The 144,179-nt window shown below is 32.5% G+C and overlaps 5 protein-coding genes and 1 long non-coding RNA gene across 10 annotated transcripts in view; 4 read left to right on the top strand and 2 right to left on the bottom strand.

The window, feature by feature from the left end:
- Window positions 1–3,104, bottom strand: part of LOC139527188 (ubiquitin-conjugating enzyme E2 L3-like) — a 6,750-nt gene extending 3,646 nt beyond the window's left edge. The window contains exons 1-3 of the mRNA XM_071322499.1: window positions 2,975–3,104; window positions 1,562–1,657; window positions 376–562 (exon numbers count right to left, since the gene is read on the bottom strand). Of these exons, the coding sequence (XP_071178600.1) occupies window positions 376–562; window positions 1,562–1,657; window positions 2,975–3,001 (310 nt within the window). The 5' untranslated portion in view covers window positions 3,002–3,104. The remainder of the gene's footprint in view (window positions 1–375; window positions 563–1,561; window positions 1,658–2,974) is intronic.
- A 2,148-nt stretch (window positions 3,105–5,252) lies between these two features.
- Window positions 5,253–16,450, top strand: LOC139527187 (BTB/POZ domain-containing protein 6-like). Of its 2 annotated transcripts, none has more exons than XM_071322497.1 (3): window positions 5,253–5,360; window positions 13,386–13,644; window positions 15,086–16,442. In XM_071322497.1, the coding sequence occupies exons 1-3, from the start codon at window positions 5,333–5,335 to the stop codon at window positions 16,113–16,115; spliced, it is 1,317 nt and encodes a 438-aa protein (XP_071178598.1). In that variant the 5' UTR covers window positions 5,253–5,332; the 3' UTR covers window positions 16,116–16,442. The 2 variants fall into 2 exon arrangements, with proteins under 2 accessions (XP_071178598.1, XP_071178599.1); XM_071322498.1 differs by lacking the exon at window positions 5,253–5,360 and adding an exon at window positions 11,487–11,737 and having other exon boundaries at window positions 15,086–16,450.
- An 8,109-nt stretch (window positions 16,451–24,559) lies between these two features.
- Window positions 24,560–29,345, top strand: LOC139527186 (E3 ubiquitin-protein ligase TRIM33-like). 2 transcript variants are annotated; one of them, XM_071322495.1, is made up of 2 exons: window positions 24,560–24,735; window positions 26,555–29,345. In XM_071322495.1, exon 2 carries the CDS (start codon window positions 26,558–26,560, stop codon window positions 28,994–28,996), a length of 2,439 nt encoding a protein of 812 aa, XP_071178596.1. In that variant the 5' UTR covers window positions 24,560–24,735; window positions 26,555–26,557; the 3' UTR covers window positions 28,997–29,345. The 2 variants fall into 2 exon arrangements, with proteins under 2 accessions (XP_071178596.1, XP_071178595.1); XM_071322494.1 differs by lacking the exon at window positions 24,560–24,735 and adding an exon at window positions 25,446–25,608.
- Window positions 29,346–32,205: 2,860 nt separating this feature from the next.
- LOC139527198 (glutamic acid-rich protein-like) lies at window positions 32,206–66,100 on the bottom strand. 3 transcript variants are annotated; one of them, XM_071322522.1, is made up of 17 exons: window positions 65,951–66,100; window positions 65,108–65,237; window positions 64,275–64,414; window positions 53,771–53,829; window positions 51,783–51,901; window positions 51,047–51,097; window positions 50,135–50,207; window positions 49,135–49,220; window positions 46,165–46,311; window positions 45,527–45,641; window positions 44,122–44,286; window positions 41,094–41,240; window positions 39,118–40,416; window positions 37,968–38,534; window positions 36,257–36,300; window positions 33,043–33,119; window positions 32,206–32,515 (listed from the first exon to the last, which is right to left on the bottom strand). In XM_071322522.1, exons 1-17 carry the CDS (start codon window positions 66,006–66,008, stop codon window positions 32,472–32,474), a joined length of 3,321 nt encoding a protein of 1,106 aa, XP_071178623.1. In that variant the 5' UTR covers window positions 66,009–66,100; the 3' UTR covers window positions 32,206–32,471. The 3 variants fall into 3 exon arrangements, with proteins under 3 accessions (XP_071178623.1, XP_071178624.1, XP_071178625.1); XM_071322523.1 differs by having other exon boundaries at window positions 39,367–40,416; XM_071322524.1 differs by having other exon boundaries at window positions 40,123–40,416.
- Window positions 66,101–66,324: 224 nt separating this feature from the next.
- On the top strand, window positions 66,325–97,786 carry LOC139527185 (histone-lysine N-methyltransferase SETD1B-A-like). Its single transcript, XM_071322493.1, has 16 exons — window positions 66,325–66,546; window positions 66,682–66,809; window positions 67,475–67,570; window positions 68,743–68,913; window positions 69,990–70,089; window positions 71,397–73,456; window positions 74,684–74,899; window positions 75,933–76,041; window positions 76,620–76,733; window positions 77,556–77,757; window positions 78,333–78,392; window positions 79,201–80,141; window positions 85,411–85,514; window positions 92,690–92,806; window positions 93,127–93,384; window positions 94,280–97,786. Exons 1-16 carry the CDS (start codon window positions 66,519–66,521, stop codon window positions 94,451–94,453), a joined length of 4,878 nt encoding a protein of 1,625 aa, XP_071178594.1. The 5' UTR covers window positions 66,325–66,518; the 3' UTR covers window positions 94,454–97,786.
- Window positions 97,787–121,683: 23,897 nt separating this feature from the next.
- Window positions 121,684–143,448, top strand: LOC139527201 (uncharacterized). Its single transcript, XR_011665294.1, has 4 exons — window positions 121,684–121,833; window positions 137,718–137,821; window positions 139,670–139,760; window positions 143,303–143,448. It is a non-coding gene; the product is annotated as an uncharacterized lncRNA (long non-coding RNA).
- Window positions 143,449–144,179: the final 731 nt, after the last annotated feature.

Raw genomic sequence — 144,179 nt, 5'->3', positions numbered from 1 at the left:
TCTTGTTTTTATATTTTTGCCAATTATTCAAAATCCACTTGCAAAATTTTAATGGCTTATATGAGAGGAGGTAGGAGGGGTCCTGATCCCGAAATCCAAGAATAAAAACACGACAACCGGAGGTCCCGAAATTCGAAAAAAGAATTCCCGGATCACAAAAGGATCAATCCCGAAATCCTGAGATTAAAAACACCCGATTTTGGAGTCTGAATAAAGGTCCTATTCCCCCCTGTTTTATGGACCCTCCATTCTTTTCTGCTTTTTTAAATCCTTTATTTACATACTATCAATTTAGAACAAGCTTTTTATTTTTTGAGAGTGCGAACATTCTTCATTCACAGATTGATTGCATAATTCCTATCTATGCACCCTTACCTTGATCTGTTTTTGTAGCTGGTTTCCAGTGTTCTGGGCTAATGATAGGTAGACACACCTGACCCTTCTCATCAATATTAGGGTGGTATATTTTTGTTTTGAACGTTACTTTTGGTGGTTTGAATGGATACTCTGCAGGAAAGTTAATCTCTACTTTAAACGCCCCTTTATTGAACGGAACCTGATCCTGAAATATTACAAAACAAAACATCGTAAATATACAATCAAACAAAATAGCCATTGTATCTAAAATAAATTTGAGTATCTTCTGATAGTTATTTTTTTCATTATTGTGACCTAATGAATCTTATCTACATGTAATTTCCAAACATCAGATTTATTATACGTGTAGGTAGGGGGACTGACAATGATGATAACACTAAAACACATGTCCATTATTCCTGATGAATTTCTTCTAGAACTACATGTATTTCAGACAACAACAAAAAAAGTTGGAAAGTAATTTAAATCTAAGGAAAACAATCCAATAGTTAACAGTGCTTTCCCCACGGCCTTTAAATTTTAGCATAATGGTAATAAAATGCTACAAAATGATTCCCTTTTTGTAATGATAGTGTAATAGGTGTGATGCTATAATTTCTAGAAACAAGCTACATTTTACATACAGATGGTACAAATGTATTTCATAATTTGCTGTATACCAGGATGCTAAATGAAACTTGTAGGGAAAAGACTGGTTAATCTGATTTCTTACGGTTAAACTGATATATGATCTGGTAGCCAAGTGGCCCTGGGAATATGAGCATGAGTAATAATATTTTTTTACTTTAGTACTGCAGCATTTCATTTCATCTTGTCATGCAAGAATTTCATTAGATACTTTTCAAATTTTGCTGTAAAATACTGGAAACAATATAGGTTTTATGGTTTGAAAATATAGAAAGGTTGGTGGTCTAAGACCACTGGTCTTGAGTTTCTTTTAAGTTGAATCTCTACTTTAGCTAAGTGCTAGGTGTATAATCTAGTGTAAATACATGAAAATGTACACAAAATTACGTCTACACTATCTAATATGTAATATTTCAGACATCATGGGAATTTTTATAATTTTTTGTCAGGACAAGTGTTTGAATTGCATTGAAACTTGAGTTGATGTTTGTTAACAATTGGCACAATGTGTATGTGAAGTAAAATGTTAAATCATGTTAATATTGCTGACACTTACTGGAACTATTAATCCTTCCCATTTCAGTATATTCGATTCATCTACAATAATATTTCTAAACGTTTTTAAATCAGCCTTTCTTAAATCTCCCAATTCCTGCAAAAGAAAAAGTCAAAAGTTCAATCTTATTCTTAATACAATTTTTTTAACATGCATTCTATGTGTAAATTTGTTATTACTAACTTCCAAACACCATGAACATATGATTACTTTATATACTAGAAAAAAATGTGTACATTAGGGTTCTGCATAACCCAGTGTCTTGCCTCCTTTTGCTGTTAGTCCCAGGCTCAACAAAAATGGGGAATTTTTTATTTTTTCTTTCTAGATACTACAATGTATCTTTTGATTGTAAGAAGCTTTTGTCCAAGTTTGGTAATAATCCAGGATGGCTTATGAAGCTAATAAATGTTTTAAAAACTTTAACTGCAGACTGTCAATGACTGTACATGCAACTTTTCCCAATAAACTATACATCTATCAGGTATTATATGGTCAAAACATGTCCAAATATGTTGTAATATTCCTTGACTTATCATGCTTATTATCTTCAGAATTATTAACTTGCATGAAACAAGTGGACCCCTGTTTTAGAAAAGTTGTTCCAAACATTAAATGTGTGTGAATGTGTAGGTTGCGGAAGTACAAGTAGGATGATAATGGGCGCAAACATATTTTTGGGCAAACAGACCCAGATTCATTAAAGTGGGGTTGTACCCTATTTGTCCACTGTATCCCAAACTCTTAATTTCTGACCGACAAAATGCCTTCAAATTTAGATATCTCTGAAGCCACAAAGGAAGTGTGATCGTTGAATCGCATCAAAAGTTCATAAGTCAGTCACAAATTCTCGGTTCAAGGGTCACAGATTCTTCTATATTGATAAGGTCTATTACACAACAATGTGCAATATATCTTTAACAAAAACTTTCTTCAAAAAAAGCTGGTCTATAAAATGTCTCGTCTATATTATGTTTAATCTCTAGAACATTCAAGTTTGCTTCTTTTCTGTACGTTTTACATGAAGTTAATACATAATTTCATTAAAAAAAAAAAGGAAAACCAGGAACAATATTTTCTGGAATATTCTTATTCCCATTTGAGTAAACAATAAAAACACAGCAATATACTGTATTGGATTAATACTGTATATAAAAAAATATTTTTCAGATACGATGTTTCTATTGAATGTACAAAAAACATATATCGATTGTCGTTTCTGGAATTTATTTTTGTTGTTGCTGGGTTAGTCAGACACAAGTTCGTAAATTCGTTTTTATGAATAAATGTAAGTAAAACATGGCAGGGTTTCAACGAAATGGAATGACCCATGTTTCTTTGTTTTATTATATCTATTTATTGACTAATATACTTTTATATAGGAATTACTACAGCGTTTTTTGGATTGTTTACCTTCTGAAGCCGCCTGGTCGCTGCCATATTGAATTGATCACGTGACTTGAATAATCGTCATGAGGAGGTAATATTTCGCGCCATATTTTTTCCTCAACTGAAGTTATAACTTAAAAATGTTTTAAAATTTAAAGAATTGAGGAATACATCAGATTTATTTACACTTACTGGAATAGCAAAATTTTGCAAAAGTGTTATTAAAATCTTTTAATACATGTGCTTAATCATGTTACTAATTTGTACTTCCTGTCAAATATCTGTATTAATTATACTATTATTGCACCTTTGTTTATAACCATGTTGATCTAATGTAAATATGTTCACACTTTTATTGTTTGACAAAAAAAATGTTGTACTAACGTACCTAACGTATCGCCTCAGATCTATACTCCTAAATTTGATTACAAGAAAAAGTAAAGAAAACTGATATCTCGGGGGAAAAAGTCGATGACCAACCGATCGAGTAGACCCTGTCGTGCCGACTGAATGATCTAACTGCCAATCTCATAAAGCCCATAACATGCACACAATTCAGAAGAAAATAATTTCATTACAATTCTTAAAATCAACCGACTGAAATTATATGTTCACTCATGCGCGCTCTGTAAAATATATTTGAGAAAGAAAGTAAACGGCACTCATGTTCACTCATGCGCGCCATGTAAAATAAATTTGAGAAAGAAAGAAAACGGCACTTATGTTCACTCATGCGCGCCCTGTAAAATATATTTGAGAAAGAAAGAAAACGGCACTCATGTTCACTCATGCGCGCCCTGTAAAATATATTAGAGAAAGAAAGAAAACGGCACTCATGTTCACTCATGCGCGCCCTGTAAAATATATTTGAGAAAGAAAGAAAAACGGCACTCATGCGTGCCCTGTAAAATATATTTGATAAAAAAAAGAAAACGGCACTCATGCGTGCCCTGTTAAATATATTTGAGAAAGAAAGAAAAACGGCTCTTTTGCGCGCCCTGGAAAATATATTTGAGACAGAAAAAAAACCGGCACTTTTGCACGCCCTGGAAAATATATTTGAGAAAGAAAAATAACGGCACTCATGCGTGCCCTGTTAAATATATTGAGAAAGAAAGAAAACGGCACTCTTGCGCACCCTGGAAAATATATTTGAGAAAGAAAGAAAACGGCACTCCTGTGCGCCCTGTAAAATACATTTGAGAAAAAAGAAAAACGACAACCATTGAATTACAGGCTCCTGACTTGGGACAGGCACATACATAAATAATGTGGCGGGGACATGTTAGCGAGATCCCAACCCTCCCCTAACCTGAGACAGTGGTACTATAACATAAGAACGAACTATAAAAATCATTCTTTAACAGGGCACGCATGAGTGCCGTTATTTTTCTTCCTCAAATATATTTTCCAGGGCGCGCAAAAGTGCCGTTTTTTTTAAAAGGCTTAACTCATCAGATGGACAAAAATACAAGTGGACGTGGCCGAGTACTTATACATCCAAACACAAAAGACACAATGAACAGATCTGAGAGTACTCGTAGTTATCTGACAGCTAGTTCAAAGCCACTAACAACTAATAAAAAAATCATGCATCTAAGATTAAAAGGTCACTCGTAGGTGTGAATATGTTCTAAATTGGTCAGACAATACTTGGTCATGTTTTATGAAGATTTAAGCCCTCGGCTTCGCCTTGGGCTTAAATCTTCATAAAACATGACCAAGTATAGTCTAACCTATAATTAATAAACAATGGTGTCCTTAACCGATTTAAACCATCAAAATAATAGAGAGGGTCTGTGTGGGGTTTATACAATATCGGATAGTGGACAAAAAGTGCAGAATAATGCCCCCCCCCCCCCCCCCCCCCCCCAATAAAAGAATAAAGAATTGGCAAACAAAGAAGGAAAAGAGAATAAAAGTTCCTTAAATATGACAAATAGAGGAAATGAAAACAAAAATGAAGGACCCCCAATAAACACACTCTTAGTACCGATCAAACTATATTTAAATGTCCACACATCGATAATTGTTGGAAAAAGGTTGTAAAGTAAACAAAGGCTAAAGAAACGCGATCAACTATTTTTCTTCTAATTGGTATATTGCAGTTGATCAAACATGAGGACAATTTCAATTCAAATTAGAAATAAATACCTACTGTATGTCAACTGATAGAAAAATAGGGTAATAATATTGAAAGATTTATACTTTAAGACATTTAAAGAATGTTCAATTGAAGTATCTTTGTTCTTGCGGATTAAATCCTGGACTCAAAAGCCTATTTATAATATCTACCTTGTATAAAAAGTTGACCTCGATGTTAGAGCAACATGTTACTTTATCATATAAATACACTGAGAACTCATGACTTAGGAGTTTATAATGGCAACAGAATCCCCCAAAAAGGAAGGTAAGGACCCCCTTTGGGGCCAATTTAAAATTTAAAATCCGAATAAGTTAGATTATAAGATAGATTAACATTAGCTTTTAACCTAGAATTATACACTATCAATAACTACAAATGCTAAAGAAATTAAAGGAAAAGCACATGTGTACACTTTACACGATTTTCAGTCAAGCACATAAAAGGGGGAGGTATCGGCGTCAATGAAACAGCTATCCGCAACGACAAAAAACAAAAACATCTAACAAGTATGCAACACATACGACAATAAACAGATGTCCAAACAATAAGACAAGCTCCTAGTCTAAATCGTTTAAATTATAAAAGATGTGAATAAATCAAATATCAACATGATAAAAAAAAACCTGCATGCCATTAATATGAAATTCTTCAAACCGGCATACAAAAAACGACCTGACGAGGTCCCTCCCTAACTTAGGCTGCATACGGGGTTTATAGAATAGAGAATATAACGTACCAAGAGTACAGATAATGGGCAAAAAAAGATAAATTGAAAAAAAAAAATGCCAAACTAATAAAGAATAGAGAACCTTTGTGTACGTAAATATCAAGAACAGAACAGATAATAATAAACAAAACGTCAAAAGAAGAATAGAGAAATATGTTCTACACAATGAAAGAATATAGATTAATGAGACTCCCCATCCAGATATTTATATGTGTCTGGGTTAAACTAGTTGTTTTAAAAATAATACAAAAAGTAACAAACAATGAAAATCTGTAGAGAGGGGTGTAAAGGGGTGTATCTGCACGGAAGAACGCGAAATAAAATTGCCATTTCACGATGAACGAACAATTAAAAATTTCTTACACGTTGATCTTTTTCCCGATTTCACGAAACACGGTGAATAACAAACCTTTTTCACGACTGAACGTGAAATAAAAATGGCAAAACACGTTGCACGAAAATAACCCTCTACCACCCTCTGTAGAGAAAAGGGATTAAACATAGTATTAAGAAGACTCAAAGTTAAACCGACCTGCATTTTTTAATTTTTTTCAAATAATCGTATTGGTCTAAGAATATGTATTATATAGATATAGATATGACAGTTGTCGTCATGTCTATTGGCTTGCGTCTTGTTTGTTTGCTGATAAAGATATCATTTTATAAAGTAAAGGGTTTTTTAATCTAATTTTTGGTCGATTTATTGATATTTGTATCATGCTAATAGTCTTTATATACTTTCATTGAACAAGTAAATAAGTTTTTATAGATTTTTATGACAAGTATATTGATTGATTTTCCGTCTTTTTTTATTGAGGGTAAAATATATTTTTGTTTTGACATCGTCCCCCGGGCCCCCTTTCCACAATAATCTAGATAAATAAATAGTAAATGAAACTAGTAAATAAAAATAGTAAGAAAATTGAAAGATAATAATAATTAGATGAAAAAAAAGTTACAAATCCGTGTTCTGCAAGGTCAGTAATATGTTATGCTCTTACAAATTCAAGTGTAAACTGATTATGTTTGCTCTGTAATACATGTTGAATATGTATCAAAAGGCATTGAAACTGGTGTGATAGGAAACTATCAAATAAACTAGGAAATATGGTGAATGGTTTTCAGTGTGAAATTCGTAGGTTTTTTCTGATGATGGTGTATACATATAAAGGATTAAAATTAAATATTTTGACATCTTAAAGAACAGAATTGCCGAACCCTGGACCAGGAATCAGTCGAAGCTATATATGCATTTTTCTATCGAAGCTACACCAAAATGTCTTCCTTTTTTGAGCATGCAGTGTTGGCGATCCCATACTTTTTTTTCTCTCAGACTATTATTGGATTTCCTTGGACTTTAGCACATACCCAATCACGGTGGGTATGGTTGTCCTGCGAGAGAACGTTCTGTGCTGGTGATTCGGTCCTGACGGGTGCTGGTGATCAATGAAAAAATGTAAACAAAGACGAAAATGATGATTTTTGACGTTTTCACTCATAAAAAATGGAAGAAAACAGTTGAGATTTTTCAATTTTGTTTCTTATGGGTTCATATGTAAACCATTAAAAAGTTTGTAAGCGTAACACAAAAATACTCATTTTCAGAAAATCTAGAACTGAAAAAATAAAACAAAAATGCTCATAGAGTCCGCTTTCTATACCGCAATCCACACGACAAAACTATTTTGTGAAAAAACATTGCAATTTATTAAAATTTAGCATTTTATCAATTTATTCATGTCCTGATACTGTGCTGCTGGGTCCTGATACGGTGCTGGTGATTTTGGATAAGAAGTTAGTCATATTTTGAAACAAATGTTACAAAATCAATAAAATTGGGCAGATAATTGTTGTCAATAGGATCTATGACTCATATTTTAGCTCTTGTGCATCAATTTGGCTGTTTAATATGTGTTTTCAAATGATCGTAACTAGTATTACATAATTACATAAAAGGGCAACATCTTTCGTCAAATATCAGATAACAATATAAAGTATCTAAAATAAGAATAGTTTTATTAAGATATTAAATGCCCCATTGATGCTTCAACAATGATCAAAGCCCATGCCGCATAGACATGTTTGTTAGCGCTCCGCATACCCCTCCCCACTTCCACCCAACCAACCCTCCTCATTTCCTCCTTCATTGTTACAGTGGTGTACCAACACAACAATTTATCACATAAAATAATAACACAAAGACACACATTATTGAACAACGAATGCTCGCAGGTACTGAAAGCTAGTTCAAAGCCGAATTTTCAACTAATAGATAAACCATGTTCTCATATACAAAAATCCCAATCGTGTCGATTAAAAAAGTCTCAAAACTTAAGTTCACATTTTAATGTTTGATGAAGCAGAACTTTAAAAGTGTGCAGTGAATCTTGTGCTCACAACAGTTACTGTCATAATTATGTTAACATAAGACTTATAAAGGAATTAAGAAGGTACCAAGAAATATTTTACAGTTCAATTTAATGATGATGAATGGAAGGAAATGGAACGGAAGTTTACATAGGACAAAAAGAAATTGATAGTATATTTTGGCGAAAGACTTAAACGCTTCTTTGCATTATATAGTATAGCTCTTCTATAAAAGCATGCAAAAAAAACTTTGATTGACTTGCTTGCTATGTTTGCTTGGATGTTTTCAAACAATAGGTAGGCGGAGTTTCAATACATACTGGGATTTGATTGGACAAATACAAACTGACAGGAATTGAAGTTAATGTTTATTGTCCAAACAAATTCTAGTATATAGTAAACAGACTACTTACCTGTCGTTTACAAACATCCAAACAATCATAGCAAGCAATTTGATCAATGCTTTGCTTTGCATATATTTATAGAAGAGCTGTAAATTCTAAAAAAAAATTCTTGTTGTCGTCGATGGTTAAATCCTCAACAAAATCTCAATAACTTTGTTGGAACGAATAAAGGTTTTAAATTAAATTTTCGTGGACTTTTTAGCTTCCACCCTGACGAGGCATGTTAGCTGTTCATATGCTGTTGCACCTGACGCACGGAAACTTTCACATTTCCATCTTCATTTCTGAAATATTTTACCCAGCTCATACTTGACAGGATTGTTATCCTAGTAAAAGGTGTAACCAATGAATTGAATACAAGTTAAAAATTCCACAATACTATATAATTCATTTTATGTGTCAATTTGTTCGAAAAAAGTCGAAAAGAAGAGAGTTTTTTTAATGTCATGATTATCTGTCGCTTTCTTGATCTATGCTTAGCATTTATTTCAGATGACATGGACTCCTCACCCTGGTGACCCTGCTGCCTTTCATAACTTCATCCGTATACATATATTTATAGATAAACAAAAGGCTGCAACTGGTATTTTTGTATTTAAAATGATTCGTTGTAACGAGAATATTTGTGGTGAATGGAAACTGTGAGGGTCAAAATCTTAAATTGCTTATAAATGTTGCTGGACCCAGTTTCGTTATCTGATCTGAATTTTCTGAAATGTGCAAGGTAGATAGACATTGGCCTTTTGATTTTTTTTACTCGGTAAGTTTTGCCCTAATTGCTTGAACTTTTGCAATATTAAAGCCGATTTCAATGAGTGTGTAGACAAAGGGAATATCTTTGGTTATCTTGCTTGCTGAACAGAAAAGTCATTGTTAGGTTTAGTAAACTACCCTACTTTAAGAGTAGACTAGTCCGACAAATGACACATCTTTCTGTCTGTAGGACCAGGCTACTTCGAAAGGAGGGTAGTATACCTTACCTAACAATGACTTCACGGTTTAGCTAACAAGCAAGCTAACCAAAGATATTACCTTTGCCTACATACTCAATGGAATCGGCTGTAACTAAAAACTCAAATACATTTTAACAGACAGTGGTCATGTTTGTTGATGAATATTGTCTTTCCTAGATTCACTCTTGAAAAATCATTTGGTAACATTTGGTCATTTGATATATGATCTTATAGCGATTCGGGTTGATAACCAGTTGAAATTAAGCCAGTTTTTTGTGTGTGTAGATTTGTATTGTTTTAAACTGTTATGACCTTTTAAAGTTAAATGTAGGTGTTTAATCTAAGAATTTCTTTTTTAAACTTATATACTTGTTTTATACTCAATTGGTAGTATGAAGCTACGAGATATTTAAATTTTTGAAATTGACATATTCTAGTCTGCCCTTTCATAAAAAAGTGAATTTTTTTAGTGTTCTATCGAACTTTCGAAAAAAAATACCTGATAACCGTTCAGACAAAAAAATTATGTTGAAAAAATCTTACAGATATAGCAAGTGATTCTTAATAGCTATAAGATACATTTTTCTTTTAAAATACAACTTTTAAATCTTACGGGAAACTATTCCAAGCTTAAAACTTTCACTGTAATCTCGCTCTAACTTATCCCCATCTCCCCCCCCCCCCCAAAAAAAAAAACCAAACAAACAAACCCGCAATACTATTGTCACTTTTATAGTCAGCACTAAATTGATCACAAACAAATGTGTTTAAAGCTGCTAAAGACATATGATTCAAACGCTCAGAAAGTCCTTCTTTCTATATTTTTGCTCTCCATTTTTATGCAAAACCTTTTACATTTTTATGGGTTATTGTTTTATGGGTTATTGCTGAAGGTCGTACGATGACGTATGGTTGTTAACACATACTTCCTTTGGTTTCTTATGGAAATTTGTCCATTGACAACAAACATACCACATCATCTACTTTATATAAGTACTGTATACATTACAACGTATTTTGGTGATCTTGCAAAATGATCGTAATCCCGAAAATCGTAAACATATTTTCTTATCTTAAAAGGGGGAAAGAAGGGTTCCATTAACAGGCAATAAATAAGATTACAGTAAAATTTAAAAAAAAAAATAAAAAAATAGGGGTATTTTTTCTCTCATTATAACCGTAAACAGATTCACAACAATGTCAATTTCAAGAAAGCAGACAACAGTTAATTAGTCAATAACAGTACAGCATCAATAATCTTGAATATATGCCACTTTTAAATAAAATATAAAGGCACAGAACCAGGACATAGCACAGAACCAGGACCGTTTTTCTTATCACCAGCACAGCGTCAGGACAATTCCGTTTAACGAACTTGCACGACTTTTGCAATATAATATTGTTGTAATATACTTTGCATGGTACTTATGACGCATCAGAGAAAAATTAAGCAACACAACAGTCGTTTTATTGCCGTTCTGATACAATGTAAACAAACCCACCAGCACAGAATCAGGACCCACCAGCACCTGACAGGACCAAATCACCAGCACAGAACGTTCTCTCGCAGGACAACCATACCCACCGTGAATATTGTTCACTAACAAAAATATGTAAACAATCCTTTGTTCCAGTATATATTTTAATAAACTCAAAGAAAAAACATATATACACGCGAATGCTTCTATTTAGAATGATAAGATATTAGGGTATTTTTGTAAACTCAAAAGAAGATAATTTTGATATAGTTCATGTGTATTGGCTTGCGTCTTATTTGTTTACTTTTGATCCACACGATAGACATTATTTTTAAAAGCTAACTTTGAAGATAAAAACTGTATACCGTTCGTACATGTTGTTCCTATAAGTTCGCTCCATTGACTATTCTTTTGTCTCAAGGAGTGTCAGGTCATGCGTATTGTTTTGTTCATCAAGAGACAAATCTGATGTTTTGTATTTCGGACTCGGAGCGCATACAACAGTCCGTACGTAATATATCGATACTATCTATCTATAATAAGTACTAATGTAGGTATAAGTCAATAGGTTGTATATTTGTTGAACAAATTAAAACAATTGAGATACAAATTTAGTATATATAAATACATCATACCGTACTGAACTCTTTAACTTCGACTACATACACTGCGTAAGTGTGGACATATTTCTTTGTGTTAGATAAATATAACGGTAAGAAATAATTGAACTGCTCCTTAACAAAATTAGAGACAATTTCTGTATATGAAGAGGGGGCGATGTTGTTGACGAAGGGTCCAACGTTGGATTTTTTATTACAATTATTAAAAGTTCAATGAATATTTCGTTTAGTGGCTTTGTCTCCGATAAATTTCTTTCCCTTACATTTTCAAAATCCGACAGTTGTTACAACCTACTTGAAATGGGATATTATAAATAAAGAGTCTAAATTAAAAAAAAAAACAATTATAATAATATGCCGAACTGATGAGTCGAGCCATTTCAAACTGTTTTACGGTGTGTTGTTACACCACTGTCCCCAATTAGAGGGTAGGTGAGCGCTCTAAAATATGTTTAACACCACCAAAGAATCTATATGGATCTGTTCCTGGTCAATAGCCTGTAATTCAGTTGTTTAATCTTTTTAGCTTAATTGTTTTTGTGTGTTGTTTTTTAATCAATTAGACAATCAGAACACAAGTTCACGTGTTTGTAAACAACAACATGTCACAGCATGGTGAAAAATAAAGCAACGGCATAACAAAATGAGAGACAACCCAAAATAGAAAATGGACGGTCTTGTACTAAATACAAGAAACGAATAATAAATTAGATATACAGCACGGCCACCGATCGGCAATCATTAATTGACAAACTCGTGCCTTTGAACTATCACACGCATGAACACAAAGAGGATGTGGCTTGGTAACACTTGTTTGTGAGCGCTACACTCTCCCCCAACCCTCGAACATAAATTGCAATGATTCACTCTATATAGCATATGAATATACACACTAGCTCAGTCATCGCACTGACGACCTTCATGAGGGTAGTGAATGGGGATACCTTCATGACGTATAACGGTAAAAATTCTTGCTAAATGACGTTAACAATAATTTTTAGTGAATGACGATAAAATGTACACTTTCTTTTAGGCGATAAAAAAAATCAGTTGAAATTGACGAATCACGCTATTTTTTTCCCCAAAAAATAACGATAACAATAATTATTTGAGACATCTGACGAATCACGATAAGGATATTTTGACGAATGACGGTAAAATTTTAACCAATTTGACGCTAACGGTAGCCGAAAATGACCGTTTGACGCTTGACAATAAAGGGCATTTCCACCCTCCTTCATCTAATAAAAAAATGATGTTGTTTGTGCAAACAACAACTAGTTTGTTCTCGATTCTGAATGTAAACTCATTTCTGAAGTTATTTTATTTTTTTTTTTTATTATTTTTTTAATATCTTAAACTTTATATGTGTTTAACGAAGATAAATCGTTTTAACCAGTAGTAAAAGGAAAGTGTATATTTGTCTCGATACATAATTTTTTTTAAATCTTATATAATGTCAGTTAGTTCTCGATTTAGCATTTTGTTGTCCCAGGACTACATACATCATTTATAGTGAACGTATCCGTATCGATATCATTGTTATCTGTATATATACTAAAGGTATCTAGTTCTAAAAAGTTTTTCTTAATCGATTATTTTAAATAATTCATATTCTTACTTTTTTATTGAATGAACTAGCTTATATTTCAGCATTCCATTTAAGTCAATAGGTTTTCTATAAAGTCAATACATTTTTCATAATCATTCATAAGTTTGATAAATCTTTTTCCATTGTAGAGACCATGTCTCCTCCATATGACTGGCAGGCGACCAAATGCCTCGCAGAATGCAACAAGCATATGTTAGCCAATCAAATTGCCTGTGATGTTGGATTTCTAGTTGGGGACGAGCAAGAACTTGTAATGGCGCACAAGTATGTCATGATAAGCCGAAGTTGCGTATTTTATGCCATGCTTCACGGATTAATGGCTGAAAATGCAGACGAATACATATCTATCCCAGACATCGACAAGGAGACATTTAAACAAATGTTAGAGTAAGTCTGGTCACGTGTTTTAAAAAAAAAATGGCAATATTAATAATGTGTAGTATTCTGTGAACAAAACCCTTTTATAATGCGCACGAAAAGAAAGAACATATTAAAGAGACATGTACCAATTTATCATATAAGTTGAAAGTTTAGTTCTCGGTGTTGTTTTTTTAACATTGTTGTTTGTCTTTTGGTCTCAGTTTTATTTTCATTTGCGTTGTCAATTAAAATTTGTTGTTATAAAATGTTAGAAATTATTATAAATTAAGGAATGCATCTCTCTCATGCAAAGCTCTGATTCCTTTCACGGATTTGGCTATACTTTTTAGAACTTTTGGATTATAGCTCTTCATCTTTTATATAAGCTTTGGATTTCAAATATTTTGGCCACGAGCATCACTGACGAGACATGTATTGTCGAAATGCGCATCTGGTGCAGAAAAATTGGTACCGTTATTGTTGTTATTTTCGATTTTGATTATCCATTTGGCATCTTTCACATCTCTTGTGAAACATTCGTTAAAACAATTTTCGTAAGTTAATTACAGTACACAAACTGTTTTAAAAGCACTGCATATTGAAAATTAGATAAGGATACACGAGGGTCAAAGTATGCAATGTTCCATTGTATAGTGTTGGGATGCAAATGGAAGTCAACTGCGGCGTGCCCCCTCCTTATTCACTGGGGCAAAAAAGATATAGAAGATACTTTTCATAGCAAGGGAAAGCAAATGATATACAACTGAAACAAGAACTATCTTTAAAAAAGATATCCGACGTAATTAAATTTGAGTATACATTGTATGTTTAAAACTATCATTTCGATAACCTTCAGAAGCACAAAGATACCATTTAAATAACGTTTTCTCTGTTTGTGTTCAGTATTCTCGGTCCTCGTATCTTTCTGTTTACATTCACCAAAACCCCGCGGAAATCTCCCATGCGTAGGTGCGATCTAAAAGTCATGTACGTTCGTACAACAAAGTTTACATTAAAAATTATATAATTGTCTCGAATAAACAGCTGTCACGGATGCAAAGAGCTATTGGAGAAACAATTATTTTAATAAAAATATAAATCTTTGTAAGATCTAGTTCAAATATTTATAGTTTTTCACTTGCTTTCCATCACGATATAATTAACGAGACGTTTTTTCAAACACAACCAAATCACCCACCATGACAGCATTTTGTCCAATCACAGAAAGGATTTTTAAGCATGCATATTCTGTTGCCATAGTTAAGCGTCCTTAAGTTCAAAGGGCACAAACCGAAACTATACCGACTACGTCGGAAAAATCAGACGACTATTCATGTCCCCAGTGAGTCGAGACACCAACACACAGTAACAGGCAACCACTTCTTGAAGGTGACCGTAAAAGTTATACGTAGTATTTTTAACATACAAATCGACTTTTGTTCTCAACATTGTGATTTTTTTCTTTCAGGTTTATATATAGCGATGATGTAAAGATCGACACAAAGACAGCAGCTTCTCTTTTATATGCAGCAAGGAAGTACGGTTTGAATGGTTTAGAAGATAAGTGTACAAGAGCACTTGAGCATGGTATCCTTGGTGACAATGTTTGTTTTATTTTAGACCAAGCTTACAAGTTTGACAATGACGAACTAAAAAAGAAATGCCTGGATTTCATTTTCCACCAACCAAAGATAGTCCTCAAATCATCAAGCTTCTGTGATCTTGCACACCAATGTGTGTTAGAAATCATTAGTTCAAACGAACTTGATGCTGCAGAAGATGCAATATTCGAAGCGGTAATGCGATGGTCTGAAATCGAATGCTTACGTCAGGAAATGTTGAATTCATCTAAAAACCAAAGGAAAGTTCTTGGTAGAATACTATATCAAGTTCGATTCCCACTTATGAACGAAGCGTTTTTCAATAAAACAGTTATACATTCAGACTTATTAACAAGAGATGAAATAATACATCTTCGAAATTTCTTTACAGGAAAGGAAATACATTCAAAACATTTCATGACCACAAAACGAGTAACAGGCGAAAACTTAGTTCTTCACTGGCGTTTTGGACCGGTCAGTTGCATACACAACGAAGAAACTGCAATATCATTTTCATCGTCCATTGAAATATTAGTTGAAGGTGTTCGCGTAGACTGCAGTATTTTTGAGGATGAATTTTACGACGCAGATCTCGCATTATTTGATGTAAACAATAAAGAAATGGCAAGAACTAAAAGAAGAATTGATGTCCGCAACAAATCGTCATTAATTAACGTTACGTTTCACGCTGCTCCTAAAATTGACAAGGGTTACAAGCATACTATCATTTTGAAAGTTCAGGGGTCACATGGTTACTATGGAGCAAGCGGAAGGTCAAATTTGCAATTACATGGTTCCGTTCCCACGTGTGTAAATCCTGAAGGTGACTTTACGAAAGTCATTATGCGTAAAGATCAAGTGCCAGCAATTCTTGTGAAGCCTGTTATACGCAGCTGAAGTGGTATGGCGTCCCATTGAGACAGTCAGGCAACAATCTCACCAACTTTATGACCATTTATAAATCTGAAAAGGATACAGATAGTGTTAAATTATACAACGTTCCATTGTATGCAGTATGGAGATGCAAATGGGAGCCAACAGTGCTCTATATTCGCTGGGGAAAAAAACACCAGAAAAAAGATGCCAACGGGCAACAAGAGCGAGAGATTGATAGAGAGAGAAACGACATAGCATTTAATATTTAAAAAGGAAATCAATATTTCAACTACAAATATTGAAATTTATGTAAATGTCATAGACCTCTTGTAAATAAATAAATAAATAATTTTATACGACTATATATTTATTGATTATGAATACCTAATATTTTTACTGCTTAAAAAATATTCAAAGTATATATATGGACTGGTGTACAGAAATATGGTCAATCAGTGTATTTAACCCGTCATGCAGTAAAACACATGAAAGAAGATGGCTTTCATTTGTGTATACTCAAAAACGTCCCGTCAGAATGGAAACGCTTTAATTTCTGTATAATATATTAATTAATGATTGCAACAACACTTCGGGGTTCGTACGTGGATTTAATTTTGTTGCAGGGCAGTACTTGTATCTCTATTCAATATACCGTCTTTTGTGAAGTGGCTTTCAAACTTTTCCGTCGGTCATTCCTCACGACCTATTTTGCAGAACTACCTTTACTGGATTAAAGTTATTTTTTAATTATGATTAACAGTCTATGGGTATAAAACACCACCGCCTTTCATTGACTCATCTCGACCGTAAAATCTAAGATTGAAAGAGGTGTCAGGTGGTGGATCCAGAAATGTGCATACGGGGGACCAGGTCCTCTGAATGCCTTTGAAGTGCCCTTTCCAGTCATGCTTCAATGATTTCATATATATAATCAACACAACTTTCCACACAAACCACATGAACCCCAAATCCGCCTCTTGCGTCCGTTTGGCTGTGTGTTAATACATGTACAAAGAAACGCTGGTCGGAATATAGACCGTTGAATTGGAATGGCTTTATGATGGATTTTACGCTCTCAGCATGTAAAATCACCTTTGAACAAGTCTTTCATTTGTCTGTTGAAAAGCAAAATTTTCCCGCTGTCTAACATGATCTATATTTCCAGTTACAGCTAAATATATTGTTCTTCGTCTAAATCGTTACACAATGTATTACCTATCCATCGAATTATATTGGTGTTTTTTTCGTCCTAAATATACATAGTATATTTTTAAAAAAATCAATGGAATTAAATCAATCGATCAATCAATCAAGTCTGTATTGAATTCTGCATTTTTTATAAAGAACACGCGTTTGTGAGGCCGGTTCGCCCTTGAACCATCTACTACCAAGGCACATTGCGGTCTTTGAATAGCACCAGTAAGTCCTTATCTTAGTCTGTGTATAAAGAAAGGTCAAGATACGTCAATGACATAACCAAAATAAATGTAAACGACGTCAGTAGGTGAAAGATTGCACCATAGAAGTAAATGAGAGTAGAACATAGGTGGTCTCACGTGGATAATCTGTTGGTTTGTGCATCTTTAACTCATAACTTTTATTACATGCTTCATTTCCCAGTATAGAAAATAATCATATTTAAGAGGTGAACATCAGGTTCAACAAAATAGACAAAAAGATTACTAATAATTAATAAAAAAAAAAGTAAGATAACTATATGAAACGAATATTGCAATAACTATAGGCTCTATATATAAAGAGCATGTGTCGCTCAGCTGAATTTATAAGTATCTTCAACAATGCACAATCTCAGGCGTAATGGACTAGAATAGAATTCATGACAAAATTTTCTTTTTTGTTGATCTTGTTTTTATGATAATTTTTCGGTAAGCATGCAACTGCTCGAAACTCTAGTTTTTGCACAAAACACAAAAAGGCAAAATAATCGTCATTTAAGGAAAATCCCTTCTATATATATATATATCTACCTACGATTTCAGAATATTACTTATTTGTAGATCTTGCAATTATCTTGTTTATTATTTTTGCCAATTTTTTTTATCTATCTTTTATAGATTTTAAGATAATGGTGAAAAACTTGAAAAACTTGTCTTTGGGATAATAATTGCTTTTAATTTTCTGTCAATCTATCAATTCAGATTTTAGGTCAAAATGCTAGAAAAGTCATATAAATAGTCATTAAAGGACATTAACCTCAATTAGGGGTCGACGGCCATTTGACTTATTCGCCGATCTTTTCTTGTTGATTATTGAAACAACAACAAAAAAACGAATATTAAAATCAGTAAATGGACAAATTTGGCAATTATAGGCTGCGTCATCGGACGCGTCTTTTACAGAAGACACCGAATGATGATTTTGACTAGTACGTTTTGTTGCAAACAGATCATCAGAGGAAAATATTTCTGTAAAACTTAACAACGACGACGGGCGTCGGTAGCCAAGTGATAATAAAAGCTCAATTGGCCCTATATGGTGCAGATGATCTAAAATAAGCAAAACAAATAAATGAATTCGGAACAATTACAGTCCGATATGCGGTTTAAATAGAACAAAAGAATGCGACCTCTTGTGTTTAGAAGGTAGAAAAGTGTAATGAACATTGTATACAGTTGTCAAGATGTCACAAAAGTTACTTTCCGTAAAGTCATTAAAAATATTTGAATTCACGTTGATTAGTTTTCATATTGTACATTTGTTCACAATACAACTTGCAAACGATCGTTTTTAAAACGACCATAAGTCGAGCTGTTACGTCATTTAGGGGGTCTCCTTATAAACTGCTATTTTTTTTGCTGGACATAGAAAAAATCTAGGAAAAATTACAAAAATTGAGAAATGAATTATCAATCGTTTAAGACCATTCCCAAAGTGGCACACCTAAATTTGACATTTAGACGCAACTTCAAAGTTGGATGTTATATGACGGGGTTTTGTTAATTAATTTACGCATCGAACACACCCGTCCTATATATGTAACATCACATGATTTTTAAGTGATTAAAATTAGTTTCTTTTAAATAATATTTGCATGCTTGACATGTTTTTTTCTTAAACAATTACAATTACACCGACAGTCATAATTTCTGTAATACTTAAAAAAGTTTTGTTACACATTTTGTTACACCTTAGTTATCCATTAACTTGGTTGATCACTGTGAAGTTGAGTTTTTGGGGTAGCAACCCATTGTTGTTCGGAATTATTTTTTATGCATCATTTATTGATCTTGCAATTACTTGTTATTTAGTTTGGGTCTTATTTCTCAAGTGTCATATTTTGGCTATGTTTGTTGCCGATCATACAGTATATAATAAGTTGGTAGTTGCCCGCGAATGGATTTTTTTTCATTTCTTGTGACTCTTTGCGACTTATTTGTTGATTGCAGTTGGTTTTTGTTTTGTGTCATGTGGAGCGATATGGTATGATTTTGTTTTTCTTTTCGTGTGTTTGCATCTAAAATTGGGATTGCACTGAGTTATTTCATGATTTCTTTTGTGCTATATTTTCGATACATTTTTAGTCTATCTTATAGCATCTTAAAATCGTCAGACGACATAATGTGATACTTTGTTTGTTCGCCAATATTATTCATACGATTCATACGATTTGAATTTACTATTTATATCTTTTTCTTTTCTGAATAGTTTACCTTCAATAACCAGAGCAAAGACTTTCATTATTTTTTTTATATACATTTGAAGACTTCCATCGCACTGTTCAAACCAATATTCAGTGGCTGATCCAGAATTTTACAGGGGGGGGGGGGGGGGGGGGGCACTGACGGAGCTACGGAGAGCTCGCTCGAGATATGCTTCAGTGATTCCCTATGTTTAATCAAACAAATTTTTCAGATTAAAGCTACCCCCACCCCCCGCTCGAATCCGCATATATTCTTGAAAACGTTGTCTTATACATACTTACCTCCATGCTATTGTCTCAAGTATTTAGTCTCTGCACCAAACACTTACAATCAACCAAGCCGTTGCTAAGACGGTGACGTTACGCACGATACTGGTGTCACCAAACGTAACGTCGAATTACGACGTTTTCTACATGGAAAATTGAAACGTTGAAAATCGACGGCATTGAAAGACTGAATTTGATGTTTTTTAATTCGATTGTATGTTTGTTTTGTTTATTTCCCTTTCAGTTTACGTTATTTGTTTCTTTAGTTTGTCTTTTTTTAATGTTTGTTTGTTTACTTTTTAAGAAATATACAAAATATAAAAGCAATTCAAAGACAAAATAACTCGTTCAATTTTATTCCGAATAGTCTGTTATAAACTGCTTTGCTCTGCCAGTCCAATTATTTCTTCGTGAATGGCCAAGGACAAATCAATTACGGAGTCCGTCAAAATATCAATATATTTCTAGGAGTCTGAGGAAGTGCTCTCTTAAGTTTTTTCATTGCTCTGGATTTTTGCATTCTATTTGTAAAATTCGTTACATCTTCAATTTCTACAATTTCAAGATTTTCTTCACCTTTTCTTTTTTCCATAAACCTTCTGACATTATGCAAGTTTTTTAATCTCCTAGCTTCAGCTTTTTGCTTGAGTGAGTTGTGTTTTTCCCGTTGTCTTCTCTTTTTTACAACAGCTATGGAATTTTTGTATTCTTTTATTCTCTCATTTTGTTTAATTTCGTAGTATAATTTATTTCTCTCACTTTTTTGTTGTTTTTTCCTTTCTCTATACATTTTCATTTTGTCAATTTTACCTTTTGATTTCATGATGGAACCTACAGTTGCAAAAATTGACGCATAAGAAAGGTGACGTTAAAAAAAGATAAATTTACGTTGAAATACGAAAAAAGACGTAGGGGACATTTTGTAAGTCTCAGAAAGTTAGAAATATTATTAATTAACTAAACGGCTATACCAATACAATGGGTACCATTTTAAAGCTTAATCCATGAGCAATCTGATAAGCATAAAGTACAAAGTGTGAAAGCTTCGCATTCTGAACTGAGATGACACAATCTAAGAAAATGTGTAAGGAAACGTTGAATGTAGAATAAGGGGACATTTTGTAAGACTGAAGAATATGGCTTGTTTGGTTTTCAAAACAAACACGATTTTGAGCAAACTTTTGTACTTTGAAGTATAGTTTATGAGCCGTCTTTCTATATTTTTAAATAGTGTTAGTCATTTAAAATATTGCAATTATTTAGAGAAGAAACTTTTATATGCAAATCTAGTGACGTTAAAATCAAATGATTACAATGCTTACCATTATTCGTTTTCCGCCACCATTTTGCCTATTGACATGACTTTTTCGCCAAAAAAGACATCACAATTTATTTGTTAGTTATGACGTTACTGACTGAAATTTGGCGGAATTTATGCAATGTTTGCAATATTTTAAAGAGATTACTAGAGTGATTACGGTAAAATTTTGTTACATCTTACAAGTTATTTTCATAACAATTTTGGTTTAAACAGGCGGATTGACAAACACACATTTTATAAAACGACTATCTAATTTAAAAATGATAAAATACAATTAAAACGGAATGTTTTGGTATATAATGATACAGTTTTGTTTTACTAACTGAAGTAAATATTCGCCATCCAAATGGTAATACACGTCAAAGTAAGAAGTGACACCAGTATCGTGCGTAACGTCGGTGCTTTAAGAGCAGGGGCTTAGGTTAAAATTGTACTTACTAGACAGTCTTTGATAATCTGTTACAGTTTTGTACAAGAGTTACTCCTTTGTTTTTTAATAATTAAACGGAACTATTATGATGTTATGGAAAATATCGAGTTTGCTTGTTATTGATAATCAAAAACTCAAGTCACTTGGTAATGGTTGGGATGCTTAAACCTTTGACATATTCTGTAAGTTGACAAATGAATATACTAAAGACCTTTTTGGGGTGTTAACATTTACGGTTGACTGGCATATTTTATGTAGAATATACAGACCGTTTCATTTAAAAAAAAATGATGATTCTAAAAAATAACGAAAATTAAGCATATGCTCTTTTAACTCTTCTTGAACAGGGCTCCAATTTTAAAAAAAGAGTTCAGATGATCAATATAAAAAGGAAGATGTGGTATGATTGCCAATGAGAACACTATCTACAAAAGACCAAAATGACACAAACATTAACAACTATAGGTCACCGTACGGTCTTCAACAATGAGCAAAACACATACTGCATAATCAGCTATAAAAGGCCCCGATAAGACAATGTGTAAAACAATTCAAACGAGAAAACTAACGGCCTTATTTATGTAAAAAAATGAACGAAAAACAAATATGTAACACATAAACAAACGACAACCACTGAATTACAGGCTCCTGACTTGGGACAGGCACATACATAAATAATGTGGCGGGGTTAAACATGTTAGCGGGATCCCAACCTGGGACAGTGGTATAACAGTACAACATAAGAACGAAGTTCTTTGAAGAAGGAGAAAGGGGAAACCAATGGCACTGCAATATCATCTCAGAAATTATATAAATTATTACCATCAGTATTACAAGGCTATGAAGGATGCATTCACATCTCTTCTGTTATGGATACGTTTGACAAATTCTGTATATATATAAAAAAAAAAAGTTCCTTTTTGTGGCCTAACTTTATTCATATAGATTATTTCTTCAACATATCTTTATATATTGCTTTCTTTAGTTCAAATTGAAATCTCAGATAAGCATCTGGTACCCTTTCCATGCCACTGGTCGACATGTGTATACTTCAGAATAATTCCTGACTGTCAGATGTATAGCAGAACTTTCACATAACTTCTTGATAAAACTGCCGTCTTTCTCCCTTTTCGACACTGCAAACAAAAAATCGAACATGCAGTTAAAGAGGGGGTTGCAACCACATGTTCCCCGTACAAACGGATCGGAACTAAGAGCTCTTTCCCGGATCTGGCAATGGATTTATACATCAGATACGTCACAAAATATAAACATGTTATTAAATATACTTGAATATGAATCGAAAATATTGAATTATCATTTATGTCTACGAAACCACAAGATCCTACTAAATTGGCCATGTTTTCACATCATATCAAATGTTTTCATTGGTCTTCGCTTGTTAGAAAATGTACTGAATTTATTGTTAGCTAAATTATCAATGTTAGGTTATTGCATATTCTTCAGAGCTGTATCTTGAACTAGTGAATTGAAAAAGAGGGGATGGGTATACGTACTAAACATTTGTCTGTATTTTCAACATATATCCAACAAACATGTGAGAAAAATTATTTTAAGAATACGAAATATCTCTCTCATTCTGTAAACAGATATTGTAGGTATATTGGTGTTTTTAAAAGACCACCCCCTTTTTTTTGTAATATACACCACAAAAAAACATTTTGTTAGGATAAAGAACTAATAAACAATAGTACAATAATGTAAGGCTTCGGAGCTTCATATCATTTACATTCAACATTTTTTTTTGGATTTTTTTTTACTATCAATGTTGAACCATTAATTTTTATCGGATTTTTTTTTAACTACCAATGTTGAACCGTTGAACCGTTCATTATTGAAAGTAAACAAAAATTCGATAAAAAATGTTGAATGTAAATGATATGAACCTCCGGTCTTATATATTAAAGGACAGTATATAAGACTTCTGAGGTTCATGTCATTTAAATTCAACGATTTTATTGGATTTTTTTTAAAATTTTTACTATGAACCGTTCAATAACAATAGTAAAAAAAAATCGATATAAAAACGTTGAATATTAGTGATATGAACCTCCGAAGTCTTATATGATAGCACTACGGTAAATTGAATAATTGAAATTCAGTTAATAGTGTGAGAGGCTATTTTAATCCACTTTATGCTTGTGTATTATATAATGTTACAATGTAACAAACCTATCAAACACACCTTGAAAAGTAACATTATCTCCCCTGGAAATGCTTAACAACACGACACAAAAAACTGCTACCTTTTTTTGCTCTATATCACATAATTATGAAAACACATTACATAGATAGGGAATACTGTGCTTGTGCACACGTTTGAATGTGTAGGTGGCACACTCAGAACGATCGTCTCTAGATTTTTTTTGAAATTCGTCCCGGCCTTTCCGGGTTCACGTAGCAACACGTTTCTCCCCTTCCCAACTATTTCTGATTATGAATTAATCCAAAACATGCACTTATCCCAATGCAGCAACTATTAAACAACTCACCTATACCAATGGTGATCGTCTAATTCCTAGCTGATTCCTATAATTGTACCTTTCTTGAAGACACCCATCGTTGTAGCGTCTACCTTTGGAGGTAGCGAAATTACACGAATTGACAGGAGAGCGAAATAAACAAGGGGAGCAATTTTATCGAACCGCATTCCGGACTGATTAGACCGGAACAGGACAAAGACTTTTGACCGCCATTAGAAAGTTATACGTATAAAACTAAAGATAGCAGCTGGTATTACAATCGGCAATTCTCGGTAGATTCCACCTCTATTCTTCTACATTTTATGAAGGAACGGTCTCAGCCGAGCTGTGACGATTGGCTGACGGTAGTGTAAACAAGAGGATACATGGAATCTTGGACGGAAAAGGTTTTATTACATGTTCTTCCCCATAGCGGATTAATAGTGTTGACACATTCTGCTGCATAAAGAACTAACATTGTAAGTCTTGCTATGCGGTAAACATTGTTGCAGGGTGTGCGGATACCTGTTTTGCTTCCTTTATCACTGACAATTATACTCTGCTTCATCATTCTTAGTACTCGAGGGTTCCATATGCACATGCTCAGTAATCAGTGTTTCGCCTCAAATTTATAACTTCTTTTTTTTATTTCCAGTTGAAATAACTATGAAAATTAAGAAATTAAGGTGCGAACTCCGTCAGACAAAATTAACATAAGTTGTTTTTATGCCCCATCTACGATAGTAAATACGCATTTTGTTTTCTGGTCTGTGCGTCCGTCCGTTCGTTAGTCCGTCCCTTCTTCTTTCGTCCGTCTGTCCCGCTTCAGTTTAAAGTTTTTGGTCAAGGTAGTTTTTGATGAAGTTGAAGTCCAATTGACTTCCACCTTTGTACACATGTTCCCTATGCTATGATCTGTCTAATTTCAATGCCAAATTAGAGTTTTGATCCCAAGTTCACGGTCCACTGAACATAGAAAACAATAGTGCGAGTGGGGCATCCGTGTACTGGGGACAGATTCTTGTTTTCTATTCTTTGAAGATATCTTTTTTACTTCTGAAATAAACAAATCTATTTACGACTGAAACCTAACCCTTATTTAACTATAATGGGTAAAAAATAAAAATAAGTGTTCCATTTAATAAATTTACAAAAGATATGGAAACACAATCCGTTAGGTAAAATCTTTGTCAGAATTAAACGAAATTAAATTGACAATACACAATCATTTAAAACTGGATTTCTATTGTTTTAATTCGATCTCGACGTCATGGTACCTTAAAATGGCCGACAAACAAATCGTTTTTATTCCATCTTTATTCTAGCAAATATATAGCTCACATTTATATCAGGTAAGTAAAAATAATTAAAATTCAATTACAAATTATTCTATTTTCATTTTAAATGAAAATTACTATGCATTAATGAAACGTAACACAATGCGCTACACAGACTATCGAGCAAAATCAAATTTAAATTTGAAATGAGAAAGTTCATCTACATTTCGTTTAAATGACCACACTTAGGCCTATATATGATTTGTTAATTTAGAAATAAAATTGTAACTGTGTAACCCAAATATTCTGTTCATCGAAAATCGTGATTTTAAGTTTCTATTGTCTCTTTCAATGCCCAACAAAAAAAGGTACCATGATAGACATATATAATAGATCACTATCTTGTCTTTTTCATATTTTGATACAAGGAGAAGTGGGACATGCGTCAACAAGACAGCAATAAACAAAAACATAAACATAAACAAACAAAAATACCCCAAAACTTTTAGAGGGCAACTTTAAGTCTTAGACAAGAGAAAGGTGTCTGCTATACCCAGGTATATATTAAAATATTTAAAGATTTGTTTAAGCCCAATACTCAAAATTACGAAAACTACAAACATAAGATAAAGTTCTCCTCCGAACGTAGACAGGCTTATAACATGTAGAGCTGTTTCACTAGTATATACAAGGATGGGTTCAAACTTACTTTAAACTCGATAAATAAACAAATAAAATCAATTCGCTTTTCACAATTTAAAATTTTGAATGTATATAGGTGCAGTTTCTGGGGTTCCTCTTAGAATAGTGGAGGAGAGGGTTCCAGTCTCGTAATTTTCGAAAATAGAGAGTTTTACTCTCTTTTTGATAAAAAAAAAATACTGCAAAAAACAAAACTAGGGGTGGGGTGTAGGCTTATATTGTATAGTCTGTTTCCTTTTTATATATCTTATGGAAAATACAAAATATATGAAACACTTTATTATAAGTCGCATGCTTATACTATATTTTTATTCTTCAGACAATGTCTTCGATTGCTGCTGATGTTATAGACCCGGATGTGGCAGATACCTTTTTGACATGTTCAGTCTGTGAAGAACCGTTTAAGAATCCCGTTGGACTTCCATGTCTTCATTCCTTTTGCAAAGAATGTCTGACTAAACATATACTGTCGACAACGAAAGCTCAGAAGAATCCGAAAGCCTTTACTTGTCCGAAATGCAAACGCCATGTAGATTCACCAGATCCGCATCAGCCGCCGCATTCATGGGCAGATTTGTTTCCACCCAACCATTTTGTACTAAGTTTAATGGAGGGTGTAAAAATAAGAAGTGATTCTCAAAAATGCGACCCATGTTCAAGGAGAAATGAGAAAGTCATTGCTATAAGGTGGTGCAAAGAATGTGGTGAAGCATTATGTCAGCAATGCGAAGGGTTCCATAGGTCAATGAAATATTCACAGCACCACCATTTGGTTAGTATGGAGGAACTAAAAACTCAACCAATCAAAAACACCGTATCAAGACCACCATGTCCAGATCATGAGGGAACTCTTCTCGGATTCTTTTGTGAAGATCATAACCAGGTAGTCTGCTCGTCATGCGTTACTATTGATCATCGAAAATGCAAACACGTCACCACAACTGCAGAAGCAGCCGAAAAGCAATACGTAGATGCAGAAACTTTGTCAGAAAAGTTGAAGCTTCAGCGTGATTGGTCACGTCGTATTGCTGAAAACAGAAGACACAGCGCACGTGTTCTCGAGGATTCAACCAATCAAATTCGGCACCAGATAACAAGCATACGACAACAAATAAATGACCTACTTGTTCAAAAAGAGGTAAAAATACTAGAGGAACTGAAAACTGCTCACGCTGAAGAAAAAGAACAATACGACAAAGTTATAGAAACATGTGATGGTCTGGTGAGCACGACGGAAAACGCGATCGCTTTAATTCAAAATTCAATGCGCCATGGTTCCGATACGGATGTCATTCTTGCCATAGATAATGTAAAAAATGAATCTCAGTCTTGTGAGAACAAGTTGGCAGATTTAACAACCAGGTTAAAAGATCTGTTCATCAATTTCAGCGCAGATAGCACCTTGCAAGCAGTTGTTAACGGGTTAGATGATCTAGGTAGACTGACCACAACTCAAGCAAACGTCAATCTTACTGCACCATACAACGTAGAACCGATGACTTATCGCAGTGATCACACACATCGGGATCATATTCATCATGAACACACACATCGGGATCATATTCATCACGAACACACACATCGAGATCATATTCACCACGAACACACACACCGGGAACACGACCACAATGACCGCACACATCGTGAACATCAACATCACGAAACTCGTCATACCCATACACACCGTGATGATAAACGCAGAGAAATAGAGATTGAATCCGTTCGTAGTCTGCCGTTGTCTCCTATCAGTACTGCACGAAAATCACCTGTTGCTATGCAACCAGCAGCACACCAGAGAAAGGCATTAACACCTCCTTATGAAATTGCAAGATCACCAGTAGTAACACCCCGTAAACTTAGGAAACGAAGTCCAAGCCCACTTCCACCATTAATGCTTCCGAAATCGGTTTCACCATTTCCATACAATCGGATAATACCGAGGCCAGCAACATTAGAAACATTTTTCAAGGGTCGAACTAGCAATGATCGTGAAAATTGCTGTTTTACTGGAGCGGATATAATTCAGGACGGCAGAATTATTCTATGCGACCAAACCCATAGAAAAGTGAAAGTGTTTAATCACAACTACCAGTGGTGTGGGGAAAAGGTGTTGTCTGCTAAACCGTACGATGTTTGTTGTATCGGAGGTTCTGATATTGCAGTTACGCTTCCGACTGAGAAGAAAATACAACTGTATACTGTACGCGATAGCGATTTCATATGCATTGCAAACATCCAGACTGGTGCAAAATGTTATGGAATTGCATATGCTCAAAAGAAATTTGCAGTATGCTGTTTCTCGGCACCGCCCTCTGTTAAACTTATGTCTAGGGATGGTCGAGAGTTAAAAACCATTGCACGAGATATGGCCGGAAATGACTATTTCAATTTTCCAGATTATGTAGCCATGGACAAAAATACAAGGAACATCTACGTGACAGACAGATATCGAAAAAGTATATCTTGTATTACTGCACTTGGCGAAAAACGGTGGGAGATTCGTTACGACAACCTGAAAGTACCACGTGGGATAGCCGTGTACGGAAGTAAAGTTTTTGTAGCCGGATGTCGATCTCACACAATCGTCCAGCTCAATATAGATGGCGATATTCTCGGGGACATCATTTCGGAAGGCATTAGCTATCCAACCAAAATAGTAGTTCATCCGAACGGAGAAAACATCCTCGTTACACAACATCAAGCCACCCTTATCGATGTAGAGAAAAATATGGTGAAAATCTTTAGCTTGAATAATCAGTGACATTAATAAATGACATTATATTGAACCCAAAAACCCATGACGATGAAGTGCAAACTAAACAGTTGAATTAGCATGAACAATTTTGAAATATCGCAAGCAATTCAATTGTTTTTTCCTTCTTTCTCGTAGCTGGTGATCTTTGAATTTAGATTATTAGTTCTAATGTGTTGTTTATTTTTTAAAACTGTGTGGGACTAGAATATCAAAATATCAAATGACAAATTCATATTTCCTGGCTAACTTTATAGAATGTGTATTTGTAGTTACAGACTGGGTTTTATAAAGTTTCTTGTTTTTCTGTGATAATAGTTGACGTTTGCTGTGATATTAAATATATCTTACAATTAAATGTTTTTATTCATAGTCTCAACTTGATGTATTGGAACACGTTTATTAATTGAATTACCATCAGGCATAGCGTATTCGCCAACAGACTAGAGCCGAACGGCGCGGTACATAGAAGATGCAGATATTTTTCTTTGACTGAGTTATTGTTTAAATTTTCTCCAGCGACGAATATTTCTGTGTATTTTCATGCATGTTTAGGACAAGAAAAATGATAAATAATAATCTCGACTTGGGGAAATGCATTTTTAGGATGTGACAGGGTTAAACGTTAGCTCTCATCATTTCCCTAATCTTCGACGGTAGTATATTAGTGCATCATAAAAACAAACGGCAACAACAATTTGAAATGGTTGAAGTCACCAGATCGAAACAATGCACTAAAACCGAACTAGTATAATTCAAAGACGAAACACACAAATTAAGATCTAAGAGTGATCACAGGTATTGTAGGCTTGTTCTAAACATGAATAAATCGTGTTCTCCTAGGCTATGGAAATATTTAAGATAAATACTTAAAATGTTCTAAAATCCGTCAAATTTTCGGTTTTAGTCTACGATGATCCTTTGGTAAATGATAAATACTTGTAGAAATAAACAATAGTATTGTTAAAACATAAAGAACACATTGGACTGTAATACGTTTGAATATATCAAAGTGAAGATTGAAACACTTTAGAAGTGAACAAAATTAATGTGTTCCAATCCCTGGTTGGAATTAAACTTGAGCCATTTTTCAAATGCCTTGAAGGGTGGGAATATGTATTACCACAGGCATATGAGTGTATGTTTGATAGGTGCAGAAATCTTGATTTGCAACAGGCCACCTACTTCCGACTTATAAAAGATAATTTTCGTACAAGTAGGTTCAGGACACCAGATTTAACGTACCTTTTCTGACCAGACGTGGATAGGTATTTATACATCCGAGAAATACTAAGATTTTTGTTAGATATATAAGGAGTTGACCATTTTCGAAAAAAAACCAGGGGGGAGGGTATTCATTATATCTGTCCCTCGTCTGTTTTTTCATACATTTCTTTCAAGGCCAGACTTTATATATTTTTTTAAATATCTAAAACAACAGTGCACATACTGAAACGTCTTCCCTGCTTAAGTTGGTTGAACTGTTTCAGAATTGAATTCCAGTAGTTAAATTGGACTTTTAAAAGAATATTTTTTTTGTCTACCCATATAATATTATTTACTTCTACTTGTACAGATTTAATTTATCATGAGTTGTAATGTCTGAATTGTTTCACTGATTTTCAGAGTTCTTTTATATCTTTATACAGAAGTGGGTATGATATTCTCAAATGGAGACAATCAAATACCATTAGTCCAATAAAAACTGACAACAACATGGCTTAATAAAAACACACAGATATGCCCAACAAGTCCACAAATCAACATTAATCAACACAAACCTATCCAGAAACCAGGGGTGAACTCAGGTGCTCTAGAGGGATAGACATTCCACCTGTTTTACAAAACAAGATAATGGAAAAATAGACGATTTATTGATAGTGTTAAATTCCACTTTCAGAACTGATCATGACTGCCCTAAGAGAGGGCCCACTTAAGTCATGCTATCGAGATTTCCTATATAATCAACCAAATTTTGCCAAAAGGTTGAGGCCATGAGCCACCTAGGGACCCTTAGGATCCATCTATGATACTTTATACCAGAGAGATAAGAAACAGGGGTCTACAATTAACAGATCATTTCTGTGGTAACCAGTGGCACAGAAATTCCATATAGCAGTCTTGTATTATTTTAAAGCAAACACACACATGGTATTTTAATAATGGTTACAATATGTCTCAACCTATACCATGTATACTGACAGCATTTTCCATCTTTTTCTTTATACATTGCACCTGGTAATTTTTTGTGAACTGGAAGATAAGTTCATCCTTTTCTTGATAACCCTACAACACAATTCTCTAGCATAATTATCATTATGAGGTGTCATTGGTGGATCCAGAAATTTTCATAAGTAGGGGACCACTGACTGCCTCAGATGGGGCCCGTTCCAGTCACGATTCTGTGATTCTATAAGCAACCAAATGTTTCCCCATTAAGGGGGAAAGGGACCCGGGCCCTCCACCTAAATCTGCCTCTGATATTCTAACCTCCATTATAACATCAGTGATTATATAATAGATGTTGCAATTTAAAAACAGCTTAGGGGTTAGGTGTTACTCTTTTTTATGGTTTACTTTTATAGGTTGTAACAGTTACTTGGATGGAGAGTTGTCTCATTGTCACTCATACCACATCTTCTTATATCTAACAACTTTCATATTATATACATTTATTTTTGCAGTACAAATTTGTTCACTTTGATCCAGTCCTTTTCAGCCTTTAAATCATTTTTTTTCAAGATAATTTTATTTCTTACATTCCATCCATTTCATGTGTATATCCTTGACAGATATTTTATCAACAATACACGAATCAGGTCATTAGTCATCCATGGCAGTGGCGAATCTAGAGGGGGTCCAGGGGTTGAACCCCTCTTTTTTTTGGATGATCAATGCATTTTAATGGGGACATGTAGTTGGACCCCCCCCCTTTTTTTTGGACGATCAATGTATTTCAACGGGGACATGTAGTTGGAAACCCCCCTTTGTCCTGGGTTAGGAACCCCCCTTTTTAAATTGGCTGGATCTGCCCCTGTATGGCACAGAAATTACATACTGTGTAAATTCAGAAATTATTGAGATGTTTTTTTATTATTGCAAAAAATGTGACAGGGTTATAAACATAATAATTTAAACTTGCATTTATGGTTTCAGTTTAAAATCATAAAATCGCAATAATTTCTGAATTTTCAGTAGTTAATCAAAATAACACATTGTCATTGGAAATGAACTTTTATGCCATCATTTCTATAAAAATTTACATATCATTAACATAAATTCATATATTTATCATTCTTTGATATTAACAATGCAAGCATAACATTTATCCTTACTAGATATTTAAGATTTTCAACCAAAGCACAGAATCTGCTAAAACTCATTTAAAAAATCTTTTAATTTGAAAATTAAAAATTCTTTCAGATTTTGTAAAGTTCTTCTTTTGAGTAGTTTAAAAAGTCTTGAACCAATCAACTCAATTCTGCTAATCATGTGATGCACTACTTTTTCTTGTACGTAAAGTCATACCTGAAAGAAAGAAAAATTCAATTAGTATTTGTTATTTCTATGGGACAACAGTAAAATGTTACTGTGGATTCATTTATTTTCATGGGTGCCAATTTTAGCGGATAGAGAAAAAAGAAAATTCATGGATATTTAATTTCAAGCTTTTGCAGAGGTCTGCATACAAGTCTATAGAAAATTTGTCATTCCTTGAACATTTAATTTCGAGGTCTACCTGTACCCACGAAAACCATGAAAACTGGTATCCAAAAAATAATAATGAATACACAGTATATAGTGAATGCAGCCAAGATCTTCAATCTTTATAAGCATGTAAAATAAGAGACTGTCAGATTTACACAACTGTGTATAATACATAACAAAATATGGTATCAAAATTTGAAAAGATTTATTCAAACATCTTCAAGTTATTGCACAAACTAGTTGTCAACCACCTACCCTGGTATACATCATCAAATAAATAATACAATTTTGTCCTTTGAAAATGTTTAATTAAATAAAATCTATTTGGAGTTGGTCATCGTACGAACCTTTCTTTAAACTGTATGCTTCACTTTTCCGTCTTGTTTTGTTTGGTGTATTTATCTTACTCAAAGGCTCTGACTGCCTGAAAAACAATTATAATATTACTTATTAATGATATGTTTAAAGATTAAAGGTATTTCTATAACATTTCATGTGTTGGTAAAATAAAATTTAACAGGACTTTTATTGTAATGCATACTTCTTAATAATGCACTAATTCTTTTTCTTAGAAATGTTTTCTTAAAGGGAAACTTCGCAAAAAAATCAAAAATTGATATTATGTCCATTCTGTATAAAAATGCTCAAATTTATAAATATTGAAGTTTTATTCCGCTAGATAAGAGATCACCATCGATTTTAAATTTTGAGTATCAGTTCTCTGCGTTCCGCCATTTTGTTATCGTGTACGAATAAAAATCACGATATGTCTATAAACCACAAAGAAACAAAACTACAGTAACCGATGTAGTCGTAATTACGTGTCGATATCTTGTCAATCGTACAGTTGTTTTATCTGACTAACTAACTTTAATAATACGGGAAATGTTCTAATTTTTTTTTTTTAATAACCATATAGTCTGTTTATTTTTAAACTATTGATATTGGAATTAGTTAAAAAGTCAAAGTCATAAATAAGTGTTCCGTGAAAATTGTTTTCGAAAAACTAATTCGTTCATAATTCTCTAAAGTAATACACTTTATTTAAAAAATTAGGATCTTCGCTCCACTGATCACCCGCATGGCTAAAGGTATTACTCCCAAAGGTATTGTGAGGGATGTAAGGTGACACGTCCAGGTATTCAAGCGATTTCCTATATGGCTTGCAAGTTCATGCATGCCGGCCCGTTCATGCATCGTTTCACTTCTGTAGGTATTGATCAGTGTACACGGCCGATAACTTATAACTTTCCATTTTGAACTATCAGGTGCATGTATAATATACATCTCTGTCTTGCCTGTCCGAAAGTGATATAATATACTAGTCATGTAAATGTAATATATACTCATTGTCAAAAGTGAAGGACAGATTAGAATATACCAGAAAGATTGATTTAAAAAAATGTACGCACTTGCCGACAATTCATGTATACGACTGGATAGAAAGTTACGGAACTATAGCGCAATTTAAAATATATACATGTATACATTGAACATAAGAAAAAAAACGTATATTTTGAATAAATAGGGGTAAAAGGGTTGTAAATAGACTAGTCCACGTATGCCAACAGTATATAATCATCGAATGTCGATAGACTATTGTATACCAGAAGAAGAAGTGAACCAATTTGATTTAAACACAGGTCGATGTACAACTTTTGCTTTGGTTCATTGAAGTTGTGGACATAGTCAAATCACAGATTTATATTTCAATAAGATTGTTCTCGAACAAAGGAAGGAATTCGTCATCACAATTGTTATATATGCCACTGGACCAACACTAATTATCCCGAAGGGATGTGAATATTTTGCTGGGAAACTTTTGAGTATCAAAGTTTCAAATTAATTTCGGAATTATTTTTTTCTTTCTTGGTATTCAATAACAGAAAAAAGAATAAATTACTTGTCCCCTAAATAGGGGTATTCTTGTCAGATGAAAGACTTTTAGATATATTTAAAAAAATAGGGAAATATGACATTAAATTGGTTCTGTCTTTTTTTTAAACATCGTTAACAAGATGTGTGTCTAGGGTGAACGCCACAAGAACCCTATAATACTAGTACGAGAGTATAGCATGTAAACATTCCTTCTCAATAATATGGTGGTATTGGAAATCTTTTCATACAGATAGACAACTCATTGTCCGATATGCATGTAATATTTGCCACATGACGCCCATAGTTCTTTCTACCATCATCATCTTATTCTTTGATATTGCTGTCAACATCGATGGTTCACACCCAAACAAAATGGGAGTAATGGACCTTCAGAGCTTCTCCGTGTTATACACTTGTGAAATATATAGACGAAATTTCTGTATTGAAATGAATATACATCTCACAAACATGATTTTCATGATCTTTACGCCAATTGCCGCTAAAAAAAGTAATCAAAAATTGTTTCCTTTTATTTTTATACATTTTCGGATTTACGAATCTGAATTTTATTTTCAATTAATTTACACAATTTAATTATTGAATCTTTATTCTCATCGTGTATTAAATCTTAGTGTTTTAACATTGTGACACCATACTCCTTCTTATCCTTTCTGATTATCCTTTCCAAATAACAACATTTATACCTGTGTACGCTTGAACTCACACCTGCGGCTAAATAGCTACAAGGTAAACGAATAGACCTCAAGCCGAGAAATATACAGTGACTTTTACAAAATAATATACACACTCTGCTCACACATTAGTTGCATTGAAATGATTATCAAAACAATAACGGTAAATAGAACTGAAATATTTTCAGTTCAATATCAGTAAAAATGTTCAATAAATATTTTATGAATAAAATCTCAACAACAGTTAATTACATTTATTCAAAAACATTTACTAGAGATAATTTTATAGGAGTTTAATTCAATCAATACAAAACGGTATATGCATATTCATTTTCGTTCATTATTATATTGTGGTTAATAACTACGACCATTCGTCAGCTGTGCGCTTTTAATTACGCATATTGTCGATAAGCTATAAGAGTTAAACAGATTTTATTTTTTCCCAGAATTCAATAAATCGGGCTAATACGTCACGACCCACTCGAGAATTCAACCAAAAAAGTTACAGATACTTGATTTTCTCCGTTATTAGAAGGAATATAAATCTAAAACTTTGCAAATGTGTTTTTTAGGTTAAGATGAACATAATTAGATGATAAGTAAAAAATCGCAGAATTTCCCTTTAAACATTTCATTAAGATCATGATGCACCCAAGACAATATCCTGGATAAATAACAACTGATTGATTGATTGTTTTTTTACACTACTTTCAACATGTATGCTTTTTCATAGCAGTCAATTTTTTGGGTTGAGGAAGCTGGAGTAATCAAAAGAGAACCATTGACCCTAAGCAGGAAAGCTGGCAACACTGGTCAATTAAGACTGGAGTAGAGTTCGCCTGCCACATGCGCGATGGGGAATGTTTTCACAAACCACAAATAGGGAATGGTATAATAATCCATATTGCTCTTTTCCATAACAAAAAAATAAAGATTGATTTCTATATCAAACAAAAACAAAATATTTTCCCTTAAAATTCCTAACACTTACCTTCTCTTAGATTGCTTTGATTTCTCAATTTTCTCACTTGATTCCTGTCAAAAGAAAAAAGAAAATTGTAAATTTCAGAAATGATAGGGAGGTTTTTATTATTGCAAAAAAGTTGGAATGGGTGAGTATCCCAATAAAAAGTACCAGCATTCTGATACCTGATAGATCTGTATGCAGCTTTTCAAGAAATAGCAATAATCAATCTCACATTTTTGTCCATTTTCATAAATTGCAGTTATAATGCATTCAATAATTTTTGCATTTACAGTATATATGATAATCATAGAATAACTAATCAAAGAATTCAAATACAGAAAAATATTCAACGAGTGACCGAACAACACATTAATTCACGAATGCGTTATTCTTTTTATTACATGGGCAAATGTCTTTCTTTTACAAAATTTATGTAGAAAATGTAAGGAACTACATTTTTTTCCTACACATTCACAATTTGTTTCGATCTGACGTCTTGACAACGCCTATTGTTGTATGACGCCAGAGAGTGAAATAACCACGTTTATTTCACATGTGAAATTAATGATTTTTATCTAACTGGGAAATCAATGTAATTCATTGCAACCAATGTAATAATCAAAATTAACAGTAGTGTACCAAGTGTTGTGTCAATAAACCAGCATATTTTTGGGGCATAAACCGTTAACATGTTTAAGCTGGTGATTCATTAGAAAATGTTTTTGGAGTGTTCAGATTTAACATATATACAAAAATCTCCAAATAAAATCAATTTAATCCCTGAGTTGAGCTGATTACCAAGTCTTTTCATCTTCAATACAGACTGGGTTTTACTTATTGTTGAAGGCCACACAGTGACATCACCTATAGCTGTTAATTTCTCTGTCATTTGGAGAGTTACCTCCTATCCAATCACAACATATGTTTTTATTTTTAATCGTGTATCTAGCCTATAATTGTTTTCATCCACTTCAATGGAACTGGGTCATTCCAGTTAATTTCTGACAGGTGGAGATGGATGGGGAGAATTTTGTTTATACCTATCAGAAAAAAACATCATGAAAAACTACCTATCTTACCTGCGTATAAGTGTACGTGTCAGATAAAAAAAACAAAATGTTCACCCCCAAGATGTATAAATTTTACACCCCTCAGAAAGGACCATCCAACCCCCTTTAGCAGATATTAACTGGAATGGCCCACATAGCTCATTGTAGGTGGATAGTTGTGACATTGACATTTTCTGAACTTTTTATACATGTTATATTAAAGGTTGGATATGCATATTGCTGTTTCAATGCCATGGACAAAACCATTTATATCATTCACTTGAAATGATCTGAACCAGAAAACTGTTGATGTCCAATAAAGAAACTTTAAATTATTCATATTTATTTTAGTTTTATATATTGGATCTGTCATGCAGTTTTTTCAGCAGAGTCTGTCCATGGAAACAAAAGCAGATATACTAAAGAAAACTCTGTTGGGGGTTGACCTATAGTTTTACTTAATTCTGAGATAGTGTATAGTATAGACATAATTAAAATAAATTATTTCCAAAATTTCTTGAGAGTTTTGTCCCTTGAAAGATGGTTTATTAGTGCATTTCATGATTTGGTTAAATACTTTAATGATAACTTTTTTCAGTTATGTCACTCAATGAGATAAAACAAATACAGTTGAAGTTGTTTTTAGAAGTAACCGTTTTCAGTTGTACCCTTGTCTGAAAACCTACTGATTCTCCCTGTTGACCCTCACTGCTGGGTTCTGACATAACAATGTATTCTTCTGTTTCTATGATCCTTGGAAGATTCTTTTTCGTGGATTCATTTATCTCTACTGACTCCATTGACTCAGATTCTTCTGAAATCTTCTTAGTACTGATTGGTGTTGATGATTCATATGACCTTTTTCTCTTCCGTAGTGATCTAGGTGTTCCAAGGTCATTTTCCCTTTTCCTGCCACCATTGATTACCTCCCCTGATAAACTTGATTCTGTATCAGTTTTTGCCATGAATTGGGTTATATTTGGTAAAATTGGTGAATCTTCAAATTCCTCATCATGAGAATCGGCAACAACAAGATCATCTGCATGTTTTGTTTCTCTTGTTGTTGCCGATTCTCTTTTATTTGATGAACTTGAATCATAGTCATCTGCAACAGTCATATCTAGACTGAGAAGAGAATCGTCCATTGATGTTTCTGTTGTATTCGTTTTAGAACTATGTTTCTCTGGACTCACTCTGGTACTTATTCTTCTACCTGATCTTGTTTTCCTTACAGCTGGTGATAATTCCTTACTCTGCAATAACAAATTTTTAAATGCTGTAAATATTTCCAGTAGTAAATTAAGGTCCCGTCGTAGAAGCCATATACCCCTTGATCGAAAACAATATCATTTTGGCATAGAATCTTTAAAAATATTTATGCTATTAATACCATTACGAACATTATGCTCCCCCTTTTTCCCAACCCTGCATCCATCTTCATTAACTCAGAGGTTCTTACACAACAAATGACAATTTGCTTAATTTGACTTACAAATCTAAGGAAACCCCAGTCCCCTGCCAATAAAAATTGATTCAAAACCACACTGCTTGTATTTCAATATACAGAATTATGGAAATTAAGGCTATTTAAAAGTAAGGAGATGTGCCAATAAGACAAGTATCATCCATTTCAAAATGATGTGGATTTAAGCAACTGTATGTCACCTGTCTAATTCATCAAACAAATAAATCATTTTAGTTTGAAACTTTTTCATCTTTCTATAACACTGCAAATCAAACCCCAAATTAAACAGATAGAACCATGAAAGTTAAGTATTTTAGGGTCCCTTTCATTCTTGTGATAGGGTATGGCTTAAACAAAAGTGATTAAAATACCTTCATCTGGTCAGTTCCATTAGCCTGAAACTCCTGACCACCAAATTTATCCTGCCAACTTTTAATCTTTCTTCTCGGAACCATAAAGGTTTCAATTTGTGTTTGTTTCTTTTGACTGTCTTTTAATTTACCACCATCTTTCATATCTTTGACTGCTTCAGGTTTTTCATCATTTAAATCTGAGCTAACAGAACATTCTGATAAACGTGTGGATCGTCTAGTATTCCGAGACTGAAAGATGGTTTTCACCTGTTCTTTACTTTGTTTTCCTTTAGTGCTTAAATCAGATGCCACTGAACTTTCTGACAAACATTTATACCTCCTCAATTTATCTTGATTTCCCAAAGTTTCCTCAATTTTGTCTTCTATATTTTCAATTCCAGAATCTTCCTCACCAATTTGAGCTCTTATCTTCAAACGATTAACATTCCCTTTTCCACTATCATCTGAGCGTTTTACTGCACCTTGATATTCTATTACAAGTGAAAAATCCATATTATCACCATGATTTCCTGTTAGATCTGACAAAGATGTATTGCTCTTCTGTTCGTAGCTTTCTTGTTTCACGTCTTTCTCATTTGATGTCAAAGAACTTTTCCTTTCTCTTTTTTTATTATCTTCAACACAATTTCCGTCATAAACTTCTACAGAGGCTAATTTCTTACAACTCTTCTTCGCAGACTTATTAGGCGAGTCTTTGTCCATCACCTCTATCAAGTCCTCAATATCAGAACTAACGGAAGATTTTCTAGGACTTTTTCTCAAATACATTACTTTATTAACTCTATCAATTTGCAAATGTGACTTTTTTTTGCTTGAATTAATTCCGGAACTGTTACATTTTTTTTCTGAATCAGTCAGGTTATCAAGGGATGCTGAACTTTTTCTTGACCTTTTGGGTGATTTTTTACGTTCTCTTTCACCTGGTGTATCTGGATCAAGACTTTTTCTATTGTATTTTTTTGGACTTTGATCATTGTCATCAAACATATTGACATTGTTTACCTCAAGACTTTCATGTTTATCTGCTTCCAATGTTTGGTCATCGCTAGTAATTATTTCATTCTCTTTTTCTTCCAAACATTTGTTTTCATCTTTTTTCATTGTCATTGTTAAAGAGGTATCAATGTGAAATATTTCTACGTCCATCTTTTCTACATTGTCATTTAGATCTGTATCCATGGCAACATCAGCCTCATTTTCATCCTCTGATTGGTCCTTCATGTCTTCTGCTTTGTTCTGTCCTAAAGCTAATCCTCCCTTATCAATGTAGAACAAGTCTTCACTGGCAGCAGATTCCTATAAAATAAAACGTAACTTTACAATTTCTTGTTTGAGAAAGGTGATAAATAATATAAGCACAAAATAATGCCAACATTATACTTTGCATAGGATAGTTGAAACTGATTATATATTGAATTTCCAGCTATTTGGTGAAACTCTTTGAAAAAATTGTATAGCATAATTTCACTTTTCTACATCACACACCCCATTCCAATTTCATGTTTTCTTAATATCACTGTTCAGTTAATATTGAAGTAGCTGTCAAATTGTGTAATACATTAATCATCTAAGGGCTGTTTTTTTTTTACATTTTAACATACATGGTACCCAGGAAAGGAACTTTATAAATGGGCTAGTTTTCCCTTTATTTGACACCTATCTATGGATTGAGATTTCAAAATGCCTTCCTTGGGTTCCATGTATGTTTTAATGGAACAACTTTTAATTTAAATATCTATTCTCCAACAAAATATTTATTGGTTGTTACCCTTTACTGGCCAATCTTACTTTACAATCCAAACATTCTTTTTCAATTAAGTAATATCTGTCATGCTGACTTAGTGACAGAATCACAACATAAACCCATATCATATCTTCCTCGGGCCATGGAAATTCTGTGAAGGCAATGCATGTTTGGGTAGATAAAAAGTTACTTCCAATATACAGGAAATGAGCACTTTATAAAACCCTACCAACTTGTCTTGTTTCACACCAGTATCAATAAAGAAATTGAGCTGTTCTAAATCTTCTCCTTTCTGTTTAGTAGGTGGTGCTCCTTTAGAAGGAGTTTTATCCATTGGCGTTTCCTCTTCATCATCTGCTTCATTATAAGAAAATATCTGAAAAACATAAAGCACACATAAATAAGCAAGGCATACATTTTATCACAAGCATTTGAACTGTAGATTCATTTAATTTATGAATTGAATTTACTGACTACTGACAGACCATGAATCTTTATAATCTATAGTTACTATTAATACTAACAGACTATGTATCTTTCAAAATCTGTGATTACTGACAGACTATGTATCTTTCACAATCTATGATTACTGACAGACCATGTATTTTCTGAAATCTATGATCACTGACAGACCATGTATTTTCTGAAATCTATGATTACTGACAGACCATGTATTTTCTGAAATCTACGATTACTGACAGACCATGTATTTTCTGAAATCCATTACTGACAGACCATATATTCTCTGAAATCTATGATTACTGACAGATCATGTGTTTTGTGAAATCTATGATTACTGACAGATCATGTATTTTCTGAAATCCATGATCACTGACAGACCATGTGCCTTTCCTAAGCTATATTTTATCTTATTACAACTTGTAAAGATAAGGAGAATCAAAAGATTGATTGATTGTTGTTTGTTTTGAGCCAATTTCATCATTTTTGTATTGTGACCTAGCTATAATTGCCACTTTATTAGTAAATTAGAGGATAGTTGTCGCACTTGAATCATACAACATCTCGTAGATTTTATACTGTTTTGATCATGACTGCTAGTTTTCATCAGAGAGGGAATCAGCACCAGGGCTTTCCATTGAAGCCGGTAGCCGGCGGAAATCCGCCGCTTACGGTGGCTTCAAGTGCCGGCTACTTCACTGCCAAAAATATAAATTCAAAAAGAAAAAAATATCTTTTTCAAATGTTTACAGGCAGCGGCGAGAGACGTATATTGTCGCAAAGTCGCGGTCACGATATTTACCTTGGGCTAAATATAGTTCACATGAATTCAGGTCACTGATTGGTTGTCTATTTAAAGTCAGAATGAATCGTTTCTTTTCAAAGATAACAAGAGAGACGTTCCGGTGGTCATTGAACGATAACAATAGAGACGTTCCGATGGTCATTAACTCGTCGGCTTTTTTGGGCTTTTAAAACGTGAAGACAATCAGATAGGATGACAATCTTATATTATGGAATAATATTAGTCAAATTAAAGAAAGTGTAGAAGATCATATTGTTCAGAATCTGGAAAACAGTATCTTTTGAAGTTCATTTTTCAAAGCCCACGTGGTGTTCAGAGAATCAAGGTCAAAAACGAAAGTAGAATATTGTCGACTCGACCTCAAATAAATAACATTTCCAAATGATTTATGTATCCGACTTATTGAACAGTTTACAAAAAAAAAAAAAAAAGAGAAAATCAGAGGATATATCAATTTTCTGTCATTGCTTGAGAAATAATTGTATGATTTAAATACGCGTAACAGTCTTTAGAGAGAAAAGGGGGGTCATTTGTTTACAAATGCACGTAGTTATGCAAAATAAATCGATCAAGATTTCTAACAAACCGGATTATTTAAATAAAACTCCTTTAAAAGTAAATGAATTTTAAGCATAAGGTAATGAAAATAAAAAACTGACATAAAAAAAAAATGAAATTTTTTTTTTTTTTTTTTTTTTTTTTTCTTTCTTTAATTTCATACATAAAAAATGGTCATTTGAAAGATTAAATTAAGTGCCAGGAGATTGCGAGAATGCAGGATTTTGCTCTATTTATGCCAGAGCTTCTGGGGGCCTTGAGCGGCCCCCAGACCCCCTGCCGTAAGGCACCAAGCTTACAGCTTGGTGGGCGTCCGGCTTTGCCGAACGCATGTTATAGCCGCCTATAATTTTAATTCAGCCTTCTACTTCCATTTCAATGGAAAGCCCTGCAGCACCAACATTTCAACAGGAAGACTGGCTATCCTAATCAATTAATAGACATAAGAGGGGGGTAATGGGGGTACCTTTATGACAATCAAAGGTAAAAATTCTTGCCAAATGACGTAAATTTATGGTTATTTTTGGTGCATGCCAATAACATGTGCACTTTCTATGATTAGACGATAAAAAAATCAAACAATTTTGACAAATCACATTAATTTTTTTTCCAATAACAAGTAAAATTGTGAGCTACTCCTCACTGATGATACCCCACCGGAATATTTAGTAAACAGGAGGTTGTTGAGTGATGAATCTGAAATCCCATCACAGGGTTTAGCTGATTTATATAAACCCTGAAACCAAATTTCAGAAATCCTTGTATAGTGGTTCCTGTAAAAAATGTGACTAATTTAAAATTTTCAACTTGACTATCATGTGTAAAATGATAACAAGTGTAAGGTTAACATGAAGTTGTTGAGTGATGAATCTAAAAACCCATCACAGTATAACTGACTTAAATAAACCCTAAAACTAAATTTCAGAAATCCTTATAATGTATTTCCTGAGAAAGATGCGACTAAAATATCCATGGGACAGACGGACAGACAAACAAACAGATGAATGGATGGACAGAGGTAAAACAGTATACCCCTACCTTTTTTTTTAAAGCAGGGGTTTAATAACGGTAAAGATAATTATAAGAGACCTCTGACGAATCATGATAAGGATATTTTGATGAATCAAGGTAAAATTTCATTCAACTTGATGCTAATGGTAGCTGTAAATGACCATTTGGGGCCTAAAGGTAAAGGGCATTACTACCCTCATATAAGAAGATGTGGAATGAGTGCCAATGAGACAACTCTCCATCCAAGTCAAAATTTGGAAAAGTTAACAATTAATTCTAGCTATTTGACCTATGGTATAAATACAAAAATTTAAAAATGTTTTTTTTGTTGTTGCATTGTGTATTGTTTATTTGCAGCCTCATTGACGTATACCATACAATTCTTTGTGCTCCTAAGAAGGAGGTGAACAACTTATATTATTACGTCTGTTAGTCTTTCAGTCTGGTCTTCTGTAGCTTCTTCTAACAAAAACTTTGTCACAATCGTCCCTTTAAATTTTTTATCATTTGGAAATTCCTCAACTAGGGGTGCATCTTGGTTTCGTAACCATGACAGTAGTTTTCTTGGCGCTGACACTGACTTCATTGTCTGAAAAGTATGAATGCAATGATTAATTTTTATGCAAAACTCATAAAATTGGCAATCTTAGTTTATTCATCATTTTTTGAGAGGAGTCTGGTGCTGGTGTTTGATATGGTCTGTCAAGTTTACAGACTGAAATGGATTTTCTCAATATAATAGACTGTAAATTCTATACCAATGGAAATAAATAAATCAACATTGTAATGATTTTAATGTCAATCAAAGTCTGTGAGTCAAATTTAAGAGCTGTTCCAGGATAAACAAGTGAAATTGCAAGCTACTGCTCACTGATGATACCCCCGCCGCAAGTTGATAATTTTAATAGTGTAAAAATATGCAAGTGTTCGGTAAACAGGAAGTTGTTGAGTGATGAATCTGAAAACGCTTTAAACGGTATAGCTGACTTGTATAAATCCTGAAGCCAAATTTCAGAAATCCTTGTATAGTAATTCCTGAGAAAAATGTGACAAAATTTTCAACTTGGCTATCATATGTAAAATCATACAAGTGTTCGGTAAACAGGAAGTTGTCGAGTGATGAATCTGAAAACGCATCACACAGTATTGCAGACTTATATAAACCCTGAAACCAAATTTCAGAAATCCTTGTATTGTAGTTCCTGAGAAAAATGTGACAAAAATTTTCAACTTGGTTATCATGTGTAAAATAATACAAGTGTTCAGTAAACAGGAAGTTGTCGAGTGATGAATCTGAAAACGCATCACACGGTATAGCTGACTTATATCAAGTCTGAAACCAAATATCAGAAATCCTGGTATTGCAGTTCCTGAGAAAAATGTGACGAAAAATTTTCAACTTGGCTATCAGGTGTAAAAATGAAGTGTTCGGTAAACAGGAAGTTGTCGAGTGATGAATCTGAAAACGCATCACACAGTATAGCTGACTTATATCAAGCCTGAAACCAAATTTCAGAAATCCTGGTAGTGTAGTTCCTGGGAAAAATGTGTTGAAAAATATTCATGGGACGGACGGACTGATGGACTGACGGAAGGACAGACAGAGGTAAAACAGTATACCCCCCTTTTTTTCAAAGCGGGTGTATAAATACATGAGGGCATGAGAGGCACTTTTAACAACCCGAACCACCCAAAAATAAAAACAATACTTATATAATTCTTACAAAATTCTACTGAAAATATGACCACCTATATTCAGTTAATTTGAGAGCATCCCATCACCCCTACTTGATAAATTTTGAAACAGTCGTGAATAACTTTAACTATACCTCATTGATGTCATCTACTGCATCCCCTACTTTACTATGGAGGGACCTTACAGCCAAAACCTGTCTAAGATAAATCTTTTCCTCTGGATACTCCTCTGTCTTTATCAATATAGCCCTGATAAAAACAGGATTCATTAATTACATTTTTTTCGTTTTAAAACAGATATCTGACATGTCTGACCTGTTTCTATAGCAAAGTTAGTTGTCTTTTGATTGAGTTAAGCCATCTTAATTGATATTTAATAGTGTGTCTTTTTATGTTGTGATGTTACACTATTGTTTCAGATAAGGGTGAAGGTTTGGTACCATTAACAAGTTTAAACCTGCTGCAAATGTTTGCACCTGTCATAAGTCAGGAATTTGATGTTGTCTTTTGTTGATGTGGTTCATAAGTGTTTCTTGTTTCTTGTTGTTTATATAGATTAGACCATTGGTTTTCCCATTTGAATGGTTTTACACTAGTAATTTTTGGGGCCCTTTATAGCTTGCTGTTTGGTTTGAGCCAAGTCTCCATGTTGAAGACCGTACTTTGACCTATAATGGTTTTTCTTTTATAAAAAAAATTGTGACTTGGACGGAGAGTAATCACATTTTCTTATATCTATATCATGACATATTCTAATTTATTAATTAAGTACCTTGCAAGAGGAATAATAACTGTTGCATCTTCTTCCGTCACGGATGACAATTGTAAAAGTAGGTCTAGCTGATGTTGCTGCCATGGTAACAAATACTTAACAAAGCCACAGAGTTGTCTCCCCGTCTTGTTTTTGTTATTTCCTGACCTTTGTTATATAAAAGTACAATTTAATTTATACTTCTACAGAAAAAACAAAATACTAGTACAATTTAATTTATACTTCTAAAGAAAAAACAAAATACTAAGGGAAAAATTTAAGAAGAGTTGTAGATTTTAGGATAAGAACACATTCAAATTGAAGACTTTATGAATATCTAGGCTTTAAACTAATGCCTCGTTCACACCTACATTTAATTCGAATTCAAATCGCGTTCACACACTAATCTTTTTTAATTCGAATTGATTCTAATTGGCTAATTCGAATTATCTAATTTGCATTAGAAATATGCTTTTGTGAATATGAATTAAAAGTTAACATCGTTTGGACAGTAAAGCGAATTTGACGCGCATTGTAATTCGAATTAGAATTGACATTAGGACGTAAAACGTTTCGAATGCGAATTAAACTAATTCGAATTAGTTATTAATGCGAATCGAATTCAAATTACGTGTGAACTCAGCATGATATTCAGAAAGAAAATCATCCGGTTCATTCAATTATGCTGATGGTTATTGAAAATAATGACTTTGATCATGCCTTTTCTGGAACACTTAGACTAAAAATTGCTAAAATCAAACAAATTGCTAAATTTTGGATATTGTATAGCTTTTTAATTTTCCATAAAAACACATAGGCCTGAGAAGGCACTTCTGAATATTATTTTTTTGGTTGAAAATATGAAGTAAAATGAAATAGTATTACAATAACTAGAGGCTCTAAAGAGCCACCGTCGCTCACCTTGGTCTATGTGAATATTAAACAATGGACACAGATGGATTCATGACAAAATTGTGTTTTGGTGATGGTGATGTGTTTCTAGATCTTACTTTACTAAACATTCTTGCTGCTAACAATTATCTCTATCTATAACAGTACTTTCTGTGGAAAATGTTATTGAAAATCTTCAAATTTTAAGAAAATTGTTAAAAATTGACTATGAAGGGCAATAACTCCTTAGGGGGTCAATTGACTATTTTGGTCATACTGACTTATTTTTAGTTCTTTCTTTGCTGTACATTATTGCTATTTACAGTTTATCTCTATCTATAATAATATTCAAGATAATAACAAAAAAACAGCAAAATTTCCTCAAAATTACCAATTCAGGGGCAGCAACCTAACAACCGATTATCCGATTCATCTGAAAATTCCAGGGCAGATAGATCGTGACCTGATCAACAATTTTACTTCCTGTCAGATTTGCTCTTTAAGCTTTGGTCTTTGAGTTATAAGCCAAAAACTGCATTTTACCCCCATGTTCTATTTTTAGCCATGGCGGCCATCTTGGTTTGTTGGCCGAGTTACCGGACACATTTTTTTAACTAGATACCCCAATAATGATTATGGCTAAGTTTGGTTAAATTTGGCCCAGTAGTTTCAGAGGAGAAGATGTTTCTAAAAGATTACTAAGATTTACGAAAAATGGTTGAAAAGGGCAATAACTCCTAAAGTGGTCAACTGATCATTTTGGTCATGTTGACTTATTTGTAGATCTTACTTTGCTGAACATTATTGCTGTTTACAGTTTATCTCTATCTATAATAATATTCAAGATAATAACCAAAAACAGCAAAATTTCCTTAAAATTACCATTTCGGGGGCAGCAACCCAACAACGGAATGTCCGATTCATCTGAAAATTTCAGGGCAGATAGATCGTGACCTGATGAACAATTTTACATCGTCAGATTTGCTCTAAATGCTTTGGTTTTTGAGTTATAAGCCAAAAACTGCATTTTACCCCTATGTTCTATTTTTTAGCCATGGCGGCCATCTTGGTTGGTTGGGCGGGGCACCAGACACATTTTTTAAACCAGATACTCCAATGATGATTATGGCTAAGTTTGGTTAAATTTTGCCCTGTAGTTTCAGAGGAGAAGATTTTTCTAAAAGATTACTAAGATTTACGAAAAATGGTTAAAAATTTACTATAAAGGGCAATAACTCCTAAAGTGGTCAACTGACCATTTTGGTCATGTTGACTTATTTGTAGATCTTACTTTGCTGAACATTATTGCTGTTTACAGTTTATCTCTATCTATAATAATATTCAAGATAATAACCAAAAACAGCAAAATATCCTTAAAATTACCATTTCAGGGGCAGCAACCCAACAACGAAATGTCCGATTCATCTGAAAATTTCAGGGCAGATAGATCTTGACCTGATGAACAATATTCCCCCCATGTCAGATTTGCTCTTAATGCTTTGGTTTTTGAGTTATAAGCCAAAAACTGCATTTTACCCCTATGTTTTATTTTTAGCCATGGCGGTCATCTTGGTTGGTTGGCCGGGTCACCGGACACATTTTTTAAACTAGATACCCCAATGATGATTGTGGTTAAATTTAGCCCAGTAGTTTCAGAGGAGAAGATTTTTGTAAAAGTTAACGCAGGACGAGGACGAGGACGACGGACGCCGGATGCCAAGTGATGAGAAAAGCTCACTTTGCCTTTCGGCCAGGTGAGCTAAAAACTACTTTTATCCGTAAATTGACTAGGATGGACTTGAACATGTGACGTTTCTGCACTGATTCATGACGTCATTGCCTAACATTTCCAAATATCAAGTCCTATCCATGTTATTGAAAAATTTAATATCAATTCATGTATTTTAAATTATTTAAGTTTTCATGAATCACAATGCTTGGCGTTTTTTCAAATAAAATAAAAATAAATTACAAAAAAAAAGTCCTGTCCATGATCTTAAAAATATTAGGCAGTAAGATCAAAGGAAAAAATGTACAATTGCTGATAAATATTGCTTGTTTCTTTTCTATTCTTAGAAACATCAATGATTCAATACATACCTATTAGACTGTAAGAACAATTCCACATACAGAGATAAAAGTGAGGTTAATATATCTTCATATGAGGGCTTTTTCTCATCTCCACACTACAAAATAAAATACTATCAAAATCAATAATTGCAATTTAGAAATGCAAAAAAGAACATAGGAAAATCAACCATTTTAGAACTTTGACTACAGTACAGTTACATATTGCTGAAATTGCCACTGGATCTGTTTTGCTAACCATGGACAAAGTACTGAATACATAGAAACTAGATGTGTCAAAGCCACACGAATGGCCCCGTCTCAAAAAGTTGGAAAATCTGCAATTTCAATAACACATGTGGACACAAACATGATGGTGTCTCACATATCAAAAATCAGACGTCTGGAAAAAAATCTGTATAACTGATTTCCAACAATTTTCGAAATTTCGGGATGTCATGATTTAAATTTCTTTAAATTCAGACGTTGGGGATTTCATGTTTTTAAGCCCGAGATTTCAGGATCAGGACCCCTCCAACCCAACCCCCTTCCCCCACTACCAACCTGCCTAAAAATATGAAAAAGCAGCCTACTCAAAAAAATTTAAGACACAAAGAATCTATCCTGCTTACATCACTTTCTTGTCTAAAACAAGTAACTTGTTATTGGCCCCCACAATTAAATTCCTATCTACCTACCTAACCCTACAAGGCATGGGAAGGCAACACCAAACAAGGAGTTTGGACTAACAGCCAATACCTAACCCTACAAGGCATGGGAAGGCAACACCAAACAAGGAGTTTGGACTAACCAATACCTAACCCTACAAGGCATGGGAAGGCAACACCAAACAAGGAGTTTGGACTAACAACCAATACCTAACCCTACAAGGCATGGGAAGGCAACACCAAACAAGAGTTTGGACTAACAACCAATACCCAACCCTACAAGGCATGGGAAGGCAACACCAAACCCTACAAGGCATGGGAAGGCAACACCAAACAAGGAGTTAGGACTAACAACCAATACAAACCTGGTTACAGTGTTGTTTTCTCAGATGACATACACTAACAAAATTTCTTATTTCTGTTGCCATCTCTGAACATCTACAAAGTAGAGAAAGTATGAATCTTTTAACAATATATATGTAACAATGCAGTCAACATTTGTCTCAAACAATCTAGTGTCCAAACGAACAACACTCAAAAAATTTAATGCCTCTTGTTATCATGGTTTTTTAAAACTTTATTGGGATGTGAAAGTGTTAACCACAGCTTATTTCAAGCTTCATATCGAAATGTGTGCACAATAGATTTTTTTACAACCCTATAAAATTTTAAAACAAGAATGTTTCCATAGATCATGGATGCCCAGCTCTAACTATCATTTTCTATGTTCAGTGGATCATGAAATTTGGGTCAAAACTCTAATTTGGTATTAAAATATCATAGGAAACATTTGTACTAAGTTTCAAGTTGATTTCAAGTCAAAAACTACCTTGAACAAAAACTTTAATCTGAAACAGGACAGACAGACAGAAAGACAAAAGAGCGGACGCACAGACGCAAAAACATAAAGGAAGTTGTTTCTGCCTATTTATTTGTAATTAAAAAAGAAAACTTTTTTTTCATCTTTAGGAATTTTGATTATTTTTGTACAGCCTAATTATTCAATGAATGGTTGGTTTTTCAAGGAGACATTTACAAAACTGAAAAAACTCCATAGAGGACAACAGCTTCTGTGGGTTCTCTTAGGACAAGTACAAATTCAACAAAATACAAATTCCTATTAGGTTGTATGCAGACTTTGACGAAACCACCCAATTACATATCCAAGAAAATGCAAGTTTTCTCTTATCCATAAAAATTGTTACCCATGAAAAATAAATGAACCTACAGTGTTGCATTTTTTCCAATTTATTATTTAATTTGATATCTATACTAACCTGTCTGTTTCCTCTCCAGCCACCAAATCTTCTGCTTGAGTCTGTACAACTCTGAAATAAAAAAAAAAATTTATACCGTTTTTCACAAGATGACATACAAGATGCATTCATCTTAAATTAAACAAGAATGTGTCCATTGTACATGGATGCCCCACTCTCACTATGATTTTCTATGTTCAGTGGACCGTGAAATTGGGGGTAAAACACTAATTTGGCATTAATGTGAGAAATATCATATCATAGGGAACATGTGTACTAAGTATAAAGTTGATTTGACTTCAATTTCATAAAGTGCCTGTGTCACTCACCTTGGTTTATGTGCATATTAAACAAAGGACACAGAAGGATTCATGACAAAACTGTGTTTTGGTGTTGGTGATGCATTTGTAGATCTTACTTTACTGAACAATCTTGCTGCTTACATTTATCTCCACCTATAATGAACTTGACGACCCAGAAGTGACAGTGGAAAATATTTTTGTTAAAATTTACCAAATTTATGAAAATTGTTAAAAATTTACTATAAAGGTCAATTGCCCACTTGTTTGTAGCTCTTACTTTCCTTAACATTATTGTTTACAGTTAATCTCTATCTATAATAATATTCAAGATAATAACCAAAAGCTGCAAAATTTTCTTAAAATTACCAATTCAGAGGCAGCAACAGAATGCAGAGCAGATAGATCTTGAATAGAATAAAATAGCTGAATTTTGATTACATCATAACTGCACTTACCTGAAATATTTAAGCATTATTTGTCGTAATGTCTCTGCATGCTTTGATCCTGAAGTCAACTTCAATAACTTGTGACAACTGGACAACTGTGGAAAACTTTCATCCTCTGGTGGGAAATCCTACAAATATAGTTCATGCATTAAAATGTTTATGGGTACAACATGTACCTTACAGTAAGCACTTGCTGTACAACAAAATGTTGGCAGAAAAACAATTTGTTACTTGCAATATTATTCTGTTTGCCAATTCCCGTAATTGACCCTGTAATTAGAGATCTCTTTTTTAGTTGTCTCCCTTACGAGGGACATGAATTTATTTTGACAATGTAGAGCTAGCGGAAAGAGCAAATATATCTGTGCATATTTTAAAAATATGTGGAACCTTTCAGTTTTTAAAACCTGTTCATTTCATTCAATTTGTAATTAAGCAGGGGTTCAAATTCGCTAGTACCTTCCACTATTGCAATCAGACTTTCCTTTTGTTTACTAGCTACGCCCCACAGACCTTCGATTTGAAAGAAAAAAAATAACTTTGCCGATCTTTTTAACCATAAGTATGGTCATTTCAAAGCCATATTACTATTGACATCTTATAACCCTCCATGAATTTTCCCATTATCCCACAGGGTCTGGTATTTGGTATTAGGAAACAAAATACCCTACATTTTTCCAAATTTTGGAACCAAAATTTTAAACGATCTCAAAATTTATTTTCATTCTTGTTATTCATGACTGCTATGTTCATTTTGTTTAACCCATAGCTTTATGCCGAAAGTTGCAAACAAGTAATGTGTAAATCCGGGTAAAATTGTATCTGACTGACTAAACAACATTGTAAAACAATGGATGCCATTAACCAGAAATGAATACAATTACAATACCAGATCAGATTCCAGGGATGGATAAGGGTAATTCCTGGTTTGCTGATCCAAAACAATAAAAAAAAAAAATAATAATTCCAAGCAGGTGACAAAACACTAGAATTGAAAACCAAAAGATATATGGAAAAGAAAGAGAAAGCAGGAAATATTTTAGACAGAAACTCAAATTTTCACATCAAAATTCAATAAAATGTCAGTCAGGGGTACTACTTGTAAAAGTTATTTTTATTTACTTGAAGAAGTAAACAAAAATATACACATATAAGTAAATAAATAATGTTTAAATAATCTCCCTTTAATATTATCAAAAATTTACTTATATTTTTCTTATAATCCTACAAAAGTTCTCAAGTTTTGAGATGTAAAATCAGGGCTGTAATGATTTTTCCCAGGTTAGCTCATATTTTTTAATTAGAGTTCAATGTTTCATCTCATTAGTTCAACAAAGAAACTGATTGCGCAAAGATCTTAAGTATTTGCCTTAAGTATTTGTCTTAAGTATTTGCGCAAGGCCTTCAAAAATTACTTCTTTGGGGCTTGTAAATGAGCAGTGTTCTGAAGATAACAGACAAATGGGATTTTCATTGCCCATGAAATTACACTTAAATGATTAGTAAAGACATCTGCAAAGGGCAGATAACTTATAATTATATTAGAGCAAATAAATCCAAAAAATTAAAATAAAAGAAGAAAGGATGACTTTTTTACTTATACAAGTAAAAAAATCTGTATGTCTATATATATAGCTAAGGGACATAACTCAGCCAATATTTTTTTTTACCTTTAAAAGTAAATAAAATTCACTTGTATAAGTAACCTACAAATTTACTTATATAAGTATATTAATATTACTTCTTCAAGTAATTAAAAATAGTTTGTACAAGTAGTACCCCTGACTGAATGAGACGGCATCTTTTTTTAATCATAAATAAATGTAGATATTACATGTAGATGTTTTTATAATGTAAACATATTACTACAATTCCAAGACGTAATTTCTTCTCAATTTTGAAACGCCAGTTAAAATTTGGAAGTTTCTTACTTTATTTTCACAGAGGAACTAATATAATAGCGCGCCTTTTCCTTAAGTAACTGTAACTGAACTTACATCTAACAAATTTAACACCTCTGGGACCTGGTGTATTCTCTCAGCTATAATTTGGTTCACTACAATAGAGAGCATTAATTAAACGGAACTATCAGAATATTTGTTATAATACATAAATTGAATTCATTTCCACGTGAAATTGTTTTTGACTGACCACTGAGTAGGAGAAAATAATATTTCTGAATTAAATATTTATTTTATAACTAAAATATAACACTTTCAGTACGGAATTGTTTTTTTTGGCGCGTTCGTATAGCCGGAGATTTATTAGCACGAGCAGTTTCGTGGCCGGGATTAATTTGACATGTGCTCATAAAAAAATCGCCTCGGAACTTCAAACAGCAATTACCGCTATTTGAGATCGATTTTCGTTAAAATATTTTAAGGTTAAGTCGTACCCTACTTGTTTTGAGTTGTGGTGTGGTTAGAGCGATATGAAACGGAAGAAATATCAACAGTTTAGGTCTATGACGAACGAGTTTTTTTTTATAACTGAATGTTTACAAATACATGTCTGCGAAGGGGAGAGTTTCTTCTGACCGTTCCCTTTCTGAGATATTTACTTACGTTCTATGTTTCATTTTGTTTCAAAGAATAAGATGAAATGTCTATGACAACACCATAACTGATTGGGAAGACGATAAACGACCGACAACACGAGAATTACCAGCGATTGAAATCCGCCATTTGCAAAGCGTCGTTCATGTCAACAACAATTAAAGAGAGATAACTCAATTGTAATTTGGCGGACGACAACTCTTTTTAAATACGTTGCCGTATGTTTTTAAGTAACTTGGGTAAAACAGAATTTCTTGTTACGGTTCTATGACAAATAAAAATTTGTACTTGTTCAATGATTAAACAAATAATCTCTGTACTTGTCAAAGTAAATTACCTTCCTTGAAAATATTCATTTCAAACTAAGTAACAGGCATGCAACCTAATAGCAATTTAAGCAGATAAAAAAAATACTTTTAAAAAAATCAAAATCAAATGAACAATTAGATATTTGACCAAAAAATAATATTATTTTGATTTAATTTTTAAACTGCTATAAGGTTATGTAACAAACAAAAATAACAGTTTTAAATTTTTTTGTTACTTGCCTCTTTTCAAGTCTTTAATTTTTTTTTCATTGTCCAGTTAACTACTATTTGTTGTCCTGATCTCTCTATAAAATTCCTTCTTTATTTTAAAATGTCTCTTGATACCATCTTTTTAAATATATCCTTCATCAGTTATTCTTTAGTTTTGTTCATAGTTTATAAATAAATAAATTCGCAAATTGAAACGGTAAAGTCAATAAATTCAAAATTGTCTGGAACTAACAACACAGCTATAACACTAACAGTAATTTTTAACAGAATGGAACACCGTGAAACACTCTGGGAGACAGAGGTGCTTTCCACAATCTAGACAGCCAAATTTTGTTTGTCTACGCGTCTCTTGTTGATTGTTTTTCACTCTCATGTGACAGACATGGCACCAACTTTTATTTCCAAAGGAACCTGGCAAGTGTCTCTGTGTAAGACGGTCATCAACCGGGACAAGTGATGGGCGGCCTTTACGAACTGAACCACCTGTATATCCAGCTATCAGTCCTGCTGCTACTGCCTTGGAAAACTTCAAAAAGGTTGTTGGTCTCTTACCAGGGCCTGGTTGATGATGAGGAGAAGCCAGAAAAAGCCTAAAGGCATCAAATTTCAACATTTCTATCATTGTGAAGAAAATCCTTTTAGGCCATTTCAGTGTTTTGTGTTGGAAAACATAGTACTGGATGTACTGGTCAGCCCTATCAACCCCTCCCATGTACTGTGTGTAATCAGAGATCATCTGTGGACATGGTATCTCTTGTCGTTGAAAAATACCATCTGCTTGTTGCACATTCCTCTGCACTGCACCTACTGAGAAATCGTGTATGCTTGAAATTAAGTTTACATTTTTTTTGTCCTTCCATACAACAGCAGCCACTGCATCTTTCTGTCTAAACTGCATGTCCCCACGATTAATTACACCTTCAGGGTTTTTCTTCATAATATCTTTAGGAAGCTCTCTCCTATTTATTCTTACAGTCCCACATGCAGCAGTGTTAGAATGTTCAAACAAGTCTGTAAATAAGGTGGGAGAAGTGAAATAGTTGTCCATATAAATATGGTACCCTTGCCCTATAACATTTGCCTTTTCAATACAATTTTTGACTACACGGTTTGCCAGACCATGAGCTGCGACACCATTTATCCTCCCACTGTATACCTGACAGAAGGAAACATATCCTGTATTAGCTTCAGCTATCGCCCACATTTTTATTCCCCATTTGGTGGGCTTGGCTGGCATATACTGCTTAAAAGACAGTCGTCCTTTCCATGGAACCATCACCTCATCAACTGATAGTTGCCTTTTAGGGATATGGGCAGGAATTCGCTAGTGAAATTTTAGGGTCAATAGTGTTTATCCAATTAAAAAATAAAGAAATCATGCAAATATGGAGAATAAACATTGTTTAAATATCAAAGTGGGTTAGTCTTTATTGCCAAATGCAAAAAAAATGGATCCAATTAAAAAAATCAACAAAAAATCAGCACTTGTTATGTGCTGGTAGTTGAAAACTGTAGACAAAAAGTGTGACATTTCTGCAGTGGCAAAACCCCTAGTCATATTTAGAATATGCCTGAAGAATTGTTCTACTGTAATAGTTGAAATTCAACTGCAAAATGATCTGTCTATCATTTAGAAACCCCATTTTGTACAGAATCCGATTATTGCTGCAAATAAAATACGTTTGAAAATGGACAAGTGCATGTAACTTTTCGCGTCAACAAATGTTACATGCACCTTTTCATTAGCTGATTAGCTTTGGAAACAAGTTATTGGTCCAGCATGGCAAATTTTGAAAGGTGTCAAGAATGGGTACAATTCGGATTTCATGATTTTCATCAATCAACTGAAGTTTGAAAAATATAGAAGGTAAGAAAATTTATTTCATTTTCGTGTCAATACTGCCCAATAATACTCATCTTTTTATAACAGTTGTATACTTTTTATAGTAAGCATTACCATAATTATTTTTTTCACATTTCAACCCACTGACAATTACATTAAAATGTGGCTTTGTCATCTTTCACACTAGGCATCTACCAGTGATCAAGCAGATGATAAGAGAGTGGGACCAGGTTAATTTGACCTCACAATGAAGTGTTACATGCACTTTCTGTGTAAATTAGGTTCTTTGATAATGATGTGTGACTTGCTTTGCAATTTTGTCAAAAAATATAAGTTTATCTTGTATTTAAACAGGTTTGACCCTTATGATATTCATTTTATTGCTGGAGAGATTTCTGTACATAACATTGACACGAAAATATTTACCAAGGAAAGGTGTCTATGATACATGCAAAAGTTTTTTTTTGTACGGTTTGCCTTATCAATCTAATTTTTTACATGAAATACCATAGATTAATTGCCAATTTGATTAACTAGTACTTGTATTCATTCTCAGCATTATAAAGATAACTGGCCACTTAATTTGAAAACATAAAATGTAACATTGACACCAGAATAAAAACAATATTACTTTATTACACTTAAAGCATAATTGGCCAGTGCATAATATTAAATCAAATGTAAATTTATGCTGAATTCTTAACAGAGAAGTTGTTGATCTTTCTTGATTTCTAGACTTTACAATATTTACTTGTAATTCTTATCGTTTAAAGGCATGTAACATTGACACATCTTCTGCGTCCAGGTTACATGCTACAACCTAATAAATGTGCATACAATTAATCAATCAATAAAATCTTGTTGAAATTTAAATTTGCTTCATTAAAATGATATTAAAGAAATAAATGAGTTTTAATTATTTGTGTTTATTTTTTTCCTGATTGACTAGCAATTTTTCCTCATCATTTGTTGGTGTTCGTGTCAATGTTACATACATAACCCAGAATTATAATGTTTTAAAAGCATTGATTTCCAAACCTCTGTTATGAGCTTTAAAATGAGTTTATCTGAGTTTATAAATGACTAACATCTGAAATATTGTCATCACACAATTTCTTTGATGCTCCTATGATAACTTTATGAGTAACATGGACTACGATTTTTGTATCAGGTCTTTTTTGTGTTACATGAGAAGATTTAACTGTGTTGAAATCAACAGTTAATCTAATTTTTAATATTCAAAGTTATTATTATGATCCCTTTTTAAAAAAATAATGTATAAAGTAAACCCAAATTAAACTTTTTTTTCATTAAGAAATTGTGTATGTAACATTGACAGAGTCTATTATTTAGACTTTTACATGTTCAGGCCAGTGTTACATGCGTAAACAAAACTTACTGCCATATGGAGCTATTATCTTATTTTTATTTTACAAAATTAAAGCGTTTTCATGTTTTCCTGTTTAATTTGTCTTTTAACACTAGTTAGTAACATTGACAACAATATTTTGTGTCAAGATTTTTTTATGTTACATGCAAAGGTATTACTTCCTTAAAGTCAGACATTTATATAACATTTTATAACTAAATGATTAATTAGATATTACTGGGCAGCAATTATATTATTTCTCCAAAGTTGACTATTGAGCACACCACTTTCATCTTCTGGTCTTCATGTATGTAACATTGACATACAACCTTTTACTTTTCTGTCAATGTTACACGCATGAACAGAACTGATAACATTTACTTACTCCTTTGCTCTATAAAGAGATTATTGATAATTTAACTTGTTTTACCACCATCAAACTTCATCTTTATTTCTAAATATAGATATTCTTTTTAGAAGTGTATTTTCTTCATTGACAACAAAATTGGTGTTGGTCTTGAAAATTTACATGCAATTTTTAATTAAAAAAATCTACAGGCAATATAAACCTAAGAAAGAAAAAGATGATCAGCAATAAATGTGATGAAGAAAACTCTCAGGAAGATGCTGCAAAAAGATACTGTCCCTGTCAACCAGTCAGATGGTGATGTCCCTGGCAGCCAGACAGATGGTGATGTCCCTGTCAGCCTGGAAGATAGTGATGTACATATCAGTCAATCAGTTAGTTGGTGATGTTCCTGTCAGTCAGTCAGTCTGTGATGTTCTTGTAAGCCAGTCAGAGGGTAATGTCCCTGTCAGCCAACAGATGGTGATGTCCTAGTCAGCCTGGCAGATGGTGATGTTCATATTAGTCTGTCAGTTGGTGATGTTCCTGTCAGCCAGTCAGATGGTGATGTCCCTGTTAGCCAGTCAGATGGTGATGTCCCTGTCAGCCAGTCAGATGGTGATATCCCTTTCAGCCTGTCAGATGGTGATAACCCTATCAGCCTGGCAGATTATGATGTCTGTGTTAGCCAGTCTGATAAGGTCCCTATTAGTGAGTCGGGTGGTGACGGTCCTTTCAGCCAGTCAGATAGTAGTTCTGTGTCAGAAAACCAGATGATGGTGACTGTGTATGCAAACATACTAGTGATCTCCAGTTTGACCATTCTACAGCAGTGTAGAAGATAGTTATTTCAAAATCTTGTTTATTTATCCCTTTTCATTCACCAGTCAACACATGTATCATGTGTATTTACTGATGCTCATTATAGAAATCATGAGGAATTCAATTTGTAACATTTTTTTTTTAATTGTTATGCCAATAATTGACATTCCAGAATATCTTTTGCATTATAAGAGGTTCAGGCTCCTTCTGATTTCAAAATAATAATAATAATAAACTCATCATGGATACCAGAATTGAAATTTTGTAGGCCAGAAACGCTTTTCGTTTACAAAAGACTATTCAGTAACGCTAATGAAACAAAAAAGTAAAAGAAGGCCAAATAAAGTTGAAAACAGGACTATGGTCTAATGGGTGTTGGTTTTCTCTTCTAAATTGTTTTACACTGGTCATTATGGGGCCCTTTAAATTGTGGCTTCCTGTAGTTTAGGTAACAAGTTTTCAAGATGAAATGGCATTGAAAAATCGAAACAAGATATTTGAGAGTTTCTATATTATTGTAAATTTTATAATCTATGCATGGATTTTGGTTCTGATTGAAGGTAGATTAATTGTTGTTTTGTTTTTTTCTTTTTTCAGATAGATAGTTGAAGATGTTGGAGACAGAAAAAAAGAAACAAGAAACTTGTTTTGAATGTTTGAAATAAAATTTATTGTTTAAACCTTAAAAAGTTATCATAAATGTAAGATTAACCAGCAGAAATAAAACCAGATATAGGGTAATATGTCTATCAGACAACAACCTCAAAGATGAAACCCAAATTGTTCTTTATACATGTTATAGAAGTTATGTAAACGATTGAAAATAAGATTCTCAATAAATGCAGCTGTATCAACCTCTCGTAGATTTGTCCATATTTTGTCTTGGTTTTTCATACTATCAGTTTTAAGTGTAACTGTGTCACATGAATGAGGGATACAGGTAATCATTTTGTACCCTTACTTTGTCAGTATTAGTTATTGAGTGAGAAACTTCGTGGATGCTGATGGTTGTGTGGTTGTCTTCTTATCAATCTCATCCCTGTGCATAACAAAACGGGTTGCTTACTATTAAACTGATATAAAAATGTTTCATGTTGTGGAAATTTTGGATGACTCCTTCATCAATTGATCTATCTTTGGTCTTAATTTTATTTTTCTGGTTATTTTGACATTTGAATATCGTTTAATTTAGCCTTCCATAGTGTACCACAATGAACAAGCATAACTACTGGTATCTATAGTTAAAAAATATGTCTGCTGTCTGAAATTTAGGTGATTGGTTTTGGTATTAACCACTATTTAAATAATATCATATATGAGAAATGTGGCAGTATAATTGTATAATTTACATTCAGATGGTTGTTTGGAGGCTTTTTATATCTTTTAAGGTCTATTCTGGCATGGTTCATTATTCATATTTTTTGTGTCCATGTTACATGCAACATTTAAGTCACTATTTTATGACAGAAATGAGATAATTGCAAAAATATTAATACAATTTTTTAATGTGAGGGTAACACAATGAAAAAGAGCCTTTACATGTTCAGAAAGAAAATGATTCTTACTGTATTTATCTCTTAAACATTGCATGTAACATTGACAGAAAAGTAGAGGAAACTTGCTTTCACAAAATTTCTGAAAGAAATGAAAATATACATTTTAGAGTTTTGATGATAGACAATGTTTTGTGATCAATATATATGATATTGAATGTTGAATAAGTTAAGGAATCATTAATCTCAATTTGGAAAAAGTGTCCATGTTACATGCTCCAAATTCATTATTTGCTTTGGTTCCAAACTGACGCAAGTTTAAAAATGATTTTTTTTGTTACAAATAGAAAGACACCATTTGTAGCAATAATTTGTAAAAAATTTAGAAGCTTATAATGATTTTTATTTTTTTCTTACAATGTCACACTAAAGTAGCATTAGCGAATTCCTGCCCATATACTGGTTTACCATAGAATCTGTGAACATATTCATTAACGATTCAATTTTGTATAATTTGGAATAATTGGGATCCCCTGGCTGTGGGGCTTGCTCACTATTTGAAAAATGGATGTACCGCATAATTTGCATATAGCGATCCCTTTTCATGACTTTACTGAAGTACGGGGTCTCCAGCATAACATCTGTGCTCCAGTAGGATTTTATATCTGGTTTTACATTGATTCCCATCAAGAAACATAAACCTAGAAAAGCCTTCATTTCTTCAACAGTTGGTGTAACCCATGGGGATTTATTTTCATCAGGATGATCACGAATTTGTTTATTGGCATACCTGTCTGTCTCCTGTATGATGTATTGCAAAATGGCATTGGTAAACAGCAATGAGAAAAAATCCACGGGCTCTTTATCTGGATCTAAAACTGTGGTAGGACCAGTATTTCCACGTGGTAAAAATATGTGTGGTAATCCCCTCTCATAATAATTAAAATTTTCATGCCACCCATCAGCTTCAGCAGGACGGTCACCAGCTTCATCAACAACAAGGGGTTCATTTTCATCAGAAAAATCATTTTCACTTTCATTTTCATTATCAACAACATCTAATTCACCTATCCCAATTTGTGCAAGCCTATCATTGTACCGCTGTGCAGCTGCATCAACTTCATTTTGCGAAAATCCGTCAAACTCTTCATCCGAAGATTCAGACATTTTTTTTTATTTTCACCCAGACGACAATACTACGTTTTTCACAACTATTTTACTATGGAACCGCCTTTTAGCCTAGAAAAATTTGATTGGCTGCACAAAAATATGGATTTCCTTATTTGGGAGAACACCTGCACATCGTGTGAAATTTATTTGTCGGCAAAAACCGTAAACTTCCGATCGTCAACAGAGCGTAAATCAACAACATGCAAAGATGTTACATAAAGAGACAGCCATTACCGGCTTATCTTATTTATTAAACAGTCCTAAGTAAATATTATTAATTTTTAAAACAGCGATACATAAATGGTTTAAATATTTTGTGTGGAAGGTAATGAACTTTCATTTTTTAAAGCGATCACGTTGACTACACATGTCAACAAAATTGAAAAAATGGCGGCATATTATTTTATCATGAACGCAAATCGAAAGTACGAAGAAATGACATAACAATGACTTTTATTGTCAAAATTTATACATAATATTAATAATTGAAACCTGTTCACACATTGTGGTAACGTACGCTTTACAGCTTTACGTAATTGATCTAATATTAAAACTGAAAGTAGGTCAGAGTATTTTTCGTTTTCCATGATGCATTATGGCATCACGCGGCCGTAGCAAGGTGATGCATTAAGGCATCATACGGCGGTACCAAGGTGATGCCTTATGGCATCATACGCCTTGAATGGGTTAAGGATGTACTTAGGTGAGGTTTTGGAATTTTCTCAAAAATATCTCAAAAAGGAGGTCCATGACCTATCAATATTTTTAGCTTATTTTTATCCTTAAAGAATGCTGTATTTTATTAATTTCACCTAACCTCACCTAAGTACATCCTTAATTCATCTTGAAAAAAGTGTCAAATATAAAATTTAGATTACTGAAAGTTTTTTTCAGTTTTTTCCCCATGTTTTATTGTATTGTTCAGTTGCTGTCTATCATACATGTAAACTTGATTCGTGCTTAAAAAACATCTTTCTTCACATTAGTACATTTAGTATATTCATATATATTTCAAACTGTTTATTTAAACGTGTATGAAAACATCTTGATTTAGATTTTATAAGAAAACTGTTTAACTATAATTGTGGCATTGAAGATCTGACATCATCTTTGTATCCAAAAGAAATAAGCATGGTAAGGGCATTTATATATCTAATAATTATAAAGCTTCCACTATGATACTTATTCAATGAGATTAGGGCCGATTAACAATGCATTTTTTGTAGCCTTACTCGATACTTTAGACAAGATTAACAATGAATTTGTTGTTACCTCACCAATTATGGTAGGAAAGTTTAACAAAGAATTTTTTGTAACCTTACTCAATATTTTAGGCAAGATTAACAATGAATTTGTTGTAACTTCACCAATTATTATTGGAATGATTAACAATGCTATTTTTTGTGACCGTACCCAATATTTTAGGCAAGATTAACAATGAATTTGTTGTAACCCCACCAATTATTATTGGAAAGATTAACAATGCATTTTTTGTTACCTTTCCCAACATGTTAGGAAAAATTAACAATGCATTTTTGTGTGACCTTTCCCAATATGTTAGGAAAAATTAACAATGCATTTTTTTGTGACCTTTCCCAATATGTTAGGAAAAATTAACAATGCATTTTTTTGTGACCTTTCCCAATATGTTAGAAAAAATTAACAATGCATTTTTTGTGACCTTTCCCAATATGTTAGGAAAAATTAACAATGCATTTTTTGTAGCCTTACTCGATACTTTAGACAAGTTTAACAATGCATTTGTTGTTACCTCACCAATTATGGTAGGAAAGTTTAACAATGCTTTTTTGTAACCTTACTTGATATTTTAGGCAAGATTAACAATGCATTTTTGTAACCTTTCCCGATGTTTTAGGAAAGATTTACAATGCATTTTTTTGTGACCTTACCCAATATCTTAGGCAAGATTAACAATGAATTTGTTGTAACCTCACCAATTATTATTGGAAAGATTAACAATGCTATTTTTTGTGACCTTATCCAATATTTTAGGCAAGATTAACAATGAATTTGTTGTAACCTCACCAATTATTATTGGAAAGATTAACAATGCATTTTTTTGTGACCTTTCCCAATATGTTAGGAAAAATTAAAAATGCATTTTTTTGTGACCTTTCCCAATATGTTAGGAAAAATTAACAATGCATTTTTTTGTGACCTTTCCCAATATGTTAGGAAAAATTAACAATGCATTTTTTTTGTGACCTTTCCCAATATGTTAGGAAAAATTAACAATGCATTTTTTTGTGACCTTTCCCAATATATGTTAGGAAAAATTAACAATGCATCTGTTTTAGCCTTACTCAGTACTTTCAGGCAAAAATGCATTATTTGTAACCTTACCCAATATTTCTCTTTCTTTTTCTGTTTTACCCTCTGTGTTTTGAAGTTGATGTCCGTCTTGCTGATATAAATTATAATCCAATTCTGGCAAATCTCCCTCCTCTCTAACATGCTGCCTGTTTTGAGATTTTCTGAGAAACCTATTGACAATAAAACAGGTATTAGAAAAATATATAAATATTTGGTTAACCATTCACCATGAGAACTAATCATGCAAAATAACCCATCTAACATGTATAATAATCACATGTAATTGCCGAAGAAATACAGAGGTTTGATAAATCAGTTACATAGTTTAAAATTCAAGTTTCTGATTAATAACTTTTGATTCAAATTTTTGAGTTTTTTCAGTCTGCACGGTTAGCCACTAGTCCGATGCGCCAGATTAGTAAAATTTCAATCGGACTTGTAAGTTTTTGCAAAACTTTGTTTGGACCAATAAGAGAAATGTCAGAATATTGGTCTTCGGACTAGTAGTTGAAAAAGTTTTTGGTGCAGACTGTTTTTTAAAGGGGAAATAATTTCTCCTCTGAATTGTTTTAGATTTGTCATTTTCCGGCTTTTTTAAACTGAGTATGTGGTATGGGTTTTACTAATTGTTGAAGGCCTATGGTGACCTATAGTTGTTGATTTCTATGACATTTTTCTCTAATGGCAATCATACCACATCTTCTTATCACTAATATAGATATGTAACACCTATAATAAATAACATCCAACATGTCCAAGTTAAATTATTGACCATAAACTTTGAACTAATGTAATTTTATAAGACCCTAAAACTCTGCTCCTGGTTAACCTTTTTTTTTATGTAAACATAACCTTATACTTACTTGTCTAACTTTTTCACATATTTGTCAACATTCTTTAGAATTTCTGTCTTAATATCTTTCTTTGATACACTTTTTACTGCCTCTATAAATGTTCTTTTTAATTCCTCCTTGTCATAATCATCTCTGTATGCTAAAACGAAATTAGTCTTACTTTAAACTTGTTTAAATATAAGTTCAAGCTTGCATTTTGTGATTTAAAAAGGAAAGATCCAAACAAAATTTGTTTTGCATGGGTCTAAGAAACTTTGCAGTGTTAACACAGACATTTCAGCCAAAGTGGTCCATTTCAAGGCAATTAACTTTTGTTAAACAAAAAAATGTTTACAAATAATTTATATATATGGTTATATGAGGGGGGGATAGGACCTTTATCGGGACTACGGGATCAGGTGTTTTTAAGCTTGGGATTTCAGGATTGACCCTGTCGGGATCCTGGAATTCCTTTATAGAATTTCACGATGTTGGGATTTAAATTTATGTAAATTCAGGACCTCAGGATTTCATATTTTTAAGCCCGGGATTTCGGGATCAGGACCACTCCTATCCCCCCTCTTATATCAATTTGTGTATGAATTGGTATATTATGGGAATAAAGTTAAAGCTATCCTCTACTTCTAGTCACACATTTGACAATAAAAATATAATGTTGTTGCTGAGGTTCTTATCCAATAGGCAATACATGCAAACATATATCCAATATTTGAGCTGAGTAAGAAAATCAAATTTATACTATATAAAGATAACTTGGAGACCCTGGCCTTGAGAGGTAAAATTGACTACAAATTTGATGTGATCTGATTGTTCATGAAATGATTATTTGATGTATTGAAAATATAATTTCACCTTTCAACTCAATAGCCGTTTGTTTTGTGAACTTTGTGGCTTTTTTACTGATGTTCATTTTTATCTGTATTATGAGTGTATACTAAGAAATAATACACGTGCACTTTTCACATTAATAAGCCGAGTGAAGATGTTATCTGAATTTTGATTGGACAAAAGACAAACGGGGTATTCCGAAATATACCAATCAGATAAAAACGCTTAAGCTTTGAAGGATTCTCCTAAATATCAAAGGAACTACATGAACCTTTTCAAAATATTTAATAAATTCGTGTTTAATTGGATGATATACAAATAAAAATATCTTTTCTATACAAATTCCAAGCATAATATTTATACGAAAATATCTCGATTTTCAGATTTTACAACTCTGCCTTTCGGTGCATTGAATTGTGGGATAGAAAGGAATCTTTGATGCTTGTGTTTTAAGAATGAGCAAATTATTTCACTTAAATACGTTTACAAACAATACTTTTGTTTGTAGATGTGTTTTTATGTATCTTATTTAACCCAAGAATCAGTACAGAAGCATAGGAGTAGCCAGAATTGTCAATCAACGTGAAAAGACATGGATTTCGACAGAATGGAAAGCTCCAGTGAGGATATACAATGTTTACATTTGAAAATTTAATCGAATTTCAATGAATACATACTATTGTCATTCAATTTTGTGATTATCATGATATATTTTTGGTTCATGGCAAATTTATGTATTTAATTTCTATTTTCAGGCTTAAATGGGATGAAGGCAGGGATGGATGGAGACAAGAAACTTAGAAGAAATTACAAACTGCTTGTAGATCCTATGATAAGAGGAGGCTCCCAGAAAATCTACAGATTTGATGGGATAGATCCAACGGTAACATGTTATGATTTAAAGAACGAGAAGACTGTCAATTATAACTTTCTTTTCATGTGCATACTTGCACATATGTATACATGTATGCAGCTGAAAAGGAAATATACTTACTTCATGCATTTTTACAAATATGCATTGTCTTAGTACATGCACAAAATGTATGATGTATTTTTATCACAATTTCTGGATACACTCTTACATGGTCTAATTTTAAATGCAAATTGTAAAATTTGAAACCCACCGCTTGTTTAACATGTTTAAATGGTTATATTTTTTTACTTTCTGTCTGTACATGTACAAAATGTAGCTTCAACTATTACTGGTACATGCACTTATAGCATTTTATGTAAAAACATATTAAAAATGAAATATTATTATGTAAATTTGTGTAACATCGATATTGATGATGTAGCTGATTTTAAATTTCAAAGAATTCTGAATAGACTGTTTCATATCTGTAACACCAAAAAATCTTGCCATAGGCATGATAGATGTATGTTACATTGTAGACATCGGTAGAAAACCATAATCCTAGAAAAATTTACATAGATCCTGATTTGTTCAGATTAACATTTTTAGTGTATGAGAGATTTTGATAATTCTGAATATCATATGTATTAAAGACTATTAGAATAGTTATATCATTTAAGCTTTCCTTGTTATAGGACAGTCATCAAATCCACACTAGAGATCCAAGATCAAGGTTAACTCGAATGTGGACAAGAAGAATTCCTGCAGATTTACCTGTTCCAAGATTTACGGTAAAACTATGTAGTGTGTCTCAAAGTTCTCTCTAGAAATGGGTCATTACCCGAACTATGATAATTTTTACTAAGTGTAATAAATGTTTAACTGTTTCAATATGATCTGTACAGACGACCAATTTAATTTTTTTGTCTTAAAGGACTTTTTTGCTTTCCAATATAAATTATATAATTAGAAGATGTGGTACAATGTATGATTGCCAATGGCAATGAGGCAACTCTCCACCAGGGCTGAAGGCTGCAATGTTTCAGTTTCAGGGCCTTCAAAAAAAAAATTTGCAACATCATAGTGTATTGCACAAAAGCAAAAAATTGAACATGTTGAATATGAATTCGAACCATATATCCAATTTTAAGTTTTTTGACTACAGTTATTCAGTGTTCTAGGATTCCCATTACCCGTTACCCGGGGTAAGTGGATTAGGACAACGGGTAAGTCATTTTTTAGCCTTTGTCACCCGGTGGTAAGTCAATTTTCAAGTTCGGGGAAGCCGAAAAACTCTTGAAATTTCCCGGTCCTCTTCAATTTTCCCATACCTGCTTTTTATTTTTATTAAATCACGAGAAAAAACTTTGATAAAAGATCGAAGATTTTGTCGATGTCTATCGGCGCTTTTATTCAAGCACTCGTTTACTAGGTGTAATCAAGCGCAAAAGAGACCACATTCTTCTCCTATCATTCTAAAAGTTGGTCACGGTGTCGGTAAAATCGGAAAATCCGGATTGATAACTGGTGCTTAAATCGGGACATAAACGATTTTTTTTCTTGTCATCGGAGGAAAATAAACTTACAGTTGCATTTATTATAGCTCTTAATAAATGACATAGTAATAACTATAACATATTTGTCAAATTTAGTAAGAAATCGTTTTTGTTGCGCCGTCCGCATTGGTTGGCGGATTTAACTTTTAGATGTGGGTAAGTAATTTTTTTATTGATCTTACCCGTGGTAAGTCAAGGTGCCAAAAAAATCCTAGAACACTGTTATTCTGTGTCAGAAACCTTGTGTATAATGTGTCAAATTTTTGATTGCAATCCAAATTCAGACCTGTTTCAAGTGCGAATATTGTGTCCATTTTTATTCCAACTGTTCATGGTTGGACCTCTGCGGTCGTATCCATCAATTAAATTTATAATTGTGTTAATTTTTCCATTTGTTCTATTTTTAGTATGACCATTATTATGTTGGACCACCACCTACCAATGAAGTGACATTTACCAATCTAAATGACAATATTGACAAGAAGTTTTTAGAGAACATGTTAAAATCATTTGGAATGTTGGAAGAAGTGAACATTTTCTACAACCCAAAGAATAAAAAACATCTTGGTATTGGAAAGGTATGAGATAAAAAAAAAAATGTTTATGAAAATTAAGCAAAAGAAAAAATATAAATCTATGTAGACTTTGATTGGTATCAGAACTTAAGGACGGTAGGTGGGAGAAAGGATTTGTTTAACAAATGTATTTCATAGACCTAAAATTTAGGTTTATGTGAGCAAGATATGCACTGTGATGCCTTTTCACATCCACCGCTCATCAACTTCCTGATAACTCATGAATTCCTGTCTATTCTTTGCATAATAAAATTCTGCTCAAATATTAAATGATAATACAGACTTATCAAAAGAAAGAAAAATAAACAGAAAATTAAAAGATTTTTATTGTCAAAGTTTTGAACTCAGTAGGTCTTCTCACACATGTATACAAATTAAGCATTACATTAGATAAAATGTAACATATCCATCATTGTCAATGATCGTGAAGATACATGTAGTACACTTAACATAGAATTAAATTATTGTATGTGAAATTTTAAAATGGCACCACATAGCACAACATGCACACGAAATAAGATTATTGATCACATATATTTTTGGTCAGATTAAGGGACGACATCAAAAGTTCAATGAAGGATAAAAAACTTAATTCACATAGTTTTTTCACGGACCAACCTTAATTTGGGAAAAATTGATTTACTAATAGGGATATATGTAAAAATTCATTTTAGATAAACAAAACTTGCAGAATTTTAACCCCCCCACCCCCAAACTATTTGATTTAAGTTTTTTATCCTACATCGATCTTTTGATGTCCTCCCTAATGAAGTATAATAAGAAAATATGTTGAAAAAAACATAGGTTAGAACAAGAGTCTAAACATTTTTATGAGATTTCTGTTTCTTCTTGCTTTTAACTCTTCATATTAAAAAAAAAGACTTGTACAGTCAGAAATGTACAATGTTGATTTATTTTCAAAATTTATTTGAACGGTATGAAGAATTCGATTTCTGCCAATTGAATTTCATATCAGTCAACTGGCAACTACAACAGTTTCTGGACTGATCTTTGACTGAAAATGATGTCTCAATTTAGAATATGAATAAATAAATAACATTGTGTACATTCTATTTCAGGCTGTGTTTGTTTCATCTAAGTCAGCAAAGATATGTGCAGAGAAACTTAATCAGACTTCTAAGATGGGGAACATAATGACAGTTTATGTTGATCCTGGAGGTAAGCTGGATATATTATCCAGGATTGTCACTAAAGATTTGTTTAAGCAAGTCCATGGACTCATACTATTTTTGGTCATCAGTCAGGGGAGTTACTTAAATGAGTGATTTTATAAATCACTGATTCAAGTAACATTACTTTCATAAAGGTTGAAAGTAAGAGTTGTCTTTCTTAAATAATCACCTATTTAAGTAGCACAAATTAATCACTAGGAAGAAGTGATTTAATTTTATTGTAGCTTTAAATATAGAATACTAATGATCCAGGGATTAATTATGTTTCTAAAATTATCAGAACCAACATCTGTGTTGATAGGATGACCAGGTCATTTCAGGTGATGACCTTGTACAGTAGACTTCGGCCAATAGGATAACCAAAATGTCATCTAAAAATATCCGATTACCCGATATATTCAATTAGACGATGAATATATATTCATTCAATATTCTGCAATAATAAGTAGATCTTATCCTGAGATGTTACTAACCCTGATAATTGCTTAATATGTGAGAGGGAGGGAGGGAGTGATTTTTATCAGTTTCATTACCACAATGTTTGCATGTCGAGGTAGTTTTTGATGTAGTTGAAGTTTTATCAACTTCAAACTTAGTAAACATGTTCCAAATAAGAGATTTAATCCCATTTTCATGGTCCACTGAACATAGAAAATGATAGTGCGGATTGGGCATCCGTGTACTTAGAACACATTCTTGTTTTATACGAAATATATACAAGCCATTGAAGGTCCAAAATCCAAAATATATTTTACACGTATTGACATCTTTGGTAAATTTTATTCATTTTGAGGCAAAATATCTATTTGGGTAAAGGTTTATCCTTGGTTTATATATAAATCGGTAGTTTTTTGCAGATTTGCACCAAATTCTTGAAGTTTGAGTCCCTAATCCAAATGTGTGCATGTAAGACGAAATTGAAAACAACAAATACTAATACATTTTTTTATGAACATCTGATAGGCTGTTATTTGGTAGATTTATAATATTTTTTTATTGGGAATGCAAGGGGTAAAAAAACAGTTCTTATCATACCTTTTTGTTAAACTAACAACCTAAACAGTATTTTGGAAAGTAAGTCATGTATAGAAAATAAGAAGATGTGTTATGATGCCAACGAGACAACTCTTCCAACCAAAACCATAGTGTAGAAGTGAGTAACTGCAGGTCACCTAACAGCATATGCTTAATTTTGATTTTATTGTATATCATGTATATTTGTTTTTACTTTGCATAATTTATAATTTGTATCTATTTGTGTTCAGTGTTTGACTTTTGCATGTACTTTTGTAGGTAAAGAAAGAACAAAGTTAGTTGATGATGTTTTATCTGATAAGCCGAAAAAAATTCCAGGAGAACCAACAACGCCATCAGACCCAAGACGCAATAGATCATCAAGTTTTAACGATAGTTTTAAGTCAAATTCTAGCTTTGAGGAAAACACTTTTGATGCATTTGGAGCTCAAACACCTATGCCAACCTTCAATGATACAGGTTTCTTAAATAATATTAGTGATCCTAGAAATTCAGCATTTGATATTCAATATTCTGGTATGACACCTGGAATGACGCCAGCAATGACGCCAAACGTACACGGAGGAAATTTTCCGAATCAGTTTGGTTTGACACCATCTCCTCACGGTTCATCTCAAGGAAATATGACAAATTTTGCATTCCCAAATACACCAAATATGTCTACACCTATGTCACAATCATCGTTCGGTTCAATGAGCACACCATCATCATTTGGAGGAAATAATCATGCCTTTAATAAGATGGATGGTCCAAAACCTTTGATATTGGAACCGCCACACCATCAACCACCTCATCAACCACCCCATCAGCCACCACTTCATCCACCTGAACCACCATTCATTGATCATACTCAGCCACCTCCTAACATGTCCAATTCAGTCATTGACAAACCACCCCCATTGATGCCACCACAAAATAATGAACCGCCACGATCTCAGTTTGACAATAACTACCGCAACAGCAGAAATCACAGGGATAGAAACAACAGTTTTGACCGAAGTGACGATCGTAACTATGACCGAAGTGATAATAGACCTTTTAATAGGGAGGAGGATAGAAATTTCAATAGGGGTGATGACAGAAGTTATGGTCGTAATGATGATCGTGGATTTAGTAGAAATGACGACCGTAATTTCCGTAGAAATGATAGGAACAACAGAAATGGTGACCGAGGTTATGGGAGTGGGAGAAACAGATACGATCGTGATAGAAATGATCGTAATCGTGATTGGCGCAGAGATGGTGGCAGAGGTGATAGAAATGACAGAGATTATTCACATAGGGACCGTGACAGATATGGAAGTAGGGATAGGGATCGCTATAGTAATGATAGAGATAGAGACAGAGACAAAGGGAGGGATTGGGAAAGGGATTCAAGAGAGAGGTTTGATTCTCAAGGTGAAGAAGGTCAACCACCTCCAATGCAGCAAGATCACATGATGATGCATCCTCCACCCCCTTCAATAATTCCTTCTCAAATGATCCCACCCCCTGTCATTCAGCAGCCACTAACCCAACAGGCTCCACCTCAAAAACCAAGAACTCCAGATCCTGAACCGTCGGAAGATGAACCTAGAGTGATGAGTTTAGATTCTAGAATTCAGAGCTTGCTGCAGAGTTCTGGTATGGTGGACAATTTTGGAAGTCCTTCATCAGATTCAGCTGGTGAATCTCGTAAAAAGGAAGTTTCTCCGCCAGCAAATGTTCCAAATAATGACATCAGTATTAGTGCTTCCCAAACTCCATTTAACAATTTTCATTCCACACCTACAGACAATTTTAGTGCTCAAATGAATCCTAAGCAGACGGAAATAGACTTTAGAGAAAATCATTTTGTTCAGACCCCATACATGCAAACACCAGGAGACACGCCTTATATGTCAACACCTGTTGCCAATCAGGCCGAAGATGCAGACGACAAAATGAGCATTTCATCGGGAGAAAGTGGTAACCAGAATATAGAAATAAATCCAAGTATGTTAGCGGCCAATAATCCACAGTCTAGTGCTAATTTTATGACAAATCCCAATTTCAGTGCAGAATACTCTCAATATAGTAACTATATGGGTTATCCAAATCAAGCAGAAATGTATAACCAAAATTATTTCAATCAATATCAAAATATCATGAATGACCAAAATTCACTTCAGAATAAGGTAGACGATGAACAATTAGATAAAACCTTTTCTTCTGTTCTGGACAAATTTGTGAAAGAATTAAAGGAGATTATGCAGAAAGACATGTGTAAGAAAATGGTGGAGAGCTCTGCATTTAAGTCGTTCGACAGCTGGTGGACCACGAATGAAACAAGAACAAAGGTATAGTATAATCAGATAATAGAGGGTGGTAATGGGGGTACCTTCATGATGAATAATGGTAAAAAGTCTTGCCAAAAGATGCTTACTACATGTACTACTAGTACTACTACCCTCATAATATAGTATGATATCTGAGGAATATATACAAAAAAGAGCGTAATTTCAAATCTAAGAATGAGTCAACTTTAACAATGTCAGCCACAAATAGATGCATTTAAACATGTTAAAAGAACTAGTTTACAGGATTATATATTGTGACATTAATAGTTTTTAAGCACACAGTAACTTGCAATGTGGCCATTTGTACTCGTGCAAATATTGATTAATCAACAAATAAACAACACAGAAAATATTTTACGTCCTGAACATGTGCATGATGTAGGTACATGTACAATTACATCATGTACATAATGTACATTTATATAGCTTAAACATGTTGAATATAAGTGACTTTCTTCTTACATTGTTGTATCCAGCTAGCTCAGTCTGTGTCAAAAATGATTAAACCTTCAATCAAAAAAGCTCATTTTAAGGAAAAACCTCCGAATGATGTTCAAGTTTGCTGGTGGGTTTGAATGTTTTACACATTTATTACTATGAACAGAGAAATAAACCATTCACTGTGAAAACCATGATTCACTGCTGCAACAGTGATTATGAACAATTTAGACAGAAACCACAATCGTGACAATTGATTTACGACTCTGTCATGATGAGAAGAGATGGGAAGATACCATTGTGACCTTTGAGAGAAACTTCCAATGCCATGGGACGGCAAATAACTGCAGCCATATAAAACCTACATTGTATACAACAACACCAAAATAAAATTGTTAATATGTATGAAATATTATCAATTCATGTGTACTGTATTTTTATTGATAAGTAATTATAAGTCACTTTTATTGATAAGTAATTATAAGTCACTAAGTGTTAGAGTCATGCAAGTATTGTATTACAACAATTTACCTCAAAATTATTACAAAAGTAACTTTGTAATTTTCGCTTCTTCTAGAAGTCATTGAACACTATATGTACATAGTCATTGTACACTATATGTACATGTGTACTTAGCAAAAGACTTTAATATGTTGAACTAAAAAAAACTCAAACAAAATAAAAGCAATAAAAATATTACCAGAAAAATGTATGATAATTTAGGAAAACTTCATTTTTATTTAATTAATAATGAACACGATGAGTGATTGTTTTTTTTTCTCTTAATAGTCCATGCCTCAAAGGTTATTGCCTACAAAACCAGCAGAATCAAAAAAGCCATCTACAGTGACAGTTGGTAAGAGTGAGGTGATGTCTACATTGGCTACACTGTTTGAACCACAACATCCATGGTCCAAGGAAGGAGAGGTTAACCTTGGTGGATTTGGTGGGGGTGGTGGATTCCTCGGAATTCGTGGTGGAATGCCAAGGTTGCCATCATTCAAGGTAAGGTTATGTAGAAACAGTCTTCACGCCCAACCACAGTCCCACCAGCCCAGGATTGTAATACTTCTGTAGGACCTGTTAAATCACCCAAAGGCCAATATTATTTTTTTTTTAAATTCAGCTTTGTGTCTATGCAAATGTATAGTATTGAAGACTTGTAATTAGAAGTTTTTCTTGAAACTAAATTGTTTTTTTATCGGAATTAAGTAAGAAGAAAACTGTATTTATTGCCTGATTGGAAAAATGAATTATTCTAAAAATTATTAATGTCATAATGTACAAAATGATGTATCATAAACTTTCAAATACAAATAAAATTAAGTTTTACCCTTGTCTGTACATCCCAAAATTGGTTTCCATTCTCTTACTTTAGTTTGCCTCAACAAAATGTTATGAAACATATACACAATGCTTATTGCCACAAACGACAGATCAAGAAGGAATTCTGGTGGTATCACTTTTACCGTTCTAGAATTGTGTCATTTAACAATTTTTCCAGTGTTCTGTCATTCTGTAGCTTAAGTTTGTTTGAATCAAATGTTGTGAAACTTTTATACAATGCTTTTTACCTCAAAACACAGATCAGGTTCGGATTTTGATGCTGTCACTTTTACCCTTCTAGAGTTATGCCCCTTAACAAATGGAAATACGCAAGATTTTCCTTTTCAGTCTTCTAACTTTTGCCTGGATCAAATATTATTTACATTATACACTATGCTTATTACAAAAAAACTCAGATCAAGTACACATTTTTGTAGTATTACTTTAATCATTCTTGAGTTCTGTCCCTTTAATATGTTATATGCAAGCAGGGCATCACCTGTGTCCCAAGGACACATACCCCATTTACAGATTTAACAACACTACCAGTACCACTACAGATAGTTAATCTACACTACAGATAGTTAATCTACAGTAATATCGTCCTGCTACATTAAACTATTCAAACTTGCTGTTCCATAAAGCTTTTCAGTATTCGTGCTGTATGAACTTTCCCAATCTCACTATATATATATATAAATCATTTTTGTAGCGAAAAACGTTTCACAAACCTCCACCTCCCCAGTTTGACGTACAGCAACAAGAGGAGAAATCAAAGTCTAAAGATCTTAATGAGGAGGATGAAGAAGGGGAAATTTCTGGTAAGGATAATGGAGTTAAGATCCTAAGTGATCATTGCATTATCAACTTAAGACAAGTTGCACTTAAACAAATTAGTTTGATCGCATCCTGTAGATTCATTTGTTTTCTTGAATGCTAATTTTTAATGGATTTTGGGGAAAAATGTTTTTACCTGCAAATTCTGTCTGTGTGTCCTGCTTCAGGTTAAAGTTTTTGGTCAAAGTAGTTTTATGATGAAGTTGAAGTCCAATCAACTTTTAAACTTAATTCACATGCTCCTTATGATATGATCTTTCTAATTTTAATACCAAATTAGAGTTTTTACCCCAATTTCACAATCCACTGAACATAGAAAATGATCTTACCTGCTTCAAGTTAAAGTTGTTGGTCAACGTTTAATGTCAAATTAAAGTTTTTACCTTGATTTCACGGTCTACTGAAGTTAGAAAATGATAGTGTGACTGGGGTATTCATGTACTATGCACACATTTTTGTTTCATAGTAATTTTTGCAAATTTTGCTATTAATTTTATCTTCCAAGTTATGCCAAGTCATTAAACGAAAGACATAAAATAACATGCTATATATGTTTTTGTAGACAAGGAATCCCCAAGGAGACCTCGTAGAAAGCCAGTGGTCAGTGAAAGTGAGGAGGAGGAAGGGGATGATGAAAGTGAAGATGAAGAAGGAGATGATGATGATGAGTCGGATGGTAAGATGAGTTGGAGAACAGGGTTATTTTTGGGCAATTGGTTTACAATTCTTATGTCACATGTTTGTTCTTTAAACTCATCGTGCACTGTGTTTCATGCAAGCTTGTTTAAAAGCAACATGTACCGTAAATTCAGAAATTATTTCATGCATTTATTATTGAGATTTTGGCCTAATAGACTAAAATTTGGTTTTATTTTTTGCGATATTGTTCAATTCATATGAAAAACTTTCAAAATGAAGATTAAATTATTGCGATTATAACCCTGTGACCTGTCGCATTTTTCGCAATAATAAAAACATGGCAATAATTTCTGAATGTACAGACAGTTATCTTTATTTTTTGTTAATTGATGAAATGTTCCTTTAATTATTCATTTGATCACATAACCCTCTTTATGGCCCTCTTGGGATGTGTCAGTTAAATGACCTGTCACAATGTGTATTAAAAATCTTGTGAGAATCAGAAATTCTGTATTTTCTAAATTAAGGACAGCTAAATCAGCGCAAAGGAAATTTAATATGTAAATCTCTCCACTATAAAAAAAAACCAGGAATGTATTTTATAGTATAGTCATAAGTGTTTCTTGTTTCTTGTTTTTTATACAGATTAGACTGTTGGTTTTCCCGTTTGAATGGTTTTACACTAGTAATTTTCAGGGCTCTTTATAGCTTGCTGTTTTGGGTGAGGGCCAAGGCTCCCTATGGAAGACCATACTTTGACTTATAATGGTTTACTTTTTAAAATTGTGACTTGGATTGAGAGTTGTCTTATTGGCACTTATACCACATCTTTTTATATCTGTTTTTTTCTCTCCTTTAGATGAGGAAGCAGGAAGTGCAGAGAGCAGTGATGAAGGAGAGGGTGAAGACTCCAGTGACGATGAAGAGTCAAGTGATGATGAGGAGGAGTCATCAGAGGAAGAGGTGGAGACAGAGAAGGAGAAAGCGGTGTCTAAAGTAGAAGAAAAGTTACAAACTCAACCAGAAGATACTGCTGAATCTGCTTTGTCTGAAGATGAGAAGTATGATTGTAGTTTCTTTCCTTTCGTTGTCTTTTACTTGAAAATTGCTGTTTCTCTGCCAAGCATGTGGCATTTAGGGGTTAAAACTATGTGTTCGGGAAGGAACACATGTCTTTCCTGCAGACTATTATTTTGTGTTCTAACACATTAAAAATCTGACACAGCATGTTGATCTAGTTTTCAAATGAGGGTTAATATTCATATCATATTCCTGTTCTGAATATGCATTTGACTTTTCACTGGACATTAGACAACCATTTATTCATCAGATGTTTATCTATTGACACCTTACATCAACTTACCTTTTGATTTTGCTTTATAAACCACATTTATAACCCAATTGGAAAAGCTTCAATTTAATCTTATCTGAAGCAAATGGTAGTATGAGTGGGTCATCTATGGACAGTCTTGTTATAATTTCAACAACGTTTTTGTTCAGTTTTATGTGCTAGTTGATAAATCTTGTCACTCTGAATGTTGAGAGGCTGCTGTCTTATTTTTTGTACAATTTTCCCTTCACATGAGCTTAAAATCTTTGTAAATTGTTTAAACATAATTTGATAATTTATTTTCAGGGAGGATGAAAGTATGACATCAGATGCTCAAGAAGAAGAGGCCAAAGATGAAGCTAAAAGGTTGATGAGTAACCATACAAATATAAAATCAATAACAGTTCTAGGTTCAATAACCATGTGGTGTAATACTATATGGCATTACTGTATCACATCAACTAGAGAATTACACCTACAGCTAATTTCCTAATGCATGTAGAACAAAACTTTGGTTAGCTTGCTTGCTTTTATGGTATATTGTACAATCATTAGGATAACACCCAATTAAATTCAAATATGAAATATACAGGTTAAACTATGCCTATATATATTGTTTAAAGATATCAATCTGATTTACAAATCTTGTATAAACAAATATGCAAACAAAGCAAGCAAGCCAACCAAAGATTTACTTTGCAAGCATTATGAAAACAGCTGTAAAATAAAGAAAGAACAAGCAGCTCATAGGAAGCAACTAATTGAATAAAAACAATTATGAGTCTCACTATAAAGAGACAGCAAACAAAAAACACAACACAATAAAACTAGATATTTAGATGTCAAAATTTGTTATTCAATATAAAACAATATTAGAATAAGTAAATGTGTGATGATTGCCAATGAGACACCTATCTATCTAAAATTAAATGGTGTTAATGTATGCATCTATTGGTCATTGTATGGCCTTCAAAATATTAGCAGAACCCATGCCATATGATAAGCTATAAAAGTCGCCAACAGGTTCCATTTTTACAAACGTATTGGCGAGTATATGAAAAAATTGTATTTTATACACAAGATTAAATGAATCAACCTCATGATTTAGCAAGTTTATATAGTTGTTTTGTTTTTAAATTTCATAGCATTTTAACATCTTTTTGATTTTTTTTAGAAAAGAGACTCCTAAGGAAAAAGGCAGAAAGAAATCACCAGGAAAGCTATCGCCTGTCAGAGAATTAAGTGAAGTAACAGAAGATTCTGATAGTAAACAAACTGAAAGTGAGGCTGAAGAAAAAACAAGTGCTATTCAGTCTACTTCTACAGACAGTTCCGTTAAATCAGGATTTCAAACTTTACTGGAGGCTTCAGAAATTCTTAGTTTACGTGATAGTGAGCAAAAACCGCCAGTTTTAACACCAGTGAAAGACGTTCCATTAAAAGCACCTGAAAGGGAAGAACGCCCAAGCTTTTTGGCGGAACATGACTATTTTGCAGCTCCTCTTGTAAGACCGCCAGAAAAAGAAAGACTTGATGACGTTGATCTTGATTCCGACGGCACAGATTCTGCGGATGAGGATGGCAATACTACTCCTATGGAAGTGTTTATTGACCATAATTATTGCTTACCTCCCAAACCGTCAATTAAAGACATTCTGGAGGAGAAAAAACCTTCAAAACCAAAGACTTTAGAACCAATTGTGAATTTAGAAAATATAGAAAATTTATTAAAAACCGAGGACAAAAAGAAAAAAGAGCCTCCAAAGAGAGGCAAAAGAAAACAGAAAGACATGCATTTAGTGGATATTACGGACGTACTGAATAAGTCTAAAGGCAGCAGAGAGTTAATTAATCTTCTTCCACCTCCAAAAGAGGTGAAAAAATTCACTCCAAGGAAATTGGAAGAGGAACGACAAATTTTCTTTGATCTCTATAATCAGGGCATAGACAATGAGGATGTGAATTACTTAAAACGGACGTACGACCATTTATTACAGTCGGAAGAACCTATGTGTTATTGGATAAATGATATATTATGGGTCGACCATCCGTTCACAAATATTCCCAACCCAGTGCCATCAAAAAGACGGAAAAAGGACCATGAGCATAAAACAGGTATATGTCAGTTATCATGGTTTTTGGTATTCAGATGGTTCTGGTGTTTATGTGTTTTCAAATTGGAAAGTGAAATATATGAGTTGGTTGTTTCTTGCACCATGTTGCAGGTTTTTGAGTCTGAATATTTTATTTCAGGATTTTGATTTTTTAATAAATACCTAGCTAGGGTTATATACTTAATTATTTTAAAAAAATCATCAGATACGATAGTTACCTATTATTATTAGTTAACAGCATTTTACATCTTGTCATGCTTGTATGCATTGTATTGTTATACAAATTTATATATATTGTAAAAATTAATATTTTTTAAAGAATTTATTATATAGAATTTATTGTAATTTTTTGTTGTACATATATTTTATTTTATGATACAGTGATAATAGATCTAGATGTAGATGTTTAATTATTGTTATGACTGATAATTACACAGTATACTATATAGGCTGATACTTTCAATGATCTGGTTACCTTTTATTTTAAATCAAAACATGATAAATGCATAGTGCCTGACCTGTCAATCAAAGTAAGCTGCAAGAAAAAAGAATATATACTATAGACATGATAGATGGTAAAAATGGTCTTGTTTTGAAATTATTACTATTAAATATGTTAAAGTACAAATTCATGACATTAATTTTCCTTCATACTGAAAATTGTAAAAATTGCCAAACAAAAAGGCTTTAAATGTCACATTTTTCAGATATTTTGGGAGTAATGATACAGTATAGTACCACCATCATGATCATCAAATATTGATTAACCCTAAAACCATTAAGGTAGAAAATTTATGTTGGCAGTCTTTTCAGTTTGAATTTCATTTAGGACAGTTATCATGTTTATTGCACATCTAATATTTAGCCAAACTATTATTGTGAATTCTATAATCATGATTATCTTATAAATGCAAATCTATTTATATACTTTATAGTTGATCAATATAAAAGTTGAGAAAAAAAATGTTGACTTCATGTGTAGCAAAGAGAAATGAATGACAAAAACCATTCACAAAGACATTTTCTTGAACTATTTGATATGTATAGTATTCATGGTATTAGTTTTTCATATTTACAGGGCTAAAAGACACGAAAGAGGCATTAGCTAACAATCAGACAAAAATTTAAAAAATACATTTTAATTTTTAAACCTTTTTAAAAGTAGAATAGTTATGATAGTATTTTGCTATTGAGAGTGAATTTGGTTCAACTGTACATGTTCAACTTATCAAAATAAGCTGAAAAAAATTTACAATTGCCTATGCTTTTCTGTCAATTTATATCTATATTTTTGTTTATGTCATGTACATGTATATTGCATTATTTAACATATATAATCTATGATCATTAAGAGTCTTTGAAGGTCATCTAGATATTTAACATGTTTAATACAATATTGTCTGGTATGAAATATGTTTAAAAGCTGATCAATGTGTTGTAACAAGTCCTTGCACTATTTTTTGTTCATGTTGTTTTATTTGGACTTTTTGTAATAAGGATACATGTTTTAGTTATTAATCAAATGTGGAAAGTTTAATCAAATCGGTGAACATGAATTTGACAATTAATTTTTTAATGAAACACAATTTCACAAACCATTTTCCCACGGTTTAACATTTGTAATTAAAATTAAGTTTAATGACACTGTCGTGACTGTTGAAGTAGTTTTTTGCCCAATCATCAGTTGTACAACATACATTAGTTTTACCAATTCTTGAAAAAAGAAGAACAGTCAGAGCTTTGGTTTAATAACAATTTGCTGATTTTTTACCATGTTCAAATTCTTGCATTCATCTTGAAAATGGGAAGGACCTGAATATGACAGTTAATTTTGCAGAACTTTTCATCTGCTTTAATAAAATATGAGTTATCTCCCATACAACATATTATAAAAAATAAAACTCATGATGTTATGAAGTTTTATCCTTAAAAAAAGGGTGATTTTCTAGTTTTTGGACAACAACTCCAAAATGCTTTCATCAACTTTAATGAAACTTTGTCAAATTATTTATATCTATTGACGTAAGCTCCCTTTTGATTTTTATAAATTTCAGATTTTTCGTTTCCATGTTATGAAGTTTTATGCTTAAAGGGGGGATTTGCCAGTTTTCAGACAATCACTCATAAACACTTTCACAATATTTTATGAAACTTTGGTGAATTGTTTATATCTGTTGACTTAAGCTACCTTTCAAAAATTAAAAGAAAATTAACAACTATAGGTCACAGTATGGCCTTCAACAATGAGCAAAGCTTATACCACACAGTCCGCTATAAAAGACCCTGAAATGACAATTGTAAAACAATTCAAATGAGAAAACTAACAGCCTAATTAATGTACAAAAAAAAATCATTTAAAGCATAAAGACAAGCTAAAAGGGCAACCGGCGTATCATGTGCTTACAGCCCAGCTCTTTTTTCTTGTTTTAGGACAATAACTTGTGTATAACAGTATGTACATGTATCTCTATGAAATTGTACCACAAGGTTCAATACCTCAAAAGGAAGATTTTGGATTGATTTTGGGGGTTCTTGTGCTAACTGCTTTGTAATTATGGGCTAAAAAATAAGGATTACTGGTTTCCGGATAAAAATTTAGTATAAGTCTAAAGATCACTATGAAATTGGTCCATAGGTTCCATACCAAAAAGTTAGGTTGAGATTGATTTTGGGTTCTGTGGCTTGAACTGTACAGGAAAAAAGGGACCAACAATTTTTTGTAATACTTTTAATTTTGTGTAAATTACTTATTTCTTGACAAATTACAAAGGGGTTCTTTAATTTGCCCAAATCTAACCATGTATTTAGATTTTGGATTGTTAAGGTGGTACCTAACACTACAGGGAGATAACTCTGTGAAATCAGCTAAACGCTTCAATTACGTTGTGTTGTTAAAGGAATATTAAGCCTCTCAATGATCAAAATTCAATGAAATTAGTGTTTGTCAAACTGCTATATAACCAGTGTAATTTTTCTGATAAAATGGTTGGTTCAAATTTTTGGAAATTTTTATATTTTTGTCATAAAGTATTTGTCAAAATTTTATGAAAATTAAACAAGCCAAAAAAATTTCAGTGAATGTGTTGGATACCTCCTTAACCCGGTTTTTCAATTGGTCCACATTGAGGTCAAAGGGGTCCTAAATTAAACTTTGTTTGATTTTCATCAAACCTTGAATTATTTGGGTTCTTTGATATGCTAAATCTAAACATGTAGGTAGATTATTGATTTTGAGCACAGTTTTCAAGTTGGTCAAAATTGGGGTTCAGATTTAGCTTTGTTTGATTTCAACAATCGATAGAAAAAAATTGAGTTTATGGGGTGTCTAATATCACTGATATGCTGAATCTATCCCTGTATTTAGATTTCTTAACTTTGGCCCCATTATCAAACTATTCCATTTTGTGATCCAAAGGCTCCAAAATAAGACTATGATTTTATATATAAAAAAAAGAAATCTTGGCATTTCTTTGGGCATAGACCCATATAAGTTTATTTCCAATTTGAAATGTTTAAGTTCTGAGACCACATTTATTAAGAAACCTATACTGTGCCAAAATTTAATCATGAATTCAGAGCTGCAATAAGCTTGAATGTTTTTTCAATATCTACTTGCCCACACTGTTTAGGGTTCCACCTCTGTGGCTGTATGATGCTGTGCCCTTGGAGCATTTTATTATTTTTACGAAGCCTTATCCTTTGCAATTTCATCAAAACATGTACTGGTAAAATTTTCTAAATATGTACCATATTAATTTTTTCTCAAGCATTTATTATTTATGAACAACTGGCAATGAGTGAATGTTTGTATGTCCTGCTATATTCATGATATTGTTAATAATATAATTTGATTTTTTAATTGTTTCTTTTGTATAAATGAAATTAGTATTTTTTTTATTAAAATTGATTGTTTATCTATTGTATTAAAGTCATATGAAACGAGTGACTGGTGAAAAATAATGTTTTTTCCAATTCTTAAAACAATGCATGTGTATGTATCATTTCATATGCCAAAATATCGTATAATTGTCAATTTGTTTTTCTCTGTCTGTTATGATTTAAAAAATATGGCAGCTAATTGGTTACTGTGTTTTGAAGCCATAGTTAACCAATGTCATCTTATGGTAAAATTTGAACAAATAAAAATGGATATTGAGCATGTGTATAACATGTACAATCAGACAATAGTTTATTTCAATGACAGATCCATGCGTTTTGCCATTTCCAGATTTTTACAAGAAGTGTCACGCGAAGGTCACTTGAATATGCAATATATTTCGGCGAATTGCTTCCTGAAAGCAAGCAATTAAAAAAAAGTAAACTTCTTCTAAATGTGAACAAATTGTAGAATTTTCTTCAAAAAAAAGTATATACATCAGTTTTATAATGAAAACTATCCATTTAGTTAGGGCTATTCCAGAAAAAAATGTATGGGGGTGTTGGAAGGCAGTTTTTGTCACCACTCGCCACCCAGACAATTGTATTTGAGAATTATAGTTGATTATAGTGTGAAAAGTTGCTCTGATACCCTTCACCCATGTATTATTAATATAATGTGCCTTCCAACCCCCAACCCCCCCATACATTTTTTTCTGGAATAGCCCTTATAAAAAACAGGCCAATTTTTTTTTAATTTGCGGTTTCATATGACTTTTATTAATGCTTCACATGTACAATGTGTATTAGTTTTATTTGTATGTTTATAAATTGATAAAAGATGTAAAATGCTGCTACAAATGTATTGTAAAAGGGGGGGATGGGCATTTCTAACTATTGCTCAGTAGAGACAATTTTATACCAAAAAAAAAAAGGCCTTCATATCATATGCTAAAACATTTGCAGTTTTAATTGGTGCTCATCGTTAGGTTTTGGTGTGTATTAAAACACACAGTATTTAAAAAAAAAAACATAACAGAAAGAATAAGTTTCTTTCAATATGTATGTTGTATTGATTCCCTACCTTCTAATTTATAAGACTTTTAACAATATATTAAGAAAAAAAATCTGTTTTTTCTACATTGTTGCTAGCATAGCAGTATGAATATAGCTAAGAGAGTATTATAGCTAATGACTCCATCCATCTGACTGTCCAAACATCAGTCTGGCAAATCAGTTTTCTACACTTTCATCTTCATGCTTGAAGATATTCATTTAATATTTGGAATATTGTTTTATCATGACAAATTACAGATCAAGTTCAAACTTTAATCCACTCTGATGATTTTGAGCAGAGTTATGGTCCTTGGACTTATTTTATATTTTGTTTACAGGGTGTGCAAGGACAGAGGGCTTCTACAAATTATCCAGGGAAGATAAAATGGGCAAAGTTCATCAGGCAGCATTTTGTGCATTAGAGGAGTCAAATAAAACTCAGGTTGGTATACAAACATTTGTAAAGCTAAATACTGGACTGGGTTGCACAAACGTCTATTAAAGTTAATAGTCTATTAAAAGTACACTTAAATTTAATAGTCTATTACTTGCGTTGCACAACATTTAATTAACGTTAATAGTCTATTAACTCACTATTAAATTTAATTGAACGAAGGAGCGCTATTAAGTCCTTAATTGTACATTTAAAATGGATGCCATGCAAGTGCTTGGATTACTTGTACCTCAAAATCGCAAAATCAGCCGAAGAATACCGTGACAGGCTTCTCAACTCGATAATTTGACGGACTGAGAGCCTCGCACAGCCGGTGATATCCCACCTTGTATGATTTCGTCACAAAAAGAATTGTTTTTGTTATTATAAAAATAATTATAGAAAGAAAAGATAAAAATTGATACGTTTTTGAAGCATAAATGAAGATATAATTGTAATTCTATGATTAACCATCTGTCATTATGAATCTATTAGGGAAACAATGGTTTTATTTTCAATACGGCAAGTGTCATTAAACTGAAGAAAAAAACTTTTGCCCTCATCCTTGGAAGTATGCTTTGTTCAAACTGAAATATATTTCTTAGTATAAAATCCATTCTCCAAAATTAACAATTTTTAAAGGCATGCATGGACGAAAGCATTGGACATTTGTAAACCTTTTATAACAGAGGTGAAGAATGTGGAATCTCCGTTGACGCTTTGATAAAGAGTGCTTTCTTTCACGTCCGCATTTTTATTAAGTATGGCATGCCGGGTTAACATTTTAATGATTACTACAGATTGGAGAAATGAATAACAGAACAGTGCACAATAACGTACAATAACATACACAGGAGATCAGAGAAACTACGTGATAGTTTTGATTTTTTTTTTAAGATGGCATGGTGTATATTGTCCATAATATTTATATCCAATACATATTTTTAAAACAATTTTATTTTGCAACTGACAACTGTAATGAAGATGAAACAAAACTATCCGACACTTTGGTATATCTTGGATATAAACTTAAAATAAATATCTGATATTCACATGGGATAGGGTTCATAATACCATAAATTATTGGACTTATTTGGGGTTGCCCAGATATTCCGACACATTATTATTCCGACACTCCACTGTTCCGACACCCAAATAGGCCGACAAAGGCTAATAACTGCAGTTATAGAAAATATACTTCATGAGTAGAGCTTCACGAGGGTGTGGGTGTGGGTTTACAGAATAGAGAATAATGGGGGGAATTTAAAGAATAGAGAAAAATGGACCAATAACAAAGAATAGAGAAAAATGAGGTGTTTAAATATAAAGATTGGAGAATAATTGGCGAAAAGTATAAAGAATACAGATAGGAATTAACGACCCCCTCCTCCGCAATCCAGACACCCCTTCATAAAATAGTTGGCACTGTCACAGGAAGGTTCCAGTTTTCATTATTCTGATTTACCAGCATGTTTTGCTGTTGTAAACTTGTTCCTCGACTTGTTCTTACAGATTCCTCATATGCATAGACCGCAGTAAATTTTACAAAGTTCTACTTGGTTTAACACTGTCTTTAGAGTTCACTGTATTAACTTTAAATAATTCACTCTTCAATTAATTAGTGTATAAACATTGTTGTATAAACAAACTAAACTAATGTTCTTCTCAAAATAATTCTGTAATGCGCGGATACACCGGACTGCATCGTACGATAACAATATTGGGTCAATGGAAGGCGTCCCAGAAAAAAAATAAAATAGCCTTGCCAAACGTCAAAATTATTTGGACTAGGTCAATATTATAATATTGTCAATGATTTAACTAGTCTTTGCTATGCAATAACAACTATGGCAGTTTTAAATTACAGCCGTAGTTTTTCTTCGTAAAATTCTACATCCAGCAGATCGATATTGGTGTCAACATTGAAAATTAATACACATTTTCCCTGAAATACATGTACGATGTATAAACGAATAATGTGTAAATGTAATCTCCATTGACGTTTTGATAAAGAGTGCTTTCTTTCACGTCCGCATTTCTATCAAGTATGGCATGCCAAGTTAACATTTTAATGATTACTACAGATCAATCGTAACTACTCGGCCATTCTCGCTACGCAGTACAATAGTTATTTCTTCGTGCAACCAGAAAGGCCGAGTTGTTCCGATTGTACTACAGATAAGAAACACAAATAACAGAACAGTGCACAATACCATACATTGTTATTCGTAGGACATAAAGAGAAACTACGTGATAATTTTAATATATTACACAGTGAATTCATTTAGTTTTTTTTTTAAATAAAGATGGCATAGTGTATATTGTCCATAATATTTATAACCAATAAATAAATACATATCTTAGACTAACTAACATTTTTTTGCAACTGAAAACTGTAATATAGATGAAACGAAACTATCCGACACTTTTGTATATCTTGGATATAAACTTCAAACAAATATCTGATATTGACATGGGATAGGGTTCATAATAACATAAACAATTATTGGACTTTTGGGGATCGCCCAGATATTCCGACACCCCACTGGTCCAACACCCCAATAGTCCGACAACGGTTAACAAGTGCCGTAATAGAAAATATACTTCATGAGTAGAGCTTCATGAGGGTGTTGATGTAGATTTACAGAATAGAGAATAATGATGGGGGTTTAAAGAATAGAGAAAAATGAGGTCCTTAAATAATGGGCAAAAGTATAAAAAATAGAGAAAATGGCAAACATTTTAAAGAATATAGATATGAAAGACCCCCTCCTCCCCAATGCAGACACCCTTTGATAGAATAATTGTTGACATGGTATTTGAACTATTCGTTCTAATATCACAGAAACAGATTTTAGCATGCCACCTATCGGGTATAACTATCAAAGAAGTACCATGACGATATGCATATAAAGAAACTGAAAACTTTGCAAGTTTTGGTATAAGAAAATGGGAACACATTCTACTAAAAAAAAGAAATGTCTTCGGCAGTGCAGTCTCTCTTCATAAAGAAAAATGTTCACGCGATCAGGGAACGACCATTTAACTTCAAGGGGGTTATGGTTTTTTTCCTAAAAAAAATATTCTGATCCCCAATTTGATGGAAAGAAATATTTCTGGTCAAGCAGATGAAAAAAAATATTTTTAATGCAGATTCCCCTACTTTATATAGTGTTAAACAACACATGCAAACATGCGACACAGAAATTACTCTAGCAACCAACACCACCCCTTTTGACACTCACAATGGAAGGTGCCAGTTTTCACTATTCCGATTTACGAGCATTTTTTGCTGTTGTAAACTTATTCTAACAGATTCCTCACAGAGAACGCGGCAAACTTTACAAAGTTCTATTTGGTTTACCACAGTATTTATAGTTCAACGTACCGCGTATTAACTAACTCTTCAATTAAGTAGTGTATAAACATTGTTGTATATATAGACTAACTAAACTAAATTATGTTCATCTCAAAATAATTCTGTACACTAAACTAGGCATCTCGCATACAATCATCTAAGCGGTAAAGCCTAACTGGAGTCTTAACTTTCTAATTTCTCTGCTTTGGGAGAGATACATAGCTGTGTATCGTCATGTTAGTTATTCGATAAAGCTTCACAAAGCTTATTTAGTTTGACAAAATGTTCGCTACACCACGTCGCATTCATTCTTTATTTTTAGGGGTGAATATATCCGACCACTTTCACTAATACATATCTTCCAATCAACCGTGATAAATTGTCTGAGCCTGCTGCAAGCAAAATTCTCGGCGGTTCCTATTCAATACTAGTATGTACTTTCATTGTCTAGTGGCAGTTCAAGTGTCATTGACCTTTTTTCATGCCGGATGGCAACTATTACAGGGCCTATCTGATTTTTTTTTTAATGTCAAATGATTGTTCTCGGCCTGAACATGCATGTCAATAATATTTGCCACTGGACATCACGCAAAATTGAAATATTGTAAGTACTTTATGATATGTTAATTGTATTATTATTTTTAGGACTATCAGGAGGAATGTAGGTTTAACTGATGGGATTATTCTTTTGAAATCAAAATTATTTATTTCAAAAAGTTGTTGAATTATTCCATGTCAGACTATTTGGGGTATTGGACTATCATGGGGTGTCGGACTAATGGGACGTCGCACTATTGGGTTGTCGCACCAATGGGGTGTCGGACTAATGGGACATCTGAATAACGGGGCTGCCCCGATTTATGATATATACTTAATTTCTTCCCTCTTGTATTTTTTCCGAGAATTTTCAATCCCTTGCAATGGCAACACAAGCAATTTATTGTATCTTGTTTGAAATAAATTAGCGGATAAATTTTTCTCATGGGAGATTAAAAATTTCTGATTTTACCACGATTGTGCCAAATACTATAGTAATTTATTCGAGTTCCCAACCTTCCATAAACGAAGTGAAAAATCGACTTAGATTGAGTCAGACTCTCAAAATGGAAGATATAGCAGGCTGCAGTTGTCAATTTTCTTTTGTAGACGTCGACTATAAACTTTATATTTAAATAAGTAATATAATGGAATTTAAGACTAATGCTTTTTTATTCCCCTATTCCCCTCGTTTTTCGAGACTTTTCTATCTTTTTCAATACAACATATGCAATTTCTTGTATTTTAGAATTGGACATGTTTTGGTGTCAATTGAAAGTATAGACCCAGGGTTGCGTTCAATATATTAGCGGCTACGTAGATGTATGACTATTGAATGTGTAGCTAGCCTAGCAGCTACGTAGATATTAATAGCAGCTAGGCTAGCTACACGTTCAATAGTCATAAATCTACGTAGCACTATGTAGCATTATTTAGCTGCTTCGATGTTGAACACAACCCCGTTGAAAATGCTGAAATCGCTGAAATTGTGTTGACGTCATGAAAAATTGATGAAAATCGCTGAAATCGTGTTGACGTCATGAAAAATTGATGAAAATCGTGAAAATCATGATGACGTCGTGAAAACGATGAAAATCGAGAAAATCGTAATGATGTTGTGAAAAAATGATGAAACTCGCAGAATTAAATGGAGCTTAATTGACTATTAAAATGTTAATAGTCACTTAATTGTCTATTAGTTAATAGTAGCCTTAAAAGTGATTCCTGCAACGCTATTAAATAACTCTATTAACTAATTGTCAATTAGATATTTAATAGTCTATTAGAAGTTAATAGTCTATTAACTTAATAGTCGTTTGTGCAACCCAGTCCTGTACGTTAAGAATCTTATCAGTGTGAGCCAAGGCTCTGTGTTGATGGCTATAATGATTTACGTTTACTCATTCCACATCTTCTTATATCTATATATTAGGCAATCATTTTCTAAAGTAGAACAATGGACAGAAATGCAAGATTATTTATAAGATACAAGTTATAATTTTTTAGAAATTTTCTCTCATTCTAATTTTCACAATAGAAAAACATAGCAAAAATTTCTGAATTTTCAGTACCTAATTAAGAAATAATTCATGGAAGCCATAGATTGTTGGAAATTTACACATGGCCTGTGCTGTGATATTCCAATTTTATTCTGAGCGTTAGCGAGGGGTAAAATCAACGAATATCACGGCCCAGGCCACACGTAAATTTCCAACAATCTATGGCTTCCATGAATTATTTCGATTCTAATAGGACAAATACGGTCATTAAAAAACTGAAGCGAAAGTGGGTATGCTGTGTGTGTGGCTGGTTTTTTTTTGCTCCCTGTTAGATAAAGCTCAAATATCTTTATAAATATGTAGCTTGCGTAGGTTATTTCGTGAATAACTGCTAGAAAAAAACTTTTTAATTCTTTAAATTCTCAAACCCAACATTTGCCATTTTTAATTTACATGTTTTGTTCGTAAGCTTCCGTCAAATCCAAAGTCGACATTTTGTAACTAAGGAGCCGCCATGTTGACTTGCTGAAATGAGTAAATATGCAAATAATGCAATAGAATAGAAAATGAAACAAAACCTACCTCAAAAATCAGTTTTAATACAATATTATACGAATTCTGATGGTTCACGTAAAAGAAAACTTTCAACCTTACAGCAGTTTCATTTGTATGACATCATGTTTTGAAATGGCTTAAATGCGCCAAAAAGATTAATAGACATTCGCGGAATTTTATTTAATTTTTATTTTGTTGATTTCATTGAGCTCTTGTGCATTGCTTCTTTTTATTCTGCATACGAATAAGAAGAAAAGTTAATTTTGTCTATTTTTAATTGCACTTTTTAAAACAATAAAATCGGCAAAGGGTCTGCAAATAGGTTCCAATACATGTAGATTTACGTGGGAAGTATATTGTAACAGCCATTATTATGTATATCTCTGAGTCTGCGCTAAGTATATTTTATCGAGAATTTTATCACAGTGTTGTTTACAAAGCTAAAGAAGCATGTCATATTAGAATATTCTGTGAAGCATGTAATAAATTGTAATTATTATATATGTTGGTTGATAAATACTTTTTCTATAATCACCCATATTGTAGTATAAAGAGAAACTGTACACGGCAAAAATGATCTGCCAAATATGATCCATAATACAAAAACATCAATTGTCTTCTTGTACTGTGGATTTGTTAATATTGGTTGGATACCAATCTTCGTGGATTTCTTGGGTACAGGGTAACCATGAATTTAAATGTTCAATGTATTACAAATTTTCTCAATCCACGAAAAACTGGTACCTTCGAGAATAAATAAATCCACGTTGTTGTAGAGTTATAATTTTTTAAGCCTTTAATGATAAATGTTACATTTTTTGGCATTTTGCGAAATTGTCTTGAAAACTACAATGTATGATACATCTAGATAGAGAGAAAACAGCATTAATGATTACCTATGTAAGATATCAAAATGACATATTTTTTGCCAGGTCTGAAATTTCAAAGGGGGTCTGATCCTGGATCCCGCTTATTGTTCAGTGAGAGTCGCTTATCCTGCTAATCCTTGCCATAATAGAGCATGTTATTTCCCGTATCTTTATGGACATAGTTTCTTGTTTTCATGCATTATTATTTGACTTTCACAAGTCATTCTTACAAAAATAGGTCAATCCTGTGTCACACTTAGACCCCAATGAGACCTCTTGTTTTCTTTTCTTTTGTTTTTGTGTTGTTTATACTGGCCATGGTAGGGTTTTTTGTTTTTGTGTCTATTAATATTTTCATTTTTCCAGGACAAGAAAGTGACAGCATACTCAAACTCGAGAGAAGCTCGACATGAAAACAGACGGTTACAGACCACGTTTGCTGATCTGGATATAGGAGATCTTCTCAAATTCAATCAACTTAAAGTAAGTGATGGATATTGTGTTTATATATTATCTATGATTTAAAAAAGAAAAAACTTCCTCAAGTTTGAAAAATCTTAAATAATCTGTTATGGCTATTTTCCTAGTCTGTGCAAATGACTTTTATAAATCATGGTGATATCTTATTCCTTCAGTACACATTCACAATTACCTTGGTTTCAATTCACTATAAATCTTATTTCCTGTTTCAGTAGAGTATAGTCTATACATTGCCATTGTATTTATCTCATCATAAACAATTTTTTGTTCAATTCTTCTAATATTTATATTTTGTAATGCTAAGTTAATTTTCCTATCAACAGTTTAGAAAGAAGAACATGAAATTTGCTCGCAGTGGTATCCATGCGTGGGGCTTGTTCGCATTAGAACCTATAGCAGCAGATGAAATGGTCATTGAGTATGTAGGTGCTAGTATTCGTCAGTCTGTCGCTGACCTGCGGGAGAAGAAATATGAGAAATCAGGAATCGGAAGTAGTTATCTCTTCCGAGTAGATAGCGATACAATTATTGATGCAACGAAGTGTGGAAATCTGGCCAGGTTTATAAATCATAGTTGTAATGTAAGTGTTTTATTATCATTTATCTTACCTTACTTATGTATATGCAGAAAAATTACTCAAGAGCTATTGGATAAAAATCAAATAACAAAAATACTAAACTCAAAAGAAAATTCAAAACAAAAAATCCCAAGTCAAATTGGAAAATCACAAACTTTTTTAAAACACTTCAAATGAAAGGATAACAACAGTCATAATCCTGACTTTCAACAGGCATTCTCTGATGTAAAAAATGGTGGATTAAACCTGGTTTTAAGGCTTGTTAAACCTCGTGCTTGTATGTTATTGCAAAATCCAATAAAAAAAGCCATAATGGTATCGTGCGATTTTAGAAGTAAGTTTTTCTCCATTGCATCATTGTTTCCATTTAATAAGGAATCAAATATGTAGTTTAAAAAAAAAAATCAATATCTAAACAATTTGAAGAAGTTTTAGGAAATTAGTCCATGATCATTTGACACACACCCGTGGCAAGGTGTGCTTGACTCTCATCTTAACTTAGTAGAATTACCATTTTTCTTGCCTAATGTTGTTGGCTTCCTCAACCAATAAATAGTGTCCACCTTGATTCAGCCTAGTGTGCTGAAATTGGCATTAAACACCAACTATCAATTAAGTAATATTACAATGGATAAACTGAAAAAATATCAACAACCATAAAACCCATTTAGTGATGGTGCTGTCTTATCAGTAGGAAGGATGAATTATTGAAAACAGGGGCGAAAGTTTCAAGTTTTAAGAATTTGTAATATTTGTTTGCAAATTTGTATGTTGCCAGATCTGGATTCTGTACTTTGTATGCACGGTAGTTTAGTCTTTTATTGTGTATTTAGACATCTTTTATAACAACAGTCACTGTAAATCAAAATTATGATTATTTTGTTTTTCTTTCTTTCAGCCAAACTGTTATGCCAAAATTATTAATGTAGATAACCAGAAGAAAATTGTGATATATTCCAAACGTGAGATTGACGTTAATGAAGAAATAACCTACGATTATAAATTTCCGTTGGAGGATGAAAAAATTCCATGTCTTTGTGGGGATGCAGCTTGTCGAGGAACACTCAATTAGTTATATTATTTATTTTTTTATAAGTCTTCTGTTTTGTTAGTAGGAAAATTAGTTATTTATCTTCAGTTATGAATCTTTGATCTAACATTTTATATCAAAAAGAAAAAAACAATTGAAAGATGTGTTTATTGGAGAAATCCATACGGATTATGATACTTAAGGGCTCATTAAATTTTATGATTCTCTGAGCACTTTGTAATGAATATGAAACAAGTTCAAGAATATGGTGAAATATGAAATTGAAATTTTTAGTAATAATTTTGATTTAAGGTGGTACCTAACTTTATAGGGAGAAAACTCTGTAAAATCAGCAGAACGTTTTAATTACTTTGCGTTGTTAGAAATTATTAAGCTTCTCACTGATCAAAATTAAGTGTTTGTCAAACTGCTATATAACCAGTGTTATTTTTCTGATAAAATGGTTGGTTCATTTTTTGAAATTTTTATATTTTTTTCAAAGGGTCAAAGTGTCAATACTTTGTCAAAATTTTATGAAAATTAAACGAGCCAAATTAGTTTTAGTGAAAGTGTTGGGTACCACCTTAATAAATCCACATCATTTAGATATATATACTGTTTGTTAAGGATTAAAATGTTACTATACGGTAATTCACATTGGTATTACAGTCAAACAATTACCAAAATATAAAATTTAATAGTTTTATTGGTATTTCTAAACTGATAATTGTATTTTAGTCTGCTGATTTTAACTTTTTTAAAAGCATTCTGAAAAAACAATAAAGGGGAACTGAGCATTCTGAAAATTAAACATGTTTTGATTCTACTCCAAGAATTTCATATCCTACTTGCTGTTATTCTTTTTTTTTTTTTTTGTCATTTTTGATATTGAAAACCAGATCTTATCCATCCAAAAGGCAATGAATTTTTGTACTAGAAACAGTATAAAAGACATAAGTTGTTTTGCATGTTAATCAATTTTTAATACAATTAGGTCAAAATAAAGATTTTTTTCATTATTATTATCATTATATTGTAGTACATTTTTAAGTTTCCTTTGTGCAATATATTGTTATAAATTACATTCATGGTAAAAAAAAAGGTTAGTTTGAAATTATAGGATCATATCATACATCGGAGCTTTACAATATTTACTAAAATATATACACAAAAACTGGTATGAAATGAAATAAGATTCAGTTTTCTAGACTTTTGAAATGGGACTGAAATTCTATAAGTGAACCAACATCTGAAGTGGTGATTGTTCAGAAGGATAAAAACGACTAGATACTGCTTAAAAAATATAAATACTTTAAAAAAAATTAATTAAAATTTAATTCTGAGCTTCAATTTCAAAAAAAATAATTAAAATTTAAGTCTGAGCTTCAATTTCTATTATTAAACTTTCTAGATATCTTAACATATTTTCAGTTGACTAATCAGAAAAAAAGTACTAAAGTATGATGCACAAATGGTGCTCATCACAATTTCACAAGAACATATATATATATTTATTTTATTTTGATTTTCCCAAAAGATTGTAATGAGTTAGTTTTTCTGTGCAATATATTCTTGTAATGATAAACCAATGTCAAAAACCATGCAACAGGTAAATTCAGAATTTATTGCGATGTTTTTATTATTGCAAAAAATGCTATAGAATTAAAATCACAACAATTTAAAGTTGCATTTTGAAATCCTTTATATGAATATATAGGATTTATCTCAATATGGCAAAAATTAAATCACATTTTAGTCTAAAAGGACAAAATCGCAATAATAAATGCATGCAATTCTGAATTTACAGAACATAGATTTATACTTAAAAGACGAAGTGTTTCATAAAATTTACTAGTATAAGACTACCTTGGCAAAACATTCACATCCACAAATTTGTTGATATTATTTATGTATTCCTCTAAATCTTAAACTTTTCATTTGTTACCTCTTTTACAAATACAGAAGACAGGAAAGTCTCCATCTCTCCATCATGATTATTTTTTGAAAACGTGTTTTTTTTTGTATACAAAGGGATATGTATGGAATCTTAAAATAATCTCTGTCCTAATTGTCACAATTTTGACATATGTAACTAATCTTCATTTCTTAAAGCATTGTATTAAAATGTTTCCTAAATGATCTTGTATTTTTTTATTACATAAAATCATGGAGTCGTACCTGTTTTAAGGTAAAATAGTTATATAGACAAAATGGTTTCTTTTATTTTTATACTCTGCTCAATTTTTATGTCTAATCATGCTATGTCCAAATCAAAAATAAAAAAAGTACTAATTTGTGAATCAATTAAATTGACCTTGTAAGAGAAATATTATATTTTTCCAAATTGGAAATTTATTAAATAACCTGTGGGTCTGATTTTATTGGACATCTATAACTCACTACGGTAATATGGTTATTTTCAATCAAGAGGGTTATTGATAGAATGTGTATTTATATTCCTATGGGTATAGTTATGAAATAAAGTTCAATGATTGCTAAATAACTTCCTCATGTTCCTTGTGTACAATATAAATCATGTATGAAATTTTTATCTGGTTATGTATTCAAAATTTTGTTATGTTTTTGATAAATGTGTAGTATTTTGAAGAGAAAAAAAGTGCACATCATTGTATCAGTAAGTTCAGATAAAAAAGAAATATATTAAAATTATGAAAATGAAAAAACTCTTAAAATTATAAGTGGTATAGGCTATTCAATTGAAATGGACATTGTGGGAAGTTTGGGATATTTTATTTTTGGAAGTGGGTCATTGGTTTTTTCTAAGGAATTTTACAATTTTCATTTCTGTAAGTTATTTCAGGCTATTCCTTTGAATAGAATCTGGGATGGTAGGAAGGATCATTTTAGTTTGAATGTGGGTTAATAATTTAATGCAGGCAAAATTAGGGGGGGGTGGATTTGTAGGGGAGGGGTGTTGAAAGTCTCTTCCTACCGTCCCTGATTCCATTATAATGAAATAGTCCTTATGAGCAATTATAGATCTTTACATTTATTTATCTTCAGTTTGGAGTAATAGAACACAGCTTTGTTAATGTTCAAGTTTTGAAAGTTTTTATGAAAAGTTACATTGTTGATATTTGTATATTATGTAAACATTGTTTATGTCTCGCTGTGTATAATATACATATCATATCATTTTGTATATAGTGTTCATAGGGGGTATGTTTAGTACACTGTAAGTGTGTTTTATAAGTGTACTAGTGTTATGTGTACAGTGTACAGTTTTGTATATACTAGTGTACAGTTAAATGTATTAGTGCTACAACTATTAGTGTTGCTTATTGAATTGGTAAATATTCATGTCCTTTGTACAAAAAAAAAATGAAATTTATCAATAAAAAAATTGAAGAATTATTTATAGATATTTTTTTAACGTTTTGGTAATGTAAAACTTTCTGCAAACAGGACCGGCATACTTTACAAGAATCTTAAGATTGTAATATTAAACCATTCAGCTTCAGTTTCTTGTTGGTAGCAGAATTTCAGGGATTATATACCTCCCATGGTAATCTTCCAGATTTGAGATTGATAAGCAGAGAGTAAGAAACAGATATAGATCACGTAAAAACAGTTAAATTTAAATATTTTTTAAAAAATGTTTCAATTTTTCATAAAATGTTAAACATCTGGAGATATATATTGTATCAGACTTGATGCAATGATAGAATCTATATATAAAGATGTGAAGATGTGGTATAATGCCAATGTGACTACTCTCCACTAGAGATCAAAATGATGTTGAAGGCTCCTGAATTGGGACAGGCACTTACAGAATGTGGGTTTGGTTGATCATGTTTGCTGATATGAGACTCCTAGAAAACAAAGCACCAACAAAATTTACAATATTATAGATAGTAGAGCTTGTTAAAACCTTATCAAGACTTAGTTATCAAACAGAAACTTTCAACATTTAAAGGATTTAGTCTTAAGACGTCATTAACAGTTAGAGAATGTAGAGAATGCCAAAATATAGTTATCAACTAATTTTAGGACCGTGAATGATTTATAAATAACAATCATATTTTGTTTGGCTTTAATTTACAGATCACATGATCAATATAGGTACATGTACTGATAAACACAATATCCAATGACCGTATTACAGTATTTAATCAGTAATCTTTTGGAATAAGTTCATCAGGATCATATATTAATTAACAGGTTTGGTAATAAGGATGTGCTTTCCTGCAATTAGTTATTTAGGTACAGCCGAACTTCCAAACAATATTTTAGTATCTACTGAAAAATTCACTTAACGTTTTGGGTAATTTCTGGTAACGAAATTCTTGACCTTATAATTTAATAGTAGCCTACTTTTAGTAGGTAATAGATTACATTCATTATTAAGCATGAAGAAAATACCTGTTTCTATCGAATGTCTGTGATTATCTCCATCCATAAAAACTGACCGCCACAAAATAGCCAAAAAGTAGCGTTAACATTCATCAATCAATCAAGATACTTTTTTTATCTGGAAGTTCACGTTATATAGATATAGGCACACAGTTAGAAAAAATCCAAATACTTTTATGTATTACTCTAAGTCATACCACCAAGTAAATATTTAACTAACTCGTGCTACCCAAATTTAATGAAACCAGTTGGTGTGAAAGGGCTATTTTAGTTTTCTCGAGTAAAGAAAAATCACTTTCTAAATGATCTTTCAGAATAAGAAAAAATAGCACACAAAGCATTGTAAATGTTATATTTATTAAAATACGTTGTTCCACAATCGTCCTTGATTTCTATATTGATAAGTTTGTCTTAGAAATCCTTAGTACTAGTATCTGTCTAGAAGGTCCACTAAAGTCAATTTTTACTTCATAATTCCGTGAAATTAAATTTAGTAATAATAGTAAACATATCTGACAAATAAATAATGAACAAGTTGGGACGCATCAGAACAATCATTATGTTATTATGACATCATACGTGTGTGCTCTTGTGAAGAACATGTTAACTTTGACTAAATTGTTTCTAAATTTCATCCAAGTGAAAGGTTTAGCTAGCTATAAAAGCAGGTTTCATCAACCATTTTCTTCATAATAAAATGTGTGTACCAAGTCAAGAATATGACAGTTGTTTACCATTCTTATGATGTGATTGAGCTATTGATTTTACCATTTAATTCAGATTTTTCCGTTTTGAATTTTCTTCTGCGTTTGGTAGTTTTGTGCTTTTACTTTTTTCAATAGTATTTGCTTCAAACAACATTGTACAAGCAGGGACCACCATGATATTTTGTTATGATATGTGTATGATCCATTGACATTTTTGTGTAACAAATTTATTTTGACAAAAGGATGTTGCCAATGTTTTTGTTCAAAAGGAATATTTCAAAATGCATAAAAACTCATTCTGGCTCAAATACTATATCATATCATACCTTTCAAGCTGTCTGGCCTTTGTTAGTCTTGTTATTTTTAATTTTAGTTTCTTGTGTATAATTCGAAGTTTAGTATAAAGTCTATTATCACTGAACTAGTATACATATTTTTTAAGGGGCCAACTGAAGGACGCCTCCGGGTGCGAGAGTTTCTGGCTACATTAAAGACTCATTGGTGACCTTCGGCTGTTGTCTGCTCTATGGTCGGGTTGTTGTCGCTTTGACACATTCCCCATTTCCTTTCTCAATTTTATTTAAAGTTAAAAAGGAACAGCATCCAAAAAATGGGATTTAGTTTTCTGAATTCGAATGTTTAAGATCACAATTGTAGATTTTTGTAAATGAAACCCATATTACAGAGTGTAATTTTTAAGTCAATGTGACCCTAATCCCTTGTCAGTTGAAATGAGAAAATATGTAGTATGATTGCTAGTGAGTCATATTGAGATATTCAACCCTGCACGACAAAGTAAATCAGTTTAATCAGAAAACTGACGGCCTAATTAAGGCTAAAACAATATATGAAAAATATACATGGGAGACACCAAAACACATATTACTGAATGCCCTGACTGTACAGCCATGTAACTCTAATGACATGTCAGTTAAGGAGGTAGACCTAGGTTAAGGGAAATAACTCTTAAAATCATCAGTACGTTTGTGTCAACCATTTTTTAAGAATATATTCTAAGCTTCTAGGTTACATAGATTATGTTCAATCTGTTTCAGGTAAATGCTTAAAATATATTGATGAACTTGACTTTTACAAACACTTAACTGATTTAAAGAGTTATCTCCCTGAACATAGGTCTACCGCCTTAAAGAGGCATGTTAGCGAAGTAATTGAAACATCATGTTAGAAAAGGATTGACTCAAACATTCACACGAAACAAAAACACATTCTGAGTTAACTCTCAGATTTATCACAATTACTGAAAGCTAATTTAAAGACCGTCGCATCGAATAATTCATTTTTTCCAGACTAAAATATTATTCATTACATATCCAATTACCTTGACAGATGCCATAAACAGTCTGAGTAATGTACATGTTTTAGTCGAAGTTTCTTTCTTCGTAGTATATTAAGATATTCATAGGAAATAACAAAAACGAATTCCTAAACGAAGTTCCCAAATTAGACATTGTCTGACTACTCAAAATTCATTGTGAAGTTTGGAACAATGTTTTATTGTCAGATGGAATATGCGTTAAGAAGACTAATACAATATCATAATTTTGTTTGTGGGAAATATATTGAAAATGACTAATCACCATTTATTCCAGCTTACAATTGACTATTTCAATAACTTGAAATCCTAGTTAAATTTACCAGACCTCTAAAATGGAAATATTTGTGTTGTATTTATTTTGAATTTAAACTAACTAACCACCGGACTCGATTGAGTTTATACAATGTAATCTAAAAAGCAATTCAAATCTATTTGAGTGTTTGCATTAACTTGATAGTTATATTTTTCAAAATTTCCGTCAAACGATACGTGAGGTTCGAGGATAATATTTTCACTATTTTTCGTGCCCGTCGTATACTTATATAATTGTCATAACTTTAAAACTACAAAGAATGATCCAAAGGGGAGAAAGTTAAGATTTTCCTCTTTTAGGTTGCATGAAAGTTATCAGATGACTCTGTCACGATTTGTTGCACTGACATTGTTTAGCTAGCTTTATGTTTTTGCCTGTAAACCACCAAAAACTATATTAGAAATGTAGGACCTGCTAATTGTTTTGTACACCAGACACTCAGTAACCAGACCCGTGAATGACACTTGTATCAAAACAATTAAAAGCTAAATTAAAATATAATAATACGTAAAACTTACGTAATTATATACCTCATACAAGTGAAAGGTTTAGTTAGCTTAAAAACCGGGTATAATCCCACATATTCTACATAAGAAAATACCTGTGGCAAACCAGAACTATCACCGTTGCTATCCATTCGTTTTATGTGTTTGGGCTTTTGATTTTGCCTTTTGAATACGGACTTTCCGTTTTGTATTTTCATAGGAATTCGGTATTATTTGAATGAATGAATACTTTATTGCAAAAACCATATATATATATATATATGTTAGAGCAGATATCAATACATATTAATCATTATAAGAAAATAAATAACGTTAAGTAACAACATGTGATCTGATTGACCTCGCAGATTTCATGTAATAACATAATTTTTTAATATGTAAAACAGACATTAAGTTAAATAAATACTGTAATTTAGTAATTTAGTAATGTTTGGCCAAGCACAATAGAATTTTGGCAAATATTTAGGCCTAATTGATTAGGTAGGGCATAGTAATAAAAAGTGGTTTTCGTTTTCAACGCACTGCATATTACTCCCTTATATCATTGACGAGTTTTTACAACCACATCTTTGGTCGATGTCCCTGCTGGTTAACAACTGTTAAATTTGCTCTCTACTTCATTCATATACTGACGTAAATATCATCAATACTACATTTCTTTTTGTATATTCACTGATCAGAACATGTTAAAATCTGACAAACACGTTATATTTACCACATCCATATAATGCCATAGCAAGATGATATATAGCACAACGGTTTGCATTATTATTTTTTTATCATTTTACAATGCTCCAAAACTTATTCGTTATACCTTTGATATTACAACTATTATGATTTGAACGCTACATATGAGTCTTGTGTAGACAAAATACTGATCATGTTGGTATTTTTGTTTTACACCTCACAAGCAATCCACAGAAGTACATACCAGAAATTGATATGAGGGTCTGGATTGGGGGGTGGGGTGTCTGTTATTCTGTAAACATTTAATTTTCACCCCTTTTTTTCTCTAATCTTTAAAAAATTAACCCCTTTTTTTCTCTAATCTTCATTTTTTTGGCCCGTTATTCTCTAATCTTCATTTTTTAAGGGCATTATATTTAATCATTTAATCCCATCCAAACCTCTGATATGCTTAAATTTTAAATGTTGTATAAAACATCCCCTCCTTTTGTTTTCATTTTAACACTGTATCTCTTTATCGTATGTATATAACCTTTTGAAAGATGCAAACTTGCAAATTTGCAGATCATGTGATAAATAAGAAAACAAAACATGGTTTATAATGTTAAATTATAAAAGCAAAATAAGACGAAACCATCTCACAAAATCTATTCTTAATGTAAACACTGCTTATAACAATTCATGTAATTGTATTTGTTTCTAATTGGATACTGAGACACACTAAAAAAGACATGTAGATTAACGCCTTTTGGTGACATTCAAACATTAATTAAGAGGAATTGCATAAGTTGATGCAGTCTTGAGTATTCATCTACTTGGAGTATCAATATGCTGACATGATGATTTACCAAATACAGACTTCAAATATTTACTTAACTTTAGAAGTCTTAAAATCAATAATTAATGAGGCTGTAAAAACGAAATTGCTATTGTCAGTTGATGGATGGGATTGCACAAAATATACAATCAGCGCTTTATAAATTTCATACGTTTAACGTTTAAAGCGCTTTTCTTTATCAAATTCCCTCTGGACCGGTATTTGAAAGCTAATAATGTTTAAGAACCGAATTAGTTGAAGAGCTATATGAACATAAAGGACCTAACCATAATAGCCAACTCTATCGGAAGAGCACTTTCCAAGATGTTTTTGAAACCTTTTTTTTATATTTAGAACAATATTATCAAAACGAAATTTTATCTTGAACAAGTGGTACGAGGTCGCTTACATGCAGATTTAAAAATATTAACTGTAGAATGATTGAATGGCATTCATGTGATTGGAGAAATATAAATAACCGGCAATGAAAGACAAAGTATCTTTGGTTAACGTTCAACATTGTTGAATCTAATTTGTTTGTTTGACATATATTTGTCGTTTCATATATTTCTAAAATCAGAACTGTAGAATTTGGTAAACTGTTCTGGTACGAGAAACATTCCACACATGTGCAAGTTGAAGTTGATGTTTGTCATGGCATTAAATACTTTAACGCCAAGCATATCAAAATGTAAAATAACAAAATACCGAACTCCAAGGACAATTTTAAACAGAAAGTCCATCATCAATTGGCAAAATCAAATGCTCAAAACACATCAACGAAAGTGCAAAATGTTGTTTGATAGACTCATAATGATAAAAATAGATATACAATTGTGTGTAAGAAACACACAAATTTAATCTGGTTACCTCTAGTCCCCTTACACAGATACATAGATATCAAATTCAGTTACATCTAGTTACCTTACCCCGATATTCACTTAGCTTACACACAATATTGGCTTTGATTACTTCTTGTCACCTAATACAGATGTTGACTTTTGTTATCTATGATCACCTTAATTTTATATTTACTGAGGTACCATTGGTCACCGGACATATTTTACTGAGCTTTGGTTCTTAATGACCCAGATGTTGACGTTGGTTACCTCTAGGCACCTTACGTGGATATCAACTTGGGTAAACTATGGTCAACATACACATGCAAATATTTACTTTAGTTACATCAGGTCACCTTACACATATTTTCACTTTGAATTGATTGACTGATTGCTGGTTGCTTAACGTCTTACATTCACTTTGGAAACATCTGGTCGTTGTTCATAGATATTATTGTTTGGGAACTCTGGTCATCTACATAGTGTTTTTTTTTTGTTACCCCTGATCACCTTACACATTTATCTATTTGGTAACCACTGGTCAACTTACAAAAATGTACTGTGGTTACCTCTCGTACACATATATTATATTATATTAACCTTGGTTATCTGTTGTTATTATGTATATGCAAATATTTACTAAGATTACTTATAATCACTATACACATTTATCTGTTTTGTTAATCTCTGATCACTTACTAATAAAGTCATCATATATACTATTTCATTACTAATATAATTATAAATCATGCCAGGACCGAAGTACTGACTACTGAGCTGATGATACCCTCGGGGACTGATAGTTATCATACTAACTATTTCCTCACTAATATAATTACTTTGGTAACCTCTGGTCGACATACACAGAAATTTACTTTGGTTACCTCTGGTCCCCTCACCTAAATATTAACTTCTGGTACCCTCTGGTCATCATACACACATATTAGTTTTCTCTGTGGTAACCTAACACAGAGATTAACATAAGCTAACTCTGGTAATCCTCCACAGGTATTTTACTTTTGTTACCACCACTGGTCACCTCACACATATATAAATATATATATATAGAAAATGAATACATATGGTCAACACACACATATTTACCTCAAATGGTTACCTCTAGTCACCTAACACATGTTTTTGTCTGGTAAACTCACAAATATATTTTCTTTGTTTAGTTATACCAATTTAGGCTACCTCTTGCCATCTTACACATATATTCATATCAATGACCTGTGGTTGCCTTACACATATATCTACTTTGGTGACCTCTGTTCTTGTAACACAGACATTACCAATTGGTACCCCTTATTACAGAATTAAAAAAACAATATCTCAACAGTACCAAATTTAATGATCGCCAAAGGGATGAAAATAAGAACTTACTAATGCCTTTAATAATTTTTTAAGTGTCGACACAGGGTGCAACGAATTTGTTCTTATTGAAAAATATTATCTTTTCACTTTTTTGACGAGGCTATTTCTAAACTTTGTTAGGTAACTAAAAGTTCTGTTGATGAACGTGTTATGCTCTGATGATACAGAGGTGGCGGAATGACTAAGATAAGCTTAAAGGGTAAGCCTTGGAAAAGTGCTGTTGTTCATATATTCTACCTCCGTATAGAGGAATTTTAATTTAGAGTTAAATATTCGAATCGTATTTCATGATTTTTTTTAATTATTTCTTGTTAAAATTTAATTTCGTAGGAGGCGCTCTCAATATTTTGTTGAGCTTAAAGTAAGCGACAACATTCTAACAGGAAACCGATTAGTCGAGTATCATTTTGGCATTCGATACTCGAGTACTCGTTGACATCCCTAGTAAATATACATCTATCTGCAGCAGGAATACTCAAGAACATCTGTTTTTCTATAGGATTGTTGTTTCAAAGGGAGTTGATGACGAAAGAGTTCCCATGTGCTTATTGAAATCATCATTTGGAAGTGTAATGATTTGTTGTTCGTTACGACATTCGTATATCTTCTATTTCTTTGTACTGTATTATCGTGACAAAAGACTGATTTAAGTTTAAACGTTCTTGTATACCTAAAAAATACATCATCGTTAGGATATTAATCTCGGGAAATTACATTCTTATATGTTTGTTTTAATTGATTTTATTTCACTCCTTTGGTTTAAAAAACGTGACAAAGTGTCATGATCAATTACAGTTATACTAATAAATTTTCAACATGTTTTTTCTACGCTTTTTCTTTTTCATTATGTAAAGGAAAATAATCGAAGGTTGATCTCGTCTTCATTGATTCTGATTTGATTTGGTAATGATTTTATTCGCCAACCATTCGCTCAGCATGCAAGTGTATGTGTAATCTTTTCAAAGACAATTTGTAAGACTGTGAATTGAAACTTATTATTCTGTAGATTAATTATCCGTTTAAAGTACTGACCTTTCGGGATCCATCCTCTATTCTTGTGATGACTTTCTCAAAATTCTGTTGAAACTGAAACAATTTATTAATTTATTAAAGGACAATTTGAGATAGATTTGTCAAAATTTCACGTCAGAATCGAAGTACTAACTACTGAGCTGATGTTATCTTTGGAGACTGATAGTCCACCAGCAGTAGTTTCGATCCAGTGCTGTAAAAATTAAAACCACAATACTTTACTACTTCCATAGACCCCATGATATTTTCTAGATTGACCTTCATCAGGAACGATCAAAAGGCGGATATTCAAAAGCAAAGAATGTAAATGAAACGAACATTTGAAAATCGTATGCTCAACAAGGACATAAAAATAATAGCCAAATTCATCGGAGGTCAACTCTGTACGAATATGTTGAAACCTTAGTTTCGTAATAATTTATAAATCTATAAATGGACAAAAAAGTTATAAAAGTGGTATCTATGGATAGCTAACAGATTACTCTTTCAAATTAATGCAATGTTAGTATTATACAACAATATTATACGACCGCAAAAATTGAAAATTTTTTGGTCGTATATTGGTATGATGTTGGCGTCGTCGTCTGCGTCGTCGTCGTCGTCGTCGTCCGAATACTTTTAGTTTTCGCACTCTAACTTATGTAAATGTGAATAGAAATCTATGAAATTTTAACACATGGTTTATTACTACAAAAGGAAGGTTGGGATTGATTTTAGAGTTTTGGTCCCAACATTTTAGGAATTAGGTGCCAAAAAGGGCCCAAATAAGCATTTTCTTGGTTTTCGCACTATAACTTAAGTTTAAGTAAATAGAAATCTATGAAATTTTGACACAAGGTTTATGACCACAAAAGGAAGGTTGGGAGTGATTTTGGGAGTTTTGGTCCCAACAGTTTAGGAATAAGGGGCCCAAAGGGTCCAAAATTAAACTTTGTTTGATTTCATCAAAAAATGAATAATTGGGGTTACTTGATATGCCCAATCTAACCTTGTATGGGAGTTTTGGTTCTAACAGTTTAGAAATTAGGGGCAAAAAAAGGGCCCAAATAGGCATTATTCTTGGTTTTCGCACAATAACTTTAGTATAAGTAAATCGAAATCAATGAAATTAAAACACAAGGTTTATGACAACAAAAGGAAGGTTGGGATTGACTTTGGGAGTTGCGGTCCAAACAGTTTAGGAATTAGGGGCCAAAAAGGGGCCCAAATAAGCATTTTCTTGGTTTTCGCACCATAACTTTAGTTTAAGTAAATAGAAATCTATGAAATTTAAACACAAGGTTTATGACCATTAAAGGAAGGTTGGGAGTGATTTTGGGAGTTTTGGTCCCAACAGTTTAGGAATAAGGGGCCCAAAGGGTCCAAAATTAAACTTTGTTTGATTTCATCAAAAAATGAATAATTGGGGTTACTTGATATGCCCAATCTAACTGTGTATGTAGATTCTTAATTTTTGGTCCCGTTTTCAAATTGGTCTACATTAGGGTCCAAAGGGTCCAAAATTAAACTTAGTTTGATTTTAACAAAAATTGAATCATTGGGGTTCTTTGATATGCTGAATCTAAACATGTACTTAGATTTTTGATTATGGGCCTAGTTTTCAAGTTGGTCAAAATCAGGATCCAAAATTATTATATTAAGTATTGTGCAATAGCAAGAAATTTTCAATTGGACAGTACTCAGCAATAGCAAGAAATCTTCAATTGCACAGTATTGTGCAATAGCAAGAAATTTTCAATTGCACAGTATTGCGCAATAGCAAGAAATCTTCAATTGCACAGTATTGTGCAATAGCAAATATTTTCAAATGCACAGTATTGCGCAATATTCAGACCTTGTATTTCCTAAAATGATTTCCTTGATAGAAGAATGCAAATGAGTTAGTTCCAAATGATAAAATAGAAATCACCTTTTTGGACGCCCTCACGAGTTGGTTGGCCGTTATGCATCATCTATTGCTCTAATTCTTCGTCAATTTATCCCTTTCTGCACCCATTGTATAAAAAATTTTAATCAACGTGTGGTTCGTTTGATCTCAGTTCTTCATTGGTTAAAATTCGATTATGACGTCGAATTTTCTTGCTTTCCTCCGAATTTCCTATTGTGACGGCATGACAAAAGGCGACCATGTTTGATGACGTCACATAGAAAGAACACATCTTTTCGGCGAGCCTCGCTTTTTAAATTTGAAAAATTAACTGTCTCGAGTGAATAAATATCGTATCACACTCGATGCAGTGGTAGAATATATATATATATCTATATATATCAAATGATGACGAACTTGTTCCAAATTGTTCTAAATAATAAGGATGTTCTTATCACAAGTAGAAAGCCCTAGCCGTATTTTGCACAACCATTTTCAACTTTTGATCCTCAGTGCTGTACAACTTTGTACTTTTTTTGACTTTCGAACTTTTATATCTAAGCCTCACTGGTAAGTCTTGTGTGGACGAGGCGCGTTTTTGGCGTATTGAATTTTAAACCTGATGCCTTTTGTTATCTATTATTCATGTGTTTCTTTGCATAATACGTTCTCCCATTTATTTGTATTGTAGTCCTGTAATATTATGTTGTCATTTTAATGTTATATTTAACATTGCCATTAAAATGCGAGGTTTGGCATGCCACAAAACCAGGTTCAACCCATCATTTTTTCTTTAAAAATGTCCTGTACCAAGTCAGGAAAATGGCCACTGCTATATCATAGTTCGTTTCTGTGTTTGTAACATTTTTATGTTGTGTCGTTTGTTTTCTCTTATTTTTCAGTGTGAATTCACATTACTATAAGACGTGTCACGGTACCTTTCTATCCCAAATTCATGTATTTGAATTTGATGTTATATTTGTTATTCTCATCGGATTTTGTCTAATGCTTAGTCCGTTTCTGTGTGTGTTACATTTTAATGTCGTGTCGTTTTTCTCCTCTTATATTTAATGCGTTTCCCTCAGTTTTAGTTTGTTATCCCGATTTAGTTTTTTTCCATAGATTTACGACTTTTGAACAGCGGTATACTACTGTTGCCTTTATTTTCCAATTGTCGTAATCATGATCCAGTCATCTTTAATTCAATGTGACATAAAGAATCAGAATCACCGGATTTGTACTTACACGAGACAAGAAGGGTACCACATCTGAAGCAGGATCTTTTCCCCTTTCTCGAACACCTGAGTTCATGTTGCTTAGTCTTTAGTGAGTTTGAGTTTGAGTTATATTTCGTCTCCCTAATTGTCTCGATCAACCTTATTGTTAATTTCTAAATGCAAGTTAAGATATTAAGAAAACTTAACTGTATCTGTTATATCCTTAGATTTCAATTTCGATGAGAGAAATAGTCACCGGAGTTTGCAAATGTTTATTTGGATGACTTCATCGGAACGTGAAGTTAAAGGATAATTCTTGCTTCCTGTCATTCTTACTGAGAAGCTCATGTATGAGTAAATGTGCAAGTAGCCAAGAAGAAGATCACAGTTGATTATTATGGGAAAAGCGATCCCGCGAGAGTTTGTTGAAAAACACTCACCAAAGGTAACATATATGTTGTATATCAAGAAATCAGGCATCTTGATAATGTCAGTGTCAGAGAATTCTTGTTTGAATCAGAGTAATGGTTTGTACCCATTGTCCGTTGCTAAAACAGGACACTTGTTCTACGTTGGGTATTCTTTTATATGAAAAAAGAAGGACCATTCTATCAAACTTGTCTTTTAGTTTGTATCAGAGTATACTTGTGTAAAGGGTAGACAAGCAAACGTTTTGATTATATTACATGAGGAAAAATACTTAGATGTACTCTTACACATCATTGGAATATTTAGTATCCAGAGTTGGTACACGCCGCCCATATAGTAGGCAGTTTACCATATATTGAGGCCATTCTTTGTTAGCTTAGCCAATTGCCTGTCAAGGACTGCATCCATTATTAAATTGAAGATGTGCAACTAAGATATACATGAGTGATGTTTTCCGTAATATAACTATATGATATAACTTACTAAACAAAAAGAAAAACACAATGTTTCCATCATTTTACACTTCTATTATAGAGGATGTTCTTATCCCAGGCATATATTACCGTAGCCGTATTTGGCACAACTTTTAGGAATTTTGGATCCTCAATGCTCTTCAATTTTATACTTGTTTGGCTTTATAAATATTTTGATATGACCGTCACTGATGAGTCCTATGTTGACGGAAACACGCATCTGGCGTTCTAAATTATAATCCTGGTACCTTGATAAGTATTTACACCACTGGGTCGATGCCACTGCTGATGGACGTTTTGTCACCGAAGGTTTCACCAGCTCTTTAATCAACACTTCGGTGTTGACATGAATATAAATAATGTGGTTATTTGTATAAATTTCCTGTTTATAAAACTTTGAATTTTCTTATCCCAGGCATATATTACCTTAGCCGTATTTGGCACAACTTTTAGGAATTTTGGATCCTCAATGCTCTTCAATTTTGTACTTGTTTGGCTTCATAAATATTTTGATATGAACGTCACTGATGAGTCTTAAGTAAACTAAACGCGCGTCTGGCGTACTAATTATAATCCTGGTACCTTTGATAAATTTTATCCACACAGTTGTCTATTAGGAATATCTAATAAAAATTTACGTGTGAGGGTAGGAAGGGACCTTCAAAATATCCCTACAACCAAGAACCTTTTTTAGATAATAAAGGTAATAGACGCATACTGAAAAAAACCCATAACCAACATACAATAATTAAACTTCCCTTCCTCCCCTCTCACATATATTTTAATGGACTAGCCCTTAAAATATTTAGAAGCACTCCATTATTGTCCTACTGACACAAAAGACAGAAACATCCTTAGTTCAAAAAATTCAGCACCAGTAGTTTATCGGTGTTTAAAAAGTATTTTAATCAAAATCTGTCTACTAAGTAGATTATTGTTGTTCGAACTTTCTCTACACAATGTAATCAACATACTGTCGTGTTGCTGACTGTCAGATATTACATAACTCGCATTAAAACAACAAGCCAAGGAAAGACATTTATTTCATACTGTGTTTTCCCATTCTACATGAAATTTGTATTTACATCAATTTAATATTATAGTAACTTATTTGAAATACTAAACCTAGATTAAAAACGTTTTACGTAATACTGTGAAATTTTATTTATTCATGATTCAGATTCACTATATATGTCGGTCGGTCGGTCGTGTTTTTATTTTTATTTTTTTTTATAGTTCCGTTCTTATAAAGTAAGATGATTTATTCTTTGAAATTAAATGTAAACCAGTTGAATGCAACAAAATTGTTATGCAATAGATAAAGGAAGTGGTGATATGACTGCATGCCAATGAAACAACTTTCCATCCAAGTCACACTTTGTAAAAGTAAACCATTACTGCAATATGCAATACACACTAAGTTTGATATTACAATTTCTAGGTCATCTTTATACCGCGTTTATTAATTAGATAATTTTATTAAAGGTGACATTTCGTTGACAACATAAACGAAATATTGTGAACCATCAAACAAATGATGAGGGACATTTCGTTTTGAATTTTGCTCGGCGTTTGGTATTTTTGTGATTTACTTCTTTTCTAAACCACCAAACCAAAATGTCCCTCTGAGTACGGGTAAACGATTTATATATTTTTTCATCATTATTACTGCGTTTTATGTCTAACTTTCAAACTAATTTCTATCACATCTTGTTCATGCCTTTTGTTTTCTTGTCATTACAATACACCTGCTATTTGTTACTTTTATCCACCCACCATGTTTTTCTTAATACGTCCTGTGCCAAGTCAGGAAATGGCAGTTGCTATCTTATAACTCGTTTCTATGTGCGTTGCATTGTCGTATTGTTTTTTTGTTGAACTTCAGTGTTTCTGTTGTTTCGTTGTTTTCCTCTTGTAGTTGTTGTGTTTACCTCGGTTTTGGTTTGTGGCTCGGATTGGTTCATCGATTTATGACTTTCAAACAGCGGTATACAACTGTTGCCTTTATTTATCTACACTTTCATTTGCAGTTTGCTTCCACCTCATAATGAAAAAAAGTCATAAAAGATACCAGGTAAAAAATCCTAAGTATGACGAAATATCTAATGATTTGTAAATTCATGTCAACCCAGAGTTCATTCCTCTTATTTCCACTTTATTAAATCTGTTAAGAAAAGTTAAAATTTCATGTGGGAATAGGTGTAAAGCTTGTACAAATGAAGGATTATACTGTTCGGACATTGATTAATATTCTTTTAATTAGCAAGTTAATTTGGTAGGTGTATGAATGTTGTGTTTTTAATTTAGATTTAAACAATATGAAAGAAATAGAAACAAATATAAGTATATGATTTAATTTCTTTTATAACGCAAATTCAAAAGTAGCTTCAAGCAATCATTATAATTTCTATCAAACAATACATGTTAATTACTAACACACATTTTATTAATCTATTCAACGTGAATAAGGTGGTAAAATTGAGAATAGAAATGGTAAATATGTCAAAGAGACAAAAACTCGACCAAGGAGCAGACACCCGCCGAAGGCCACCATGAGACTTCAATGCAGCGAGAAACTCCCGCACCCCGAGGCGTGTTTCAGCTGGCCTCTAAATAAATTGTATGCTAAGTCAGTGAAAATGGACGTCATACTAAACTCCGAAATATACACAAGTAGGCTGCTTTACCAAACTATACTGTTGTGACTTCCTGTTTGGAGCTCTTCTTATCTGTTATTGATTCGGCATACTTTCGTTTTTAGGCCAATCTCTTCCCACCGGCTTTATACCGAATCATGTGCCGGGATTAGCTTCCTCATGGTTCAGTAGTTTTATGAGTTTAAAGATGTTTGGATGTGGGTGCTGAACATGCTTCTTCAGCTTGCTTTGTCATCCCTCTAGATAACGAGTAGGAATCAGTACCTGTGGTGTGTAATAGTTCCTTCAATATTTTGTCATATAGTCTGTAAAGGGGATGTAGTTGATATAAGTACCAATCTAAAACAGGGGCGAAAGATACCAGAGATAGAAAATAACTGACAACACTATGGATAAGACAGACAGACAAATAATAGTACACATGACACAACATAGAAAACTAAAGACTAAGCAACATGAACCCCACCAAAAACTTGGGGGATCTAATATATGTATCTTAAGGCAATAAACCACATATCTTCTACCTCAGGACAAGATACAAGTAGAAAGATAGCGCACCGCGCACTAGTCGATTATTATTGCTTTATTTCTTGTATGGAACCTGAATCCCTGTTCATTGTGCTTTTTTCCAGATGCATTGTATGTATTGAAAAAAACAGTGGTTTGTGTTGATGGGTCAAGTTTGAAGAATAAGCTTTAACAGTAGAAAAATGTTGTTTTACAATAATAGTATATGATATATGCTGCAGCTGATGTGATTCTTGTGATTACTGAAGATTAACACGCATCTCTTAATAAAAGCAACAGTAGTATACCGCTGTTCGAAAGTCATTAATCGATTAAGAGAAAACAAATCCTGGTTACAAACTAAAACTGAGGAAAACACATTAACATAACTGTGTTGTCGTCTGTTAACAGGTACTGGTCACCTTTGGAAGTGATTGCCTAAACTCTATGATGGTTTCATAAAACTTTTTTTATGGTAAAACTGGTAGATTCTTCTAGCTCTTGTTGTACATAGACATTTTTTGAGATTGGAAAGTTTGTTATAATATTATCTATCATGCATTGTGTGTTCGGATGACATATTGTTAGGTTTACAATTTTAATAAGTTTTTAATCTTACATCTGTGTATCTGATTTATTATTCATTTTAAGGTACTAAATCTTTATATAAATTCTTTTTTATCAAGGTAAAATGACTTCACTTTTCATGTCCGTTCACGAAATATCTCAATAGATTTAAAAGATATTTTAAGCATTTATTGGTGATTTGATGGTCGCAAATTAAGTTTACTGGCGACGCGTTAGCCGTTGGAGCTTATAATACAATATTGTAATCTTCATTCTAATGAAACTGACAGAAAACAACGTTAAAACATGTATTTAATTAGTTATCAAAAGTACCAGGATTATAATTTTATACGTCAGACGCGCGTTTCGTCTACATAAGACTCATCAGTGACGCTCAGATCGAACTAGTTAAAAAGCCAAATAAATACAAAGTTGAAGAGCATTGAGGATCCAAAATTCCAAAAAGTTGTGCCAAATACGGCTAAGGTAATCTACTCCTGGGGTAAGAAAATCCTTAGTTTTTCGAAAAATTCAAAGTTTTGTAAACAGAAAATTTATAAAAATGACCATATAATTGATATTCATGTCAACACCGAAGTGCTGACTACTGGGCTGGTGATACCCTCGGGGACGAAACGTCCACCAGCAGTGGCATCGACCCAGTGGTGTAAATAGTTATCAAAAGTACCAGGATTATAATTTTATACGCCAGACGCGCGTTTCGTCTACATAAGACTCATCAGTGACGCTCAGATCGAACTAGTTAAAAAGCCAAATAAATACAAAGTTGAAGAGCATTGAGGATCCAAAATTCCAAAAAGTTGTGCCAAATACGGCTAAGGTAATCTATTCCTGGGGTAAGAAAATCCTTAGTTTTTCGAAAAATTCAAAGTTTTGTAAACAGAAAATTTATAAAAATGACCATATAATTGATATTCATGTCAACACCGAAGTGCTGACTACTGGGCTGGTGATACCCTCGGGGACGAAACGTCCACCAGCAGTGGCATCGACCCAGTGGTGTAAATAGTTATCAAAAGTACCAGGATTATAATTTTATACGCCAGTCTACATAAGACTCATCAGTGACGCTCAGATCGAACTAGTTAAAAAGCCAAATAAATACAAAGTTGAAGAGCATTGAGGATCCAAAATTCCAAAAAGTTGTGCCAAATACGGCTAAGGTAATCTACTCCTGGGGTAAGAAAATCCTTAGTTTTTCGAAAAATTCAAAGTTTTGTAAACAGAAAATTTATAAAAATGACCATATAATTGATATTCATGTCAACACCGAAGTGCTGACTACTGGGCTGGTGATACCCTCGGGGACGAAACGTCCACCAGCAGTGGCATCGACCCAGTGGTGTAAATAGTTATCAAAAGTACCAGGATTATAATTTTATACGCCAGACGCGCGTTTCGTCTACATAAGACTCATCAGTGACGCTCAGATCGAACTAGTTAAAAAGCCAAATAAATACAAAGTTGAAGAGCATTGAGGATCCAAAATTCCAAAAAGTTGTGCCAAATACGGCTAAGGTAATCTACTCCTGGGGTAAGAAAATCCTTAGTTTTTCGAAAAATTCAAAGTTTTGTAAACAGAAAATTTATAAAAATGACCATATAATTGATATTCATGTCAACACCGAAGTGCTGACTACTGGGCTGGTGATACCCTCGGGGACGAAACGTCCACCAGCAGTGGCATCGACCCAGTGGTGTAAATAGTTATCAAAAGTACCAGGATTATAATTTTATACGCCAGACGCTCGTTTCGTCTACATAAGACTCATCAGTGACGCTCAGATCGAACTAGTTAAAAAGCCAAATAAATACAAAATTGAAGAGCATTGAGGATCCAAAATTCCAAAAAGTTGTGCCAAATACGGCTAAGGTAATCTACTCCTGGGGTAAGAAAATCCTTAGTTTTTCGAAAAATTCAAAGTTTTGTAAACAGAAAATTTATAAAAATGACCATATAATTGATATTCATGTCAACACCGAAGTGCTGACTACTGGGCTGGTGATACCCTCGGGGACGAAACGTCCACCAGCAGTGGCATCGACCCAGTGGTGTAAATAGTTATCAAAAGTACCAGGATTATAATTTTATACGCCAGACGCGCGTTTCGTCTACATAAGACTCATCAGTGACGCTCAGATCGAACTAGTTAAAAAGCCAAATAAATACAAAGTTGAAGAGCATTGAGGATCCAAAATTCCAAAAAGTTGTGCCAAATACGGCTAAGGTAATCTACTCCTGGGGTAAGAAAATCCTTAGTTTTTCGAAAAATTCAAAGTTTTGTAAACAGAAAATTTATAAAAATGACCATATAATTGATATTCATGTCAACACCGAAGTGCTGACTACTGGGCTGGTGATACCCTCGGGGACGAAACGTCCACCAGCAGTGGCATCGACCCAGTGGTGTAAATAGTTATCAAAAGTACCAGGATTATAATTTTATACGCCAGACGCGCGTTTCGTCTACATAAGACTCATCAGTGACGCTCAGATCGAACTAGTTAAAAAGCCAAATAAATACAAAGTTGAAGAGCATTGAGGATCCAAAATTCCAAAAAGTTGTGCCAAATACGGCTAAGGTAATCTACTCCTGGGGTAAGAAAATCCTTAGTTTTTCGAAAAATTCAAAGTTTTGTAAACAGAAAATTTATAAAAATGACCATATAATTGATATTCATGTCAACACCGAAGTGCTGACTACTGGGCTGGTGATACCCTCGGGGACGAAACGTCCACCAGCAGTGGCATCGACCCAGTGGTGTAAATAGTTATCAAAAGTACCAGGATTATAATTTTATACGCCAGACGCGCGTTTCGTCTACATAAGACTCATCAGTGACGCTCAGATCGAACTAGTTAAAAAGCCAAATAAATACAAAATTGAAGAGCATTGAGGATCCAAAATTCCAAAAAGTTGTGCCAAATACGGCTAAGGTAATCTACTCCTGGGGTAAGAAAATCCTTAGTTTTTCGAAAAATTCAAAGTTTTGTAAACAGAAAATTTATAAAAATGACCATATAATTGATATTCATGTCAACACCGAAGTGCTGACTACTGGGCTGGTGATACCCTCGGGGACGAAACGTCCACCAGCAGTGGCATCGACCCAGTGGTGTAAATAGTTATCAAAAGTACCAGGATTATAATTTTATACGCCAGACGCGCGTTTCGTCTACATAAGACTCATCAGTGACGCTCAGATCGAACTAGTTAAAAAGCCAAATAAATACAAAGTTGAAGAGCATTGAGGATCCAAAATTCCAAAAAGTTGTGCCAAATACGGCTAAGGTAATCTACTCCTGGGGTAAGAAAATCCTTAGTTTTTCGAAAAATTCAAAGTTTTGTAAACAGAAAATTTATAAAAATGACCATATAATTGATATTCATGTCAACACCGAAGTGCTGACTACTGGGCTGGTGATACCCTCGGGGACGAAACGTCCACCAGCAGTGGCATCGACCCAGTGGTGTAAATAGTTATCAAAAGTACCAGGATTATAATTTTATACGCCAGACGCGCGTTTCGTCTACATAAGACTCATCAGTGACGCTCAGATCGAACTAGTTAAAAAGCCAAATAAAAACAAAGTTGAAGAGCATTGAGGATCCAAAATTCCAAAAAGTTGTGCCAAATACGGCTAAGGTAATCTACTCCTGGGGTAAGAAAATCCTTAGTTTTTCGAAAAATTCAAAGTTTTGTAAACAGAAAATTTATAAAAATGACCATATAATTGATATTCATGTCAACACCGAAGTGCTGACTACTGGGCTGGTGATATTTATATCTGTCATATATCTTCTGCGCTTGCGCGTACGTTACAAAGCACCAATAGTCAATTGATGCCATGCAAATTAGTGACGTTATCCAATCAAAATGAACGTTACACACGTTGTTGCATTAAAATGATTTTTATTTAAATCTCTCTTTTAGCCTTGAAGTAGGAAAATGTCGTAACAATATATCATATTGTGCTCATTAGTAACAGAAAATTTAGCCTTTTATATTTCTGAGTGTCGTAATGACCGGAATTAGGCTGACGTGACCTTTCTTATTATGTAATATTTTTGTATCTGGCTTAAATAATTGAGCTACTAATAAAATACGTCTCGTGCTACAAAGTAAGTAACGTCATCGCAAATTGGATCCCTCAAGGTTAATCAATCGTATTTAATGATATTTGACTTGTTTATACTCCCACATAGGATTTTTATAACTAGTGTCGCTTTTTCATTTCGAATACATCTCCGATCAGGACAGAATGTTTACGTTGTATCTAGGATATTTACTTTCAAAATATTTTTTGCTAGACACGACTTTATAGGTTTCTTCACTTCGTGTCTCTTTACAAAACTGTTTTCTTTAAAGGTGCACTAGCTACGAGGTATTTTAAAAATCTAATATATTTTTTTTAATGAAATTAGTGAAATGCTAATTTGCTTTTAGCAGCCAATATAGTTAAATTTTGTCAAAATAAGCTAAAAAAACCCATTGATTATGAACTATTCACTTGCAAGTGAATAATTCGACATCATTGAATCCGTATTCATGTGGACTTCAATTTAACCCCTTAGCTTGAGATGGATAGCACGTGAATTGTATGTATAACGTTATAAAAAGGAAAAGAATGTCAACATTGAAAATGAAACAAAGGAAAAGAATGTTAAGATATAAAATGAAACACAGGTAAATCATTTGATTGATTGATTCGAAATAACACGTCGGGTGCCGTATACGGTGTTGGAAATGATTACCCTGCCGGAGCCTCCATCTGATATCACTCCCATGTTTTAGTGGTTTCGTGTTGTTTCTTATTTATTATTTATAACTGTGATGTAAATGTCTTTTGGTTTTATGAGTCTTTGTTTACTCCTTGGTGTTGATTGTTATCGTCTCGATCTACAAAAATCATTCTTATCAGGTGAAAACGATGATAAACATTTATTTTTTATCTGTAAAATAAAATTAAATAGACCTAGAAAAATCTAACAGCACGAGTTTGCTGAATCTATTTTGTCTATAATTATGTTTACATCGCTTATAAGGTCATCATCAGATGACTTTAGAGGTCAACTCGATGGCTAATTAAATGGCTTTAAGACTAAAATACCCACGAAACGAAGCCACGTATTTTCGTGCCAGTTCCCTGTTTATTGTTTATTTTAGACTTTTAACAGTTTGGATAAATGTTATACATTGTTATAAATCAAATCTGAGAATTTGATGAAAATCGGTTAACATGAATTTGATGAACGGTTAACATGAATTTGACAGCTATTTGGTTTACGTTTAAATAAAACATCTTTGGACTCATTGTGTTTTGTGTTGTTTCCGTTTACGACTTGAATCAATGCGTTATTGTCACTTACTAGTGAAGTTCGTCATAATACAGAAAACAGGTTGATAATTTTACAACTGGTACTAGTGCCTCTTTAAAAATGTCCTTATTCAATATAATTTTTTTTTATGAAATTTGAGAACAATGTTAATTATAATAATTATCTGTTACAATTGTTATTCCTTCATAAAACGCATATTAATCTTCTGGTTTTAATTGCATTTTGAATTATGACTACGTTTTGTTAATAATTCTTTTTGATCGAGTTAAGCCATTTCAATTGATATTTTAAAGTGTCTCTTTCTATGTGGTAATGTTATATTACTATATCAGGTACAAATGTAGTCAGGAACCTGTTATTCAGTGGGAGCCGTTTCTTGGTGTGGTTCATATGTGTTTCGCTTTCTCGTTTTTTATAGAGATAATACCGTTTGGTTTTTCTATTTAAATGGTTTTACATTGGTCAAAAATGCATTATTTCAATAAAACAGTTATTAAGCGCATTTGAATGTCTTCCTTGGAGGCTTTTATGAAAATTCCAAAAATTAAATGACCGACTGTGATATCATTGAATTGAAGTCTTTATCGTATTTACTAAAAAAAAAACAAGCATCAACATTTGTTTTTCGTAAATCACCTTGTACATTATTTTGTTATAAATTACTCCATTATTTCTCTCGTTTAAATGTAACATATTTATTTATAAAAAAAAATCGACAAGGCACACAGTTTTAATGGTATTATATATTTATAGTAAATTGTCGTAGGATTATAATATATTTTTACTTCATGTTTCATACGCTTTAATTCTCTCTGTCAAGTAATGATAAGCGGAACATTTACCATGACCGCATATCATTTTAAACATTATTATTTAGGGACGATACAGGTGGCACGGTAGTATTTCCTGGCCCATAAGGGATAATGATAGCCTTTTTAGAATTTTCACCACTTTCTAACACTTCAAAAAATTCTACATTCACAGTTAACTGAAGTACTTTCATTTTACTATTCAGAAATGAATTTGAATATGTATCATGACCGTTTACTTTTTTTGCAATTTTTAAAAACCTAAGGCCACTAGTACTTTTAGGTCTTTTATGGTGCAGCGAATACAAAATTTAAAAAAATTCTCAAAAATTCATTTTCATCTGTATGTAAAATTATTTCATATTTTTCTACACCTGATTCATCCCTCAGTTTGGGAAATTATATTCAGTTGATACTGTATTTTTTGTCCGATCACACTGTTTAGATACATTTACCTAAGTAGGGTACACAAAAGAGCAACCTAAATTCTGGAATGCAAATACTACCGTGCCACCTATATCGGTATACATGACACATGTCTAATGTATAAATAAAACTGTGTGCTGATCCTTCATGTTCTTTTGTCATCTTTATCTTTCGTTTGCCATCGTTTACAGGTATAATCTAAATTTCCATTCATTAATATTATATATCAGAATATCATACGATAATAATTACATTAGATGTATGTTTCATTATAATATTTTATTCTGATTGGCTAACTGCACATCACGTGTTATTCCGTAAGCATTTGCATTGCTCAACACAACTTTTCATTCATGATAACACGTGCTCCAACAATAAAGTGCACAGGTGAATTAAATAATAAAATATATAAATTCGTGTTTTCATAATCATAGCTAAAAAATGTAATTATAAGTATTGAATGCTTCTTTTTGTAACTTTATAGGGTTGTAAAAGGGTTGACCGTGCGTACATTTTTAGAATGAAGCGCATCCGCGCTTCATACAAAATGTACTTCGGTCAACGTTTTTACACCCCAATAAATTTACAAAAAGAAGCATTCAATTCTTAAATGAAATCTGACAATTAATATTTTGTTACTCTAGAAAATTGAGAAATTTGAAGAATAAATTGTTGCTTCAACGAATCTTTAAAACGTAATATTACATGACATAGCATAAGTCATATTAATTCTTTATTCTTACTATTTATTTTGTAAAAATTATTTTCTTTCTCCATTTTCTATATATACATCATCAACAAACTTATTTTCATTTACCTGTGTATAATTTTATCTTTAATGGCGGATTTTTGTTGAAGGTTTGTTTAACATTACGCAGCGGTATAATGCTGTCACTTTAATCATTCATCCATGATTTTATTTATTCTGTTATTTGTTCAATGTATGTTTCCTTGTTTGAATATGTCTTTTGATTGAGCCATTTTAATTGATATTTTATAGTGTGTCTTTCTATGATGTGATTTTACATTTTTGTTTCAGAGAAGGATGAATGCTCCACATGTGGCACCATACATATAAGCAACACGACGAGTGCCACATATGTATCAGGATCATATAAGGTATGAGTTTTTTTAATCATTGTTCAAGGTCGAACGTTGACCTATAATTGCAAGCATACACTTATTTGATATTTGATGGGTAGCTTCATTTGTACCTCATATAACCGTCATGAATTTTTCTACTAAATTAGAAAAAATAGAAGCTTAATTCATTAACTTAAGCACTATTGTAGTTAGTTGATAACCTTTTATAACTATTTACACCACTGGGTCGATGCCACTGCTGGTGGACGTTTCACCCCGCGGGTATCACTAGCCCAGTAGTTAACTCTTCGGTGTTGCCATGAATTTCAATTATATGGTCATTTCTATAAATTTCATGTTTACAAAAGTAGGATTTTTTTTAAATACACCTTTTCAAACTTTGTACTTGTTTGGCTTTATAACTTTTTGATCTGAGTGTCACTGATGAGTCTGTCTTATGTTGACGAAACGCGCGTCTGGCGTACTAAATTAAAAGCCTAGTACCTTTTATAACTATTTTGTATATAGTTAACAAACACAATAAGGATACTAATATTTATTGAATCCCATTAAAGTGACTGTTTCCGAGCATACTATTAATTATCTAAAAAGTTTGAAGATATATTACATTAAAATGAATTATCAAATAAATTTACCCCATACTAGATGGTGTTTGAAAATAAATAAAATAGAATATTAACCCTCTCTAAACATAAAAAACTACAACACTACTACATGTATATTTGGTTTCTGGGATGTACACATTTTCTTTATTTCAAAACAAGTACTTATAAATCTTGATACTGACATATTGACATTTTTTGACTCTCATGAGATCCTGTGTAAATAAAGGCAACAGTAGTATACCGCTGTTCAAAACTCACAAATCCATGGAGAAAAAACAAAATCGGGGTAACAAACTAAAACCGAGGGAAAAGCATTAAATATAAGAGAAGAACAACGACATAACACTAAAATGTTACACACATAGACAAAATCCCACGAGAATAACAAATATATATAACATCAAAACCAAATACATGAATTTGGGATAGACAAGTACCGTGACACGTCTTATCGCAATGTGAATTTACACTTAAAAATAAGAGAAAACAAACGACACAACGTTATAATGTAATACACACAGAAACGAACTATAATATAACAATTGTTTTAATGTGAATGAGTTTGGTGCTCTTAGTCATATTGTTACAATCATAAGTTAATTCAACATTTTTATGAATACACTATTTGTGCATGTCTGTATAAACAATAACTGGCAAGAATACTTTTAATTGCTTTCGGAGATTTGAATATCGGTAACGCAACTTTTGCCTGCGACAATATCCATATCTTAACCATAATGTGTTAATCCAGAACATATACATTGAAGTATGTAAATTTGATAACATTTCAACCATAATTCATTTCAGAGCCAAGTCCCCTGAAAATTGTGTCTCGTTCTTGATTGATTTTTAATTAAATTGACGTCTTTGCTTTTTCTGCTGCAAAGTAAACTTAATAACAGTTATAGATAATCTTATATTATTCAATGTTCCAAATAATGATATGTAAAATAGATTTCTTTCTCACAGGTCTCTGTAAACGTCTGTTGGGAAATCATCAGATCAAATTTAAGGCTTAATTAACTTCCTGTTTAAATGTATTCTTTTTATTTCTAAATACATATTTCAGCCAGGCACACAGTTTCAATTGTATTATATATTTATAGTAAAGTGTATTAGCATAATATTATCTATATTCTTCTTATGTTTCATACGCTTTATAGTCTTGTCAAGTTAGGGAACAACCAACAACTAATTGCAACACAAGGTTTTTCTCTGAAAAACAATTGGTTTTTCTCTGAAAAACAATTATGTTACTATCAATGAACAACATACTAAATCTATATAAAAAATAGATTTTGCGGAAAGTGGTTTAATTCATGAAAATATTTTTTAGTAAAAGTAAGGTAATAAAATATGAGTTGCTTCCCCTTATTTGCCAAAGTTGAAAAAAATAATTTATACAAAAAATGTTTTGTATTTTTTTTAAAACAGTTCAAGTAATACAATACAATGCATAATTATCTCAGTTCAAAAGAATAATATTACAAATGCATCACTTTCCTGTCTCAAAATTTGTAAAAGAAAACATTTATTTTTTCTTCATTTTTCTTCTTTAACAAACATGTTTAGATTTGATGAAAAGCATGAAGAGTGTTAAATGATTGTATGTTAAATATTTTTTCACAAATGAAAATTCCTGGCTTCTGAAGCAAAAAACTACTCTTGTAATTAGTGACGATCTCAGTACTTACACACCATATAAATAAAGCTTTGGCTGTAAAACTAAACCCACAAGGTTCCATACCAGGAAAGTCGCCTCCCAAAACATCAATATAATATATAGTAATAACACTTAACCCACTTTTCACTTGTTTCTAATCGGATGTGTACTGATTTATATTTTAGTCGGTGCCAAGAGTATTTATTCATCAACTGTAATTAACTTTGAACAAGCTATTGGAACTCAGTGTCATTTTGTTAATTGGTTTAGCAAATAATCTGTGCTGACCTTTTTGAGTTGAGCCCTTTCCAACTGAGTTTTACAATTTGCACTTATGTTGTTTGCTATTTCACAACAGTTCCTGATTATGAGAGGGCCGAGTGCTCGCAAACATGGTTAACCCTGCACACTATGAATATGGTTATCACAAGTGAGTGGCCCTTTAGTACATGATGGTTTTTGTTTGCTGTCTGTCATATTTATTTTTCCATTCATTGTCTTAACAGTTTTTTATATCTTAACGATTAGCTATATAGTTGAAAACATTCACATCCTACCCATTCTTATCTCCTGTGGACATTTTTGTCATTGCCAATCAAACATCATCTTCTCATGTTTTTAGAGTTGGGAGATTTTACAATAAATCATGGTTTCAAACATACAACCAAAAGATCACTGATAAAGTGATACAACATCTTCTAATATTTTTAGAGTTTGGAGATTTTACAATAAATCATGGTTTCAAACATACAACCAAAAGATCACTGATAAAGTGATACAACATCCTCTCATATTTTTAGAGTTGGGAGATTTTACAATAAATCATGGTTTCAAACATACAACCAAAAGATCACTGATAAAGTGATACAACATCTTCTCATATTTTTAGAGTTTGGAGATTTTACAATAAATCATGGTTTCAAACATACAACCAAAAGATCACTGATAAAGTGATACAACATCTTCTCATATTTTTAGAGTTGGGAGATTTTACAATAAATCATGGTTTCAAACATACAACCAAAAGATCACTGATAAAGTGATACAACATCTTCTCATATTTTTTAGAGTTGGGAGATTTTACAATAAATCATGGTTTCAAACATACAACCAAAAGATCACTGATAAAGTGATACAACATCTTCTCATGTTTTTAGAGTTGGGAGATTTTACAATAAATCATGGTTTCAAACATACAACCAAAATATCACTGATAAAGTGATACAACATCGTCTCATATTTTTAGAGTTGGGAGATTTTACAATAAATCATGGTTTCAAACATACAACTAAAAGATCACTGATAAAGCGATACAACATCTTCTCATATTTTTAGAGTTGGGAGATTTTACAATAAATCATGGTTTCAAACATACAACCTAAAGATCACTGATAAAGTGATACAACGTCTTCTCATATTTTTAGAGTTGGGAGATTTTACAATAAATCATGGTTTCAAACATACAACCAAAAGATCACTGATAAAGTGATACAACATCTTCTCATATTTTTAGAGTTGGGAGATTTTACAATAAATCATGGTTTCAAACATACAACCTAAAGATCACTGATAAAGTGATACAACGTCTTCTCATATTTTTAGAGTTGGGAGATTTTACAATAAATCATGGTTTCAAACATACAACCAAAAGATCACTGATAAAGTGATACAACATCTTCTCATATTTTTAGAGTTGGGAGATTTTACAATAAATCATGGTTTCAAACATACAACCAAAAGATCACTGACAAAGTGATACAACATCTTCTCATATTTTTAGAGTTGGGAGATTTTACAATAAATCATGGTTTCAAACATACAACCAAAAGATCACTGATAAAGTCATACAACATCTTCTCATATTTTTAGAGTTGGGAGATTTTACAATAAATCATGGTTTCAAACATACAACCAAAAGATCACTGATAAAGTTTATTGGGCCTAAAAAGCTAAACATTTGTATTCTTTAGGCATTAGGTGTATCTCATTTAATTAGTTTCATTCAAATGAGTAATATAGTATAATTATGAATAAAGAGAGATTTGAGGTTTTTAAAGTCAATTAGAAAGCAACCTAAACAACTAACAAAAATGTCAGATTAGACAGGACTATCTTTGGCCATAAGTCGCCTACTTTTTTTCAGTTTTTAGGCTAAAGCTGATTTCCTTTTATTAAATTAATTCAATCAGAAGGAACTTGGTAATGCTTTTTTGTATATACATATATATCTTTGACCATGATATGTCATACAGCAGAAAACCCATGTTAGTTATTTGTCATTATCCTTTGATTAATGTTTCAAACCACCACATACAGGTTTAGGGTACACACAAAAGGCGCTGTTACTATTAATACTTCCTCCGGGAAGTGATCCCATCAATTTTTTCAACAGCCGGCTTATCTTATTTTCAACATTCAAAATTGGACAACTTTGGTACAATTATTATTTAAATTCAAGCTCTTGAGGTAAAATTATAATCATATTGAAATAGCCATAAACAATATCTACATTCCATGCTAATTCAATGAACTAGTGTATGTTCCAAAAAAATAGAAAGCTGACATATCTGAAATTAAACATGGATATTGATAGAGCATGCTAAGTAAAATTGGTCTGTGTTTCAACTGTGACTTTATGCTATTCAAATGTTGAAAAAGATACTAAGGACTACAATCAATGACGCTAGAAAAATAACTCGTCCAACAATTAACATGACAAAATCAAAGGCAGTAACCAAACTGATTCACAGTTATTTTTTAACACAATCATTTTTTCTTTTTTTATTATACCTACATATTTAATTACTATAAATACATAAAAATTAAATAAGATACTAATTTCAAACTTCCACAAAATGCACTTCTTTAAAACCGAGTTTTACTGTGTGTTTTTTTATTCTAAATTGTCTAGAGAAACTATGGGAAGGTTGAGTTCTCACACAACATGTTTTTCTCCCAACCACATTATTGCACTTATCCAAAGTCAGGAACCTCTAGCCTTAGTTTGTATTGCATTTATGGTTTTTGTTGTTGATAATTCTGGTTCATGTGTATATATTGGAGTTTCAAGGTTGGTTTCCATTTCGCTGAACTAGTGTGCACAATAATTAAGAGGGTCAGCTGAAGCCACCCTCGTATGCCTGATTTACTTGCTATGATGAAGACCGATTATAGGGGCTTTGTTTTCCTTTGACACATTTCCTGTTTCCATTCTCAATTTTATGTTTTTAAAAATCAAGCTGGAAGTATTAAACCATTTGTAATGCCCCTCACTTAAGGGTATTTTGTTTTTTCAGTCTGTCTGTCCTACTTCTATTAAAGTTTTTGGTCAAGGTAGTTTTTGATAAAGTTGAAGTCCAATCAACTTGAAACAAGCTCCCTGTGATATGATCTTTCTAATCTAGATGCCAAAACTCGAAAGTTTTAACCACCAATAACCAAGATTTTTTTTCATTTTCAGTTATTGAGTTTTCTGTCTCAAAACATATATTCAACTAATTACCCAAATTTTATTAGTGATAGCTACAGGACTTCACAAAATAAACATAAAATAGTATGTTCTTTTTTCTATGTAGATCAAACAAAAAATATTAACCATTAACAACGGGGATTTTCTGCGTTTCCAGTTTTCGACGTTTTTTCATTAAAAATTACTCATTTCACCTCAAAATTACTTCGATTTGAATAATAATAGCTAAAGGACTACACAATAGTCTATTAAGATAAGGTTTCCTGTCTTCCACAATCTTTAGGTCTAAAAATGCAACAATAAATAATATTTTTTCTTCTTTTCCTGTACTTAGCATTTTTTCTCTAAAAACCACATATTTCACCCAAAATAACATTTTCCGCAAATTATATCAATGTATATTTTTCGTATGTTGTTAGTACAAGTCTATATTATAATTTGCACTAAAAAAATCTTGTGTTGCAATTAGTTGGAGGTTGAGTGATTTTAGAGCTAAATTGACTAGGCTATTACTTTTTCATGTCAAGTAATGCGAAGCGAACAAATTGCTATTACCGCATATCATTTAAAACATTATTATATAGGGATAATTTAGAATTTGATATATCGGTATATAGGACAGATGACTAATGAAAAATATGTTCGCTGATCCTTGATGTTCTTTTGTCCTTTTTGTCTTTCTGTTGCCATCTTTTAGAGGAATAACCTAAATTTCCTTTCATTAATATTGTTTATTAGAATATCATACGATAAAACAATATGCTGACAATTGATATTTCGTTACTCTAGAAATTTAAGAGATTGTTGCTTCAACGAAAATCGTGACCATTTCAATTTAAAATATAAATATTTTTAACCAAAGAATTACGTAATATTACATGACATCTGACTCAGTTTGATTGACACATTCCTCAATTTTTGAAATGATTGAAGCACAAAATGAAAACAACACTGTGTAAATTTCATGCATCAGAAAAAAGTAAAATCACAAAAATACTGAACTTAGAGGAAAATCAATTCGGAAAGTCCATAATCACATGGCAAAATCAAATAACAAAACGCATCAAAAACGAATGGACAAGAACTGTCATAGAAGCGGTTTTCTTTATTTATCTTTCCAATGCATACATAAAGTCGAATATTTGAAAGCCAATGATGTTTTTGAACCGATACAGTTGAGCTATGAGATCAAAAAGAGTATAGTAATGGTAGTCATTTCTATGATTAATATACTTCTAAAGTATAATTTGCTATTATCCCTACGGGTAGGTAGTGATATGGTCATATGTAAAATTTACATTTACCACAGAATTAGAAGTAGAAGTAGAATTGTTTAGGCAAACATGTCAAATACTCACAATAGTATTCCTTAATTATCTACCCTAATTTTTGTCATAATAAGATTTTTGCCAATGCAGTTCTTTATAATGATAAATAAAAAAATATTGCTTTTGTTTCTCAAGATGTTGTTCTTTGAAACATAGGTGACGTAATGCAATTATTTAGTTTTATAATTTTCCAGGATCTTATTTGCGTTTTTGCTATATATGCGAGAAGACAATGTGTCTATAAATACTTGTAGTCTTAAAGCTGTAAATGTAAAAAAGCAATTGTTACAGTAAATAAACCGATTGTGTCCTAATCCATGTGGCATTTTACCTGAATTTACATTCGCATTGCCGTTCATGCATGTGTTACCGTAAACACTTACTTTGTCGACACATTTAAGTTAATACAATGACCTCATTCTTTGTTTCTTACCTGGATTGTACTAAATGAATGAGATTTGAATAGCTATAAATATAGATTTCAGATGATGTGGTATAAGTGCCAATGAGACAACTAATATTCAAGTCACAATTTATAAAAGTAAATTGTTTTGAAAGGTACCAGGCTTATAATTTGATATGACAGACGCGCGTTTTTTCTACATAAGACTCATCAGTGACGGTCATATCAAAATAGTAATAAAAATAACAAGTATGAAGTTAAGGAGCATTGAGGACCCAAAATTCAAAAAAGTTGTGTCAAATACGGCTAAGGTTATTTATAACTGGGATAAAAACAAATCGTAGTATTTCGAATAATGCATACTTTTGCAAACAGCAAATAAAAAAAAAATAACCATATATAATTGATATTCATGTCAGCACCAAACTACTACTTAACCATTATAGGTAAGTAAAAATAAGGTCTTCAATACGGCGCAGTGACCCACACCGAACATCAAGCTTTTAAGGGCTCAAGAAATGACTACTTTAAAACCATTCAAACAGGAATATAACGGTCAAATCTATATAAAAAAGGGAAATGGGAAAAACCAAATCAATAAACGACAACTAGTGAACATCAGAATTCTGACTTAGGACAGGTGCAGCGGGTTTTAAATATATTTGCATTTTTCTATTAGTATATCAAAGTTAACTGTAGGAATTTACGATCTGCATTCCGATGTATTCTTTTAAAGTAGTATAAATATTTTTCAACTTTATAAGTTTACTTAACCTTTTGTATCAATTTGTTTACACGCAGATTTTAAGGTTATCTGTAAATTATAGAACACCATACTAAACCATAAATAAAGGCAACAGTAGTATACCGATTTTAAAACTCAGAAATCGCTAGAAATAAAACACACAAATCCGGGTCACAAACTAAAACCGAGGGAAATGCATTAAATATAATAGGAGAATGACGACACAACATTTAAATGTAACACACACAGAAACAAACTAAGCATTAGACAAAATCCGATGAGAATAACAAATATTACATCGAAACTAAATACATGAATTTGAGTTAGAAAAGTACCGTGACACGTCTTATAACAATGTGAATTCACACTCAAATACAACAGGAAACAACGACACAAAAGACACACAATAATAACCGGATGGATAGTAATGATATACATGTAATTGATAGGGAAAATTTATATATTGTTTCTTCCCTTTGTGTTGCAAAATTAAAAGCTTAAATGACTGTACATATCTTAAATAAGAACGGCTAGTCATTTTCTTAAACGATAATTCAGTGCATGTGGTTCATTTATTTCTATCGAGGATAAAGAGTTTCAGCTTACTATTAAGGTTTTAACTATTTTACGGACGCTAACATAATCTGCTACATATTACTACAATTATTTTATGTTTTCCCATGGTAGTATCATCTTTGCTATTTTGTTTGTTTGTTTGCCTTCATATCATGACAATGTGTTTGTCTTATTGACACTCATACCACATTTTCTTATTTATGGTGTCTTTGACTTTTTTTGTTTTCCCTTGTGTGTCTGGTTCCTTTCTCTTCTTGTTATGGCAGATAACTAGTATTAGGAAAACAACCTCTTTATCAGATGCAATTTTATCTAACATATAGCACTAAGATTGTGTCATTATCATACAAAACTGCTCTTTAGATTAGGAAATATCATATGCTGCGAATTTTCTTTGAACAACAAATAAAATAGGAATGTAGCATTTTCTATTCATCTGAAGTATCATTCCGTTTACATAAAACAATTCAATTGTTTTGAAGCGCAATAAATGCAGCAATACATAAGTTTCGTACAACACTGTAAAATTCGATATTTGTTTACAATTTATAACTATCTAGTGCAGATGAGACCTTTGTTTATTTTTCCCTCGTATTATTCTTGCTACAATACATAATCTGAAAATTTAGATGCATTGAAATAATAAACTGTTGTTTCACTAACAAAAGTAGTATGCGTATTGATTGTATATAACCAATTCAATTTACTCGAATAAAGAATCTTAAACAGCATCCAAACAGATGGAGCCCAGACAGTAATACTTGAATGATCACATCGAATATAATTGAAGAAAACTAACGACAAATTAGTTATTTTAATATAAGGACTGATAAAATACATTTATTCCGAGTCGTTACGCCAATTTTATCATTTAGGGTTTATCTATGCATTTAAGAAACTTTTCGTTTTATTACATCTTCATTGGGTATATTATATTTGTTTTCTTAACATATATGTTCTACTTGAAAAACAACATTTTCGAATGAAGGTTGGTCATAGTCTTCTCAAAACTACTTTGTTTTAAAAAAATTGATGTCTGGCTATTTTTTTCTGTTTTGATACATATTATTCTTAATAATATACGTACACTCATGACGTAGAATACTAAAAACTGGTCAATACGAAATATATCAAAATACCGAATGCGTTCTCAGGTGATCTAGTACTTATATATTTATATATATATATTTATATATACAACTCGTCTAGACATCAACCCAACAATGTTAGATCTGTAAATTTGCTTTCGCAAATTTTTTGTTCTTCCCTCGCCGTGATTTAAACCCATGCTACTGAGATATCGTGACACCAAATCGCCTGCACTGTAGCCGTCCCGCTAGACCACACGACCACCTGGGCTTCACATATATATATATATATATATATACTGCAGCTGTGCTATTTGAGCTGTCAAATTGCATTGACTGTATATTCATATATTAACATAGATAAATTAGGTCGTATAAGAAAAAGCAGTATGAGTATGTTAAATTTGATGTATGCCTTTTTGTGCTTCTTCGTTACATTTGTTGTTTTTATAGTGATATTAAGATGATAACACAATATTGACTGCTGTAGCCCTATTTTTGACATTTTTAATGTAATGGAATTTGATGCGACTGTCATACAAGTGAGAGGTTTAGCTAGCTATAAAACCAGGTTCAATCCATCATTTTCTACATTAGAAAATGCCTGTACCAAGTCAGGAATATGACAGTTGTTATCCATTAGTTTGATGTGTTTGGAATTTTGATTTTGCCTTTTGATTTTTGATTTTCCTTTTTGAATTTTCCTCGGAGTTCAGTATTTTTGTGCTTTTACTTTTTTCATATGATATATACGGTCACTGACCGCATATCACTTTGTTGACGTTGACAATTGGTTTCCATAGAGTTTTATTTATGACGTCAATAAATCATACAGGTTCGCGGAAATTTAACGTCGTCCGCTCCAAATTAAAAATAGATGGTTTTTACGCCTAAATAGTTCATTTAGAACAGTTATAAGAGTTGCTGTATATAAAAAATAACCATACATTGTCTCGAAATTTCAATGTTATTTGTACTCGGCTCGAAACAGGTAGAAATGCTCGGCACAACCTGTTTCTAAGCCTTGTACAAATAACATTGATATTTCGAGACAATGTATGGTTATTCTCTCTATATATATATATATAGTACTTAAAATATATCTTACAGTCTTGAAGACAATTTTGTATATTCCGAACATATACTGATGATCACACATGAATTAAAAAAATCGTCATTTATCCTCATATAAATGATATTAATGCTTACCTTACTTGTGTTTGCTTAGAAAAATTTAATACTTGACTAACCTGGGGTAATTTGACTCTCCAAATCATTGGCGTTTCACGAATTTCTTGACGTGAGATTTTGAACCTCTGCTGTATTAAACTTTGAGGAATTCATGGTCATCAATGCTCCTCAACGTCGTACTTTATTTTTCCTTTTTAACTTTTATTCGACCGTCACTGATGAGTCTTTTGTAGACGAAACGCACGTCTGGCGCAACTACAAAACTTCAATCCTGGTTTCTATAATGGGTTTTTTCGATATAGATTACCTTAGCCGTATTTGGCAGAACATTTTGGAATTTTGGATCTTCAATGCTCTTCAAATTTGTACTTGTTTGGCTTTATAAATATTTTGATATGAGCGTCACTGATGAGTCTTATGTATACGAAACGCGCGTCTGGCGTACTAAATTATAATCCTGGTACTTTTGATAACTATTTACACCACTGGGTTGATGCCACTGCTGATGAACGTTTCGTCCCCGATGGTATCACCAGCCCAGTAGTCAACACTTAAGCGATTAAGTTTTGACATGAATATCAATAATGTGGTCATTTATAAAATTCCTGTTTACAAAACTTTGAATTTTTCGAAAAAACTAAGAATTTTCTTATCCCAGGCATAAATTACCTTAGCCGTATTTGGCACAACATTTTGGAATTTTGGATCTTCAATGCTCTTCAAATTTGTACTTGTTTGGCTTATTTTGATATGAACGTCACTGACTGATGAGTCTTATGTAGACGAAACTCGGGTCTGGCGTACTAAATTATAAGCCTGGTACTTTTGATAACTAAAAATTATTGTAATTATTGTAAGGTTTCTTTCTACGTGAAACATTTCTTTAAATCCCTACCTAAACTTAAATCAGAATGAACAAAAAACTGTTGCATTTCCATATTGCCGAGACTTAGCAATGCAAATCTGAATAAGAAGAATACAATATTGCAGTAAGGAATAAGTCAACGTAATATTGATCAACAATTTCACGTCAGAAATACTTTTCAGTCATTATACATGTTATAACAATGGTACAAGCAGCCTAGATTTGTATATGACCACCCACTACCAGGATAACCTAATGTGGCGATAACATGTAAATAAAAATGTATACCTTGGTGTAGAAAAACATTAAAGTAGCAAAAAGAAAAAAATATTGTTATATTTTTATACGCAGCTTTAAATATTACAAGTAATAATTTGCTATTTGCCCATCAATATGATATATGATTATCATTAAAAGATAAAAAATTTATCCCAGAAAAATAAGTCATCAATAAGATAAAAGTGTAGGAGAAACAGGAATGTTTGCGATGAAACACAAAAACAAACAAGATTTATCGATAATGAAATGTTATGACGTTGAACTGATTGCGCATTGATTTCAATTTCTTAAGAAATAAAGTTCGCGTTGCAAGCATTTGAATCATTTATCGAAAAATTTTCAGTATGTTCAACATAAAGATATAACGCAAATGTTTTATAATGGCATTTTTTCAAGACGCTGAAAGTTTTAAAACATTTGTTCAATTAAACAATATTACTCAATCAGAGATAAGAGTTATACAGCAATATTATAAACAAAATCAACATTATGAATGTCCAGTTATAGTTATTGCTTTATTCGCCGTTGCATATGGACTTGTTTCAATCATCGCCGTCGTTGGCAATTCGATGGTTTTGTTTGTGGTCAAATCGAGGAAACGAATGCAATCTGTTACAAACATATTTATTGCAAACCTTGCTTTTTCCGATGTACTTCTTGGAATGTTTTCGACGCCATTTCATTTTCAGTCAGCTTTGCTGCAGCGTTGGTTTGTTGCCGACTTCATGTGTAAAGTGGCGCCATTTGTGAAAAGTGTGTCTGTAAATGTGAGTGTATGTTCATTAACACTCATTGCTATTGACAGGTGCGTGGCAGTTTTGTTGCCATTAAAGGCTAGGTTTGCGAAAAAGGTTGCTATTTTGATTTTAACTAGCGTTTGGCTAATTTCCATCGGATCTGCGTTGCCAGAGGCAATTTATTATAAGATCGAAAACCGGTTTATGCTTGAAGATTTAACAGACGGCAAGGTTTGCTTGCCAGTTTGGCCTACACATAAGTTCAATATATCCTACTCAATTGTACAGCTTTTGATGCAGTATGTTATCCCTTTATCCGTCATATCATTTTCGTACATTCGTATAACACAGCGCTTATGGCAAAGCACATTTCCTGGAATTAAATCTGGACTTCATAGGGATAACAGAAGGCGCAAAAATATGAAGAAGGTAAGCTAATTTTCACACCTTGTTTTTTATTGAAATGATATCAAGCTGATTACATAATTTTTAAATAGATGTCAGATGTGTTTATAGTAGGAATTTAAAGATAGGAATCTACTACAAACACGAGTACAAAGATACAACTGAGAAATGCAAAATGCATACAAAATATCTTATGTAAAATCATAAACTAGAAATTGAAAATTAACAATGAGAAAGGAACATGGTTTTATTTTTGCATAAGTAGGTTTTTATAATTTCTTCCACTTTTCTACAAACGCACCTTTCATATGTCGTTTACTCCAATATGTAATTACTTAAGACTTTAACAGCAGTTCTAGATATATGTTAATGCCCCAAATATACATGTCTTTTGATGAATATGATTCACCCTACAGGAATATAAAAAGATGGAAGCACTTCCTTTTAGGATTACATTTAAATGATGTTAGCAGTGAATGTGTTGTCCTTAATTCTTATTTTGACTTGTTATAGTTATTGATAAAGGTTAAACATGCAGTCGTGAGTTGCATCAGTTTTGTTTGGGACGGAAGTGAATTTTTTCATAAATAATTAATGTTGAAAAGCAGTATCTGCGATACAAAATAACAGTCAGTAAAAGTTAAAACAAAATTCTAGCGCAATTGGGCTAAGGAAAGTGTTGATATTCATTCGTTTAATGTGTTTGATGTATTTGAGCTTTTTATTTTGTTATTTGATTAGGGACCTTTCGTTGTATATTTTCATCGAAGTTCTTTTCTTTGTTATTCTAATTTTTTCATAATCGGAATAGGAACAATCACCGCCTGAACTGTGATCTGTGCTAATTATAACGATTATTATTGTAGATTGTAAGCAAAAAATTCGCTCTATTCATTCCTCATTCTCTGTTTATGACTAATGTGTATGAATTTCCCTATGATATTTTTTGAGTCTCCTTTACTCACGTTTTTGTAGTCTAGAATGCAATGGCTAATGTTGCAGCTCGCATCCTTCCAATGTACGGATTTACTTTTGTGGTAGTTTATTGTCATAACTAAATGCTTTCAGGTATCGCAGATCAAATTTATTCGTTCATAGTGTGTTAATTTACGTTTTTTGATCGAGTTAAGCCTTCCAATTGATCTTTTATCGTGTGGTTTTCTATGTTGTGATGTTGTGCTATTGTTTCAGAAAAAGGGAGAAGGTTTGGTACCTTTAAAAAATTTAATCCCGCTGCAGATGTTACCACCTGTCCTTAGTCAGGAATTTGATGTACAATAGTTGTCGTTTGTTTATGTAATTTATACGTGTTTCTCTTTTCTCGTTTTTTATACAGATAAGACCATTGGTTTTCCCGTTTGAAAGGTTTAACACTAGTAATTTTGGGACCCTTTATAGCTTTTTGTTCGGTGTGAGCCAAGGCTCCGTGTTGAAGGCCGTACATTGACCTATAATGATTTACTTTTATAAATTGTTATTTGGATGGAGAGTTGTCATGGTAGTCTCATTGGCACTCACTCCACATCTTCCTATATCTATTTGTTTCTAATTCTATTGCTGTAAGAGAGTTTCGAAGTTTAAGCACTATTCAACTATACTTGTTGCAATTGTGTATATATTATCGAAACCATTTGCAAACCTTTTGATGACTTTTGTATAAAAAAAAAAAACAACCTAAAAATAATATGTTTCTGAAGCGCTTTTGTAAATTTATAATCATAGATAACGCTCAAAGAACAAATTTTAAAAGTTGAACATGATTAAGACTAGACTCACGAGAATAGCTTTATGACCATATTATATGTTAATAAGTTTTATTTCGTTTAATGTAGATTCTTATTCCACGAGGGAATCAACATTAGTATTTAGGAATTCTTAGTCAGAGTTTCGGTACTTTTAGTTAGTGTTTCAATACAGTACTGGCATTATAATTCATCCACTCAGAAATTAAGGTTCTTACTCACACAGGCAGAGTTGACTTTGAATAAATTTTGTAATACTTTTTAGGCCACTATTTGTCATATTGCTCATCCCGTATTTAGATAATTATTATAAATGAGAAGATGCGGTATGATTACCAATGAGACAACTATCCACATAGAACATATGACACAGAAATTGAACAAGTATAAGTCACTGTACGGCTTTCAACAATCGACAAAGCCATTCCGCATAGTCAGCTATAAAGGGCTCTACCATGACAAATGTGAAATAATACAAACTAGAAAACTAACGGCCTGATTTATGTACAAAATAATGAACAAAAACAAAAATGTAACAATGCAAATATTTAACATAGTATTCTTTGCTTACACAGGGTTTTGTTTGAAGGTTACTTCATGATGATACATCCAGTGTGATTAAAAAGCACGAATTTTATAGAATATTTTTTTCATAGGATAAGAATGCTCAGTGATGAAGTTGAACATTCCCTTTCGTAAATTTTACAAACGCCATCATGGGGTTTTTTTTTTGCTTTTTTTTAAATATTTTTCTTCTGAAATCTAAAGTCTAAAATGGAAGTTAAATTGATTTTCTTTTTTAGGTTGTGAAGATGTTGATTATCGTTGTTTGTTTGTTTGCCTTTTGTTGGTTACCTTTACAGACCTACAACATTTTGTACGTGCTCTGGCCTGACACGATGAATCTGTACGTATGTCATCAATATCTACCCATTAATATAAATACAATACACAAGTAAAATTGAGAATGGAAATGGGGAATATGTCAACGAGATAACAACCAAACCATAGAGCAGACGACAACCGAAAGCCACCAATGGGTCTTCAATGCAGAGAGAAACTTTCGCACTTGGAGGCGTTCTTCAGCTGACCCCTAAACAATTATATATACTAGTTCATTGATAATGAACGTCATATTAAACTCCGAAACTAAAGACAACTAAACACAAGAAACTAAAATTAAAAAAATCATAAAAGACAAACAAAGGACTTGGAACACGCGCAAAATTGCGGCTGGGTTAAACATGTTTTTTAATTTTTTTTTATCTAAATCCTCCCCTATACATCTAGCCAATGTAGGAAATCAAACGCACACAAATACGCACAGTAAAACTCAGTTTATGAGAAGTTCGAGTCTGATGTCAGAAAATGAAACAAAAGAAAATAAACAAAATGACAATAATACATAAATATATATGTATAGTTTGTATATTTGCCTTCTCGTAGATAAAAAGAAACATTCAGTAGTAGTACCTTAATTGACTCAACTATGCTTGTGTTCATTTGTCTGATTTTTATAATAGTAACATATAAATTATCGAAACGTACATGACTGTAATCAAATAAAATTAACAACATTTAAGAAGACATATTTACCTAACAAGATAGTGTGAGGTAGACTAAACTGACCTAAAAACGATCTTTTCGACTTTTGTTGTCCAAAAATAGGCAGATCGGACATATTTTGACTTATTTACTAACTATATAAGATTGGGATTACTTGATTAATTTTAATATTCCAATTAGATTGACATGGTTTGTTTTGTAAAGATAAACAATAATTTGAAATGGCGTAGCCGTGCGTTAAATGTATTTCGTCATTTATCTTCGAAAAATTACTTGTTTAATGGATAAAACTTCTTATTCGTAAACTTTTTTTTTGCAATAAAATTGAGAATGGAAATGGGGAATAGACTATTATCAAATAATTTATCTAATGTGTATGTTGAAAATTTTGTGAACATATAAGAATAGGCAATTCTTACCTTTCATACCTTTCATTGACCACGGTCTGAATTAATCAATATTCTCGTTTGAAAATCATAAACAGTAAAAAGGTAAACTAATAAAAACTTAAACCAATCAAATTGCATAAGATTTAATAACAATGCTCGGTCCACATCATAATAAGTAATAGGAGTAATCTGGATAGAGAGAAATTGGAAGATAATGAAACTAATATTTATGCAATAACGGACCAAAAGTTTTGCTATAATTTCAATAACATGTTATTTCTATTGTTATAGTTTTCGGATCTTTAATTTGTGTATTTTAAGCGATAAAAAGTGTGGGCTTCAAAAGTCAACATAACTATTGACTTTATACCCAAAATTCGACCTTTTTAAATATTCAATATTTCACAAATAATACGTGATTTCAAAGTAAATTTCTTTTTTGTAAAACACTGCCAAAAAATTCATTCTGATTGATAAAGTGGTATTGTCATTAATAGCGTGGACATAAACAGTGGTTTAGCAAACATCGAATAACCTCACAAAATTTTGTCACACACTTTAATGTATGATATCACTGTTATAAACGAACTACGATATTTATTTTGTAACAACAATTCAAATTTATGGTTTTTTGTCGGTTATAATAGCATTTTAGTCGGAGATTTTGCTGATAATTTTTTTAGGATTCCTAAATGCACATTCGTCTTTATTTTATTTAGCCTTTTAAAAGCTCATCATTAATTTCGTATTAGTAATGAAATTCGATTGCTTAAGATTAAAATGCTCGTTTCCTTTTCTAGATTCAAGTATATTAACATCGTTTGGTTATGTTCCTACTGGTTGGCTATGAGCAGTGCATGCTATAATCCGTTTATATATGGACTTTTGAATGTAAGTACATTTTATTCGGGAATCACTCATGAATCATTAGTAGACGGAACGTGTGTCTGGCATACAAAAGAGTTAGCCTGGTATCTTTGAATAATTTAGACTTGATAAATTCCTCCCCACCACTAGCTTTAATTTCGTTAGTTTGTAATATGTACCAATTTATTTATTGTTTTTTCTAATAATTTGGGCTGCTAGGTTTACTGTTTTGATTTCTTTTTAGCATTAAGTATTTAGATATTAAATAAGTTGTTGTACCTGAGATGTTTCTAATGTTGTCATTCTAATGTTATATTTAACATTGCCATAAAAGCGGGAGGCTTAGCATGCCAAAAAACCAGGTTCAACCCACCATTTTTTTTCTTCTTAAAATTGTCCTGTTCCAAGTCAGAAAAGTTGCCATTGTTATAGTATAATTCGTTTTTGTGGGTGTTACATTTTAATGTTGTGTTTCTGTTGTGTCGTTGTTCTCCTCTTATATTTGATGCAGTTTTAGTTTGTAACCCAGATTTGTTTTTTTTTCTCAATCAATTTATGAGTTTCAAACAGTGGTATTCTACTGCTGCCTTTATTTTCCTTTGTTTAAGCTGATAATAACATGATATGATTTTAAAATTAAAATGTTTGTTTAGAGCACCATAGCATATTTTCAATTAAATAAGACCGGTTGATATTGTCCTTTGAAATGTCATGAAAGATGCATAATACTATATATAGTGGATACAATTATTTTCGTCGGTAACAATTTTCGTGGATTAAATATAATTTTCATTTACGTGGATATTTGATTTCGTAGTTTTGCTACATTTATATAATTTAAATCTAAAGGACTATGGGCAATCACATTGTTCGTACATTAAAATGAAAATAACGTTACGTCATTGATTGAATTTTCATTGTTTATCACGTTTTAAACCAATCATAACGTTTTAGTGTACGCATAAGGAAATATTACCCATAATGCATTAGATTCTGAAACGGCGAATTCCTGAAGTTTTTTTTTTTTAAAGATTTTGCTTTTTATCAATAATTTAATGATGCAAACAATCATTTATGGATTCGGAGCACTTGGAACAAATCCGAGATTTTGATTGGGTTTGTGGTACTAAGTTTTTTCTGTGTAGGTTTTCGAAATATTGTTTTTTAAACTTGTCTTTTGGTTTGTTTTATCGTCGTTTTTCGTTTCGTTCTTGCGTTATCAAATTCTTTTCAAAACACGAGTTGTAAAGTGTCGCCTTGGTGCAACACCCCTTTTTCTAGCAGATTTGACAATAATGTGAACAATAAGGGCTTTTGATCATACAAATTGATTAATTCAAAATCAACAGTACAAGTTTTCAAATTTCATCAATCTATTCATATCACACAAATCAGGAGAAAATAAATCTAAGAAATTTAAAAAGAAGAGAATTAGTGAGACCGGATGCATAGAAAGAATTTATGCTGCAGTTTGGTTAAAAAAAACCAGTTTTTGATAAAAATTGAATGATGCAAACTATAATAGACGGATTCGGAGCAATTAAGATCGTCTCAAATTTTGATTGGATTAAGGTTGATGAGTTTTTTGCCTACGTTTTCTAAATATTGATTTGTGAAGTTTTGTTTTATCGTAATCTTTCGTTTCGTGTTTGCGTTGTCAAATTTCTCTTCAAAACACGAATTGCACGTGTCCCTTTGGTGTACCACCTCCTTTTTCTAGCAGCGGTAAGTATGTTTCGATTCATTGCTTTAGTTATCTATAATACTAAAATAACGAGGTCCAATTTGTCAGCCGTCATCGGGTAAAAACGACAAATCAAAGAATTCAACTTTATATATAGCTAATATAGGACAATGGTGCAGATTAAAAATTACACCCCTCTAGACCCTTTCGTTTTCCACATAATTAATATTGCCAATAAAAAAATAAAGTTCCGGGTCGAATCCGATACCGATACCAATAGTATATTCACCTGTTACCTATTATCTGATCTGTACGTTCTGCATCTGATAGGCGCACCACCAAAGTTTAACGGTGTATTTAGGATTTTGCTATACACACGGGTCATAACCACAGGGTTGACACTTCTAAATTCAATCATTGTCTAATTGTTCCCTATTGTAGCATTTTAATCAGTAATACTTTCTAAGATAACAATACGAATACTAAAAATCTAGATTTAAAATAAGGCGTATAGGTACAGTTTTCAATTTGTTAGCGGGCATGACGTAAAACAGCAAATCAAATAATTCAACTTTATTATAAATAATAAAGGACAGTGCTGTTGATTAAAAAATACTTCATTCCAGGACCTTTTGTTTTCCAAATAATTAATATTACCAATAATTGATAAGTTCCAGGTCGACGGGTTCACAATGAAAGAGTTTTAAAGCAGAGTAAACTGTATATCTTATAATCGGCATGACTTTTCTCAGATGACAATACCAATACTAAAATAAGGCTTTCGCATAGTTATATGCTTTAATTCAGTTACGGACCCGCGATATCACGGGTGTGTTCTAGTATTATGTAATATTATTTAGGCATAGATAACCTTAGCCGTATTTGGAACCACTTTTTAGAATTTTCGGTCACCAATGATCTTCAACTTTGTACTTGTTTGATTTTCTTAACTATTTTGATCTGAGCGTCACTGGTGATGTAGACGAAACGCACATATGGTGTATAAAAGTATAAGCCTGTTACCTTAGAAAACTATTAGCATGTCGAAATGTCCTATTCTAATGTTTATATATGTATTTCTTTGTCCTGAATGTTCTTGTATTTACTTCTACTGTAGTCCTGTCATGTAATGTTGTCATTGCAATGTTATTTTTAACATTGCCATAAAAGAGCGAGGTTTGGCTGGCCGCAAAACCAGGTTAAACCCACCTTTTTCTTTTAATATGTCCTGTACCAAGTCAGAAAAATGGCCATTGTTATATCATAGTTAGTTTCTGTGTATGCAACATTTTAGTGTTGTGTTTCTGTTGTGTCGTAGTTCTCCTCTTATGTGTTTTCTCAGTTTTAGTTTGTAACCCGAATTTGATTTTCTGAATTCATTTATGAAATTTGAACAGCGGTATACTACTGTTGCCTTTATTTACCAAGGCCAAAAATTAAATAAAGTTTGTCAATTATTTCAAAATGTCTCAAAGTAATAACAAATTCAAATAATTATGACACATTTGGTTTCGTAGACTGTTATATTGATTTTTTAATGAAACAGAATGTTTTCCAGGGTATCAAACTACATTGTAGTTATTCTAAACTTATATGATTCTGACGAAAACCGGGAAAATATGCCAACAGGAACGTAAGCTGTAAAAGATTGTTCGAAAGTTAATACGGGTTCGTCTACACCATTAATTGTATGTCTTGGAGGTATCTTATTCATCATTAAAAAAATATGTAGCTTTTATTTAGTTATATCATCGGTTTTATTCGTTTTTCTTATATATATATTTAGAAAAGTTTCAAGAATGATTACAATGTAATTATGAAAAACTGAAATATCATCGGTTTTATTTCTTAATAAGAAGTTTTCTAATATATATTTTTTTAGGAAAATTTCAAGAATGAATACAAGGTTATCATGAAATCATGCTGTAGATGGACAACACATACCGACATGTTAGACAGGAGAACACAAACACGATTTACTCCAAGTACCACTGCGGTCAAGCAGACAAGCTTGCAATGATTTAATTACTATAGATACAGTATTCAATAAGAAGGGGACAAATAATAGTTTTTGAAGTCACCAATTCTGTTGTTTTTTTCTGTAACACATATACAAATCAAAAACGAAGGAAGATATAATAGACGTAGAATACAATTGAACCTTACATCAAATATATTTTTGTAACTTTGATTTTTTAAATGATTATCAACATTTTCCATTTCGAAAATTTCTTGTTCTTGAGTTAAAAGTACTGAAACAAGAGAACGTTTCTACATCTTCGTTATAAAGCCAAAGCTATACAATAATAAGATATAATAATACTTTTGTGCTGACATGAATTATCATTGATATGGTTATATTTATAAATTAACTGTTTACAAAATTTAGAATTTTTAAAATACTAAGACTTTTTTTTTTTTATCTCAGGCATAGATTACCTTAAAAGCTGTATTGAGCAAAACTTTAATGAATTTTGGTCCTCAATGGTCTTCAACTTCGTACTTTACTTGGCCTTTTTATTTTTTTTGGATTCGAGCGTCACTGATGAGTCTTTTGTAGACGAAATGCGCGTCTGGCGTATATATAAAATTGAGTCCCGGTGTCTATGATGAGTTTATTATTATAAAGCCATAAATGCAGGAATTGTGTTCATCTATTCGTTGACAGAAATGTATCTATGTTTGCTACACAAGGATCACTTTCATTACAGAAAAGTAATACTTTACCAGTATACCAGCTCTCCGTTGACATTGACGAA

Source organism: Mytilus edulis, chromosome 6 (genome assembly GCF_963676685.1).
Source record: "Mytilus edulis chromosome 6, xbMytEdul2.2, whole genome shotgun sequence".
NCBI lineage: Eukaryota > Metazoa > Mollusca > Bivalvia > Mytilida > Mytilidae > Mytilus > Mytilus edulis.
Note: the sequence above shows the minus strand (reverse complement) of the source record. Positions and strands in the feature narration are given on the sequence as shown.

Coding starts and splice junctions, on each gene's coding strand:
- LOC139527187 (XM_071322497.1), top strand. CDS start 5,333: ATGGCAACAGAATCCCCCAAAAAGGAAG. Junction 5,361..13,385: donor AGAATCCCCCAAAAAGGAAG/GTAAGGACCCCC, acceptor TTTCCATTGTAG/AGACCATGTCTCCTCCATAT. Junction 13,645..15,085: donor ACATTTAAACAAATGTTAGA/GTAAGTCTGGTC, acceptor TTTTTCTTTCAG/GTTTATATATAGCGATGATG.
- LOC139527185 (XM_071322493.1), top strand. CDS start 66,519: ATGGATTTCGACAGAATGGAAAGCTCCA. Junction 76,042..76,619: donor TGAAGAAGGGGAAATTTCTG/GTAAGGATAATG, acceptor ATGTTTTTGTAG/ACAAGGAATCCCCAAGGAGA. Junction 78,393..79,200: donor GCCAAAGATGAAGCTAAAAG/GTTGATGAGTAA, acceptor GATTTTTTTTAG/AAAAGAGACTCCTAAGGAAA.
- LOC139527186 (XM_071322495.1), top strand. CDS start 26,558: ATGTCTTCGATTGCTGCTGATGTTATAGACCCGGATGTGGCAGATACC.
- LOC139527198 (XM_071322522.1), bottom strand. CDS start 66,008: ATGAACATCAGTAAAAAAGCCACAAAGTTCACAAAACAAACGGCTATT. Junction 65,238..65,950: donor AACGGCTATTGAGTTGAAAG/GTGAAATTATAT, acceptor ATTTCGTTTTAG/CATACAGAGATGATTATGAC. Junction 45,642..46,164: donor GTTATTATTCCTCTTGCAAG/GTACTTAATTAA, acceptor TGTTTTTATCAG/GGCTATATTGATAAAGACAG.